The sequence below is a fragment of the Myotis daubentonii genome, chromosome 16 (assembly GCF_963259705.1).
Source record: "Myotis daubentonii chromosome 16, mMyoDau2.1, whole genome shotgun sequence".
In the NCBI taxonomy this organism is placed as follows: domain Eukaryota; kingdom Metazoa; phylum Chordata; class Mammalia; order Chiroptera; family Vespertilionidae; genus Myotis; species Myotis daubentonii.
In genome coordinates, this window is record NC_081855.1 from 37,574,836 (window position 1) to 37,700,942 (window position 126,107).

General features: G+C 44.8%; 3 protein-coding genes and 1 pseudogene across 5 annotated transcripts; 3 read left to right on the forward strand and 1 right to left on the reverse strand.

The window, feature by feature from the left end:
- The first annotated feature begins 2,394 nt into the window (after positions 1–2,394).
- On the forward strand, positions 2,395–56,217 carry ITGB3 (integrin subunit beta 3). The gene is made up of 15 exons (XM_059669882.1): positions 2,395–2,614; positions 16,667–16,752; positions 24,608–24,803; positions 25,647–25,899; positions 27,239–27,401; positions 28,263–28,424; positions 30,765–30,860; positions 31,268–31,357; positions 32,059–32,193; positions 37,849–38,278; positions 43,207–43,429; positions 44,357–44,457; positions 46,703–46,822; positions 52,008–52,174; positions 53,796–56,217. The coding sequence occupies exons 1-15, from the start codon at positions 2,548–2,550 to the stop codon at positions 53,859–53,861; spliced, it is 2,355 nt and encodes a 784-aa protein (XP_059525865.1). The 5' UTR covers positions 2,395–2,547; the 3' UTR covers positions 53,862–56,217.
- On the reverse strand, positions 35,324–37,000 carry LOC132218549 (leucine-rich repeat flightless-interacting protein 2-like; annotated as a pseudogene).
- Positions 56,218–68,214: 11,997 nt separating the features above from the next.
- Positions 68,215–90,513, forward strand: EFCAB3 (EF-hand calcium binding domain 3). 2 transcript variants are annotated; one of them, XM_059668270.1, is made up of 9 exons: positions 68,219–68,307; positions 73,266–73,342; positions 75,169–75,312; positions 76,604–76,675; positions 77,753–77,873; positions 81,976–82,169; positions 82,523–82,707; positions 84,506–84,628; positions 89,624–90,513. In XM_059668270.1, the coding sequence occupies exons 1-9, from the start codon at positions 68,234–68,236 to the stop codon at positions 89,948–89,950; spliced, it is 1,317 nt and encodes a 438-aa protein (XP_059524253.1). In that variant the 5' UTR covers positions 68,219–68,233; the 3' UTR covers positions 89,951–90,513. The 2 variants fall into 2 exon arrangements, with proteins under 2 accessions (XP_059524254.1, XP_059524253.1); XM_059668271.1 differs by lacking the exon at positions 73,266–73,342 and having other exon boundaries at positions 68,215–68,307.
- A 3,653-nt stretch (positions 90,514–94,166) lies between these two features.
- On the forward strand, positions 94,167–105,667 carry METTL2A (methyltransferase 2A, tRNA N3-cytidine). Of its 2 annotated transcripts, XM_059669883.1 has the most exons (9): positions 94,167–94,300; positions 94,480–94,571; positions 96,176–96,534; positions 98,292–98,341; positions 98,665–98,725; positions 99,773–99,912; positions 101,893–101,999; positions 103,644–103,709; positions 104,377–105,667. In XM_059669883.1, the coding sequence occupies exons 1-9, from the start codon at positions 94,206–94,208 to the stop codon at positions 104,532–104,534; spliced, it is 1,128 nt and encodes a 375-aa protein (XP_059525866.1). In that variant the 5' UTR covers positions 94,167–94,205; the 3' UTR covers positions 104,535–105,667. The 2 variants fall into 2 exon arrangements, with proteins under 2 accessions (XP_059525866.1, XP_059525867.1); XM_059669884.1 differs by lacking the exon at positions 94,480–94,571 and having other exon boundaries at positions 94,185–94,300.
- Positions 105,668–126,107: the final 20,440 nt, after the last annotated feature.

Sequence of the window (126,107 nt, forward strand, 5' to 3'; positions counted from 1 at the left end):
GTGGGGCTGGAGGAGGGGCGGACAGCAGATGAGATCACATGAAGGAGAAGACATGTGAGAGATTTTGAAAGATAAGTGAAATTTTCCAGGTGGCAAAAAGGAAGTTAGATTAGTCAGATAGAAAGGCAGAGAATGTTTGAGAATATTTAGGAAAGGTATCTTCTTGGGCTAGGGTGGGCGATGAGGCAGAAAATTGAGTCAGGGCCAGTTTTTTAAAAAATAATTCTTGCCCTAACCGGTTTGGCTCAGTGGATAGAGCGTCGGCCTGCGGAATGAAGGGTCCCGGGTTCGATTCCGGTCAAAGGCATGTACCTTGGCTGCGGGCACATCCCCAGTAGGAGGTGTGCAAGAGGCAGCTGATCGATGTTTCTCTCTCATCGATGTTTCTAACTCTCTATCCCTTTCCCTTCCTCTCTGTAAAAAAATCAATAAAATATATTTAAAAAAATAATTCCTTATTGTTGGAAGTATTATGTATGTCCCTTTTTTGCCCCATTGACTCCCTCCAGCCCACTTCCCCCTCCTCCCCCAGGCCTTCACACTCTATTGTCTGGGTCCATGGGTTATGCAGGGCCAGTTTTAAAAAAAATAGATAGATATAGATATAGATATAGATATAGATATAGATATAGATATAGATATAGATATAGATATATATTTCAGAGAGAAAGCGAGAGGGAGAGAGAGATAGAAGCATCAATGATGAGATGGAATCATTGACCGGCTGCCTTCTGCACACCCCACCTGACCGGGAATGGAGCCGTGACCTCCTGGTTCATAGGTCAAAGTTCAACCGCTGAGCAAGCAACGCCAGGGGCAAGGCAGGGCCAGTTTTCAGGCATCTGTGTCTCAGGAGAGGGAGTAGGGAAGCCCACGGGCAGCCTGAAGGCCCTTAGGGGAGCCTGGGAGCTGGAGAGATTTCCAGGTCCTCTCTGAGGTCTTAAGCTTTGTTCAGGGCTCCCCATTCCACAGCCTGCACCAGCCCCAGCCACTCCTTGGTGGCCTCCTGCCTCAAGGTGCTATTAGCATTTTACCCTTGGATCTTCCTGAGGTTTCTAGTCCCGGGAAGACCCAGAGACCGAAAGGAAAGACCTGAGGGGGAGGCCTTTGAGGCAAATACGATAAAGCTCCAAAGCCTGTGAGTTTGTTTGGAGAGAGTACACAGTAGTCCCTCTTTATCCACGGTTTAGCTTCTCATAGTTTTAGTTACCCGCCATCAAGTGTATAGTCTGATATGAACATTAAATGGCAAATTCAAAAAAATAATGAATTTGTAAGTTTTAAATTGGGCTCGGTTTTGTGGAGACCCCCACCCCTCTCTCCTGCCAGGAATGTTAGTCATCCCTTTGTCCAGGGTGTATTGTGCTATCCCCCCACTCTTGGTTATCAGATAGATGGTGACAGTATCACAGTGCTTATGTTCAAGTAACTCTTATTTTACTTAATAGTGCCAACGCGCAAGAGTGGTGATGTTGGCAATTTGGATGTGTCAAAGAGAAACCGTAAACCCTTCCTTTAATTGAAAAGGTGGATGTACCAGTATATATAGGAAAAAATTTGTTACTATCTGTAGTTATAGGCATCCACTTGGAGTCTTGGAACGTATATCTGGTACGTGTGTATGAGTGTGTGGAACTACTGGACTGTGCCCTGAAATGTTTATCAGATACCTCTATGTGTGAGCAAGTCTTTGTAGATACTTTATGGACATCATTGCTTATACAAGTTTGAGATGTGGTTTTGTCCTCAGGAGACTTATAGTCTATCTGAAAGCCAAACCAACGCAAGAAAAATAAAAGTGAATAATAAAGGTCTATACCAGTGCCTGACGGAGTAGGCAGTCAACAGATATTTGTCAATTAAATGAATGAAAGTGTGAATGAGCCCTAACTGGTTTGGCTCAGTGGATAGAGCGTTGGCCTGTGGACTGAGGAGTCCCAGGTTTGATTTCGGTAAAGGGCATGTACCTTGGTTGCGGGCACATCTCCAGTAGGGGGTGCGCAGGAGGCAGGTGGTTGATGTTTCTTTCTCATCAATGTTTCTAACTCTCTATCCCTCTCCCTTCCTCTCTGTAAAAATCAATAACATGTATTTTAAAAAGAAAGAAAGTGTGAATGAATGAGACTCAAGGTACAGAGGGAGAGTGCAATGCAGGTGAAAGAGAACGACTTGTGGATTGTCTGAGGAGGTGGGACTAGGTCCGGAGAGGGGCCACATGCTCCTGGCTTTCCTGAGCCTACAAGGGCACGGGTGTGGGCGCTGGGCCCAGGATGCCTGCAAAGGACGTGCCGTGCCCAAGGTCCCAACCGCGCTCGCCGGCGGATCCAGGTGCTGCGAGAGAGGGCGCGGTTTTCCGCCGCCCCCCCTCGGGCTCAGAGACCAGAAAAGGGCCCTCGGGGAGGAAGCCCAAGTCCCCGGCCCGCCCCGTGGCGTCCCACCCACGGCGTCCCCTCCCCTCCGGCTGCGGGAAAAGCGGCGGCGGGCTCTGCTGCTCGCTGTGGGGCGGGCGGGCGCAGCCGAGGCGGAGCGTGGCGGCGGGCGGACGAGATGCGAGCGCAGCCGCTCTGGGCCGCGGTGCTGGTGCTGGGGGCGCTGGCGGGCGTCGGTGTCGGAGGTGAGTGAGGCTCCCGGTGGCCGGAACGCCGCTCCCAGGTGATCCGCATCGGGCATCCCGCCGCAGCCAAGTTTGCGGAGTTGGAGCGGGGAAAGCCGGCCGGCGGGTCCCGCGCGGCTGCTCACGGAGCGAGCGGGGCCAGGCTGGGACCATCGGAGCCTGGAGCCGGGGGACCTTCCCGGTCTCGGGGTGTCAGGGGGATGGGCTACCTAGGGGATGGTCCTCCGGGACCCAGTCTTTAGCCGGGTTGGGCGCCTGCTCTGGGCGTGCGCGATGCGCTGAGCCCCGCATTCAGCCGGGGCTGCGCTCATCGCAGGTGGCCTGGCCCGCGGGACTGGGACTGGCCGGGCAGCGGGGGGAGCTGCGGCTTCCCGGGGCTGATCCCGCGCGTTGGCCGAGGCCGGAGGTTATAGCTTCTCGGATGAGAGGGTGAGCGCGCGGGTTTGCCAGTTACTCGACATTCCTCTTTTTCCTTGTGTTGCACTTCTCCCAGGTTTTACTTTTAATTTAATTTATTATTACTTTTTTAAACTTGGTGGCTCCTTGCGGGAGCGATTCGGAGGGACGAGGGCTCTGCCTCCTACAGTGTCCCGGGGCGGCAGCGATGCCGCTGCTTCCGGGACAGACCTCGCATCCTAAGTGTCTCCAGTGTTTGCAAGCGCCGCGCCAAGGGTCCCTGAAGCTGGCCTGGATCCCTGGCTTTGTCTCTCCTGCGGCTGCACACACCACCAGCGGCCGAGGCAGTTGGCATGGGGCGTCCTTGGTGCTGGGGAGGGGCAGAGCGCAGCGCAGCCTGGGGGCGCTGCCCGTGGTTCTTCCAGAGCCTCGGAGACCTTCCCGGAGAAAACTCTGCTCACAGTCCTCTGGGTTCCCGTGCAGAGGAGTTACAAGTGTTCATTTATGTACAGTGGGGCCTTGACTTACGAGTTTAATTCGTTCCGAGACGGAGCTCGTTAAGGAGCTTGTTAACTCAAATTACTCTATCAACTCAACGCAAAAAATCGGCCGAGATAGCTGGTATCTCAAAAAACTCGTTAGTCGGGACAATCGTAAGTCAAGGCCCCACTGTACTTTCAATGAAGGGAGTGGTACTTCTTGTAACAATTTAGATCCTGCAGAAAGTACTGTGTGTGTTCTTTTAATACTCACATGAAGATATTTTTTTTTCCATTGATTTTAGAGAGAGTGGGAGGGAGAGGGAAAGACAGAGAAAAAATATCGATGTGAAAGGAACACATCGATTTAACCTCCTGCATGCGCCCTGACCAGGGCCTGGACCATTGACCGGAATCAACCCGGGACCCTTTGGTCTGCAGGCCCACTCTCTATGCGCTGAGCCAAACCGTCTTTTTTTTTTTTTTTTAAAGTAAGATTTATTGATAAGTTCATTTCAAAAGATAGCTATTCAAAAATACTTTGTTGAAAAAAATATTTTGATGACTACCTTCAAGAAGTGTGTGTATAGCCCTAGCCGGTTTGGCTCAATGAATGGAGCGTCAACCTGCAGACAGAAGGGTCCCAGGTTCAATTCCAGTCAAGGGCACATGCCCTGGTTGCCGGTTTGGTCCCCCAGTAGGGGGCCTGCAGGAGGCAGCCAATCAATGATTCTCATCATTGATGTTTCTATCTCTCTCTGCCTCTTCCTTCCTCACTGATTATATATATTTTAAAAAAAGAAGTGTGTGTATAAGAGATTATACAGGATAAGGCAACAATATCTTTTAAAAAAATTACATATGATTGACACACACAAAGCTGTACCTATATAACATATAAGACTAGATACGTTTGGAGAAAAGTATACACCCATGACACGGTCACCACATTCTGTGAATGACAATCTTCATGGAAGAGTTACACATAAGATGTAGGGGGCTAAGCTGTTATTGCTGAAGCTTCCCATGTGATGGAAGCACAAACAGGTCAACTGATGTCTTCAGTCTGCAATGAGCAGCCTGATGACCATGGCACCGAACTGTGAGTCTCCAGGATTCTGCCCTGGGAGCCGTTAGAGCCGTGGCTCAGATGCGGCCTGCTGTTGATGGTGGCAGTGGGGACATACAGAAGGGCAACTCAGCTGTCTTTTATGGAGAACCTGCTTCTGTGAGCTTAAACCATTTTTTTCATTTTGCTTTCTTTTCCCCCCCCACATCCACAGCTTTCTGAATTTCTGGATGATCCTGAGTCTAATCATTATATATTTTTACAGTTTAGAAGTAGGGTAACGTAAGATAGAGCCTGGTGTGGTTCATGGCTCAATATTAGTGAAGATGAAGAGTGTATATGTTCTTTTGGTGTTTTTCTCTCCACCCCTCAACCTTAGCATATCTTTTGTGGATCTGGTTGACACATTGTAATGGTTCACATTGAATTCCACTGCATCGACATACCTAGATTTGCATTCAATGTCTTGTAGGAGACCTGTTTGCAGATTTGTTGTAATTTGGGTGAGTTCAGCAGCGGTGACTGCTTTTGCTGATCTAGTCCCAGGCTCACTCCGAGGCAGGGTAGAATAGTGTTTAAAAGCATGGGCTCTAGAGCCAGATCTTCAAGTAATCAGCCCCCAGTAAAAGCAGATGTTTTTTATGTTAAACCCCTATGCTCTTAAACACTACCTGTGGCTGGGTTGCAGGTATCATCAGATCCTGGGGAAGCAGGTGGTAGGGTGAGAATAGGAGAGTTATGTTGGGACACACAGTGTTGAAGGGACACGGAAAGAGCTGGGTGTGGGTGGCAAAGAGACGCTCCCAGAATAGTAGGGTCTGGTGTGGAGAGAAGAGAGGTTGTTTGAGGATAGAATTGAATTTTGGAATTTATGTTCAAAGGTGATCTTTTCAGCATCACCCAAGAAGTATTGGGTTTTGTGGCTTCCCCACACGTAGGTCGTTATTCTAATTTGGGACCTAATGGATAGGTGTTGTTTGCTACCAGCATCTAAACGTATTCGTTCTGAGCTGAGGTGCTGATTTCTCCTTCTGAGCTTGTATCTTGGAAACTCTACAACTGAGCCCTCTGCAGCAGTTCTGAGGGCCCGAAGAGACATGGGAGGAAAGCTTGTTGGCTGGGGAAAGGGACAGCTATGCTTAAAGCCAGTCAGATGAGGGTTTAATTCTTGATTTCAACTCTTACTGGCTGTGAGACCTTGGGCAAGTTGCTTAATCTCTTGAGTCCTCAGTTTCCTCATCTGTAAAGTGGAGAAAACAGTATTTCTATGATTGTGCCAATTAAATGAGAAAAGGCACACAATAAGTATTCAATAAATGGCAGCTACTTTTGTGTTTATTCTTGCTATGCGTGCTATCTACTATGTACTGGAGGCAAGAGTTGTCATGAGTGTGTGCAATCCAAGCTCCCAGAATGAGTCCCACACCTGTGTAACAAGGGATCCCTTTCGATTTCAACCCATTCGCTGCTGGTGGCTGGGCATATCTCAGCCATTCTGTCCCAACAAGAACCCGTAGAAGAGGCTAAGGAAGAGAGAGGCTTATGCATTTGCTTTGTCCGTGAGAAAACCTTAAATTCTGTCTCCGGGTAGAGAGGAAAGGAAAAGTTGTCCATGAGATTTCAGGTTCCATGAGGAGAAGGACATGTCTCTTTGGTCAACATTTTTTGTCCAATGCCTGGCACGTGGGCAGCAACATAAACACTTATGGAATGTTAGGAAAAGGCATCTAGAGGTGACGTGCCTCACTCTCAGAAACTCAATATTTGAGTATCTGCATTCATTCACAGAAGACCTTCAAGCGCTCCATCTGGGCATTAGTCGAATACAGCCGAGACCATGAATTCTTTGCGCATTTGGACCTTTGCACTATTGCACCATTTAGACCTCTGATCTGAAGGTGCTGGAAAGTCAGGGGACCCTCTAAGAAGCGTCTGTCCCCCCCCACCCCCACCTTCTTGGAGGAGACACACAGGAGGGCGCCACTCTCTTTTATCCTTCTCGAAATGGTGAGTGTGAGTGACAGAGGTCTCCTGGGGACAACCTGAGAGAGGGCCAGGAGGCAACAGTGAGGAGGGGGAGTCTGGATATGACTCTGGAATTTCCTAATAGCAATTCCTCCTCCGCAACTCCCCACCCGACTCGGGATCTCTGGTTATCATCCTCCCCAGCCCTAAGAATCCTCCTGCCCTTGTTGGCAGGAATAGTGAGGAAGCATGCCCACAGGAACCACAACTCATGAATCAGCAGACAGATAATTAACTGCGGGAATGACTGAGCAGCTTTAGGGAGAAACCACTGGACCTGACCCAGCCCCCTCTGCTGCCCACAGAGCTGGCCTGCTGCTCTATCCCATCACCCCCTTCTCCCTTCTGAATCCTGACCCTTCCTGAGCGGGAAGCTCACTGTGCCTGGTGGAGCTCAGGTCACAAATGGAAATGCAGGTGGGAGCAGGGGATCACACTGTCTATTCTCCCCGTGTAAACCGCCGGTATTTATTTACATGTGAAACTCTCCATGCACACAGCATCTCCAGGAACACTCATTTTTTAAAAGTTACGTTTATTGAGGTATGATTTACATACACTAAAATTTATTCTTTTTAGGGCATATAGTTCTATGAATTTTGACAAATGCACATTTAGGTAACCATCAGCGTAATCGAGATATAGAATATTTCCATCACTGTCCGCCAGCGATTTTCAACCCTTTTCATCTCATGGCACACATAAACTAATTATTAAAATTCTGCACCACACCAAAAAAATGTTATATTTTTTGCCAACCTGAGGGGGGAAAAAAAAAAGATACAATATTGACTCATTCACACTGGACAGCTATTGTTATGCTGGTTGTTGTCATTTTTTCATTTGACAATCTAAGGGAAAAGAAGTCAGTGCTCCTGACTAAGTAGTCAGGTATGGCATGTTTTAGAAATTCTTGCGGCTCACCAGTGCACCTGCCACAACACACTGGTTGAAAATCACTGCCCTAAACAGTTCCCTTGAGCTCCTTTGTCATCAGTTCTCTTTCCCCATCTTTAGTTCCTGGCAACTACTGATCTGTTTCCTGTCCTTATAGTCCTGCTATTTGCAGCATGTCATATAAATGAAATCATACAGTATGTAGCCTTCCAAGTCTGGCTTCCTTCACTTAGTATGATACATTTGAGATTCCTTGGTTGGTGTTGCACGTATCAGAATGCTAAGAGGTTATCTGAGGCTACTTCATTTTCCTCAGGTGTTGAGATGGTTACCCTGAAAGCAGGAGAGGATATCCATCAAACCTGGATCCAATTTCCAATTTCTTAATTTTCTAATTGAATGTGTCTGGGCTATGTAGGTTAAGCCATTAGCTTCTCCAAGTGCTGAGTAGTAATATCTTCAGGATATTGGAGAGAGTTCTGTAGCAACCAGCACTTTTATTATTCTTGGTCCTAAAAGCATTGGATAGTTTATGGCCAAATATGGTATGTCACATCCTAAGATCCAGAAACTATTAATTAAGTCTGGGGATATTCTACCTTAAAAAAATTTTTTAGTAGCATCGTTGAAAAAAAAATTCCACTGTAAATCTTCCTTTCTGCTTTCTGTCCTGTTCCCACAAAAAGACTACTTTCCCTCACTCTCCGCGTTTCTTAGTTCAGTTAGTAAAGATATTTGAACATTCAAGGAGAGAGTGAGAGAAATGTCCTCATTATAAGAAAGTCAAACATTGGAGAGTAAAAATGGATGGTTCCCCTCTAATTCTATTCCATAATGTCCACCATTGATAAGATGGGGTGTTCAATTCAGATCTTTCCCTCTTGCACATATAATTCTCATGTGTATGTGTATTCCTTTACCTAAACGTGTGTTACATTTTTTAAAAACTTACAAAAGCCACTTCCTTTCATAGAGAAAAAAAAAAAACACTTCAATGTGAAAGGAACTGTGGGTCTGGAATTGAGAAACGTGTATTTGATTTGTGGCTCTGCAGGCTTTTTCATCATTTTGTTGTGTGACTTTGAACAAGTCATCTTACCTCTGGGCCTCAGTCTCTTTGTGTCTCAGGGGCTGAAAAGTTGGCAAAGGAGATGAAGGGGGAGACTTTGGTTTGCTCCTGCCCCTCCCCACCATTAGCTGGAGAGGTTTTCCCTTTAATTGATTAATAATGTGGAATTCCATGTAAGAATTTTTGGAGGGAAAAAAGGAAGGTCTGCAGCTAAAAACATGCTTGAAAAACTTCATCCTAGACGAGAGCTCCAGATGTTTAGCAAAAGGCACATTTAGTAGCCACTTTAAAAGTCCATGGGGTCAACCCTAAATCTCTTTGCTAGTGGAAGTCTGGAGTATACATAGTTATTTATCATTATTGTTATGTCTCAAGTAGGATCATCCATAATAGGATCATTGTCACTTAATAATATACACTAGGCATCTTTTTATGTCAGTTTATGGCTTGCCGTTATTTATCCCAAGAGCTATAATTCTAGCCAGAAGGCATACCGTTATATGGATATACCTGAATTTTCTTAACCAATTCCCTGTTGGCAGACACTGGGGTCATTCCCAATTATCTGCCACTACAAGTAAAACTGCAGGCGATATCCTTGTGCATTATTATGCCTCTTTGTTCCTGTTTCTATAGGCTGATTTTTTAAAAACTAAAGCTGTTGGGTCAAAGGACATGAGTATTTTAAATTTTAATAGGTTTTGCCAAATTGTCCTCCCAATTTGCCTTCCTATCAAGACAGATTGGCAGCGAGGACTGGTGACAGCACCGTTGTCTGCTGTCCATAGCCACAAGACATGAACTGGAGGAGGAAAAGTAGCAGAACTGGACAGCTGATTGCCAAGGTCACCAACAGGGCACTGCTGGGCTGGGCCTCAAACAGAGCTTGGTACAGGCTTGCCTCTTCTCTGCCCTGAGTGAATCAGATGGGAGGTAGGGCCTGTACTGATAACATTTTCCAGAATCTGAGATACAACATTTGAGTCAAATATCAGTTAGACCACTGAGCATATGGAGAAAAGATAACCCTCACGCAGATTTGTGCAACCACTATGGAAAACAGTGTGGAGGTTCCTAAAAAAATTAAAAATGGAACTACCTGATGACCCAGTGATTCCACTTCTGGGTATATATCCAAATAAACCCAAGCCACAAATTTGAAAGAATATATGCACCCCTACGTTCATTGCAGCATTATTACAATAGCCAAGCTATGGAAGCAAGCCAAGTGTCTACCAATAGACCAGTGAATAAGGAAGATGTGGTACATATATACACTGGAATATTACTTGACCATAAAAAGAACGAAATCTTACCATTTGCAACAGCCTGGATGGGCCTAGAGGGTATCATGCTAAGTGAAATAAGTGAGTCAGAGAAAGACAAATACCACGATTTCACTTATATGTGGAATCCAAAGAACAATATAAATGAATAAACAAAACAGAAACAGACTCATAGATACAGAGAACAGACTGATGGTTGCCAGAGAGGAGGAGGGTTGAGGGACTGGGTGAAAAAGGTGCAAAATAGTTAAGGGGATGAAACATACAGCATAGGGAATATAGTGAATAATTGTAATAACTTTATATGGTGTCAGGTGAGTACTGGAAATACCAGGGGGTACACTTTGTAAAGTATATGATTGTCTAACCACTACGCTATCCACCTGAAACTAATACACAATAATATTGAATGTAAACTGTAATTGGAAAAAAAGAAAGAAAAACTATAATAGTTAAGCCAGTAGGAAGAAATGGACACATGTGCATTGTTTGAGGGGTCTTGGGCCCTGGGAGGCTAGACCTCCTAGACTCCTAGTCAGCCTGTTGATGCTTTCTGATTGGAAAATAAACTTACAGAGCTGGCAGCACCTTGAAGATCAACAAATTGAACACCCTTTATTTTACTGAGAGGCAAAAAGGGAGGCCCTGAGGGTGAAGTGACAATTAGTTTAGTGTCATTGGTGTGGTCTATCCCTGGGGACTCCTGTCTCCTGGCTAGTGCTTTCTCCCCTATATCCTATTACAGACAAAGGACTTGTCTTTTGTCTGACCCTGAGATGGAGGGGAGTGGGATGGGCAGGAAGTGATTATCATAAAGGTAAGGAGGAGAGAAACCAGCACTTACTGAGCATCAATCATGGATGGCTCCTTCACAGATGTCATCTCATTTAAACCTAACAACTCGTGGCATAAGTATTCTGCCCATATTTGGGAGCATGGGGGAAAGGAAGCAGTTGCTTAGGGTCTCCAGTGCATTGCTGATATGGTGGGTTAGGCTTGTTAAAGCCCAGGGAACAATGATAAGCTCTTGAATAGGGATGTGACCAAGAATCAAAGAGTCCCTGGACCTAGAGAGAGCATGAAGGCGTGTGCCTGAGGGTACACAGCTTTCCATGGTAAAAGCGGCTTTAGATCTGTCCTGCTTGCCAGTCTGCATGCTTTCCGCACTGTTCCCACTGTCACATGATAATAGCGTTCATTGTTTTACTACCCCTGCCCTTACGGTGTTTCCCAGAGACTGGGTGTTAATTTAGATCACAACCGTCCAGAAGACAGGGTTCTATCTGGGGATGGGCTTCATGGAGTGTTCACACAGTTAAGGATGATAACCAGGCGTGATCTGGCTTCACTGACAAGGGCAGGGTCTGCTGGCTAAAGGGTCAGTGAAAGTGTATAACCAGTGGATCAAAACATTTGAACTTTGTCCACGGGGCTATACTTGCCCAGAGCAAAATCCTTCCCATCTTTCCTTCATGCCCCACAAGCCATTCATCAGCAAATCCCCAGAATATGCCTGGGGTCTGACCACACTATCGACACCACGACCATTCCAATCCAAACCCTGCCATCTGTTGCCTGGATTATTGTAATAGCTTCCGAATTGGTCTCTTTCTGGTCTTGCTCCCTCTCAGCAGCCAGGATGATTATTTTCTGCTCACCTCTGCTCAGATTCCTCCAGTGGCTTCCCACCACATGCAGCGTGAAAGCTGCACTCCCTACCACACCTATAGTTTCCTGACTGCTTCTCCAACCACCTCTCTGTCTCTTTCCTCCTCCCTCTCTCTTTCTACTATTTCTTTTTTTTTAAATGTATTTTTATTGATTTCAGAGAGGAAGGGAGAGGGAGAGAGATATAGAAACATCAATGATGAGAGAGAATCATTGATTGGCTGCCTCTTGCACACCCCATACTGGGGATGGAGCCTGCAACCTGGGCATGTGCCCTGACCAGGAATGGAACCCTGACCTCCTGGTTCATAGGTTGTTGCTCAACCACTGAGCCACGCTGGCTGGGCCCTACTATTTCTTTAAGAAGCTGAAGTCCATCTATCTCTTGTCATAGTTTTTTTCTGTAATGCTCTTCCCCTAGATTGTCCCATGACTTCCTTCTGTGTATCATCTTGAGATGTTAACTCAGAGAGGCCTTTCCCGATCACATTTTCTAAAGGAGGCTCCGTCCTCTCAATGTCACTATTCCTCTATCCTGCCTTATTTTCTAAAGCATTTACCACTGTTTGAAATTGTACTTGTTGTTGTGTATGTCTTTTGTTTTCATCTTTCTCACTAAAATTTACAAGAGTTGGAGGTGTGTTTAGTTCATCAATGTATCTTCAATGCCTAGGAGAGTGCTGGGCACAGTTAGATGCTCAATAAAAATTTGTTGAGTACATAAATGAATGAATGAGTGCTAACACCATGACATATATGAGAAGAAAAGTGTAAAACTAACCTCTTTTCCATTGTCCATAGGTGGGTTAACCATAGCAAAGTTCTCATTCCAGGCTGGCTTTCTCAATTATGCAGAGTATTTCAGGGCAATGTTCCTCAAAAGCATGTCATATTAGCTATGGGAATGCAAATCCATTTGGTATTAGGTTCTCAGAGCTGCCAAAACTGGGTGGCTTAAGACAACAGAAACATATTCTCTCTGGAATCTAGAAATCTGAAATCAAGGTGTCAGCAGGACCCTGACTGGAGACTCCGGAGTGAATCCTTCCTTGCATCTTCCTGTCTCTGGTGGCGGCTGGCAGTCTTTGCGTCCTTTGCCTTCCAGTTGCAACACTACAATCTCTGCCTCTGTCATCACCTGGCATTCTCTTTTTCGGTCTCTCTCTTTTATAAGGACATCAGTCTTATTATATTAGGGCCTTTCCTAATGATTTCACGTTGATCACATCTCCAAGGACCTTATTTCTAAAAAAAGTCACACTCATAGGTACTTCCACATATCTTTTCGGGGGACACAGTTCAACCCATAACATTGTTAATATCGGTGGAGGCAAATTATACAAATGCCTTCTAATGTTGAAGACCATATTTAATTGGCTCTGATATATTTTAAAAAGACATTTTAAAATCTCTAAAATCAGAATGCATCCTACATGGTAGTTTGGATTTCCTACTGCTTTGAGTGTGGCTTCCTGGAGCTTTCTGCTCAGAGCACAGAGGTCTGTGTTACCTGGAACTCCACCTGCCTGCCTCCTTCCCCTTCCTTGTGTTACTGAGCTGCTGCTACATTTAATGAAAGAACAAAAATAAAATAACCTTTTTTAGCAACTTGCTCTAGAGAAGCCACTTGTGCACTCATAGTGCAGTTAGCATGAGATGTTTTGTTTTTGGATGACTCACCCAGCCAGGTGACTGCGCTGGAAGATCAGGCACTGCCTGAGTCACCCTGTGTCCCCATGGACCTAATTAGCGATGAGCCAAAAGTCAGTGGCAGGGCTGGGGACCCAGGCCAGAACTCTCTGGCAGACAGTAAGGGAGATAGCCCTCGTGTTTACAGTACGAATCATCCTCCCTTCCCACCAACACGTCTCCCTCTGATAGCCCTCTCCTGAAATCCCCTGGCCCCACGAGGGTGGCCTGTTTCTGCGTTCTGACATCCTGTCTCATTGGACAGCATGTCCTCAAAATAGCTCTCATTGACGCATTATGACTTCCATTGGTTCCAACTCCCTTCCTTGTTTTTCTTTTTTCTCCATTTTCCCCACCCTTTGTCTCTTCTGGTTCTGTGAATGGGGCTGAGGTGCCAAACCATAGCTTTCCACTACTTTCCAGGCAAACTTCTTGGCTGCCCTTGTCTATTGTTTCTAACTGGCCTGCTCTGCTTGGCCATCCCTCCTAGCTTGGATTTTTGAACACCCAACATTCCTCACTCCATTTAGAAGCCAGATCTGAGGACTGATCATTGTCTTCTAGCCTGAGGCTTTCTGGCTCCATGCCCTCACTACCCCGGTGTTCAGGGTGTCCTGTAGAACTGTCTTTAGGAGGGGAAAAAGAAAGTAAAACCTTCACCGGCCTGAAACAGCTCAGCTGCAGGATAAAACAACAACAACAAAAACAATAGTGCCCAGCTGGTGTGGCTCAGTGGTTGAGCATCGACCTATGAACCAGGAAGTCATGGTTCAATTCCCAGTCAGGGTGGTGTGTAGAGGCAGCCGATCGATAGGTCTCTCTCATCATTGGTGTTTCTATCTCTCTCTTCCTTCCTCTCTGAAATCAATAAAAAAATATTTTTAAAAACAATAGCAACTGTGGAAGCATTGTCGTTGAGTGCTTTCTCTGCGCCAGGTGTTGTGCTCAGAGTTTGACAGAGATTGGTTCACTGAACCTTTTAATCACCTTGTGAGGACCAGGGCCAGTCCCCCTTGTTTCCTTGCTCTGGCTACACTGTTGGAGAGGAAAGGGGTGGTAGGAGTTGTTTGTTTTCGGCAATGACAGAGTTCTGGTGAAGGACTTCTCCCAGTCACTTCTCCAGCAGGGCTGAGTCTGGGCCCCGGAGGCTGAACAGGAACATAGGCCTTATGAATGACTGGAAACAGAGACCCAAACTCCTTCCACATGTTCAGGAGGGAGGGGTGGCTTCAGGGCAGCAGCTCATTGACTCAGCATGGCCCAGGCACAGAGACTTACGATGAGTCTATCACTTTCAGCCACTGCATTCCAGGAACTTGCCCTTGATGGCAGGCCTTGGTGGGGGATATTGGGGCGGTTGTTATTGGTTCTCACGAAATCAACCTGTGATTCATTAAAAAGAGATGTAAGGGGAAGTGGGTAGCCATCACTCCCCAGGCACAATTTCCTAAAGAACAAATCCCAGCAGCACTTCATCCTCCGAGGACAGGGACTGCCCATTCACAAGGAAGGGTCTTGCTGTTATTTATTTCACATCTGAGGAGGCTTTCTATTGTGGCTGCAAGTCGAGGACTCATGGGGAAATGCTAAGTTGAGAATGAATGGGTAAATGTATACACTGGGAAAATTTTTTCAACAATAAGTTGACAGTGTACTCCATGGTCACGTCCTTCTCACTCTTCACGTGGCCTCCCTGGTGAAAATCGATGGCATTTATGTCCAGAATTACCCTTCTGGATGCCAATCCCATTGCAAACTTCACAAGGGGAAGCAGATTCCTAAAATAGTTCAGGCTATGCTCCTCTCAGAACTCTTCCAATAAGAGGGGCTGTGTTCACGTCTGGCTGGAGAAAGAGAAATTGTGATTCAAAATTGGTTAAGGTTCTGCAAGGCAATAAACCCTAACCTTTGGGGATTCCCTTTCCTACCAGACAGAAATCATGTGTGTTGCTGCTGGGTAAGAATCATATATCTCGTTCTCATGGAGAATCATTTCATTGTTATTGATTTTCTGTAAGTGCACCTCTACTCTTGAAGAGTTGCATTCTAATTGATCAAAGTCAAATAAAGGTACACACCACTAGAAAGTCATAATCCCTAAGCATGTGGGTCTACTAGTCAACACCCTGAATTATATTGGAAGGGCACCGAGTATTCCCTTCATCTATTTCCAAATTTTTGATAATTTTTCCTAACACTTCTCTCTCTCTCTCTCTCTCTCTCTCTCTCTCTCTCTCTCTCTCTCTCTCTTCTCAGCACATTTTCTTGGTATGTTTTTGTCCAGAAGTTGGACTAAGACATTCAGCTCAATGAGAAGTTTTGGAGACAATGGGAAAACATCCCAGCTGTCAAAATGGTTTCTCTCCAATAGATTTGCTAGTCTCACCAGCTTGGGGCAAAGAGGCCACTTTAGCAAACTGGATAAAGGAACTGTCAGGATAACTGGGTCATGGGGAAGAATGGGTTTTTCTCATTTGCTCCTTATATTGGAGAAAGGCATTCCTGGGGCACTGAAGGGTTCACCCGGCCGAGCTAGGGAAAGCAAGGAGGATGGCGGCTTTCTGTCCAAGTAAAAGCCTAAGGTTTTCTTCCAGGCTGGGTTTCTCAGGGCTATTTGGGCCCTCTGCTTGTCCCTGTTCCTCCCCCCACCTGCTTTTCCTCTGTCCTTTGACAGTATGAAAATTGTTGACAGTTGAGTACTTCTCCCTTACCTCCGTGAATTCTTGTACACATCCTGTGAGATAGATATGATCATTTCATAGAGGTTATTGAGTTGCCCAAAGTCATGACACAGGTAGTTAGAAGAGCATTCCGAATTCAAGTATAGGCTTTCCAACTCCAAAATTCCATGTTCTTCCAGCTTATATCGTTAGCCTTTTCTAACATTTCTGCAATTCTCCCTGGAGCAGTCTATGCTTGGATCCAAAGATATATGTATTGGGAAGTTTGATAAGATTCCAGAAATTTTTTTTTTCTGGTAGGCCAATGGGAGCCTTTCATGGCCATCCCAGCCCTCCAATATTTAGGTTGCATGTTAATGTTAGTGCATCAGGGCTTTGGAGCCCCTGTGTAATGACTATGAATATGTCATCAGAATAATTGAAGAAAGGACACATTGCCGTTGCTCTGAGCCTCAGATTTTTATTTGCACAGTATAGGTGTCAAACCAGTTGCTAATTCAAGCCTTTCCATCACTTATGAGCTGACACTTGGGTCCATGGCTCAGCCTTGCTCCATCACCTGCCATCACTGTGGTCTCATCAATGGCGGTCAGTGATGAGTTTCTCCCGACCTTCCTCGTCCTTCTTCTTATCAAACAGCATGTGTTTGGTAAATGTCTGTGGTCCGGTTAGGGTGAGATGGTGTGCATCTGAGAGCTGTAAACCTGGGCATTTGGGAAAGTTGGGAAGATGGGGCAGGCCCATTACTTTATCAAGTCAGATCAGGGCTAATGCCTTCGTCTCTCTGTTGCAGGACCAAACATCTGTACCACACGAGGCGTGAGCTCCTGCCAGCAATGTCTGGCTGTGAGTCCCATGTGTGCCTGGTGCTCAGATCAGGTAAGGAGCAGACACTTAACCTTACTTATTTCCCCAGACTTAGCTGCTTTTTGCAGGAACAGACCCATGGGAGATCTAATGCAGATGCTAGGTCAGGCCTTCCCATTGATGGATGCTGAAGGGAGCTGTTATGGGGTGCTGCCGGGAAGGCAATCCAGGGTTCACCACATGGCCCGGGGCCCTGGACAATTTGGTTGGTCCTCCTGGACTTGCTGTAGCCATTGCCACCCTTCACCACACTTGGCTTACTTCTTGTTGGGGTGGAATACTCCACAGAAGGAGAGCCTCAGACCTCAAAGGGAGAGGCAGGAGAGGGTTATAGGTTCACTGGGGATGCTGGTTTACAGACATCTCAGAATTTCAAAAGGCAAATGAAAAAGGACCTTACCTTGTGTGGGGGGAATGTTTGTCAGAAGGTATTTTCTCTTTACTTTTCCTCTCTGATGATGGAGCGCCAGGACTTTACCTTTTACTTTTCTCTCTCTCTTCCTTTTCTCCTTCTTTTCCTCTCCTAGGTGTCAATGAGGGAAGGACCAATTTGATGAGGATGGGTGGGTGACAGGAAAGGGTTAGCTGTGTCTAGGCAGAGGGTTTGTTGTGTCTGGGGCCCTAGGGAATGAGTGTGTCTGGGGAAATGGCTGTGTTTGTGGCTGGGACAGGAATTTGGAGCTGGCAAGACCTATTTGGGTGGTGGTGGTGGGGGGGGGGGAGTGTGGCTGGAGAGTTTCCAGTGATTACAGAGTTGGAGGCTGAGTCATTGGCCTGGCCCCCAGCAGGTGGTTACCTGAACTCCCCGCATGGCTGTATGTATCTCAGTCATCTGAGGCGCCCTCTGTCACGATAGCATGTTCTTGCCCTCGGCAGTTTTGGGACTGCTCTAACCCAGGCTCTCATTCTCTCTGTCTGCTTCTCTTCCCAATCTACTGAGTTTCCTAAAAAGGCAACTTCCTGACAGCCTGGTGGTGGCGGCGGGGTGGGTGTGTGGGAGTGGGAGGCTGTGTTTATGCCTCTACAAGGGGACTGATTGCCAAAGGCAGAGGCCAGCTCAACACACTGCTTTGGCCTGTGTGCAGTTCAGCACGGGAACTGCTTCCAGAGGCAGCTGCCCAACATCTGGGCCACATTGACTTCATTTAGCAAATGAAACATTCCCTGGGGCTGCGAGTGGGGGTGCTGAGGGGGATGGGTGAGCTGTTCCTCTCCACCCCAAAGGTTCTCCACCCCTCTGGGCTGAGCTGGCTGCTCCAGTGTGATGTGGTCTCCTCCCTTCTCATTTGCCATATCCTCCTTCCCTTAGTCACCATCCTGATAGTATTAAGTTTCTTTTACAAGGAAGTTGGAATTCTGTAGCTGAATCCTGGAAGATGGGAGAGCTAGATGAGGAGGGTGCCTTATTGGATGGGTGGCCTGAAGCTGGCTGGGGCAGTGGGGTAGCCACAGGAGCAGCTCAGTATCTTCCTCCCTCCTTTTTCTCCCAAAGCAAGAGAAAAATGGAGACAACTATGGCCCAGAGGAGTCTGGGGGGAAAAGAAAACATATTCTTTTTTAAAAAATAAAATATATTTTTATTGATTTCAGAGAGGGAGAGGAAGAGAGATAGAAACATTAATGATGAGAGAGAATCATTGATTGGCTGCCTCCTGTACACCCCACACTGGGGATCGAGCCCGCAACCCGGGCATGTGCCCTGACAGGAAGTCGAACCCTGACCTCCTGGTTCATAGGTTGACACACAACCACTGAGCCATGCTGGCTGGGCAAGAAAACATATTCTTAGAGTGTCTGTCACCTTTCTTGATCTGCATAGGGACAAGCTGTGTAACTGAGATATGCTGAGGCTTGACCCAATGAAGCCCCTAGAATTCATAACCAGATTTCAGAGATGCAAATGAAGATTATTGATGGATGACCCTGGTGAATTTTGTCTCCTGAGAAAGACCAGGGGAGGGCAGGGTTTGAAGGTACAGGGTAAGATAAAAGCATAAGGTAGGACCAGCCAAGGAATGGGGGGTGTAATCAGAGAGGAAATGGGTACACTAGGACCAAAAGCAATTAATGAGGGGAGGAAGAAAGTCCACTAAGATATTCTCTGGGAGAATGCAATATAAACAGGAAAGTGGGGGAGGTCAAAGGTTTAGCGAATGACTAAAACTATCTCTGAGCAAGAGGGAGAAGGGGAGGGGAGGAGGAGGAGAGGAGGATTTGGGAGGAGCCCCTTGTGAGACAAAACACATCAGCCAGGGAGGACTGGGAGGTGGGAATCCCAGGCTGTAACCTGAACATGGCTGTTCTTTTTTCCCTGACGTTTCCCCTGCACAGGCTGTTTAACTGTTGAAAGTGCCTTGGCTGTTGACTTAAAAAAACCAAAAGTGAGCCGTGGGGGCCATTTTGTATGTGATTTGTTGATTAGTTGACCCTGGAGAGCCCGCTGCTTCTGCCTCCCCTACCTTGGCTGTTGTAGGCAGGATTGGCAGAGTCTGGAAAAACAACTGGTTGGGCTCAGCATTCCCTTGGTCCTCGAGGACAGCAGCTCTGGGTGTGTAGAGCAAGCACTGGCCCCACAATAGGAAAACATAGCTAATGTGGATGAGTGCAGCGTTTTGGGCCCATCGCATAGGGTGTGTCCTTGGGGGGTTGGAAACTGACACGGGTTGGGGTGGTGTACTGTCTTTGGGCTGTGAATCCAGCAAAGAGGTGGGCCTCACACAGAGATTCAACTTGTGGTCTTGCCCTCATTGGCTCCCTGTTGGAATCTAAACCCTTCCAATCTTGTCTGGTGGTGAGAATGACCTGGGGTGTTGGCTAAGTATAAAGGTTTCCAGGATGGATCCTGTATCGATTACATCAGAATGGATTGTTATGATAGCAAATTTGGCAAATACTGCTAATTGAAAGGGCTGATCGTTGTGGCCATGGTGGGTCAGGTGGAGCTAAAGTTGCCAGATAAAATACAGGACACCCAGTTAAATTTTAATTAAAGAAGAAATAATTTTTAGTATAAGAATGTCCCAAGTATTTGCTAAATTTGGCAACCCCGAGGTGGAGGGAAATACGAGGAATTTTTATATAGTCCTGACTGCACATAAGGAGGTGGACCAGCTCACACTCAGTTTGACATCCAAGGATGAAGAAGAAGAATGGGTGTGGGTCTAGCAAGTAGAAGAATCCAATAGGAATTACTATGTTCTTCTCTGCATCCCTGGGGAAGGGCTTAGGCCACTATTCAGTTCCTTTTTATTTACTAACATGATTTCATTCTTCTCCGCTGCTTTTCTTTTCTTTCTGGTTTTTGTTTTTTTATGTTTTGTTTTGTTTTTTAATCTGGAGGATAAATGTTTATCTTGAGAGTTTTGCTCTAACTTTTTATTGCAAAAAAAAAAAAAGTATAACATTAAAAGTGTTTCTCTCTCTGTGAAACAATAGGTGTGAATACTAATAACCATGAACTAAAATGCTTTCTTTTTCCCCTCCTCCTTTCTGTCCCCTCCAAGCTTCTTTCTTTGTACATTCAAGTGATTTCTTATTCTCACTGGATGTCAATCTAGAGAACAATGTTAATTTATTTGGGTTGGGTGTTTAGTAGCTCTCTGGGGGGAAAGATAAGTACCAGCACATATTATTCTTTGTCCTCCAAGAACAGAGTACACCAAAATGGTAGTAGTAATAATGCTAATAGTGGAAAAGAGTCACCTTCTATTTGCATTTATTTGTTTGTATATATCATACCTAAAGGATTTCAATATGTTTGACTTATTTTGAGATTTTTGTATTTGGAAAGCATTTCACATTCACAGCCTTATTTTAATACCCTGACCAACCCCGTGAGATAGGCAGGGCAATGACAGTTATTCATGCTGTACCTCCCCAATTTCCAAGATGGGGTTCATGGAGAATGGGAGTAACAGCATGTGTCACTCTCCCAGGAGAGGGAGGGTTCAGCTCACACAGCACGTGGGCCAGAACCTCCCACCTCTTTGCTTCAATTTTCCTCTGGGTCTTGGTTATTTTTGCCCTTTTTGTGTAACAGCCGGTTTCAGTGGGAACTGGAACTTTAATATCCCACCCTTCCTCCTCCTCTCTGAGTAACCTGGAGACATTCTTTCTATCCACTCAGCCTGGACTATTGAGAAAAGGAATGTTGGCCAAGTGTATTGAGGTCACTGCCTTGGTATTCTTCTGGGGCAAGAGGCTCTCAGGGAGAGCGTGGCTGAGGAGCAGGCCTGCTCTGTTCCTGACCTCTGGTGTCAGTGACCACAAAGGGGGGGGTGGGTGGAGACAGTTTTTGTTTCTTAGTGTTTATATTTCTAAGGAAATTCATAACAAACCATAAGGACAGTCAGCAAGGCTTAGCACTTCAAACCTTCCAATATGCACTGTCCCATTAGAAAATGGGGGTCTGGAAACCAAACTCCAAACTCCTAACATTTCCTCTCTTTGCTGCTGCAGCTTGAAGATGCAGGATGGCATTGCTGCTCTCATTCAGTGTCCTGGTCTCACCCCTCCCTTTCTCCTTCAGCATCTGTCTCAGTCCTGGAAAGACTCAGCTCCTTAGTGCTTCTTGTTCTATGCAGTCATTGCCTTTTTTGGAAGGGTTTCTCCCTGGGGCTTAGTGGACAGCTGGAGTTGGAGATAAGGTAGGGAGTTTTCTGAGCAAGAAAGAGACTGCTTCCTGAGGGAGAAGCGTAGGGAGAGATGGGCAGGGGCAGCAAGAGGGGTTTGGGCACAAAAATGCGAACTGCTCATGAGTCCTGTCCTCTGTCATTCTGTCCTCGGCCAGAGCTGAGTGCAGAGAGGGGATTTTCATTCCTCTCAGAGGCTTGGAGGATCTGTGCTGTCCCTGTTGGAACCTTCTGAGTCAGGAAGGTTGAGTCTTAGGCACTGTTTCCCATTGCCGATGTCATTTCTCGACCACATACCTGGGAGAAAGAAGGAAGATGCTGGCTTCTGAAAGCTCTTTCTACTTTTTGCCTGGGCCAGGGTGGTCCTCATGCTGTTTGTCCTCGTCCATTCAGGCTGCTGTAACAAAAATACCATGGGCTGGGTGGCTTAGCAACAAACATTAATTTTTACAGTTCTGGAGGCTGAGAAGTCCAAGGTCAAGGTACCGTCTGCGTCATAGATGGCTGTCTTCTTGCTGTGTCTTCACATGGCAGAGAGGCCAGCGAGCTCTCGGGCTTGTTTTGAAGGGCACCAACCTCAGTCAAGAGGGCTCCACTTCGTGACCCAGGCCCCACCTCCTAATTCCTTCACCTTGAGGGTTAGGGTTTAACGTATGAATTCTGGGTGGACACAAACCATCAGGGTGTAGCCCTGTGGTGTTGTTCATCTCTCCACCCACTTTGGGAAGCCATGCAGCCCATCAGAGGAGGGCTGGGCAGGAGAGGGAGGGAGACTTCTAGCATCATGAGGGGTTTTAGGCTGTGGAGTCCTGACTTTTAAAACCTGAATAGCCCCTAGTGGCCCAATCCCTCTCCTGAGCTACCAGTCACCTGAGGGGGCTAAAGAGGCAGAATGTGATCTATCCTTCCCCCACCTCCCGCATCCTCGTCTTGCATTCTGTTCCCCACCTGGAGCATTCTCTGATGTGGCTCTTCCTGCTTCTCTGCCTGGGCTCTCACTTTATGCAGAATGTAATACCATTTATCACTTTGTGAGGATACTTGCAGTCAGACAATCTAATTAGCATCTCACTTCTGCCACTTCCTAGCTCTGTAACTTTGGGCAAGTCACTTAATTTCTTTTTTTTTTAAAAATATATTTTATTGATTTTTTACAGAGAGGAAGGGAGAGAGATAGAGAGTTAGAAACATCAATGAGAGAGAAACATCGATCAGCTGCCTCCTGCACACCTCCTACTGGGGATGTGCCCGCAACCCAGGTACATGCCCTTGACCGGAATCAAACCTGGGACCTTTCAGTCCGCAGGCCGACGCTCTATCCACTGAGCCAAACCAGTTTCGGCAATTTCTTAGATTTCTTACCTGTAAGATCGGGTTCCTCATTTGTGAAGTCTCCCAGCCTCAGGTTCCTCACTTGTAAAATGAAAATAGTTCCAGCGTTACAGAGCTGTAACCAGGAGGACCGCAGTTACCCATGCAAAGTGCTTAGCACAGTGCCTGCCATGCAGTAGGTGCTCCATAAATGTTCACACTAGTTGTTGTGGGAGATCAGTATGACTTATTCAGTATGACTTCTGGAAGTGGTTGTGAGAGGGGTGGGTGGAGATTGAGGTTTGGTTTGAGGGCTTGAAGGCCTAGATATTGTGAAATAGGTCCAGGGTGGGGTTTTCCAGATTTCCTGCCAGTCCCTCCAGCCTGCCAAGGAGCCCCGATGGACTTGTGCCCACACAGTGTTGGCTAAATTTACTGAATGTCAGAGCAGGAAGGGACTGAAAGCACCAAGTCATCTAAGCCCCTTTCGAATAGGTGAGGAAACTGAGGCCAGCAGGAGTGAAATGAGTTACTTGAGGTCACGGGCCTAGTTAGTGGCAGACCTAGGATTGAACCTATTTCCTGATTTCCAGTGTTCTTTCCAGTGCAGATGTCCCCCATTCAATACTCAGGTGTAAACACGCACAGAGCTCCCGCGGGTGGGATACACACCAGGGCTTTTGGAAGGGTGATCAGTTGGCTCTCTGTCCAGGGTGAGGGAGGAAGTGATAGGATGGACTCTGGCCGGTGATCTGGCACCATGGTGAAGCTTATTCAACATTAATTTACCCAGGAACTGTTTACAGAGCATCTCGTAGTAACAGCTCACCTTCATTAATCGCTTATCCGGTGGCAGGCACCATGCTACGAGTTTGACCTGCGTTGTCTTCTTTTGTCCTGCTTACCATCCCTGGGAGGCTGGGGCTGTTCCTGTCTCCATGGTATCGCTGAGGAAACAAGGTGTGGAGAGTTTAGGTGACTCATGCTAGTAACTAGCTAATAAGAGGCAATGCTGAGATGTAGTCTCAGTCAATCTGCTCCGATGTGCTTAGCTCCCACTCTCTGCTGCCGCCCAGTACCTCTTCCCCCAGCACCTCTGTGGTAAGTCCTGGTTTGGGTGCTGGGAGTAGAAAAGGAACAGCCCCTTCCCTCATAAATCTCAGATCCTAGTCAGCGTCTTAATGCAGTCAGCTTCCAAACTGCTTTGACCTTGACCTTCAGAAAGAAATTGTGTGTCACTATTTATTTTACATATTATCCAGTGATGGTGAACCTTTTGAGCTCGGCGTGTCAGCATTTTGAAAAACCGTAACTTAACTCTGGTGCCGTGCCACATATAGAAATCTTTTTGATCTTTGCAACCATAGTAAAACAAAGATTTATATGTTTGATATTTATTTTATATATTTAAATGCCATTTAACAAAGAAAAATCAACCAAAAAAATGAGTTCGCGTGTCACCTCTGACACACGTGTCATAGGTTCGCCATCACTGTATTATACCCTCCTCCCCAACGTATAAATGTTTCACAACACAATATTTACTTTTGCTATTTATGTACTTTCATACTTTCTATTCTATTCTATTGCATTTTATTTGATAAATAGATGGTTGAGACCCACTTCATTGATTTTTAGGACCCACCGTGGGTTGCATTTCAGATTTTGAAAAGCAGTAGCTTAACAGCCATCATACTGAATTGGCTCTCTTCCTGGCTACCAATCCACGAGACAGTCCTCACCCAACCTTTCTGTGGCCTCAGTTCTCTCCTTCTGTATAATGGATCACACGAGTTCATTTATGCTGGTTCAGCCCCAAAATGCTGGATAAACTCTCAGCCATTGGGAGGCAGCAGGGCCTGCAGGAGGCAGAGAACCACCATGGCTCCAATTACAGGGCTGCTCTTTGGGCTCCTGTTTTACAGACCCTGACTCCGGGCTCACCCCGCTGTAACCTGAAGGAGAATCTGCTGAAGGATAACTGTGCCCTGGAGTCCATCGAGTTCCCCCTCAGTGAGGTCCGAATCTTGGAGGCCAGGCCTCTCAGCGACAAGGGCTCTGGAGACAGTTCCCAAATCACTCAAGTCAGTCCCCAGAGGATTGCGCTCCGGCTCCGGCCAGGTAGGGACGGGCTCACTGTGGGGAGACACCGGGCAGAAGCACACAGGGCACAAGGTGGAGGTCTGGTCAGGAAGCCTTGGGGAAGACACTCGCAATGGTAATGGGGCAGGAAGGGAAGGATGTGGGGAAAGGTGTGGGCAGGAGAATGGACGATGTTGGGACTTGGCGTCAGAAGATCGGAGTTTGAATCTTGACTCTCCCATATATTAGTTACTTGAACTTGGGCAAGTTACTCAACCCTTCTAACATAGTAGGGACTCAAAAAAAGTTTGTCCCTACTTTCCCCCAATGCCTGTTTTGCCAAGCTTGTGCTTTGTGTTGAGACTCAAATGAGATATAAGATGAGAAAGCAATTTATAAGCCCCCTTTCCGTGTGAGATTTGGGGCAGGGACATGGGGGCAAAGAGAAGCAGGAGACCTTCAGAGGGAGGAAGAATTAAGCTAAGAAACAGGCTTTTTGAAGCAGTGATTGTGACTTTTCAGATTAAATCAAGACGGTAAGAAAGCACCTTCTATGTGTAAGTCATGTGGGTGCTATGGGTTCAGCCTTTTCTAGAGTTTGAAGTATAGTAACTGCCACAACTTCAATGAATCAGGGTAGTAGACTCTTGGGATCCAGAGGATTAGGCAGATGGGCACTTAGAGAAGGTAGAGAATATTAAAATGGAAAAGGTTAAAAATGGGAGGGTCAAGAGATTGGAAGGGGAAGGGGGAGAGGAGAAGGGACCAGGGTTTTCAAGTTTGGTTTGGTCAAGAAGTTTCTTAATCCTGTGTCCATCCAAATCCATTTGTTAAGTCTTTGAGAGAGAAGAGGAGAAAAAGTAATATCCTTCTGTCTTCCAGATGATTCGAAGAGTTTCTCCATCCAGGTCCGGCAGGTGGAAGACTACCCTGTGGACATCTACTACTTGATGGACCTGTCTTACTCCATGAAAGATGATCTGTCGAGCATCCAGAACCTGGGTACCAAGCTGGCCTCCCAGATGCGCAAGCTCACCAGTAACCTGCGGATTGGCTTTGGGGCCTTTGTGGACAAGCCTGCATCACCATACATGTACATCTCTCCACCAGAGGCCCTCAAAAACCCATGCTATGAGTAAGTCCTTCTGGAGAAGTCAAGGCAGGGCATGGGGGCAAAGAATATAGGGGTAAGAGACCTCAGAGGGAGGAATCCTTCCTTAGAAGGCTTTTAGAAGCATTGATTGTGACTTTTCTAATTAAATCAAAGAGAATTTAAGGAAATACTTTCTATGTATAAGGCAAGTGGGTGCTATGGGATTCAGGGTGGGACATAGTTCCAGCATTTTCTAGGGTCTGAAGTGTATTAACCTCCACAACTTCTATGACTCAAGGTAGTAGATTCTAGGGTAGCTTTGTTGGCTACCTTCTGGCCAAATCATACCTTCTCTCTACCTTAGTCTTCCTGTCCAGCAAGTGAACCACCCTATTGATCTGAGTGTTGTGGCAAAAGGTCTCAAAAGCTGTTTGAAGACCTAGAAAAAAAAAATCTATCAGCTTCTTGGTCTTGGTCACAACTAAACTGGAGACAAGAGCATGCTGGGGGGAGCGGGAATAAGATCAAAAGTAGAGAGAAACTTATGGATAAGTAAATAGAGGAATTATGATTTCAGAAGGATTGATTTCATTGTTATTTTCATCATTGTTCTACTCATCAAGAGTATGAGTCTTCAAGGTTAAAATGCTTATTATGTAATTGGTGGAGACTATGAAAATCCATAACAATTTTTAATGATGGTTTCTGGGCCTCACAAGTACAGATTTATTTTTGAGTTTTCAAAGTTAAATGGTATGCCTTTTTAAGCTTCTGAGTTGTAAGGTTCCCCGGTTAAGATATCAGCCATCAATTAAACAAACAAGCCATTGGGCTGGGGACAGAAATGCTCCTGTCTGGCACAGATCCATCCATTTATCGATGGTTCAGGGACATTGTTATTGGTGAAACTTTTGCTTTATTGTCGTGTTAATGTTACTTTGGAGAAATATTAAATATAAGGTGATAGCAACAACAAGAGCCTCTGAGCTAAGTGCTTTGTGTTAACTCATTGAAGCCTTACAATGACTCTTATGAAATATGTGCTCTCATTTCCCATTTTTATAGGTTAAGTATAGAGAAACTTGCCTAGGGTTCCATGACTTATAAGTAGAGGAGCTGAGATTTGAACCAAGGCAATGTAGTTTTGCAGCTCACTCTTTTGCCCTCTAGGCTAGCTGGAGGTAAGGTCAGTGTGGTCATTTGAGGGGTTTGGAGTCTAAACTGGGTAATCGTCTAGGACCTAGACTCTAGGTAATTGCCAGTTCTCTACAAATATGGATAATCCTGTTATCCATATTTGTTTCCCCTTTTCCCCCCTCCCACTCCCCATGTAGTCTTTTCCATCAGGCTGTCTGCTTAAGTTATCTTCTTCCCTTCACAGTATGAAGACCACCTGTTTGCCCATGTTTGGCTACAAACATGTGCTGTCACTAACTGACCAGGTGAACCGCTTTAACGAGGAGGTGAAGAAGCAGAGTGTGTCACGGAACCGAGATGGCCCAGAGGGTGGCTTTGATGCCATCATGCAGGCTACAGTCTGCGATGTGAGTTTGGAGGGCATGGAGTGCCAATGTGGTTAGTGCAGATCAAATGGGGAATGAAGTGGTTCTACTGTGCGGATTTCTATGTGAAATAAGAGACAGGAATTAAGCAGAGCTTCATAGGAAAAAAAAAAAAAGTATAGGCAAAAAATTGCTCCTGATAAGCAACCTCTGCTTATATCTGCTCCCTGGTGAGAGCTGACAATTTTTTGAACCACTTGGTAGCAGATGTTCTCTGGGAGAGCATTTTCTCATCTTCTCTGAAAGTGTATCAGGATCAAGCTGGGTTAACTTAACCTCAGGTAAGCAGGAAGATGTTAAACAAGGATTTCTTCTAGCCCAGCTCAGCTCTGCAGATGCAGGTGGGTTTCTAAGCGGGCCATGTGATTATCATTGGAATTGAATCCTGTCTCTTAGCTGCTTGAATTAATCAGCCACGAAACTGTTTTCCTAAGAAACAGAAACCCCTGAGTTGGGAAATTTCAACTTGTGTTCCAAGGACTGCGACTGAGGCCCTTCAGCAAGAGAACTTGTCCAGACCTTCAGGCAGGGAGGTCCTTTGGATCCTTGTTTTTTGCCAATGAGACATCTAAAGTTGCTTTCTCGCCCTAGATGGTTTGGCTCAGTGAATAGAGCGTCAGCCTGCAGACCAAAGGGTCCTGGGTTTAATTTAGTCAAGGGTACATGCCCGGTTTGCAAGCTCGATCCCCAGTGGGGGGCGTGCAGGAGGAAGCAGGTCAATGATTCTCTCTCATCATTGATGTTTCTATCTCTCTCCCCCCCTCTCCTTTCCTCTCTGAAAATCAATAAAAAAATATTTTTAAAGTTGCTTTCCCTCTTTTACCTTTTTTTTTTTTTAAACAGGAGAAGATTGGCTGGAGGAATGATGCATCCCACTTGCTGGTGTTTACCACTGATGCCAAGACCCATATAGCACTGGATGGAAGGCTAGCAGGCATTGTCCAGCCCAATGACGGGCAGTGCCACGTTGGCAGTGACAACCATTACTCTGCTTCCACTACCATGGTGAGGTTCTTGATTTTTGTTGTTGTTGTTTTAAATATATTTTTATTGATTTCAGAGAGGAAGGGAGGCAGAGTGAGAGATAGAAACATCAATGATGAGAGAGAATCATTGATTGGCTGCCTCCTGCACGCCCCATACTGGGGATTGAGCCTGCAACCTGGACATGTGCCCTGACTGGTAATCGAACTGTGACCTCCTGGTTCATAGGCCGATGCTCAACCACTGAGCCACGCTGGCCAGGTCATGTTGAGGATCTTGACACCACCTATGCTCTCCATTTACCATGGCCAGCTGCCCTAACCCAGGCAGAATCTTTGTATAAATATGAAAATGGAAACCCTTCTTCTGGCCAGGGTTCAGGGCTCATTTCAGCCTGCCCCCACCCCCAACTGGACATTCTTATTCAGGGTACAACCTGTACAATCTGTATCCAGGGCCTGGCTGTGATCAGTATTACCATTATCTCCACTGCCTCCAGCACAAGCAATAGCATCATAGCATCCAGAATGGACCCGGAGGACTTTTGCAGGTCCAGCTGGAAAGCAGGCCTTCTCGTCTACTGCATGGATTAGCCCTTCTTGGAATACCATCCTCACTTTTGGTTATCAGAAGTATGCAGAGACAAACTGCAGCGGGAAGGCCGGGGAGAGTAGGGGGGCAGAAGGGAGGGGGGTAAGAGATCAACTGAAGGACTTATATGCATGCATATAAGCATAACCAATGGACATAAGACACTGGGGGGTAGGGGAGGCCAGGGGATTGTCAAGGGTGGGGGAAAAAAGGAGACATATGTAATACCCTTTGTAATACTTTAAGCAAAAAAAAAAAAAAAAAAAAAAGTTGAGAAAAAATAGACAAACATCATCAAAAGCATGGCGAGCTAGTCCTGTGAGGAAAAGTCTCAGAATCATTTAGCTTGAAAGAATGAAGGGTAAAGGATGATTTAGCTGAGATATGAGAAGCCTTCTTATAAGTTGTTTTCTATGATCATAGAAGGTTAAATAAGAGGAAAGGGATTTAAATGGAAACAAGAGAAATTGATGTATGCCACAAAGAGAATTTACAGATCCTCAGAGTGCTGATACTCTGGGTATCTTGCGGGGAGGTATGAACTCTTTATTTTATCTCTTAAAGACAATATAGCAACTACCGTGTCTACGTGGCTTAAAGGTATACCTGTGTTAAGGCAGGAGCCTAAGCTGGATGGTCTCATGAGTTCCCTGGAAGGGTCTAGGATCCCAGAGACATGTTCACAATTCACCAGCATCCCCATTGTGACTTGAATTCCTCAGTGTTAGTCATATCTAAGTAGAGCACTACCCAGCAATGGGTGAGTCAGTAACCACTGACACTTATTCTAGGTAAGACTCCTTACCAGGGGCTAAGGTAGATAAAGAGACTATATAGAGGTGCTACCCTTACGGAGTTTTTGGTTGAGATGAGGAATGAGTTACCAATAACACCAGATGCATGCTTAGTGTTAAATGATCAGCACAGTCAATAAGGTCTTTATATATTCAAAGGAGGAAAGCTCCTCATGAGCTGGGATGGTCAAGGAAGGCCTCCTGGGGAAGGCAGGACCTGAACTGCGTCCCTAGGCAGGAGCAGGATTACCAAAAAGAAGGCCACTCCAGGTGGGAGAAAGAGAATGGGCCAGGTCAGTGGTAAGTAGAAGAGGGAGAGAGGGGAGTGGTGATTGGAAAGGAAGGGTGGAAGGACCACATGGTGGAGTATTGCAAGCACCAAGCCAAGGCATTTGTCAGTAGTTGCAAAACAAAAAGAAGCTTCAAAACAAGGTCTAACAATAACAATACCTGGCCCATGGAAGCAGTTCCTTGGTATGAATGCACGGAGTTCAAGTAGGAAGAAAGAGGTGCTTAGTTTTGACACCACCACCTGTAACTCTTCATTTAACCCTGGAATTCACAGCTGGGTTTTTGCTGCTACTTGCCCCATTGCCTCACATTGATCACGGGGTGGAAAGGTTTATGTAAGTACCACCAATGTCTGGGCCATGGCTCAAGTCAGCCAAGTTCTAAGGCTTACAGTCCAGAGATGGAAGTGAATAGACTTCTTAAGTAACTTCCACATCCTCCTTTATATATTGTATTGATTTCAGAGAGGAAGGGAGAGGGAGAGCGAGATAGAAACATCAATGATGAGAGAGAATCATTGATCAGCTGCCTCCCGCATGCCCCCCACTGGGGATTGAACCCACAACCCGGGCATGTGCCCTTGACTGGAATCGAACCTGAGGATCCCACCCCCACCCCAGTCCACAGGACAATGCTCTATCCACTGAGCCAAACCAGCTAGGGCTCACATCCTCTCTTTTTATAGGATTATCCCTCTTTGGGGCTGATGACTGAGAAGCTGTCCCAGAAAAACATCAATCTGATCTTTGCGGTGACTGAAGCAGTAGTCAAACTCTACCAGGTAACTATGCCATCAGGGCTTCCTAGAATGGGAGTGGGAGTGGGGCTGTGATGGGAGGACTTATCTTAGGGAACCAGCATTGACCATGGTTCCCAACCAGGAAAGATGCTCCTACAACCTGCTCCCAGGAGCTAATGATTCCTTTCCAGCTTTGACCTAGCAGTATGGGTGTGTCAATGTTTGCTGTGGGGAAGGGAGCAAGTCAGTGGGGTAAGGGGTGTGAGAGGTGTTCTCTAATTTTGCTCAGTGCTGAAAAACTGCTAGATTTATTCCTGGCAGTGACAAGACAGATATCCTCTCTTTCTCCTCAATCTTCATTTCAAGACCCTTCATCTGATTAGGGGAGGGCCTTTGGGGACCACCACCTTTATTCAGTCAGTCTTGGATATTTTCGTCTTTCTTTCTAGAACTACAGTGAGCTCATCCCAGGGACTACAGTGGGGGTTCTGTCTGCAGATTCCAGCAATGTCCTCCAGCTCATTGTTGATTCCTATGGGGTAAGTGTCTTACACTGGGAAAGGGCCGGCTAAGAGTGCACCTCACTTGGCATTTACCCAGGAGGACTCAGATTTGTGAGTCATGGCTGCTAGTTTACCTTGCACCCTTCCTCTTGTTCATCTAGGGGCCAGGTGATGGCCAGCACTGAGAGGAATGCAGCCTTCTGAGAAAGAAATGGCTCAGAATGGAAAGCCAGGGAGCTTGGGAACAATGGGGGAAGAGCTTAGAGGAGGTAGAAGGGAAAGAGAGGATGGGGGTGAGGATGAGAAAGGAGCAGAGTCCTGAAATTAGAGGAGGAGACTGAGTGAGGGAGAGCTGGGCTCCAACAAAAGAGAAAAAGAGGGAGCTGAGCCACAGGGAAGGTGAGGCTGATAAAAAATTAGGTAGAAATTGCTACTACCCAAGGTGACCAGCATTAGCACTTCCCTTTCGCGCATCCAGGAGGCCTACAGGAGGATGTGGCTGGTTTAGATGTTATCCAGACTCACCTAGACACAAGTGAGGAGAGAGAGAGGGAGCAGAGCCTGGGCTGGAAATATAGCAGGTAACAGGCTCTTTGGGGGACTCTGGCAACTTCCAAGTGAACCTCAGCAGCTGGCACTGCAGGGTCAGTCCAGGGCCACCTGGGAGATTCTGCTTGGGGTGGAGTTGGAACCTACCCATTTCCTCTCAGTCCATTTCCTTACCTTCTTTTGCTCAGAAAATCCGCTCTAAAGTTGAGCTGGAGGTACGTGACCTTCCCGAGGAGTTGTCTCTATCCTTCAATGCCACTTGTCTCAACAACGAGGTCATCCCAGGCCTGAAGTCTTGTGTTGGACTCAAGATTGGAGACACGGTAAGGAGGTCTGGGCAGGGGCTGACCCTGGCCTGTGCCCTGGAATGTCTGTGGGTACCCCACCCCTTCCTTCTTCCCTGCACCTTCTTCCTGCAGGTCATTATCACCTGCAATGGAGCTAAGGCTTCTGTTGCCTAAACTTTATCTGTTAAGTGAACTTCATTGTCAGGATTTTTTTAAACTTTAATTGAGGTTACCTCTGTTTATTTATACACAGTTGATTGCCAATGAAAATATTTCTTACCTTCAGCCCCTAACCAGTCTCCAACCCTGCCCCACCCCCCAAGGTAAAGCCTTTCTTTCCTCCACAGTGTAAAATGGTAGTCTTCTATCGGTATTTATTGAGCACGGACTTTGTGCCAGACATTGTTCTAGTTGCTGAAGATTCAATAGCAAATGGCACAGGTGAAAATACCCACCCTGATGGAATTTCAGAATGCATATGTTCATTTTGCCCCTCCGGTCCCTCTGGCTTTCCTTACTTAGCTGTTGGTTCTCCTCTGTTTCTGTCTAAGGGGAGACGGTTGGTGAAGGCAGGTGGAGGAAAGAGGGGGATATTTATATAATTTGTTTGAAGATTCTAACCTATTTCATTCTCTCATAAATTATAAAATACAAAGGTGGCTATATGATGCCGGGGTCCTGCCCCAGCGGGTCCAGGGGTTCCCCAAAGGTGTGGACGGAGTCGGCGAAGAAGGAATGACACGGAGACAGTGTTCAGTTGATCAGCAGCCTAGCCAGGATCTCTAGCTAGGATATCCAGCCAAGTTCTGGTCTGGATCTCCAGAGAGGTTCTGCCTCGGATCTCCAGCGAGGTTCTGTAGCCACGTTCCCTCGCTAGGTTCTCCAGCCAGGTTCTGTCCAGGCTCTCCAGTCAGGTTCAGTGTCCAGGTTCCAGTCAGGTTCTCCTGCCAATCTCTGTAGTCAGGTTCAGTCCAGGATCCCTTGCCATGTTCTCCCGCTAGGCTCTGTCTCTAGGCTCCGAGGCCAGTCCCTCTCCAGGATCCTCCGGCATGCTCTCGCCAGCGAAGTTCTTCTGTCTCTAGAGAACGTTCTGTGTAGGTTCTGTGCCTAGGCTCTGTCTCTCTTGGTCCTGTCTTCCAAGCCCTGTGTCCTTAGTTCTGTGTTCTGAGTTCTGAGTTCTGAGTTCTGAGTGTTTCTGTCTTGTTACAACTGTATTTATACCAGTTGATTTAATCCTATCAATCTCTATTACAAAGGTTAGGGCGTTTCTTATCTCCATTCCAGGGAGAAAAGATTATGTAGTTTAAGCATGATTGTTCGTAGTTAAAGGGATTAATTACCCGCTTGGCACTTAGTTGAGGGGTTTTATTCCCTCCCTAACTTCAAGGGAAAATCCCTACCTGGGGATTCAACCTTTCTCGGAGAGGTGACTTTGGTTAAAACACAGCGCCAAGAAGGTGAGCAAACATATTAAGAACCGTATGCCATATATGCCAGGTCCCTTGAAACAGCAAGGATAGACCGGCTCCCGGCAAATTCCCCCTTTTTTATTTTTTAAAAGCAAGCATTAAAAAGAAAAACCTCAAATGCTCTCTTGTATCCATTTTAAGAGTAGGATTGGCACTTTCCGCTATTACCTGAGTCCTGATCTATCATCCCAGGGAGACCTTGCCAATCCTGCACTTTCCCAGGGTAGAAAGGCTGCAGTGGGGTTAAGGATAAGGCTCCTTGGGCCTACCTTTTCCCATGCCATTACATTTACCTTTCCTTCCTCAGAAAAGCATGGACATACTTCTTGTATAAAACATTCTGTCTGACTGGGAGTAACCTTAATTCCTCTGCTAGCAAGCATATATGTTAAAAGATCAATACAGAGTCTTTTTTCTTTAGACTCAGTATGGCACATCTTCTTAATCTAAAGATCAATACAGAGTCTTTTTTCTTTAGACTCGGTATGGCACATCTTCTTAATCTAAAGATCAATATAGAGTCTTCTTTCTTTGGACTCAGTATGGCACATCTTCTCAATCTAAGTTCTGTACTATCCACCTTCTTACCCTACTTATCCTCTATAGGGGGGTATGTAGCACCCTGGTGGAGTCCTATCCGTCCTGAGTGTGGGGGTTCTCAATGGGGGGAGGGGCTTACCTAGGGGAATCCTGTTCCAGGGCTTCCCAAAGGTGTGGACGGAGTCGGCGAAGACTATCCACCCTTTTCCTATGGTGGAGTCCTATCCGTCCCGAGTGCAGGGCGCTTACCTAGGGGTCCCTGTTCGGGCGCCATATGCCGGGGTCCAACCCCAGCGGGTCCAGGGGTCCCCAAGGGTGTGGACGGAGTCGGTGAAGAAGGAATGACATGGAGACAGTGTTCAGTTGATCAGCAGCCTAGCCAGGATCTCTAGCTAGGATATCCAGCCAAGTTCTGGTCTGGATCTCCAGAGAGGTTCTGCCTCGGATCTCCAGCGAGGTTCTGTAGCCACGTTCCCTCGCTAGGTTCTCCAGCCAGGTTCTGTCCAGGCTCTCCAGTCAGGTTCAGTGTCCAGGTTCCAGTCAGGTTCTCCTGCCAATCTCTGTAGTCAGGTTCAGTCCAGGATCCCTTGCCATGTTCTCCCGCTAGGCTCTGTCTCTAGGCTCCGAGGCCAGTCCCTCTCCAGGATCCTCCGGCATGCTCTCGCCAGCGAAGTTCTTCTGTCTCTAGAGAACGTTCTGTGTAGGTTCTGTGCCTAGGCTCTGTCTCTCTTGGTCCTGTCTTCCAAGCCCTGTGTCCTTAGTTCTGTGTTCTGAGTTCTGAGTTCTGAGTTCTGAGTGTTTCTGTCTTGTTACAACTGTATTTATACCAGTTGATTTAATCCTATCAATCTCTATTACAAAGGTTAGGGCGTTTCTTATCTCCATTCCAGGGAGAAAAGATTATGTAGTTTAAGCATGATTGTTCGTAGTTAAAGGGATTAATTACCCGCCTGGCACTTAGTTGAGGGGTTTTATTCCCTCCCTAACTTCAAGGGAAAATCCCTACCTGGGGATTCAACCTTTCTCGGAGAGGTGACTTTGGTTAAAACACAGCGCCAAGAAGGTGAGCAAACATATTAAGAACCGTATGCCATATATGCCAGGTCCCTTGAAACAGCAAGGATGGACCGGCTCCCGGCAATATGAATGACAAACTCAAACAGCACTGAGAGGGGTTTGTCAATGGGCAGAAGTCAGTCCCTCTGGGTGGGGCCCAGAGCTCCCAGGTAGATGGTGGCCTCCCTATTGCTGGGCCAGAAGTGCTGTCCTGTTGGCCTTCATCTTCTCCAGCCGCTTGGCCAGGTGGCTGTTGGTCATGTCCACTTCCTCCATCTTGTCCAGTGCTGTTCGTCACTCTTGTTGTAACTTCCTTTTTTCTGCTTTCAGTTCATCTTTCTCAGCATTCTCAGCAGCAGTTCTAGATCTCAGCACCTGTCCCTCAAGCCGCCTAATACTTTGCTCCAAGGTGGTTATAACCTGTTCTGCTTTTTTTTTTTTTTTACCATTTTATTTTTTTTATTGATTAAGGTATTACATATGTGTTCTTATCTCCTCATTGCCTCCCAATCCCACCACTCATGCCCTCACCCCCCCCCCCATTGTCTGTGTCCATTGGCTAGGCTTATATGCATGCATATAAGTCCTTTGGTTGATCTCTCCCCCTTATCCCCACCCTCCCCTCCCTTCCCTCTGAGGTTTGATGGTCTGAAAGATGCTTCTATGTCTCTGGATCTGTTCTTGTTCTATTCACTAATTTGTCTATTAGCATCTCTGCATTTCCATGAACTGCAAGTCTGAGCCATCGCCCCTGGAGCGCTTCTGCTGCTCCTCCTCTAACTGCAGTTTCAGTTTTTTAACCTGTGATAGCAGCTCTTCCTCTCTCCAGCAAGTTTTCATAGCCTTACATCTAGAGGACCCTCCCTCTCCTGCGGACTCCAAGACCGGAGCGGCTTCCCGAGACACCACAGTGATGGCTCCAAGCACTGGTTCATGATTGACATCACCACTGGGAGTGCCGTCGGGGAGTATAACTAAGCCATGTTTCTCAAAAAGCTCATCTCTTTGTCGGAGGCCTTCTTTAAGTTGATCCATTTTGTGCTGCAGCACACTACACATATGTTTCTGCCTTTCTAACTCCTTTGAGTTTTCATTTTCTCTATAAAATTTTGCCATCTGTTCCTCTTGTTCTTCAATAACAGCCTTGAGGGTATCTACCTGGTAGATCAAATTGTTCTTCTCATTGTCTGACTGTGCATTAGAAACCATGGCTTTCTTATATTTTTCTTCCACTTCAGACAAAGACTCCCGCAATTCACTTAATGAGGTGTCTGGGTCTATTGAGCTGCTGGTCTCCCTGCTTCCTCGTCTGGATTTTCCACTTAGAGGGGTTGTTGCTGAGGCAGGATTTCGAGACGAAGGTCTTGTGTAATGTTCAGCATACTGTTTGTCAGATTTCTCATCCAACTCGATCTGCTGCCGTTCCAGTTCTCTCACACGCGTATCTCTTGCTTCTGCCCCAGGCAGCCTGTTTCGCTGCCAGCCTTGCCTCTGCCTCTCTGGCAGTTACTCAGACCTTCATCTCTGCAGAAAATCGGTCTCTCCCAGGTGCCTCTCCCAGGTGTCCTTTTCCTTCCAGAGCCAGGAGTGCCCATCTTGTCTTGATCGTCTTTTAACTTTGAAAAATGATTCTGTCTGTTTTCAGCCCTGTCCCTGGATGCGGCCGGGAGTCCGCCGGGGCGAAGAAGAGCAGGGAGCAAAGGGCGAGGGGCGCGGAGGGTGACCTCGGTCCTAGGTCCCCCGCCAGGCGGGCCGGGCTGGACACAGCCGCTCCAGGTGCCGGCATCCGGTCAGCCAGTCACGCCGGTGTCCCCTGGGCGCCACGGCTCAGGCCCCGGGAGGAGCCGGGGCACTATATATCCATATTTATATTATCTATATCTATCTCCACCCATCCATCTGTCTATTTTAGGCACATTGCACATACCTCATGTAAGAAATATTGGCCTGAAATGTGTTTGATTGCACAGTGATGAAATGTTATGTGGAAATTGAACAGTAGATCCTGAGCCTGTGGATGGCCACTGTGAGGCATTGTATGGTACAAAAGACTGCTTTGTCTGTCTTGCTGAGGTGATGTAATCAGCCCAGGTAGCTTCATTGGCCAGAGCAGAGAGTTCACAAGATCATAGGTTCTGTTCTGCTTGAGCTGGTTTATTTCACATGTGGAATATAAAAACACACCCAGCCCTAGCTGATTTGGCTCAGTGGATAGAGCATTGGCCTGCAGACTGAAGGGTCCCAGGTTCGATTCCGCCCAAGGGCACATACCCGGGTTGGGGGCTCAATCCCCACTGAGGGGGCATGCAAGAGGCAGCCGATTGGTGATTCTCTCTCATCATTGATGTTTCAATCTCTCTCCCTCTTCCTTCCTCTCTGAAATCAATAAAGAAATATTTTTTAAAAAACCAACCTTCTATATCATACCTGTAACACCTGTCTGCACCCAGCCAGATATGTCACAACTGCACAGCTATTCAGGGCTTTTGTTTTTGCTTTGCAGACTTTGGTGTGGGAAGGCATCTCGTTTGGGTATTCCCTAGCAGAGCAGAGAACAGCTTATTTCCAGGGCTGGAGTGTTAATAGGGTCTACCTGTATCTGAATACAATCTTATTTTCCATCCAGGTGAGCTTCAGCATCGAGGCCAAGGTGCGAGGCTGCCCCCAGGAGAAGGAAAAGTCCTTTACCATCAAGCCTGTGGGCTTCAAGGACAGCCTCACCATCCAGGTCACCTTCGACTGTGACTGTGCCTGCCAGGCCCATGCCGAGCCTAACAGCCGCCGCTGCAACAATGGCAATGGGACCTTTGAGTGTGGGGTGTGCCGCTGCGGGCCTGGCTGGCTGGGGTCCCAGTGTGAGTGCTCAGAGGAGGACTACCGCCCCTCCCAGCAGGACGAGTGCAGCCCCCAGGAGGGCCAGCCTGTCTGCAGCCAGCGGGGCGAGTGTCTCTGTGGCCAGTGCGTCTGCCACAGCAGTGACTTTGGCAAGATCACGGGCAAGTACTGCGAGTGTGATGACTTCTCCTGTGTCCGCTACAAGGGAGAGATGTGCTCAGGTGAGTAGAACTGCATGTCCCTCCCATCCTGATACCCACACACACTCACACATCTGAGCCTGAGGTGGGCACAGGAAGGCCTATGGGGCAGAGCTGAGTAGGTGGTATTTTACTCCAGTGGGAGAAAACAGAAATGAGGTTCTCTTTCATTCCTCTCAGCTCGTGGGGTACAGGGAAATTTGCTCGTCGGAAGGAGTGGGGAAACTTGAAGGTGAAGATAGTTTTTTTCTTTTCTTTCATCTACCCTCCACCTAAAATATTGGAAGTCATTGATTCCTCATCGTTTTGAGGATACAGACCAATCCTTTTTCAAGGGGAAAAAAAAATCACTAACTGATGGTAATTAAATTTCTAGTATTTATAGGTTTGGAAAATACATGATGTCAGAATATATAGTAAACTAGGTAATAATTGTCTTACATGGATTTATCTTTTCATCACAAAAAGACTTGGAAAATAGTAATGGATACCCAAGGCATTGGAGCACATTTAATGAGCCAAGTACACTTGGCACAATGACTGGAAAACAGAAAGCTCTTATTAAGTGTTGGCATTATTTTGTTGTCACTATGGGTATTACTATTACTTTTTGGATTCTAGATCTATGCTGATCAAATGGTAGCCACTGGCCACATGTGGTTATTTAAATCTAAATTAATCAATTCAGTTAATTAAAATTAGAAACTCAGTTCCTCTGTTGCTCAGGAGCCACACGTGGCCAGTGGCCACCACGGTGGACAGCACAGATGTATATGGAATAGCACTGCCGCGGAGAGTCCTGGCCTGTCAACTGGGGATTATGATATCGAGTCCTTCTACCTGCAGGATACTGCGTTGTTGTTCTTCTCATTACAACAATTCAGTAAAATCTTGGCCCATTGAGCATCTCAAACTAGCTTCTCCTTGTCCCAAAGACCACTCCTGGGGTACTTCCCCAGCCAGAAAAAGTTGAGCTGATGTTGATGTAGTCTTTATCTGCACTGACAATACCCTAGTACAGTGATGGCGAACCTTTTGAGCTCGGCATGTCAGCATTTTGAAAAACCCTAACTTAACTCTGGTGCCGTGTCACATATAGAAATTTTTTGATATTTGCAACCATAGTAAAACAAAGACATATTTTTGATATTTATTTTATATATTTAAATGCCATTTAACAAAGAAAAATCAACCAAAAAAATGAGTTCGCGTGTCACCTCTGACACACGTGTCATAGGTTCGCCATCACTGCTCTAGGAGGCAAATAGGCCGTCTGGGTTGTTCCCGGGCACTGGGGAACGGGTCAGGGAAAACGCAGTCGCTCTTTCCAGGCAGCTTGCCCTTCTCAGATGATCTCTCTCTCTGCTCCTCTCCTTGATGAGCCAGCCCTTCCTTTTTTTTTTTTTAATGGGCTGTAACCACTGTGGCTTAATCCCTCTTGTGACAGATTGAAGATGTTTGCAAATTGGTTGGGACTGGTTTATGGGTGTCTTGTGTGGCCAATCAAACAGAGATTATAATTGGCTTCTATGGTGACCAAATCCATGACCCAAGTTGGCTTCATTTGCATTGGGGTTCTAACCAGCTGAGCTCATCTACCAGATGTTCACTTTAACATCAGCCTTTAAAAAGACTTGAGGACAAAGGTAAATCTATGTCATTCTAAAGCATGTCCAATAATATAAAAATGGCTCCTATTTATTATCAACATTGTTTCCTTTACTCATGCCAACAAAGTATGAGAGAGGTTGGAAAAAAGGATATCAGAGCAATTAATTGAAAGATCACACACACACACACACACACACACACACTAGCAGTTTGAATTAGGAGATGATGCAGGAGTAAGTTCATTTTAATATTTAATGATATTTACATCATATTCAAGGTACCAAAGGGAATGGGTAAATTTGACCTGGGAGATCCCTTGTGGGGGGAGATTGGGGCTGAAGGGGAGAGGGTTGTCGGAGGAGAGGCCTACAGATAGCCCACTGTGGGCCACGGGGACAGAGGGAGGTGCACCAGGCTTCCATGGCCTGATTGTTCCTGGCCTAGTGTGGGAGGGATCCCAGCAGAGTGTTTCCTTTGGCTGCCAGCCCCACTGAAGCCACGAAACATAGCTGCTGGGGTCCGCAGCCCCGGATCCTGCCTCCCACCAGGGCAAGAACAGCCTGTCCTCTATGTGCTGCAGCCTCATTCATGAGGGAACCACAGCAGCCACTGCAGCCTCTCGGAGGCTTCCCTCCCCCACTTCCTGCCAGCGTTCTGGGTGCCCACTGGTCTCAGGGCTGGACCCTGTGGTGCGTCATCACATTCCCCAGTGACAGATACTCAGGGACACACAATCATTGAGCACCTGCCCTGTGCCAGGCACCCAGTCCATATGGGTGAGCAGGGGTCGTGCATGGTTCCTACCCTCTCCGAGCTTATAGCCTAGCTGGCTATTGTCCCTCCCCAGAGCTGTTGGCCCGTAGTCTATTGTTTGCTGCAAACAGGGGCTCATGAGGCAGGAGGGCTATGACTTGGCCATTTCTCTAGCTCCTGGCCTCCCCCCTCCGCTCCTTCCCAATGGAGGCACACATGGCCTTCGTGGTTGCACCTTGTCAAACACAGGGAGTGCATCTTTGTCCTGGTGAGACCCTTCCACCTGCCACATCCATGTACAGAGATTGATCGCCTCCCCGCCCTCGGGAGCCAGGTTCTGTGCTGTGTGCTGTAGTGATGTGCAATAGAGCGGCATGATAAGTCAGTTTGCCCTTCATTCACTTACCTGAGCCTAAGTCACAACACAAGGCACAACCTGCCAGATCCGAGAAGAGAGGTCCTCAGGCAGTTCCCCACACAGAGACTCACTGTGGACACGTGAGGCCTGGGTGGCTTCATGGAGGAGGTGGGATATCAAAGGAAGGGCTGGCTCATCAAGGAGAGGAGCAGAGAGATCTATCATCTCAGAAGGGCTCTGCGTGGAAAGAGCGACTGCGTTTTCCCTGACCTGAAATAAGGGCCCCTCCTTGTTGCCTCCTGCCCTACTTTCCTCCTCTTTCTCACACTTTCTCTTCACTTATCCCCCCTTCCTCTGACTTTCCTATGAACCCAGACTCAGCCACCCCATTGCTGGAGGGGCGCCAGTCCTGTGACATTACTACACTGTGGCTTCCTTTTCGGGGTTGACCCTGCTGGGGCTGGGGGTCAGCCTGCTGGCTCTGGCCTGCCACTTCCCCTCCAACCTCACTCCCTGGCCGGCCTGGCGGACCCTTTCCTCAAAGATCACTTTGTTTAGCTTCACAAAGGAAACACTATGGGACAAGGGTTTCTGAGGAGGCTGAAGTCTCTGAGGGCTGCCAGGCCTCTGTGGTGTTGGCCTTTTGCTGGCCGGGAGCCCTGGCCAAAAGGTGGGTGTAGTGGTTACTGTGGGCCCCACTCTGCTGGCTGGCACACCCTTTCCCCAGACGCTGTTGGGGCTGCTCATAATAGTGCACAGCTGCCCTTTCTCTGGAGAATTATCTTCCGCTGACAGGAGCTGTCTTGCCCTCAGACCTTGGCCAATGACTGATGGATAAGCGGTTACACAAGGCCAGGTCCTTTGCCTCAAAGGTGGGCTAGGTCTGTGGTGCCATTCACCTCCGGAGCCCACTATGGGATCAGGCCAAAGGGAAACCGCACTCCTGCCAGCCTTTGACGTCTGCCCTGCATCCCTCCCTCCCTTCTACTAAGTCACTTGAACAAGAATCTCCCCATAAACTGTACTTCTAGGGAACCCAACCTCTTTCTTCTTTCTCCACTTTCTGCCAGCCCAGTGTCTCTGCTCTGCATATATCCTGGGTAGTTGTGGCAGATGAGGTTGTGTTTCCCATCCTTCCTGGGAAATAGACATTTCTTTCCAGGGCAGTGAGGGTGTGTGTCTGAGTCTTGAATGCCAGTGTGGTTACGAGCGGATGGTGCTGGGGTCACTGGCAGAGGGACCTGTAGTGGCCGAGAAACATTAGTAAGACCCACTGGGGAGGAAGAGGGACCAGCTTGTTGCTGTTTGAGCCTGGCCATGGACACCCCCTCCTCCAGCAGCATGCAGCCCGTCTGCTCTCACAAACCAATTCAGGTTACTTCCCCCTTGCTCCCTGCCTTTCCTCTGATTAACAATCAGATTTTTATTATTCATCCACTTCTTCCTGATTCAGAGCCCTGGGGCATGAGTCACCTTTATGCAGGTTTAGGAGCCATGTTTTAAAGCCTTGTTAAATAAATATTAGGGGAATATAGCATTGAGAGATATTGTCAGCATTTAAACAGTATAAGTTCCACTCTAGTCTCTCTCCCATCCCTACACACATGTTGAATGAGTGGATAAATAAACATTAATTGCATGCCTATCAGATGTTATGCTAATCATTATTGATGAAAACATTAATATTTGGTGCCAGTTGGGTACTGGAATTATCAGGGGGAACACTTTGTAAAGTGCGTCTGAAAATAATATTGAATGTAAGCTGTAATTGAAAAAAATTAAAAATTAATGTGATATGTGCTCTCCCATCAAGGAACTCACAATCTAGAAAGAGAAACAGATAGACAAGCAAAAGGGTGAGCATGAAGGTTAAAATAGAGGTACATACATATAAGTGCTGGCAGAACACATGACTGACTATTGATTTGGCCTGTGAAGGTCAGAAAAAGTCCCAGAGAGGAAGGAACATCTGAGTTGAGCCATAAGGGTGAGTGGGAGTTTGGCAGTGGTCACAGGAAGAAGAGGAGTCTAGACAGAAGGAACAGCATGAATAGAAGCATGGGGATATGAAGATAGTGTAGAAGATGGTGAGCAGTTCCGTGTGGGGACTAGTGTGTGGTAATGTGAGGCGGGTGCTGAGAGATAAAGCTGGGAAGCAAACTGAGCCACTGATGTGGGGTTGGGGCCCTCACCGACTGCTCTGCCCCCGTGGGCTGTGTGTCTTCAGGCCATGGCCAGTGCAGCTGTGGGGACTGCCTGTGTGACTCCGACTGGACCGGCTACTACTGTAACTGTACCACACGCACCGACACCTGCATGTCCAGTAACGGGCTGCTGTGCAGCGGCCGGGGCAAGTGCGAGTGCGGCAGCTGCGTCTGCATCCAGCCGGGCTCCTACGGGACCACCTGTGAGAAGTGTCCCACCTGCCCTGATGCCTGCACCTTTAAGAAGTGAGTGAGCGGGGAAGTGAGTTGGACAGAGTTGGATGTGAGATTGGGAAGGTGGGTGTGTGTGGAGAGGGTCCCCCAGACTAGAATCCCCAACTCTCCAGGTTTGGTCTCTTCCTCACCAAAGCTGTATGGGGAGGAGTCTGTTCCAGCCACATGGCTAGCTTTCCTCATTCACTGAAAACTTTGGGGAAAGGTGAAGGTGGAGTCAACCATGAAGGAGTCAGTGCAGTACCAGCTGGACTCCAGTTGGAGAAACCCCTCTTCTAGGGTAGCATCCTGAATCCCTGAGTTGGAAAGCTAAACCGGATTACTTCTGGGGAACGTTCAAGTGCTGATGTTCTGATTCTGTGGGAGATGTGGGGCTGGAGCTACACTAAGGCAACAGATGTCCACCAGTACAATCGTCTCTCATTTGGGGATCAGAGGAAGCTTCTGGCAGCCCAAGTTCATGGCACTACCATTTCTCCTTCCACTTAAGAGTGGTAAGAGAAACAGCATCTGTATAGGGCCGCGTGCTTAGAAGGGCCCCCACCGGCTTTAATACACTGCTGTCACTGACTTGAAATTCTTAGTAATTTTTGAGCAAGGGGCCTGACATTTTCATTTTGCACTGGGTCCCCAAACTACGTTACTGGTTCTGACTTTAAGGCTCCCAGAAGTGCCGTAGCGTTCACCTTCCTGTCATGGCCTCGGATGGAGAAACTTAATGACGTTGCCTGGAGGCCTCTGCCTGCCAGGCCTTGAACTCCAGATTTGACTCTCTGGGCCCCAGGAGGGTCTTACAGATGGTTCTGTTTGTGTGTTTGTTCTCTGAGTTGGAGCAGCTTCCTGGGTGTATGGAGTCAGAGCCAGACTAAAACACTCTCAGGGTTGCTCCCAGCTTGCTTTAATCCCTGTGCCCTCTTTCCTCCTCCCCTCTTTCCTTAGGGAGTGTGTCGAGTGTAAGAAGTTCGACCGCGGAACCCTATACATGGAAAACACCTGCAACCGTTACTGTCGTGATGAGGTTGAGTCTGTGAAGGAGCTTAGTAAGTTCAGCCTGTCGGTATTTCTGATTTAATCTCAGAAACTATCCAACTCTCATCTGTAACATGGGGGAGTAATTTTGACCTTAAAGGCATGCAGACCTGATGCACAGTAGGCACTGAATGAAAACTGACTAGAGAGTCCTTCTCACTTCTACTAATTTGTTCAGCTGATCCTCCCCTTTCTGATTCCTGGAACCCACAAACTCGGCAAGATCCTGCAAATAACTTTCAAAGCGTGTATAAATCAGGCAACTGAACTATATCTCCTCAAGGAAAGAAAGAGAAAGCACCCCCATTTTACAGATGAAGAAACTGAAGCGCAGAGTGGGAGAGTAGTTACCCATGACAGTCTTGGCTTAGTAGGCTAGTAAGCATTTACTAAGAATGCCCAGGCATTCAGCGTTGTTGGAGGAGAACCTTCACCCTTACAGATATGTAGCCAAAATCATATCTGAAGCCTTTGTGGCTCTCTAGAGCCCCTTGTGGAATAGACAAATAAAGTGGGGAGCAACTCTTGTTTGCAGCTATTCTGGTTTGTACTTCATTTTGACCTGAAGAAAATGATCTTTGCTGCTGTCAGCACCTCTGATATTGTTTTTGGGCCAGGTAGCATTGGGTGGGGCCAGGGAGATGGTGATCTCTCTGGAGATAATAATCTCCCACGAAGGCAGGAAACATGTTTTCAGTGAGAGCTACAGAAAGACACAGCCAATCAGTCAGCTTCTAGGCGGGGGTGTTATGGAAAAGGGTCAGATGTCTGGATCCTTTGACAAACATCCGAAGTGGGGCTGGAGTTAGAGTGATTTGGGGATTGAGTTTGAAGAAATAATTTTTTTTTCTGGAGGACACTGTGCTTGCTATGATCAGTTTACGGAGGAGGGGCTGCTCAGATGTGAGATATTTTTGTTATCTAGACTAGATGGGTATTACAGGTTAGTTGTTAAGTATTTCTATACCCTACCTGCCATGATAATCATAAAAATAAATATTTATTTGTATGAAATTTTATAACTTATAAAAGTTATAAAAATATCTCTTCATGCACATAATCATCGTCTTCTCCCAACAACCTAGTAAAGTAGAACTATAGGACTACTGTTATCTTCATTTTGAGGATGCGGAAATTGAATCTCAGGAAAGTTAAGTAACTTGCCCAAGCAAATTAGTGGTGAGTTAAGATTAGAAATAAACCCTGAAATTCTTACTCTTTATATAGTACTAGAATGCCACTGGTTCACTAAATTAAAGACTTAATGAGTTAAAGTTTGTGCTTTGAGACTCATGCTAGTCACTTACTTGCTGAGTGACCTTGACACATTTACTTAATCTCATTGTGTGTCAGTTTTACCCATCAATTTCATCAGTGTAGGGCAGCAGTTCTCAACCTGTGGGTCGCGACCCCTTTGGCGGTCGAACGACCCTTTCACAGGGGTCGCCTAAGACCATCCTGTATATCAGATATTTACATTACGATTCATAACAGTAGCAACATTACAGTTATGAAGTAGCAACGCAAATAATTTTATGGTTGGATCACAACATGAGGAACTGTATTTAAAGGGCCAGAAGGTTGAGAACCACTGGTGTAGGGCATGGTGCAGCTGGAAGAGGGTAACCCATAGTTTCACTGTCAGAATCACAGGCTTTAGAATGAGAAGGAATGAAACCTACAAAACATGATGGGAATCAGAAGAGAGGATGGCTCTGGAGAGAAACACTGGGTCAGAAGCAGAAATGGAGGAACTCTGAGGGCTAAATGAACAAACTATTGAGAATCTTTGAGCAAGGAGAGAAATGAAAGAGAGGGAATGGAACACCCGCTCTTGACTTTATGCCATTTAATTTTCAACCATCTCTGTGAGGTGAGAGTATCATTTTCCTTTTATTTATGAAGGAAGAGGAATTCATGAGGTCAAGTAACTTACCCAAGGTCACACAACTGGTAAGTGGTAGAGCCAAGCTTTGAATCAGATTGTGTAATACTATTATATCATGTTCCTTCCTGAGGAAGGAATAAGAACCAAAAAGGGGCGGTGAGGGACAAAGTACATCAGTCAGGATCATTTGGAGGCAATTGCCAGGCACAACAGCCATCTCAAAACTAGGCACCTTGCCTAATGACAAGCGTAGGGTTTTCTGTTGCATAATTTCACAGAAATTCCATGAGTAGGGTTCGGAGATGACCCCATCTTCCAGGAATTGACCAATTTTTTTTTTCATTCTTTCATCTTCCCCTCTCTTCCAGAGGACACTGGCAAGGATGCAGTGAATTGCACCTACAAGAATGAAGATGACTGTGTCATCAGATTCCAGTACTATGAAGACTCCAGTGGAAAGTCCATCCTGTATGTGGTAGAAGAGCCAGGTGAGTGAACCCCGAGGGCCCCTGGCCCTGCCCCCAGGGAGAGGGAGAACCATGTTAGGCAGTTATTTCATCTATCATGCTTCTTCAATGGAACAGCCAGGTTAAGCCTGACCATACTAGGACAAGTGATAAGGTAGGGCCTGTCATCTGGGTATGGACGATATATAAATACAAATATTAGCAAGAAAGTGATTTCCTAATTGATGAAATAGAAAAATAAGGTGGATAAAGAGAGGAAGAATGTAAATATGGATCCCACGAAGGAACAAAATATATCATAGCATTTTTTTGAGGTGATAATGTTAAGAAGTAAGGAATTTAAATTCTAGGACTTCTCTGCACAAGGCATCTGCTCTACTATAAGTTAAATGGTTGCCAAGAGCAACCGGCTTGCTGCTTCAGAGGAAGGCCTGACGGTTTGAGTGACCTTACCAGGTTCACTAAGAGACATGGTAAAGGGTTTGAGTTACCAACCCAAGGCTTCCCTAAGCACTGAAAATATAGTGCTTGCTCTCAAGGCCCTCTGGAGGCAGGTGGAACTCATGTCATCATATACAGACCAATCACAGGTTTGTCACCATCCAACACAGTACATTTGCTTGCTTTTCCTTACCACCTTCCTCTTCTTCCTTTCCCTTAAGCAATTGATTAAGATATAAATCACTAGAAAATAGTTTTGAGTACTTATTATATGTCAGCCAGTGACTTGGCTAGGTGCTGGGAATATAACAGTAGATAAGGCAGATGCAAACGTGGCACTCACAGACCATGGGGGAGACGGGCCTGTAAATCAGGAGTGAGGGATAAAGGCCATGGTATGGTGGGGGGTGGACAAGAACTTAATGGAGTGCCCTAGCCGGTTTGACTCAATGGATAGACCGTCAGTCAGCCCATGGACTGAAAGGTCCTGAGTTCAATTCTGGTCAAGGGCACGTACCTCTGTTGCAGGCTTGATCCCTGGCCCTGGTCGGAGCAGTGTGTGCGAGGCAGCCAATCAATGTGTCTCTCTCACATCAATGTTTCTCTGTTTTTCCCCCTCCCTTCCACTCTCTCTAAGAATCAATAGAAATATATCCTTGGGTGAGGTTTAACAACAACAACAAAAAATAACTTAAGGGAGTGAAGGAACAATCTCCGCAGACAGAGGCTAAGTTGGTCGGTTTACATTCTTTACAGCTGTAGGGAGTTTTTCAAATCATTCTTTTGACCGAGGCGGGCAGACTTCTTCTGTAAAGGGCCAGATGTTAAATATTTTTGGATTTGTGAGCCATGTGGTCTCTGCTGTGACTACTCTGCCACTGTAGCAGGAAAGCAGCCATAGGCAATATGTAAATGAAGGAGTCTGGCTGTATTTACAAAACCAGGTGGTAAGCAGCACTTTGTTTGCGGGCCAGTTTGCTGACACCTGCTTTACAGCAGTGGTTATGAAACTTTTGTGTTTTCTTGTTAAAAAAAAAAAAAATCCAGAGTCCTGAGCCCTGACCTATTTCCACAAAATTTTGCCTCTGTGTTCTTCACTAATGCTCTTGGTAATTGTGGTGTACCCCAATATTTTGAAGTGATAATGCTTTAGACACATCACTTGCCCCAATGAGCTTTCTCAGGCCTCCTCCAGCCTCATTCCGCTGACCAGGTTTAGTGCTCCTGTTTGATTCCCATAGCAGCCCTGCTTCCCTTAAAAGGCCTTCATCAGCCAAAGCCGGTTTGGCTCAGCGGATAGAGCGTCGGCCTGCGGACTGAAGGGTCCCGGGTTCGATTCCGGTCAAGGGCATGTACCTGGGTTGCAGGTACTTCCCCAGTGGGGGATGTGCAGGAGGCAGCTGATCGATGTTTCTCTCTCATCGATGTTTCTAACTCTCCATCTCTCTTCTTTCCTCTCTGTAAAAAATCAATAAAATATATTTTTTAAAAAAGGCCTTCATCATACTGTTGAATTGCTTCTTCAGTCACCAGTGTCTCTTAGTAGATTATAAACTCCATAAACACAGGAACTACCTGTCTTATCAATTGTTATATCCCCATACTTGGCTCAGTCATCTACAGAGAAGATAATAAATGGCTTGTGAATGAATCAATAGGACTGGTTATTCCTAGGAGACAGGCAGGCTTATATACATCTTGATATCTGTTAGGACAGTTTTGGCTGCTTATAGAAGGAAGGGGGTGAAAGTGGGCAAAGGGCTGCTACAGCGATGTCACCCAGCTTGTTGCTGTTGCCATGAGTACGGGAGAGCATGATGCCCCCATCTGTGATGTTTTTCATCCACTTTTTCCAGAGCTCTCACCCTTCATAAGGGAAAAGGAAGAGAAAGAAAGGGCATCACCTCAGTTTTATTTAGTGACTCAGGGGAAAGCTGACATGGGGAAGGGGAGAAAGAAGTCTGGGTGTGTATCTATGGAGAGTAGATGTGGATTATTTGGACGTGACGTTCTCACACTTTCACACCCACCTGTGTTGAACCATTTCACAGGTTTTCCACACCCACCTTATGGGTACCTTTGCCCCTTCTCATTTCAGAAGGGTGGTATGTTCTTGCTTTTATACACAGCTATTTTCATGAATTTATTTACCTAGCTCTGGGTATATAATCTTGCAGATTACTTCATCTCTTTGCTACATCCTTGCTGTTGCTTCTGCTGTGTCACTTACCAAATCTTTTGGCTGGGTATTCTGAGACTGGAACCTTCTACCTGGAGTGGTAGAGAACAAAGATGATGATAACCTGAGATGGTTCAAATAACCACTGAGGAAGATAAAATTCTGCCTCTCTCTCCTCTTACCCAACCCAAACCATTTTCAGGGGCTCTGGCTTTGAGTAGAATGTAGCATTCTACTGAAGTATAGAAGGAGATTATTTTAGTTCTCTTCCCTAACTCATGCCCTTGCAGAGGCTCTCTTTGAAAGACAGGAGCCACTGCAGGGTAGTAGAGCGATTGCCAAAGGGTTTGGCATTGACTAAGTGGTGTTAGGCCTTAGCTAGGCCCTCATTGCTCCTGGATAGAATTGCCTGATAAAATACAGTATGTCCATGCAATATTTGGTACATACTTATGCTAAAAAGTTATGAATTCAAATTTAATTGGACTTCCTGTACTTTTGTCAAATCTGCTAACCTTACCCAGTCTTTCCTGACCCCACCATGGGTCCTCATCACTGTGGCTGGAAGGACGCTCCAGAGACCCCCTGTGGGAAGCCTGCCATCCACCCCATTCAAGACAGATGGTTAACAGATATCCCCAACCCCACAAAGACCTCCTGGCATTCTACTTGTCCTGACCATACTGACATGCAGAATTGAAGAGATTTCATTTTGGGACTGGGGGGCTTGGCCCTCCCTCAATCTTCCAGAGAATTTGTAATTGTTTTTTCCCAGAAGAACTGAGCCTTTCACCCCTGGGAACTCAGACACTGGAACCTCACAGCTTCTCTCCAGGCGCTCCTTTAATTATAGACAGGTTGTAATTTGGTGGCTTGGGAAAATGCCAGCTTGGCTTTGTGGTGGTGGTTGTTTTTGGACAGTGTGTGGTGAACATAGGGTGCATGTTTAGAGAGGAAGGTGGGAGACAGTGTGGAAAGTGGGCGTGACCTCCTCCTCAGACCCATCAATAGGCATATATACAAACACTTAATTACATAACACCTGAGAAGTTGCTAGAGTGAGGTCACCCATCAGACACTTGTGGTTATGGGAAGCAGAGCTCTGCTGAGCATACTTATCCTGGCCCTCAGAGGGGTGACGCACCTCTGTCTGTGTTGGTTGTTGACTGGGGTTGAAGAGGAAGTCAGCTCTCAATAGGGTTTGGATTTTAGATGACTACATATTTTGGGAAGGAACCCAAAATATTGTCTTGGTTGGCAGGCCGCCTGGTCTCTAAATATGCTGAAAAAGGTCATCAGGTTCCCAGCCCTCGGGGACGTAAATATTTGGACTAGGGTAGCAAACTCAAATACTTACAGGAGCTAAGTAAATAAATTAGTGATCACAGCCAGGTATAACAAGAACACCACCGATAATGGTAGCTGATAATTATTGCACACTAATGCTATGCCAGGCATTGTTCTGAGTTCTTTTAATTCCTTAAGTATTCCTCATAGCAAGTTTTCAAAGTCAGTGCTGCTACTTTCTCCATTTTAAAGATGGTAAAACAGGAAACACACCCAGAAAGGTTAATTTATCAAAGGTCACATAGCAAAGTAAGTGGTTAACCAGGATTCAAACCCATGCAGTCTGGTTCCAGAGCCCACACACAGTAGCACAGATTCAATGGCAAGCCACACTTTGCTACTGTTTAGCGGAGAAAAGAGCAAGTGGTGAGGACTGTGGCCAACATGTTCCATCTAAAAGAGGCAGATGTGCCTGGCCAATGTGGCTCAGTTGTTGAGTGTCAACCCATGAACCAGGAGGTCATGGTTCAATTCCCAGTCAGGGCATATGACCGGGTTGCAGGCTCTATCCCCAGTAGGGGGCATGCAGGAGGCAGCCGATTGATTATTCTCTCTCTTCATTGATATTTCTCTTCCTCTCTCCCTCTCCCTGTCTTTCTATCAAATCAATAACAACATATTTAAATCAAATAAATAAATAAAAGGGGCAGCCGCTCCTCAGCCCTCACCAGTTAGTTGCTGCCCTTTAAAAATATAGGTTCAGTGTTTCTAGAATCTAGATCATTGGATTTTTTAAAAGAAGAATCTGAAAATTTAGGGGGAGACTCCTGATTATCCATGTTGCCACTAAAATAAAATGTTTAATAAATACTGTGTGAGCCCACATCAAATAGACTAGACTCTGCCTATGGGTGACAGGCTCACTGCCTGATTTACACCACTCGGCACAGATGATTGCTGTCCTAAAGGTTGCCCCCCTCTCCTTTTAAATAGTCATTAAGCCTGGCAAGCGTGGCTCAGTGGTTGAGCATTGACCTATAAATCCAGGAGGTCCCGGTTGTATTCCTGGTCAGGGCACATGCCCAGGTTGTGGCTTGATCCCCAGTGTGAGGCGTGCAGGAGGCAGCCAATCAATGATTCTCATTATTGATGCTTCTATCTCTCTCTCCCTCTCCCTTCCTCTCTGAAGTCAATTTAAAAAGATCAATAAGATCTTTAAAAAAAAGATATTATTTGTAGCCAGTTCAAGTGATTTCTGCTCCAGTCACAACCACCCTGCTCTGTGCTGTCTCCGGACAGAGTGTCCCAAGGGCCCGGACATCCTGGTGGTGCTGCTCTCCGTGATGGGGGCCATCCTGCTCATTGGTCTCGCTACGCTGCTCATCTGGAAGCTCCTCATCACCATCCATGATCGGAAGGAGTTTGCGAAATTTGAGGAAGAACGAGCCAGAGCAAAATGGGACACGGTAAGAGACTCGGCTGGATTTTCGTAAGCTGTTGGCTTGGAGCCTGACGTGGTCGCAGCAGATGCTCATGGTGGCCAGGTTCAGCCAGTAGTTTTCCATTTAGCCTCTGATCTGGAAACTGGGCGACGGTCTAACTGTTCTGCCGTCCTTACGCTTCCTGGAAACCACCTGATTCTCTCTCTACCACCACAGGCCAGCCACATCAGTGAGTACTGGCTGAGCACAGATAGGGCCCGACTCTGCTGTGAACACGATGAAGAGATGAAAAGGAAACAATCTCCAGTGGAGGGAGACAGACAAACTTGAGAATCCTACATGGAGAACATAGAATATATACATGGAGAACATAGAATATATACATGGAGAACATAGAGTGTGTGTGTGTGTGTGTGTGTATAATACATAACACATTATATACTAATGAGGTTTAAAGCATTAAACACAAACAGGAAAAAAATATTAAAATAGATAACATTTACTGAGGAGTTACTATGTACCAAGAACTGGTACATGAATTGACTTATTTCACCCTATAACAACCCTATGTGACAGGCAACCTTTTTATACTCATTTGTAGATAAGGAAATTGAGTACAGAGAAGTGGGGGGGGGGGGAATTAGGTTATCCCTTTTTGGGTCAATCGCTTAGGAATAGTAGCAGGATGTCATCCCATCTTACCAGTATTCTTTTCTGTTTTCTCAAATGATGATGATAGCTTCTAAATCAGACTCCACTTTTGTGCTCCCCGAAGTTTATCTTAATTGAATCCAAACAAGCATTTTTTGAGAACCTTCCATATACTTAATTTAATTCAATTCTCCTTTGGCTCATCTTCATTTCAGCTTTTTTTCTGGTCCTTCCAAATGGCCATTTGAGTTCCTGACTGTCCGAGTTTAGGCTATAAGTTTGTTCCCATTGGATGAGGACCTCAGGCCTTTGTACCCCAGGGTCCTAAGAAACTGAGATGTTTCTGTTCAGAAAATATAGAAATCCTGAGCCTCTGAGGCACGTGAGCATGTGTTGTGCTTCTTGAAGCTCCCACAAGGGCCACCAGACCTTATGGCACTTGTCACTTTTTACTAGAAAGTAATTTGGGAAATCTAGGGAGAGTCTTTTTCCTGATAACATGACAGTTTGTGGGTAGTACTTGAAGGGATGAGAACATATTCAGAATTATTTGTGTAAAAGCTTTCCTCTATGTTCCAAACACCATTTTCTACATCGCTCTTCCCTGCCTACTTCCCTAGCATGGTCACAATAAAGGGAAAAGGGCAAAAGAGAGAGAGTTGGAGAGAGGGAGGAACTGATGGTTCAAAGCTATCCTGAAATGTTTGGGATCACCAAAAAGGGATGGAATGAATTTAACCCCTTAGAAATAGTGGCAGGATGGCATTCCATCTTCTCTCTCTCTCTCTCTCTCTCTCTCTCTCTCTCTCTCTCTCTCTAATATCCATTCCCATCTTAAGAGTGAATGTGTGAGTACAATGAGCATTAACCTGTTCACCGATGGTGTATCCCAGAGAAGGGTCTCTTGGGCAAATTTCTCAGATGAAAGTATAAGCCTTGAGGGCAGGGTAGAACTGAAGATTCACTGTAAGACCCTTTTCTATTCTCTCCACAGGCCAACAACCCACTGTATAAAGAGGCCACATCCACCTTCACCAACATCACCTACCGGGGCACTTAATGACAAGCAGTCATCCTCAGATCACTAGCAGAGTGTCCCAGGATTGTGGGCATCTCTGCCGTCATGTTTACAGGGGACAGTATCTGTGGGGCGGGATTGGGGACTTGGAGTGAGGTGGGGTGGGAGAATGTGAATGCGTGGAAGTGTGGGTCTCTGTGCATGTGAGTGCGTGTGAGTGGGTTGCGTATGGGGGAATGTGTAATTTAAAACTTGTGGCGTGTCCCAGATCAGCAGAGCTCCTCAGCCTTTATCCTCAGAACGCCTCCTTCAGGGATTCCTCCTGCTTAACCTGAGGGTGACCTGCGTAGCTGAGCAGATGTTCTTCATTACCTCAGAGAGAAGCCAGCTTTCCTTCTCGGGCCATTCTCCCTGGAGAACAGAGCAGGGCTGAGGCCTCTCATTCCAGAGAACGGGACTTTGATTCTGCCCTGAGTTTATGGTTCTTGGGCCTGACTCTCAGCAGCTATGGCAGGAACTGCTGGGCTTTGTAACCTTGTGTCACCTGTTCCCGTCTCCTTTCCCCTCCCTCGGGCTGAAGGAGAATTCAGGGGAGAGCCGAATCATCAGAGCTGCCTGTGCCTTTGGCTATCCCCTCAACCCAGTGTGGTTCTCTCAGTAGGGGAGTCCTTGCTACCGAAACCTTTGATCTATCGGGAGAGAGGATGGCAGGGCCATCCAGGGGTCATGCATGGCCTGGGGAATGTGCCAGGGTCCCGCAGCTCAAATGACCCTTCAGATTTGTCCCGTTGGCAGCTCCATCCTAGAGGTTCATTTAGAAGTGTTTCACCCTTAGACCAGCACTGCCTCTTACCTCCTACTTCCGCATGCTCACTGCTGTAGGTGTTCGCTGCATACTGGGACTTTCATGGCCAAAAGCTTTTCCTCCCAGAAAGGGTGCTATGGTTAGAGCCAGAGGTCTGGCCCACCCTCAGGCCTTCTGCCCCTTGTCCAAGGCACTTCCACACACCCTACCCAGTGCTTTTATGTGCTAAATCCATCCACGGGGCTGATGGCCTTTATCTACCTCTGGGTGTCTTGAGAAGGAGTCATTCCCACGGGTCTCTGAGTCTGTGCTGGGCATAAGTGCCAGGGTGAAATGATGGGCCAGTTGTATCAGCATGTGTGGCCTATTCTCCCTCGGGCTGGGCAACCTCATTTTAACTCAGTCGTTAATCTGAGAGGTCACAAGTGCAATTTTCTTTTCTTTTTCTCATTGGGGCACCTGGAACCACAATGAAGCATAAACTAAAGGACCATGTATATAAACAAATTGTATTATATTTGTAATTTTATTTGATGACAAGGAAGGAGAGTATAAAAAAGCCACAGAGACTTGGGCTGGATATAGGCAGCCCCATGTGGCATCACTCAGAGCAAGTCATTGCCCAGTTGTGGGATCTGAAAAGGCTTTCTTATCCTGGAAGCCTGTGGGGATGGATGCATGGACATGCTGGTCCTTTCCTGAGGAGGAGGGAAATGGCCAATAGCAATAGCAGTTGCTCCATTGGTGTTTACATTAACAACTACCCTCTCAGTCTCCAAGAAAAAGGGGAGGATCTATAAACAGTGATCTGATGATCAGAAAATCTAAGATCTGGCCTCAGTGTTGCAGTTAAGGAACCTTTAAACGTAATTAAGACAAGTCACTTTGTTCTCCCTAAGGCTCAGTTTTCTAGCTCGAAAAATGATGGGTTTGGACCAGTCAGTCTAGAAGGTCTCTTTTAGTGTCAGAATTCTAAGATGTTGGGACTTACTTTGAGATCAAACTCACCATGAAGATTCTGTGGGATGTTGATATTGTTTATTGTTTTTTGTTGAGAGAGAGACCTGGCTTTGGCAAGAGCAGATGTCATTCCACATCACAGATGTTATTCAATGAAAAAGCCTCACTCTATCCTGTCTTAGAGCCTCTTCTCCAACTTTTGTTAGCAGTTACATCTCCTGACACTGTAGTCTTTAAGCTCCACTTAGTTCCTATTTCTTAGTTCACTTTGCACACATTTGCATCCACATATAATGGAGAAGAGGCACCCATAAGAAGTAGCTGAAATGTGTGGTTTGTATCCAGGTGTTAACCTTGAGAATAAGCCTTGGAATTAGGAATGGGGAAAATGACTGAGCCCTGTCTGACCCACGCACGGATTATCCTTTACTGTAGGGGATGGTAACATAGTGGAGGGATAAATGAGGGATGGTTAAGGAATCCAAGAAGTTTAGAACCTAACTGTAACCTTCAGCTAGGGAGACAAGAGTCCATTAGAATAGCAGTACATTTTCTTTAGATAAGATGGCTTATATAAAGAAACTATATCAAAGGAGAAAGAATATGTATCCAATAGACTAAAACATCAATGGGAATCTTGTGTGAGCTTCTGGAATGAGGCTCATAGGCCTTGAAGACCAGCACTGTTTGTCTATCTGTGGAGGAACCTGTAATGTGTTCGGGAGAGAGCATATGGCAGTGAGTTTGGGCATCACGTGGGGTGAACATCTGAATAGTATTTTGGCATCAGATAACATAGCGCAAAAAGGCCATTCGTGCTCTGCTCTTTTGGAGATATTTCATGTTCAGTCTCAGGGTCTGTGGACAGTAACGGGAAACTTTGACCATTCCTGACAAGTTGTCACATAAGGAGTCAGTTCTTTGTCATTCAGATATTCCTAGCCCACCCATGATTTCAAGATACTTCTCTCCATTAAGTATCACTGGTCGAAATGACTTAAGTGCTTTCCTGACTTCCTAACCACCTCCTCTGTTTGAGTTGTGCAACAATGAATTAAATGTGTTTTCCAAAAAGAAGTGGCCTAAGGCTGCCCAGTGCTTCCGGTGTTGTTATTTCTGTTTCCTTTGGGTGAAAAAAATGATTATTTTAGAACAAGGGTGTTTCCAAATGCAATAGAATGATGACTACCGAAACTAAAGTTAGCTTCAGAACCTAGAGCTTTTCTTTACACTTTAATAACATTTTCAAAATGAATAGGCTACGACTGTTCTAAGAGTTACTTTTTTTTTTTCTAATTGGGGATTTTTAGGAACTTGCATAGCCTCAACAGAACAGTCTGTCAATTTAGTCTAGGTTCTGTTTACAGGAAGCATAACTTGGTAAAATAAGTCTTAATGGTAAATTATTTACAGGACCACTTAACTGCCCTTTTATTTAAGGCAGTGGGTCTCAAAATGTGGTCCCAGGACCATCAGCATCAGTATTACCCAGGAACTTGTTAGGAATGAAAATTCACAGGCCTCACCCCAGAACCACTGACTCAGAAAATCTGGGAGTGGACCCAGCATTTTGTGTTTTAATAAGCCCTCTTGGTGATTCTGTCAAACGCTCAAGTTTGAGAATCACCGATTTAAGGATTCACATACCTATTGTTCTGGCCTAAAAAGAAATTTCCAGTAAGTCAGTTCAATTACTTAAAAGATTAAGAACATACCTTGGCTGGCAGATTAAGAAAACCAAATACTTACTCACAAAATGAAAATCCATTTTCCACGTTAAGTGATCAGAGGCTCTTGGGTTCACTCACAGCCACAAATTCCCATAAAAAACTAAAAAAAGTAATAGATCAGAATCACAGGGAGGGGAAAGCAGCTAACAAAATACTTGGCAGGCATCTAAGAAAACTTTTTATGGGTACCAAGCTGAAGCAAGAAAATACTCTCACATGTATTCACGGGAGATGGGGTTGAAATCTTCGTGATCATGGTATCTCCCCTGCCAGGTAAGTATATGGGGTTGAAATCTTAATCGTTAACGTTGTCATCCAATAGGATGCCAGAATAAGACTTTAGAATATGTACGTTCACTTTTTGCAATTTAAAATGTATTGAGCGCCAGCAGAGTGGGATTGAAGTATTTTACAGAACACTCATAACATAATTGTTGCCTCTGAGTCTTACATTCCTTACTAATGTAAATTTTTTAAACACAATAGAGTGCATGGCATAAAAAGATTATGTGAACGTAGACTGAGTCCTTTTATGATGAAATTTTGTAAGACCCACTGTTTTATTTACATTGTGGTAACTAATGACTAAATGTCTGGATGAAAATGGAGGACCTTATGTGGAAACTAAATGAAAAGCTACATGTGAAATCATATTTGTAATCCCTTAACTCTTGGCTTCTGTAGTCTGACTCTAGTGTAAGAGTCATCTAATAACCACTGGGACCAATTACAAGAAGGCTGTCTCAGAATTTTAGTGCACTCATTTTTCATACTGATGTGAGGAAGAAATAGCAAATAAGCCATTTAGGCCCTGAACAGTGTTGCTAAGTGGTTAGAAGATTGGCCTACACACCAAAGGGTCAGGGGTTTGATTCTGGCCAAAGGCATGTACCTGGGTTTCAGATTTGATCCTTGGCCCTGGTTGGGGCGCATGCAGGAGGCAACCAATCAATGTGTCTCTCTCACATCAATGTTTCTTTCTCTCTCTCTCTGTCTCTCCATTCTTCCCATCCAATCTCTCTAAAAATCAATGGGAAAAATATCGTTGGGTGAGGATTAACAAACAAAAAAAGCCGTTTAGTACTTGTTGTCCTGGTTGCTGGCTCAATTCCCAGTAGGGGGCATATAGGAGGCAGCCAATCAATGATTCTCTCTCATCATTGATGTTTCTCTCTCTCCCTCCCCTTTCCTCTCTAAAAATAAATAAATAAATAAATAAATAAATAAATAAATAAATAAATAAATAACAATAATAATAAATGCGTGTGATCAAGGTTAACCATATTGGTAAATAAAAAAATTTAAATCCACTTAATGAGAATGGTTTCTATGTGTAAGGAAAATTATAGGTCAGGAAACATGATTGTGTTCCATGAAGTTGCTGTCGTAATGATGTCTCTCCAACCTCTTGCATAGAGGAAACATTTTCATCAGTTGTGTATTTTCTGACAATACACCAAAGAATGCACACAGAATGTAAGTATCTAGAAAGCAACATTTAGGATATTTAAGAGCCTTTAAAAGGCAAAACCTCCACTGATGTCCCTGAAAAGAACTTTGTAAAGGAAAAGTTTCACTATTCATTGTGTTTTACCTAATATATTAGTTGGCTTTTCCCATGACTCATACACAATTGGCTTATTCTTTGAAGAGGCCAGGGAATGGGTGTGTAAATATCATTTGGTGGTTAATGGAAATACTTTTTAAAAAAAGGAAAAATGTTGATGGATGTATGCTGGACTTTGCTTTTCCTGACCCTTATAATCAATCACCCATTGTGCCCCCATATATGGTTTCCCCTTCTCACATAACATTAAAACTCCTAATTTTTAGTTGGGCACGTGGTTGCTCAGAATAAATACTATGTTTTCACCCTGGCCTGTTTGGTTCAGTGGTTGAGCATTGACCTATGAACCAAGAGGTCATGGTTCAATTCCTGGTCAGGGCACATGCCTGAGGTTGTGGGCTCAATCCCCAGTTGGGGATGTGCAGGAGGCAGCCGATCAATGATTCTCTCTCATCATTGATGTTTCTCTTTCTCTCTCCCTTCCTCTCAAAATCACTAAACATATATTTCTTTAAAAGTACTAACGAATGCCTACATGGGAGTGCTTAAGGTACAAAGTAGCATCACTGAAGGAATTAATTATTGTAACATTTATTGAGCGCGTATGCAATTTTTAATTATCACAATCCTGGAAGAATGAGAAAACTGAGACTGAGAAAGCATAAGTAACTTGCCTCACTGCATTCATTAAATAAATAGTTAAGAATTGAACTTGGATGGATCTGTCTATAAAGCCCACGCTATTCACCACAATGTAAATAATGGAGAGCTCAGGTTGGATCAATTCATGTGAACAAATTATTTGTATGCTTTTAAAGAAAAGATACTTTAAATTGTGGGCTTTTGGAAGGAAATATTTTCAAAACACTCTTTGCTTGACAGAGCATTTACAACTCTAGCAAATCTTGCAAATGATTAACTTCACCGAATTGGCTTTACACAACCTTTTAACAACATCATAACTAGGAAAAGCCAGAAAGAAAAAAAAAACACGCTTTGTCTTTTCTTTTACTAGTATCATTTCATTTGCAGGATGCAGGAAAAAAGAAGTTGATTAAAACAAAAACAGACAAACAGAAAACCCCTTAGTGTGCCCCCCAAAAGTAAGGATTAGTCTTCTGAAGCCTGGAACAAATGTGAGCCAAGCAATGGGACAAACGGCTTCAAGCTGCTGCTCACTTTTGAGCAGAAGAGCCCAGAGGATGGAATGGTTTAGAAAAAGAGGAAGGTGGGAAGTATTCAAAGATGGACAAGAAGAGCCCTAGCCTGTTTGGGTCAGTGGATAGGGCAGGGGCCTGCAGACTGAAGGGTCCCAGATTCAATTCCGGTCAAGGGCACATGGCCGGGTTGCGCCTTGATTCCCCAGTAGGGGGCGTGCAGGAGGCAGCCAATCAATGATTCTCATCATTGATGTTTCTATCTCTCTCTCCCTCTCCCTTCCTCTCTGAAATCATGTTCATTCTCTGGCCCCATTTCAGTATTACTTCTTGTCCATTTAAGTAATATTGAAATGGAGCCAGACAAGGGCGAAACAGAGGGCCAGAGAATGAACAGCGCTGTGTGAAGAATAGGAGCATGAAGGATGGAGGGCAAAATGGAGGCGCAGGCGCGGGAAGAAAAGCACGCAGAGGGAAGCCCGCCACTATAGTAGTTGAGGTCACAGGCCCTTAAAAGGTGGCGCAGACCAGCGCGACCCCCACGCACCGGGCAGTCCAGTCTGCCCAGAGCTGAGCCCTCGCTCCCGCCCTGGAGCCCCTGGTGGAGGCGCTAAATGGGCGGGGCCTCGAGCTGGGTCAGGTGACCTGGGGGCGGGGCATCACAGAGCGGAAGTGCGTGAAGGCAGCGGAGCGAGGTACTGTGGGATTGGAGGTGAGGACCAGCAGGCCGACGCCTGGGAACTGGGTTCCGGGCGCTGGTGGCAGGGAGTGAGGGTGGTGGCAGGGAGGGAGGGAACCCGGGGAACCCAAGGGGCCGAAAGTGGGGTTCTCAGGGGACAGAGGTGGGGAGGCCAGGCTCGCTGCGGCGAAGGGAAGGAAGAGCTTCCGAGGCCGAGGGAGAATGTAGAACGTTTACGAAGGAGAGTGAGGGCTCCATAAAGGCCCCGAGACAGACTCAGTCCAGGGGCCCAGCGAGGGGCCAGTGGCAGTAGTTCGAGGGGTCACCGTGCTGGGGACGCGTCCCGCTCCCTGGGCGACACTGAGACTGGGAGGAGAGAGCCCTGGGCAGCAGTTTGTCTAGGAGGCCAGGCCGGAAGCTTCCGGGGCGGGGCCTGTGCGATCCTCCAGGGCACAGGTTCTTGGTGCAGAGGATGTGCTCTCAGTCTTTGTTAAGCAGAGACCACCGTCACCCATAACCTTTGCATTCCCACCAATGGGCACAGATTAAGAAGCCTGTTCATCCAAGTAGTAAATGTGGTGAAGGTGGTAAGACCACTGTGAAAAACATTAGGTAGTATGTCTTAAGGTTTTCATAACCCATGGCTTAGAAGGTCCACTCTTACCTATAAATCCCGGAAAATCTCTTGCACTAATGTGCAAGGAGACATGTTCAAGAATGCGCAAGGCAGCACTGATCTCAGTAGCAAAAATGAACAAACAAAACAGCCCTGGCCCGTTTGGCCGAGGACTGAAGGGTGGCGGGTTAGCTTCTGGCCAGGGGCAGTTACCTTGGTTGCAGGCTCCATCCTGGCTCTGGTCCAGGTCGGGGCATGCAGGAGGCCACCAATCGATGTGTCCCTCTCACATCGATGTGTTTCTCTCTGTCTCTTCCTCTCCCTTCCACTCTCCCAAAAAATCAATGGAAACATATCCTCAGGTGAGGATTAACAACAACAAAAAAATCCTCCAAACAATAAATTGTGGTACATACAATTGGCCTATAATGGAATACTAGCGGTGAAAATGAATGATTGTGTGAAAAAAAAAAGAAAATGAATGATTGCAATATACTATAGGGATGAGTCTTAGAAATATAACATTGAATGAAAAAGCAAGTTTCAGATTGCTATAGCATAACAATTTTATAGAGCTTGAAAACAAAATTAAGGAATAATTTGTTTATCCTGTTTATGTGTAAAAAGCAAGAGGTTGGTAAATTTTTGTTGTTGTTAATCCTCACCAGAGGGTATTTTTTCATTGATTTTTAGGGAGAGTGGAATAAAGAAGGAAAGACCAAGAGAGAAACATCAATGTGAGAGAAACACATTGATTGGTTGCTTCCTGCACTAGCCCTCACCAGGGCCCAGGCCAGCGAGGAGCTTGCAACCAAGGTATGTGCCCTTGACCAGAATTGAACCTAGGACCCTTTGGTCCACAGGTGGAGGCTCTATCTGCTGAGCCAAACTGGCTAGGGCAAGAGGTTGGTAAATTTTTAAAAATCTGTGCTCTTTATGGAGCAAGCAGGAGAATGAAATGGGAAAAGCACAGAAGCAGATGAAATCGCCTATAATAATAAAAGCGTAATATGCTAATTAGACTGGCCCTCCTTCCAGATGACCTTCCGGACAAAGCCAGGGCTGCCAGGAAAGCCCAGTTCCTGGGTGCCTGCCGGCGGCCGGAGAGAAGCCGGTGCCAGCAGCCAGGGGAAGGAAGACCAACTCTTGCACGAATTTCATGCATTGGGCTTCTAATGGTATTATAACAATGTTTTTAAATGGTGGGTTCACAGTGGTTTGGTGGTTATCATGTTTCGTAACTAATATAGTTTGCAAGTATTCTTTCTGTGTTTCAAATAGACATTATAAAAAATAAGGAAATTTCTTGCTTTCGAAAATCCCTTATCTTCACTAACTCTAACATTCCCATAGAATTTTTCAAGGTCTCTCTTTTTATTTTTTTACAGTCTCCAAAAAATTGGCCTATGTAAACTCCTCAAAGTTTCTTGGGACAAATTTGGCCAAAATATTTAATGGTTTTAATAGTGATATGGTGCCCTAACCAGTTTGGCTCAGTGGATAGAGCATCGGCCTGCGGACTCAAGGGTCCCAGATTCTATTCTGGTCAAGGGCATGTACCTTGGTTGCCGGCACATACCCAGTAGGCAGTGTGCAGGAGGCAGATAATCGATGTTTCTCATCGATGTTTCTAACTCTCTATCCCTCTCCCTTCCTCTCTGTAAAAAAATCAATAACATATATTTTTTAAAAATAGTGACATAGTGCTCCTTGAAGTAAACTCCTCAATTTCTTGGAAATAGAGAATGGTCTGTGCCTTATTTCATGCAGCACATTAGTTTTTGTGGGGTTTTGTTGTTGTTCGATGGGGTAGGCAAAGGACTAGGGTTATCAAAAGTTCATCGCCCAGCCGGAGTGGCTCAGTGGTTGATCATTGATCTATGAACCAGAAGGTCACAGTTCGATTCTGGTCAGGGCACATGCCCTGGTTGTGGGCTCAATCACCAATGGGGGGAGGGGGGTGGTGTAGGAAGCAATCAATCAATGATTCTCTCTCATTGATATTTCTCTCTCTGCATCTCCGTTCCTTTTTGAAATCAATAAAAAATATATACATTTTTAAAAGTTCATCATACGTACATAAAACCTTTATATGTGGCCTTAGAAAATTTTTAGAATTGTTTTTACCCATTCTAACATTGGGATATTATGAGGAATTCTATATACTCAAGACATTTTCTAGGTATAACATGACTTTTAAAATATTTAATGCCATCTAGTCACTAAACCTGAGTATGAATATGCAGAATTTCTGGTTTCAGCTGTTTGTATTTTCCCCCATCTTCCAATTTATTCAATAACATTTAGTGAGCCATAACCATACCAGGTTTTATGTCCGACTGTAAGTGTGCTAAGATGACAAAGGCAGTCTCTGCCACTAAGTAGCTCACCATAAAGAAATGTAAGGGTCATAGGTGTATATATTGACTCTGTAAATCCTCATATTTTTATAGTGATTTGATCCAAACTATACCAATAATTTTCCATCATTCTGCCTCATTAACTAGAGTTTTTCTTTATGTATAAGTACATTTAGAAGGTAATTTATTGTTATTGTAGCAAGTTTCAAATCTTACTTTTTCTAATAATTAGAGAGAAGCAAATAAAAACTACAGTGAGGTAGTTTTTATTCTCACACCAGTCAGAATGGCAACTATCAATAAATCAACAAACAACAAATGCTGGCGAGGATGTGGAGAGAAGGGAACCCTAGTGCACTGGTGTAGCCACTGTGGAAAACGGTATGGAGTTCCCTTAAAAAATTAAAAAGTGGAACTGCTTTTTGAACCAGCAATCAAAAGGGTATATATCCTAAGAATCCCAAAACACCAATCAGAAAGCATATATGCACCCCTATGTTCATAGCAGCATTATTTACAATAGCCAAGATCTGGAAACATGGTAAAAGACTTAACTGTAAGATGTGAAACCATAAAAGCCCTAGAAGAAAACATAGGCACCAGAAGTCGTACATCTTACAAATTACCAATACATCTCCTAAGACAGTGGAGATTACGGAGAAAATAAACAAATGGGACTACATTAAAATACAAAGCTTCTGCACTGCAAAAGAAACCCTCAACAAAATAACAAGAGAGCCCACTACATTGGAGAACATGTTTGCCAATGATACATCTGATAAGAGGTTAATCTCCAAAATATATAGGGAACTCATACAAATTAAGGAAGACAAACAATCCAATTAAAAAATGTGAGCAAAGGACCTAAATAGACACCTCCAAAGTGGACCTACAGAAAGCCAAGAGACATATGAAAAAATGCTCAAAGTCACTAATCATGCGAGAGATGCAAATCAAAATGACAATGAGATATCACCTCACACCTGCCAGAATGGCTATCAACAAATCAATAAACGACAAGTGTTGGTGAGGTTGTGGAGAAAAAGGAACCCTAGTACACTGCTGCTGGTGGGAATGTAGACTGGTGCAGTCACTGTGGAAAACAGTGTGGTGTTTCCTCAAAAAATTAAAAATGGAACTCCCATTTGACCCAGTGACCCTACTTCTAGGAATATATCCTAAGAAACCCGAAACATTCATCAGAAAGAATATATGCACTCCTGTGTTCATAGCAGCACAATTTACAATAGCTAAGATTTGGAAACAGCCTCAGTGCCCATCAGCAGATGAGTGGATAAAAAACTGTGCTACATCTACACAATGGAATACCTGGCAAATGTAATTACAACTGGTGAGATTCTCTTCTCATTAATGCTTATACATCTTTAACTGCAAGGATGAACTAGACATTACCTAAGATATTGGATTTTCAGAGTTCACAAATTATAAACAACATTGAGAAATAACCTTTTCCCATAGAACTCCTTTTTCTTGTTTAATGAAAAGTACTACAGCCCTGGCTGATGTTGCTAAGTGGTTAGAGCATCAGCCTGAGCACTGGAGGGTATGGGTTCAATTCCTAGTCGAGGGTACATATGTACCTGGGTTGCAGGTTCCATCCCTGTCCCTGGTCAGGGCACATGAGGGAGGCAATCAATCATTGTGTCTCTCACATCGATGTTTCTTTCTTCTCTCTCTCTCTCTCTCTCTTCCTCCCCCACCCTCCTTCCCACTCTCTCTAAAAATCAATGGAAAAAATATCCTACTCCTCAAGTGAAAAAAAATGTGAAAAAAATAACATAAAAAAATACTACATAAGGAGAAGCCTAATACCAGATAGTCTGCCCCATCTAATTCACTTCCTAGGCAATTCTTTGATGTGGTTGAATTAATTCCCATAGAAAACAGACATATTCATGCAACATCTCTACTCAGATCACTTCAGGATTCCTCAATTCTAATAAAGTCCACATTCCCTTAGTTCAACAATCAAGATGTGCACGTGTCTACAAAAACCAAGTTAAACGAGTAGCATGCTTGGTATAAGACTAGAAAAAATGACGCAAAAAACAAGTTAAATGAGTGACATGCTTGGTATAAGAGACTAGAAAAAAATGACAGGGATTGTGGCAATCAGGAAATCTTAAGTTCCATTTTTTTCCTGCCAATTATTACTAAGCAGGAATGTGGGCCCGATATTTTCTAATCTTTGGATTTTTTCATGAGAGGTCATAGAGTTAATTTAGGCATGTGTTCACTTATGAAATTCAAAAGCTTTTTAAAAGATGTATAAGCCAAATTAAACTTGTGTGGGGATGAAATTTGTCATCTCTGTACTAATAACCAACCCCAAACCAATATACTTAATCTTTCTTGCTCCCACTATCCTCATATAATCCCATCCTCTAATGTGGCTGAACTGTTCCTTGTCTCCTGATCTATGCTTACTCTACATGCTTTTGCTCTTCTTTCATGCTAGACTATTCCTCCCTCAGAGCTATATGCTACATATAAAATTTTACTTCTCCCTACACATAAGACCTAAAACTATAAAAGTCTTCAAAGAAAATATAGGAGAAAAGCTTTATGACATTGGATTTGGCAATGATTTCTTAGATATGACACCAACAGTACAGGCAATAAAAGTAAAAATAGGTAACTTGGACTACATAAAAATTTAAGACTGTGCATCAAATAACACAGACAATAGAATAAAAAGGCAACCTATAGAATGGAAGAAAATATTTGCAAATCACAAATCTTTGATTACAGGTTAATATCCAGAATATGTAAAGAACTATAACTCTACAACAATAATAAAAACCTATTAAAAAGTGGGCAAAAGACATGAATAGACATTTTCCACAGGAGATATACAAATAGCCAACAATCATGTGAAAAGATACCCAACATCACTAATCATTAGGGAAATGCAAATCCAACCACCCTGAGGTATCAGGGTGGCTACTATAAAAAACAAAACACACACCTAATTCCTGTGCTGGGGATTTACAATACCGCGAGACATATTAGATATTGAATATTAAAGTTTCTGATTAAAACAATCATAATCCTTTCTTTAATTGCTCTTTTTAAAGTTCTCTTTCCAATTATACTATAGACTACAAACCAATAAGAGTTTGATTTTTTGGTCCCTCTTCCTAGGTTTAAACAATCAATGAAATTGTTCTTAATCACCATTCAAACAAGGTGTTGGGTAAAACTTTTACTTGAACAATTTTCAATTCACTAATGTTTAATGTGAAAGTATATTAATACAGTATTTTTTTTTAATTTGCCTTCCCTGAAATCCCAATGTTGTCAACATTCTGATTCTGTAATTTATACCCACACATACCTCAAGGGTGCTGAATGAGCCACATTGAAAACACAGTGGCTCTAAAGCTAGAAGGAGCTTGTGAGTCATTCTGACCCTGAGCCTGTGCCTAAGAAGTGAATGAGGTCACAGTTGTATGATGGAACAAACCCTTTATGGGATTCTTGATCTGATTGAAGCCCAGAAGTGGTAAGTAGCATGGTCTAAAAATAGATAAATATATGAATTTTGTGGGAATCTACAGAGTCCTTTTTTTAAAAAAAATGTATAATTTCTATGAGATGTTGAAAGTAGTTTTTTAAAGGAATGATAATTTTGAGCCATGAGGATGACTTCACAGCACCTTTCAAGTGCCTAAATTGTGATCCTCTCCGGAGTGCCAGCTCTGTGGTAGGTTTCCAGATTTTAAACACATGTCATTGAGTTGTTTAGGAACAACTGCTTTCTAGGTTCTGAGATGAAGACCTGGAAAATTGATCGAACTCTAACCAGAGACTTTTTCTTCACAGTTTAATAGTATATAATCGTCTAATATTCCTAAGTCAGTAACCCAGTTTTCTTCTCAATGAACCACCTAATACACTCTACATTTTGAAAAGATCATTGCAGAGATAAAACCAACAATAAAAGTGGGAAGCCCTACCATCCCAGCTTCTGGTTCATAGGCCCCAACTCTCTAACTATGCAGAGTGGAAAAGAAGGACTAGGGAGGCCAGAGTGGTTGAGTCCATTCAGGACGGTGTAGGGTAACAAAACAGCACTGTATCCCACTCCTAATCTACTTTTAAGATCTATGGGTTCATAATAAATCACATGGGTTTCAGAGGGATCTCACAGAAGGAAAGCCTAGAAAAATCTACTTACTACTACACAGGTATCCAAGATATAAACAGGTAAGTATTTTGGAAGTGCTATAACATTTTATTCTCTGTCAGTTATAACATGAAATGTCCCATTGATTTCAAAAATAAATTTTGTCCTGAAATAATTTTTTCTACATATTCCAAGGGAACCTTCCACATGGCTTTCCAACTTTGCACAAACCTCTAACTTTAATTTATACATCTTACCATGCCTTGAGGCCCTGGACTTCAAATTTCAGGTCTTGAGCTGAGAACGTTGCAAAAGAAACTTGTACTATAGAGAAATTAATCTGTGAGCCTTAATTGTACCTTCTGAATTCCAGACAGAGTTACTGGCCAAATGGCAGTTTCTGACATTAAGCCAAAATTTAAGCTGGATCCTCTAACAAAAATACCCAGCGCCCATGGCAAGAGGTAAGTAATGAACATATTAAGGTGATAAATATATTAAGGTAAGGAGTTATTAAGGTGATGAATATATTAAATATCCATAAAGGCTGTGATGAAACAAGTTAGAATGCTCTTCAAAATATCTATTCTGTGAGCCCTGGCCAGTTTAGTTGAGTGGATAGAGGATTGGCCTGCAGACTGAAGTGTCCCGGGTTCAATTTTGGTCAAGGCACATACCTCGGTTCCAGGCTTGATACCTTGTGGGAGGCAACCAGTTGATGTTTCTCTCTGTCTCTCTCTTCCCTCTCACTCTCTCTAGAAATCAATGGAAAAACATCCTCAGGTGAGGATAACAACAACAAATCTATTCTGGGATAAACTGAGTTATGAAACAAATGTGAATTGAAGATAAAGATTTTTATGAAAAGTATACATATTCTTTTTGATTAGAGAGACAATGAGTTCTCCTTCCTGTTCTCCCAAATGAGAGGCTATTTTTGTGTGAGGGGACAGAATACCCAAGAGGGCTTAAGAAGTTGTCAGTTATACAGTAAGACGTTTTGAGTGCCATTTTAAAAGATAATACATTTAGAGGATCATAAAGAAGACCTAAGCCTCTAAGCAAGTCAGAGTGTAAAGAAAACGTCTGTAGCTCAAATATGGCCAGTAAAATGAAATCTAGTTTAAGATGGCAGTGTGGGAGGTCAGGAGGCAGCAGGCCTGTGGGAAGAGCAGTGCTATGGGCTGTCTCAAGCAGGTGGCTGCTTAGGACAACATCAAAAAGAAAAAGAAAATGAAATCTGGCAAATTAGGGTTGACCTAAGCTTGTACTAAAATTAGGAAGGGAGGTTTGCCTGTGACACTTAACAATAGCTTTGTCTTAGTCTGATGATAACAAATTCCAATAAACAGTAGCCACTAATAACTGAAAGTGAAAGCCTGATCTGTTCATTATCAAATCATAAGAAAAGCCTCTCTCCTCTCGCACAATTATCGATTTTCTTTGCCACTTTGAGAGTATTTCTCCTATTATCCTTTTCCCCCCATTTATTTTCAGAGAGTGGAAGGGAGGGGGAAAGACAGAGAGAGAAACATCGACATGAGAAACACATCAATTGGTTGCTTCCCACACCCACCCCAACCAGGGCTGGGTATTGAGCCTGCAACCAAGGTATATGCCCTGGACTGGAATCAAACCCAGGACCCTTCAGCCCTCAGGCTAATGCTCTAGCCATTGAGCCAAACAGGCTAGGACCTAGTATCCTTGACCCTGCCATTGCTAGAGGAAGATACTACTTTTCCAGAGGGATGCGGATAAGACAACCTTGTAGTAGCCCAATCCCTTCATCTCATCCTGCATTGAAGTAGTGACTTCCTTGTCACTGAAAGTAATCAAGCAAAGTCTAGATAATACCACATGTAGATTGAATTCCTACATGAGATGTGAGGCTAGACGGGGTTTGCTCCAAATCTAAGATTTCCCAAATCTTTAAAACATTATAAAATGATAACACTATTTCCCATGTTTGATCCAAGATAAGGCTTGAAATTCTGCCAAGACTATCCTTTTTTTAATTTAGCTAAAAACAAACAAACAACACTTTATACTGCCTGGCCCTTTATTTTCCTCTTGCTTCTTTCTTTTAAAAAATATATTTTTATTCATTTTAGAGAGAGAGGAAAGGAGAGGGAGAGATAGAAACATTGATGAGAGAGAAACATCAATTAACTGCCTCCTGCAAGTCCCCTAGTGGGGATTGAGCCTGCAACCTGGGTATGTGCCCTGACCAGGAATTGAAGGGTGACTTCTTGGTGCATGGGTTGATGCTCAACCACTAAGTCACACCAGCCATGCTCTTTCTTGCTTTTTGAGAACTTTGTATTTCTGCAACAACTGCATCTTTTATATAATGCCAAAAAATTATTTATCTTTAGATATACAATAAATATAAAATAACCTATCCAAATAAAGGCAAACTTGAGTTTTCAGAAGTTCAGGTAGGAAATAAAAAGAAAATACTAGAAGAAGAAATCAATGTTAGTAAAAGCTGAAAAAATAAGGTTAATTAGATAAAATTACATGTCAAAAAAATTGAGAATGGTACATTATGAGACCCTATTGCCTCCTCCTCCTTTAAGTCTCTATTTGAAAATAAGTTGAATCTACTAGATACATGGAGGGTAATAAATTCATAAACCATAACTTTTAAAATTCAACTACCATGTTTGGTATTTCTCCTAGTGTCATTTTTTTAAAACTGCTTCTTATAAAAAAAAAACTAAGACATCCCATATTTTAAAAACTTTTAGTTCTACTCATATCAAAACTAAATGTATTTTATTTATTTTTTTTCATATAGTTTTTTTTAAAATATATTTTTTATTGATTTTTTACAGAGAGGAAGGGAGACAGAGTGTCAGAAACATCGATGAGAGAGAAACATCAATCAGCTGCCTCCTGCACACTCCCTACTGGTTATGTGCCCGCAACCAAGGTACATGCTCTTGGCCGGAATCAAACCTGGGACCCTTGAGTCTGCAGGCCGACGCTCTATCCATTGAGCCAAACCGGTTAGGGCACTAAATATATTTTAAATAAAATTAATTTATAAAATTATAATCTAATCTAATAAAAGACAAACATGCAAATTGACCATACCTTTGCTACGCCTTAAGCCACACCCACCAGCCAATCAGAGCAACTATATGCAAATTATGCAAATTAACCCAACCAAGATGGCGGCCGGCAGACATGGAGCTGGAGTGAGCAGGAGGTTTGGTTGCTCCAGTGATGGAGGAAGCCAAGCTTCCTGGCCGGCTCTGAGCTCCACTGAAAGCAACAAAGTTTCAATTATAGAAGATAAATAAACCCCAGATACCTGCTTTCAGCCGCGGAGCTGGAACAAGCAGGAAGCCAAGCTTCCCGCCTGCCGCGGGGCTTTGAGCTCCACTGAAGGCAACAGAGTTTCAATTATAGAAGGTAAATCAATCCCAGAATAAAAAAGAAGAAAAGGAGAGGCTGGGAGCTTCCGTTGCTGGGGGGGTGGGGGGGGTGGGGAGGGTGGCCAGCCTGAAAATGGCCCTCAGCCCCTCACCCAGACTGGCCAGGCACCCCAGTGGGGACCCCCCCTACCTTAAAGGGGGTGTGGCCAGCATGAAAACAGCCACCAGCCCCACACCCAGGCTGGCCAAACCTCCATGGGGTGAGGGTCCTCACTGCGGGGGGAGCTTGACCAGCCTGAAAACAGCCATCAGCCCTTCACCCAGGCTGGCCAGGCACCCCAGCGGGACCCCCACCCTGATCCAGGCAAACCAGCCAGCCCCCACCCGTGCACCAGGCCTCTATCCTATATAATAAAAGGGTAATATGCAAATTGACTCTAACAGCACAGGACTGGGAATGACTGGTCACTATGACACACACTGACCACCAGGGGGCAGACGCTCAATGCAGGAGCTGCCCCCTGGTAGTCAGTGCACTCCCACAGGGGGAGCTCTGCTCAGCCACAAGCCAGGCTGACGGCTGCCAGTACAGCGGTGGTGGTGGGAGCCTCTCCCGCCTCCTCAGCAGCACTAAGGATGTCAGACTGCAACTTAGGCCTGCTCCCTGCTGGCAAGTGGACATCCCCCAAGGGCTCCTGGGCTGCCACAGGGATGTCTGATTGTCAGCTTAGGCCCAATCCCCCGGGGAGCTGGCCTAAGCCAGCAGGTGGTCATCCCCCAAGGGGTCCCAGACTGCAAGAGGGCACAGGCCAGGCTGAGGGCTCCCCCCCTGATTGCACAAATTTTTGTACACTGGGCCTCTAGTAATTATTATAAGTTTACTTTGGAAATTACCATATTATAAGCAAACCCATTTTTTCATAATATATTTTATGTCCCTACACTAATAAGTACTGCAAATTTACACAAAATATCTATCTATAATAATAAAAGCGTAAGATGCTAATTAGACCGGACAGCTGAACGAGCTTCCGGACGAAGCCACTGTGGCCAAGGCAGAGACAGTTAGGGGTGATCAGGCAGGCAGGCAATCAGGCAGGCAGGTGAGCAGTTAGGGGAGATCAGGCAGGCAGGCAGAGAGGTTAAGGGTGATCAGGCAGGCAGGTGAGTGGTTAGGGGCAATCAGGCAGGCAGGCAGAGTGGTTAGGGGTGATCAAGCAGGCAGGCAGAGGAGTGGTTAGGAGCCAGCAGTCCTGGATTGCGAGAGGGATGTCCGACTGCCGGTTTAGGCCCAATCCCGCAGGGACATCCAGCAGTTGGACATCCCCTGAGGGGTCCCGGATTGCAAGAGGGTGCAGGATGGGCTGAGGGACCCCGCCCCCCCCCCCCCCCCGTGCACAAATTTCATGCACCGGGCCTCAAATATATATATATATATATATTTGGTCAGTGTGTGTCATAGTGACCAGTCATTCCCAGTCCTGTGCTGTGAGAGAGAGAGAGAGAGAGAGAGAGAGAGAGAGAGAGAGAGAGAGAGACTGATCTACCTCTAGTTTTCATATGCTGGTAAAAAATATAATTTGGCAATTAAAGTCATTAAATAATCATGGATACAAACTTTTGCTATAAGGATATTCACCATAAGATTACTTAAACTAGTTAAAAATTTGAAACAGCTTAAATAGTATAAGGCTTGGATTCTTGAGCTTTGGAGTCAGATAAACCTTGTTGGAGTCCCAGGTCTTCCACTTATTCTCTTTGAGCCTCAGTTTCCTCTTTTGTAAAATGAAAAAAATCAGATATTTTTAAGGGGGTAAGGGTGATGGGCAAGTAAAGAACAGAGGGAATTGGACCTCAGTGCCAACATTTTCTCACTGTCCACCCTGTAGCTTCTGGCAAGTGACTAACAGGTCCCTTAGATGGTATGACTGTAGATATATTGTGATGCTTACAATCATTCCAGTCAGCAAAAACTGATGAATGGAACTAATATTTGCTCGTTTCAAATAAGTATTCAATCTTTTCAAATCTTTTCTCAGGGATAAAGTTTTACCAGGATCTCTCCCATGCCAATTAGGGCACAAAGAAAGGAAGTTGAGTGCTTCACAAATTCAAGGTAAAGAGAATCATTCCCCCAAATGAAAACATAAACAAAAGCCCCTTAATATATCTGATAAGTTTTTTCTCTGAGAGATTAGGGACTTCAAGGGTTATCTACTGTACCCTGTTATTTGAGAGAGAGAAATTTTAATTCAATATCTAATTTGTGGGAAGGAAGGGGGATTATTTTCAAGTAAACATCTTCCACTCCAGCCAGGTGGCTCAGATGGTTGCAGCATCAACCTATGAACCAGGAGATGACAGTTCGATTCCCAGTCAGGGCACATGCCTGGGTTGTGGGCTAGATCCCCAATAGGGGGTATGCAGGAGGCAGCTGATCAATGATTCTCATCATTGATGTTTCTATCTCTTTCCCTCCCTTCTTCTCTGAAGTCAATTAAGATTTTTTCAAATTAAAACCAATATGATGTAAAATTTAAAATAAATTTTAAAACATAACCATGCCTACATGCACATTACCGCTCTGACCTCTCCTGCTCCTCCTCTCCTCTTACTTTCTCTGCTCCAGCCACACTCACGTCCTTGCTGCTCCTGGAACATGCCAGGCTCACCCACCTTAGGGCCTTTGCTCTGGCTCTTTCTTCTCTCAGATATCCACTCCCTCTCACCTATTTAATACAAGCAACCTACCCCTCAATCCCTGGTACTCCCAGTCCCCTGACCTTACATTACTTTTCCATTTTCCTATAGCACTTACTACCTTCTAACATATTATCTAATTTACATATTTATGATAGAGCAGAGATCTTTTTCTGTTTGGTGCACAAATGTTTCCTCAGCACCTATAGCAGCTTCTGGTACATAGAAGGTATGCAATAAATAATTGTTGATGAAGCTGCATTAATGCCTGAATGCCTACTAACATGCTCAAAATACTACGAAAAATAGAAACAAGTCAGAGATGGTTCCAGCCCTAGAGAAGCCTTCCTTTCATTAAGGGAGAAAGATGTAAACTTTAGACACAATTAGAAGGCAGGTATCATTATCTCTATAGAATTAATCACGCTTGTACATGAAGATGCTAACACTTGAATGTAATATGAAATGTTTTATTTTGGTGCCATTTGGGATATACTTTGTTCTGGGTTTATTTCTTCATTTGCTTATTTTAGAAACTACATTACAATTTTGGCTCCAGTTAATTAATGCATTGAGTATTTCTTTGAAAAAAATTTTGTGTCTATACAACACATACAGACCTCAGATTTCTCTAGGTTTGGAGTCAGGTGGGCTGCCTGGCTCCTCTTCTCCAGGCCTTAACACTCAAATGAAGGTGTTGGTCAGCCTGGCCTGTTATCTGGAGGCTCTGGAGGAGAATCTGCTTCTGAGCTTATTCAGTTTTTTGGCAGAATTTAGTTCGTACAGTTGTAGGACTGAAGTCCCCATTTCCTTGCTGGCTGTCAATCAAGAGCCTTTCTCAGTCCCTTCTGCATTCCATATCACATTGCACTCCCACATCTTCAAACCAGCAATAGTGGGTCAAGCCCTTACTCTGATCATCCAAGATCCTCTATTTTAATTACATCTGCAAAATCCCTTTTGTCATGTAATGTAATGTGTTCACAGATTCCAATAATTAGGGTGTGGACATCTTTCAAAGGTCATTTTGCCTACATGTTTGGTTTTCCACCAACTAGTTGATTCCAGTTCAAAACTCATGCAAGGACACTATCCTTCTTAAGGAATGTCTATTAAGTACTCATATTTCTCTCAATATATTTTCAGAACATGATTTCCAATCAACTGTATTGTCTGTCCTAGTTCCATTAGAATATGTATGTATTCTTGAATAACTGTCCTAACTTAATTCCACTTCCCCAGCCTTCCAAGATGCCTACAACTTCTTTACCAAGGATAAAACCTGCTGTATTGATTTTCATGGAATGATGTGCACTTTAGCTAAGGTGGGAATGCATCTAACCAAGCATGATGTCTATAATGAATTAAAATATGCTGATATTGATGGTGAGTACTTAAACTTATTTTTCTCATAAAAGCTTTCCTTAAATATATATTTTTCTCAGTGACCTTATGAACATGAGAAATGAACCTCACTTATTTGCCAAAAGTACCTATATATGGGTTTCTCTTTAAGGATATCAGTGAGGTATGTGTACAAGTTATGAAATCAATGTAATGCTTCTTTGAAAAATCCTGTGTGGAAAATAAAAGTGGTTGCCATATTTCAATATTGAATTCAGATTACCTGTCATCATGTACATTTTGGAGAGTGCCTTAAAATAACAGATGCAAAGGCATTGACAATTTCACAATGCCATGTTGTCAAGGAAATCCAAGCCCTTTGTTTCTGTATGAATCATAATTACGACAAATCTTCCTTCCATCATTACAACCCACCTATATTGAATTTCAAATGCCACAGAATGTTCGTTGATATTTTTTTAAACTATATTTTATTGATTTTCTACAGAGAGGAAGGGAAAGGGATAGAGAGGCATAAACATCCATGAGAGAAACATCGATCAGCTGCCTCCTGCACACCCCCTACCGGGGATGTGCCCGCAACCAAGGTACATGCCCTTGGCCGGAATCGAACCTGGGACCATTCAGTCCGCAGGCCGACGCTCTATCCACTGAGCCAAACAGGTTAGGGCTGTTTGTTGATATTTTTATAGCATGTAGATAATGTTTTCTTTGCACATACTGACCTTCTGATTAGTAGCCCAAACTGATATGTTGTGTGGGAAATATATTCAGAATATTATTTTCTCATACCTCTCGCCACCCAGCTGCCAGTGCCCTGTTCAATTTGCATCAGTTCCCCATGTGAGTCGATATCACCAGTTAGTTAAAGCTTCACTTGTTTCCACTAACTGCCCAATCTTTCTATTCTTTCATTGAAACACACACACACAACTCTAATAGCACTTAATTTTAGAGGAAACCATGTACAACTTGGGGATGTTATAATAATAGAAATGTTAGAGGTATAGAGTGGAAAGCAGGGGTGGGTTCCTTGCAAAATGGCAAGTCTCTAGGAAAGGAGTGAATGGATAGGACTGTAGTGGTTAGGAGCCCCTGGTTTGATGTTTACACCCCACCATTGCTTCGATGCGCTGTGGGTGACTAGTGTCTAAGACCACTTCAAGAAGACCTGAGCACATCTCCAACCCTAAAATGCTCTGATTTTAACTATTAGATGGCCCATGATGTTTTAATTTTTATATTTAAAATATAATTTGATAATTAAAATACATCTTATATCCTTGTTTTGAGGCTTAGATTTCTGTTGCAGGAGATGGGAAAGTGAATTTCTCAGACTTTATAAAGGTGCTAACAGATAAGGACCGCTTCCTTAGAGCTGTGGGTAAGTAGAGATACTACGGAATATATAGCAGGTGGAGTAGTTGCAATTCACTGCATAGTAAATATCATTCATTTCAGCCTCCAGTCAGGAGACAAATCAAGAATGTGTACTCGGGAATGTGACTTACTTTTGTACTGCTTCTCCCATACTGTATTTGCTGAGCAAATTGATACAGTTTTAGATTTAACTTAACTGTAGCAAGCCCTTCTCCAGGAGATAGTATTTTTTGATCTCTAATGAGAGCACTCAGGCAGTTGTATAGAAAAATACATCTTTTATAGTATTTTAATTCTTTACTGAGTACATGTGCTACTTTGAGAAGCACTCCTTTTATAAAAGAAAAAAATTTAGAAAAAAGAAAAATGCTCTGTCTCATGCAAATTTGGGTGTACATACTTTACTGTTCCCCCAAAATATCCTCCTCACCCTGGGGAAGCCTCTGCCCTCAGCGCAAGGGCTGTGGAGAGTCTGCTAGAGGTTAGAGAGCATGTTCTCACATAAGGTTATAAATAATATGAAAGTAAATATTTTTATTAGTCCTCTAATGGTTTGTTTATGAGTTTAACAGGTACCTTGGAATATCTAATCCTATTCATATCATGTTTTCTAGGATAAATACATTCCAAATTCCAGATACTGTATATTGTTTTGAAAATATACCCATTCATAGGCTATGCACTGTCCTTAGCGCAAACAGAACTTATTGCTTCAAGTACCTCTATAGTAACAAGGATTTGCCTGCAAGCCAGAGCTCTATTTACCAACCACTCCTTTACCTAGAACAGGACAATTGTCCTTAACATATAATTCATGTTTGTGTTAAATGTATTACTATATTTACTTAGAGACCATTGAACTCAGAGTCTTTTTTCAATTCCATGATTATTTTGTCTGTTCAATAATAAAAATGACCTTTCTATAATAGAACAGATGTTGAAAGTTTTTCTAAAATTCTCAAGTCTTTGATTTGGTATTAATTTTGTAAATACAATAAAAAAGACTGTCGTTTTAGTACTTCTTTGATAGATGATTTTTTTTTTCCAGAAAACATTTTGAATCTTTTTTTCCCCTTCATAGTTCCAGAAAAAGACAAGTGTTTAGATTTTGCTGGCAACCCAGGGATCCTGTTGTTTGAAATTCTATCAAAGCTTGTAGAGATTTCAGCCTTACCCAGAAAGGCTATATTAGAATTAGTAAGGTAAGTGACAAAGGGGCAAAAAGGACCTTTACAGAAGCACCTATGAGGATATTAACAAGGCAGTCTCCTTTCACTAACATTCTACTTCACAGGGTCTGCTCCAAAACAAAGGAGATGTGTGGGCAGATGGTCGTGTGCCACAACATGAGACTTCATTACTTTATCCCCACAGTACTGCCCAGCTCTGAAATTGCAAGGCTGACCTCAGACCATCTCCAGTCCCCACTAAGGACCTAAGACAGCTAAGAAAGTTCAGCCTTTCCTACCTTAAGCTAGGGAATCCCAGGAAAATAAGACTTCTCCAAGGATGATTTGGGGTGGGCTTGGAAGTCTAGTTTAAATACAAACACTCCCATTCATGCTAGAACTACTAGGGGCTTTCAAGAGGTCCTTTGAGTGTGAGAGAAGGCACAGCAAGTTCAGACTTCCCAAAGCAGCCTTTGGAGTGGAGCAGAGCCAGATACAAAATGAATGGAAGATGAGGAAGCATTCTCACACCCAAATGAGTCTTCTTCCTGGGAGCAGGGAGGAGAGGAGAGAGAAAGAGAGAAACATTGATTTGTTGTTCCACCTATTTATGCACTCATTGGTTGCTTCTTGTATGTGCCCTGATGAGATCCAACCCACAACCTTGGCATATCAGGATGACGCTCTAACCAACTGAGCTACCCAGCCAAGAACTACCTGGTTGGTCTTGGGAAAGAGGAAGGAAGCCAGAGCCCAGGAACTACACATATAAAATAGTCAAATGGGTCCTAGCCAGTTTGGCTCAGTGGATAGAGCATCAGCTTGCAGACTGAAGGGTCCCAGGTTCAATTCTGGTCAAGGGCACATGCCTGGGTTGTGGGCTCAGTCCCCAGTGTGGGGTGTGCAGGAGATAGCCAATCAGTGATTCTCTCTTATCATTGATCTTTCTATTTTTCTCTCTCCTTCTCCCTTCCTCTCTGAAATCAATAAAAAATATATTTAAAAATATATATCTACACTAATAAAAGACAAAGATGCTAATTAACTGTACCTTTGCTATGCCTGAGCCACGCCCACCAGCCAATCAGAGCGATTATATGCAAATTAACCCAACCAGGATGGCGGCCAGCAGCCACAGAGCTGGAGCAAGCCGGAGGCTTGGTTGCCCCGGCAATGGAGGAAGCCAAGCTTCCCGCCAACTGTGGCCTCTGCAAAAGGCAACAAAGTTTCAATTATAGAAGACAAATAAATCCCAGATACCTGCTTCCAGCCAGCCTCCACTGGGAGCTTGGGTGGCTGGGGGCTGTGGCCAGCCTGCAAACAGCCATTAGCCCCTCACCCAGGATGGCCACACCCTCATGGGGTGAGGTTCCCTGCTGGGGGCTTTGCCAGCCTGCAAACAGTCCTCAGCCCCTCACCCAGGCTGGTCAGGCACCCCAGCAGGGACCCCACCCTGAAGGGGCTATGGCCAGCCTGCAAACAGCCCTCAGCCCCTCACCCAGGCTGGCCAGGCACCCCAACGGTGCCCCCACTCTGATCCGGGACACCCTTCATGCAAACAAGCCGGCCCCCACCCATGCACCAAGCCTCTATTCTATATAATAAAAGGGTAATATGCAAACTGACCCTAACACCAGAGCGACTGGGAATCACTGGTCACTATGACACACACTGATCACCAGGGGGCAGACGCTCAATGCAGGAGCTGCCCCCTGATGGTCAGTGTGCTCCCACAGGGGGAGCTCTGCTCAGCCACAAGCAAGGCTGCCAGCTGCCAGTACAGCAGTGGTGGTGGGATCCTCTCCCGCCTCCTCAGCAGTGCTAAGGATGTCCAATTGCAGCTTAGGTCCGGTGAGTGGGCCTAAGCCAGCAGGTGGTCATCCCCCATGGGGTCCCAGACTGCAAGAGGGTACAGGCCAGGCTGAGGGACCCTCCTGAGTGCACAAATTTTTGTGCACCAGGCCTCTAGTGTGTGTGTGTGTGTGTGTGTGTATATATATACATATATATATATATATATATATATATATATATATATATATATATATATCTACACTAATAAAAGAGAAAAATGGTAATTGGCATACGACAATACCCTTTTCATTGGCTAATCAGGGCTATATGCAAATTAACTGCCAACTATGATTGGCAGTTAACTGCCAACTAAGATTGGCAGTTAACTGCCAACTAAGATTGGCAGTTAACTGCCAACAAGATGGCGGTTAATTTGCATATGTAGGCACAATGCAGGGAGGCGAAAGGGAAAGCAGGAAGAAGCCCCCTGCCACTGATAGTGATCGGAAACCCAGGGGGGAGCTAAGAGCTGGGGGGCAGGGCAAAGGCGGCCCTGGGGCCGCCTTTGCCCTGCCCCCCAGCCATGATCGGAGAATCAGGCGCCTTTGCCGCCCTGGCCAGTGATAGCAGGAAGTAGGGGTGGAGCCAGCGATGGGAGCTGGACACGGTCGAAGCTGGCAGTCCTGGGAGCTAGGGGTCCCTTGCCTGGGCCTAAAGCGGAGCCCACGATCGTGGGGCCACTGCAGCTGCGGGTCCCCGCTGCCCAAGCTGGACGCCTCAGCCAGAAGCGTTAGGCCTGGGCAGGGGCAGAGCCTGCAACCGCGGGGAGCTGGGGGTCCCCTGCCCAGGCTTGACACCTCTGCCGGAGGCCTCAGGCCTGGTCAAGGGGCCGATCCAGTGATTGGTGATCGGAGGGTGATGAGGGTCAACTCCTCTGGCCGAGGCATCAGGCCTGGGCGGGGGGCAGAGCCGGGGATTGGGGGGATATGATGGTCCCCTTTTCCAGGCCTGAAGCCTGGGTCAGAGGCGTCAGGCCTGGGCGGGGGCCAGAGCCAGTGATCGGGGGGAGATGGGGGTCCCCTGTCCAAGCCTGACACCTCTGGCGGAGGCGTCAGGCCTGGGCAAGGGGCCGATCAGGTGATCAGAGGGTGATGGGGGTCTATGCCTCTGGCCGAGGCATCAGGCCTGGGCAAGGGGCAGAGCCAGCAATCGGAGCGGTCTGGGGGTCCCCTGCCCAGGCCTGACGCCTGGGCCAGAGGCATCAGGCCTGGGCTGGGGGCAGAACCAGTGATGGGGGGGAATGAGGGTCCCCTTCCCAGGCCTGACACCTCTGTCAGAGGCGTCAGGCCTGGGCAAGGGGCCGATCCTGCGATTGGAGGGTGATGGGGGTCAACGCCTGAGGGCTCCCAGTATGTGAGAGGGGGCAGGCTGGGCTGAGGGACACTCCCCCCCCCACACACCCAGTGCACGAATTTCATGCACCGGGCCCCTAATATATATATATATATATATATATATATATATATATATATATATATATATATATATATCCAGTGACTGGAACATTGTAATGACCGAAATGACCTGTCATTATGACACCCATTGCGCCCAGTGAACTGGCCTGACCTGGAGGTGGGTCCAGCCAGCCAACCTCCTGTGATCCCTCCCACCAGGCACCCCCCCCTCGATCGGCCCCCACCACCCCGATCGGCCCACAGCCCCTCCCCCCAGCTGGCCCCACCCAATAGGGGCAGGAGCCTGCCGGCCAACCTCCTGTGGACCCCCCCCCCCCCGCTGGCCCCTCCCTCAGTGGGCCTCCACCACACTGATCGGCCTACAGCCCCTGTCCCCAGCCAGCTCCGCCCCCGATTGCCCCCCACACCAATCAGGGGTGGGGCCTGCTAGCCAATCGCCTGCGACCCCTCCCCCCAGCTAGCCTGGCCATGATCGACCTGATCAGGGCCAGCCGGCCGGCCAACCTCCCACCATCTCTTCCTCCCAACAGGCCCAGCCCCAATCTGCCCCAATTGGAGCCGGGCTGGCCGGACCCCACCCATGCACAAATTCATGCACTGGACCTCTAGTAAAGAAATAAAGTAGTCAGATGGCCTGTGGCAGTTATCAGTGGATATTCTATAAATGTCACAGAAACAGGCATTCAGTAAGTAATAGTGAATGACTATGCAAATTAAATTTAAAATAAATTTATTCAGCATATATAACTTGAAATTTGACTCTCCCCCTCCCCCACCCCCCATTTGTCTAACAAGCACTTTTTCAATAGAACTGTAGCATTTTTTAAATTTATTTCTGGATTTCTTTCTTCCTTTATTTATTTTAGCTATTTTCAAAGAAAATTCCAAGAAACCACTGCAGGAATATTGTGGAATCCCTCCCCTACAGATTATAGAAAAAGGAGATTTAAGGCAGACATATGCACACCTCTGACCTCAAGCACAAATACCTTTGCTAATGCTACTCGGATTGCAATAATGAAAGAAAAGGATTTATTCAAATATCTTGAAGAGCTCAGGAGTAAGAGCCATTTATTTTTTTCCCTCTATTGTAAAGGATTTATTTATATATTAATGGTCAGAAATAAATACAAGAGGCCAAGTGCTGTAAGAGCAGGACCACAGCCTATCTACCCAGATATCATTTGAAAGCAAAAATGTATATATTACCTGAGTGCTCAGATACCTGGATGAAGCTGAGAGTCTTCATGAAGTGGAGGGGTGGAGGTCACAGGAGAGTAAAGAAAATGGGTCATGGCACAGAGAAGTGTAGACAAAGCAAAATAGATGCCACATGTATGTCTTTCATGTGAATTTCTTATTATTTGTGATAACATTTTTTTTTGTGTGTGATAACATTTTTTATCTTTTTAGGATGCAATCCTCCTTCAGATAACCCATATTCAAAAATACCCGTCTTTCCGTTGTTTCCTAATGTGGATGGGCTGGTAGTGGGAAAGCCATTCAAAGACATGCATAAATTAGAAATGCTTAGGAGAAAGGAGCCTCTGAGTTTCTTTGATAACTACTTTTTCCATAAAAGAGATTGGAAAACACAGGTGAGATTTAGATTTTGTCACATCAGTTAATTTAAATACTTGCGTTGTCTTTTATTGACTTCAGAGAGGACGGGAGAGGGGGAGAGAGATAGAAACATCAATGATAAGAGAGAATTATTGATTGGCAGCCTCCTGCATACCCCACACTGGGGATCCAGCTCACCTGGGCATGTGCCCTGACCAAAATCAAACCATGACCCCCTGGTTCATAGGTCGATGCATAACCACTGAGCCATGCCAGCCGGGCTAAATACTTGCGTTTTTAAGTTCTAACTTAACAGAGCTAGTAACATGCTTTTTAATGACAGATATTTTTAGTCATTTTATTTCAAACCAGATTCCATAGACATAGTCCTAAATTTAAGCTCAGGTATAAATATTTAATTTCAACAAATAGTTAAACTTACTGAAAAATACAATCCTAGGTTTCGGGGTTGGGGGGTGGGGAATACAAGAAGAAGAATAAAAAGGCCCTCAGGTCCTACCTCCAACTGTTCTTCCATCAACTCGGGGACCAGAAGCTGCATTTTGGTCTTCCTCAACTGGCTCTAGAGGGTGGTTGGGCCAGACACAACCCAAAGGAACAATGTTGTGGTGGAGGGGCTGTCCTGCCCTTGGACTGGAACCTCATTTATACTCCCGGCTGAACCTTCTGGGTCTACTTCAAGATCTGTTGCCTCTAATCTATTTTCCCTCCTCTCAAGGTACACTTTATCATCATGAGTTTTAAGGTCTCAGGCAAGTATGCCCTAGTTTCTGGATATTCTTTCAAGCTCTGTCCTTACCCTGGTTTGTCACAGGCCTTCCAGCCTGAGAAACAAGATCAAGCTTTGACTAGAGACTAGCCCACCCGGTGGAGCATCTCTGGGTTTCAGAGATCCATGTGTGGCTCACATCATTATAACGTGCCTAAAAGGTCCCTGTAGGCATAGATTTAAGAGTCCCAGAAGCAGGGGGAGGGAGAAAAAAATAGGGAATTGCTCATCAAATAGGGATGAAGTCAAAATTATGCAATATGAATAAATTCTAGAGATCTGCTCTACAACACTGTGTATGTAGTCAATGCTGTATCGTACGCTGAAAATAGTGTTGAGGATAGAGCTCTTGTTAGAGTTCTTATCACAGTAAAATAAAAATAAAAATTTTTAAATGAGTCTCATGATGATCATAAATGACCTAAAGTCAAGACTTTGTCTTCAGCTCTCCAAATGAAGTCACACCCACAGGCAAATATCATTGACAGTATGGTTTATCAGTATTTGTTAAAGTTCCAACATGCAGCCAACATTGAAAACCATTGCTCAATGAAAAGGGAAACTGGATAAATGAGGGGCAGAGACAGAGCTGTCTATATAACTTGTAAGGCCTAGTGTACAATAAAAATGTAGGACCCTTGTCCAAAATTATTAAGAACATAAAGACAGCAACCGTGGAACATTAAGCTGAATTCAGAGCCCTTCTAAGTTTGAGGTCCTATGTAATTGCATAGGTCACACACCCATGAAGTTGGCCCTGGAAATAGGATAATTGAAGGGATATGGTCCAGAGAACAAATAAAGACACGGGGAGATTTTGGCCTTGGAAATTAGGAAAAACTCACATATAAGAGGGAAGGAGGAAAAACCAGGTTCAAGGATGGAGAAATCCTAAGGTGGAAAGAAGAGTAAAAAGGATTCATATTAAATAGACTTGAAGAGACAATCTGAGGGAGTATGAAGGTCTAGTTTTCTAGTGGTTACTTTGTTGTATAATTCAAACTAAAATACATCACTAACCTTCTTTTAAAATGCGCATCAAGGCAGCAAATATAAAGCTTATCGACTCTCCCTCCGGCTACCCAACTGAGATCCTCACCATTGACCAAATGTTGAAGAAAAAGCAGAAATGGACAGTGGCTGAGGCAGCTGCTCTTAAACCGCATGTGAGTACTCAGAGCTGAATGCCTTCCCAGAAAGCATTGACAAAAATATTTTCCACTTCAATACTACAACCATAAAACCAAGAGGGTATTTTCTCCTCTGTCTTTAAAATAAGACATAGATCATTTCTAATTTTTACCTGTTGTAATGACTTTTTTTTGACTTTTTTTTAAATATATTTTTTATTGATTAAGATATTACATATGTGTCCTTATCCCCATGTTACCCCCTACCCCCCCCCCCCCGTTTTTCGTGTCCATTGGTTAGGCCTATATGCTTGCATATAAGTCCTTTGGTTGATCTTTCCCCCTTACCCCCGCCCTCCCCTACCTTCCCTCCAAGGCCCGACAGGCCAATCAATGCCTCTCCGTCTCTGGATCAGTCCTTGTTCATCAGTTTATGCTGTTCATTATATTCCACAAATGAGTGAGATCATGTGGTATTTATCCACTCTCCAGTTCCATCCATGCTGTGGCAAATGGTAAGAGTTCCTTTTTCTTCTTCCTCTTCTTAAAGAATACCTTTCAGCATTTCATATAATGCTGGTTTGGCAGTAATGAACTCCTTTAGCTTTTTCTTATCTGTGAAGCTCTTTATCTGACCTTCTATTCTGAGTGATAGCTTTGCTGGATAAAGTAATCTTGGTTGTAGGTTCTTGCTATTCATCACTTTGAATATTTCTTGCCACTCTCTTCTGGCCTGCATGGTTTCTATTGAGAAATCAGCTGACAGTCGTATGGGTACTCCCTTGTAGGTAACTGACTTTCTTTCTCTTGCTGCTTTTAAGATTCTCTCTTTGTCTTTTGCTCTTGGCATTTTAATTATGATGTGTCTTGGTGTGGTCCTCTTTGGGTTCCTTTTGTTTGGGGTTCTCTGCACTTCCTGGACTTGTAAGTCTATTTCTTTCACCAGGTAGGGGAAGTTTTCTGTCATTATTTCTTCAAATAGGTTTTCAATATCTTGCCCTCTCTCTTCTTCTGGTATCCCTATAATTCTGACGTTGGTACGCTTGAAGTTGTCCCAGAGGCTCCTTACACTATCTTCATATTTTTGGAATCTTTTTTCTTTTTCGGTTGGGTATTTTTTGTTTCTTTGTATTTCAAATCTTTGACTTGATTCTTGGGATCCTCTTGTCTGCTGTTTGATCTCTGTATATTACTCTTTATTTCAGTCAGTGTATGCTTAATTTCTAGTTGGTCCTTTTTCATATCCTCGAGGGTCTCACTAAATTTCTTGAGGGTCTCACTAAATTTATCGGCGGTTTCCATAAAATTCTTGAAAAACCTTATAAACGTGGTTTTGAACTCTATATCCAGTCGTTTGCTTTCCTCCATTTCTGTCATTTGTGACCTGTTTCTTTGTCTCAGCATTTTTTATGCTTCCCTGTGTTGGTAGAGTGGTTTTGTGTGCTAGGTGTCCTGTAGGGCCCAGTGGCTCAGCCTCCCCCGTTACCTGAGGTGGACACTCTTGGTGCACCCCCTTGTGGGCTTTGTGCACAGTCTTGTTGTAGTTAAGCCTTGATTGTTGTAGGATCACTGGGAGGAATTGACCTCCAGGCCAATTGGCAGTGAGAATCGGCTGTGTCTGCAGTGGGAGAACTTCTGTGCTGAAGACACCCTTCTGGGGCAAGACTAGCTTCAGTGGGGCTTTCATGCTCACTGAGTCTGCCCCCTGGGTGTGTCCCTTATGGATCTGAGGAGTTGTAATCCAGATGGTCCCCCTCTGACCACTGGGTACACTGGCTCTTGGAGGTTACCCAGCAGGAGCTATGAAGAGAACTGCAGATTCCCCTTCCTTTTTTGGAGTTTGGAGGTGCCCTGATGAGGCCCAGCTGTGAAGCAATGCAAGCTGCTGTGGGGCCTTGGGCCTTCTCTTGGAAGTTCTGGGTCTGTGGCCCAGCTGCAGTTTGTTAGGTAATTTTCAGGTTGCAAAGGGCCAGGGCATTCATATGCAAAAGCCTCTGCCGAAGCCTGGGTGGGGCGGGGTCTCAGGGAATCAAAGGGTGGAGCAAGGAACTATGGCGGATTCTCAGCCCTGCCCTAAGGGGCCGCCCGGGTCTCAGTGTCCTGATAATTTAATTGCTGCAAACACCTCTGAGGGAAAGCTGCCCTCGAGTTCCGAGTTCTGCCCGCTGCCAGACAGTCCAGTTTCTCCCCGTATGAGTCCTGGGTCCCCAGAGACTTCCCGGAACCAGAGCTCAGAGCAGTTGGGAGCTTGTGACTCCCTCCCGATTCAAAAAGACAGCCGCGTCCTCAGGTACCAGCCCCTTTCCGCGCACTCTCGAGCCTCCGTACCTTTGCACTTTACTTCCGCAGCTCCTGACCCTCAATGTGCTTTTCTCTTTCCTTCTAGTTGTAGAATTTCCACTCCGCCAGCCTTCCTGTAAGTTCTGGATGCTCTCCGTTTTGTCTTTTTATTGTGTTTTGAAGTTGTTGAAGGAGGCAGCAATTTTGGTGTTTCCCTATGCTGCCATCTTAGTTTCTCCTTTTTTTACTTTTAAAATTGATTTCATGGAGAGGAAAGGAGAGGGATATAGAGAAACATCGATGAAAATCATTGATTGACTGCCTCCTGCACACCCCTACTGGGGATTGAGCCAGCAGCCCAGGCATGTGTCCTGACCAGGAATCAAACCGTAACCTCCTGGTTCATGAGTCAACCCTCAACTACTGAGCCACACCAGCTGGGCATAATGACATTTCTTGCTCTATAATCAAATGGATTCCAATGTTAACTGTTATAATTTGTCCTGCTAATCACCTATGGAGCCATACCCAGCATCATTTCTGGGACATTAATTTGTTTCATGCTGGAAATCGCTACTAGTTAAGATACTAAACCAACAATCACAGCGAGTGGTACACTCAAGGAATCATGATGAGTTAAAGCATCTTTATTACAACAGCTAAAAGAATAATGACAATAGTTTAAGTGAGCTTCCTAGGTGCCAGGCATTGTGTTCTTCAAGTGCTCTAATTCACATGCACTAATTCATTTACTTATCACAATGACCCTTTGAGGTAGGCACTGCTATCATTCCTTATCATTTTACAGATATGCACAGAGAGGTTAAGTGACTTGCCCAAAGGCACACAGCTAGGCAATAATAGAGCCAGAATTATAAGCACTGGCAGCTTGGCTCCAAAATCCACACTTGTAACCACAAGTCTATGCTACCTGTCTATTTTTGTGACCTGACTTCTTAGTTACTTTTGTAGTCCACAGAGACAGACTGAGGTGTATTTATTTTATTCCGCCTCCCTTCTATATTTGACACTAATGAAAAAACTCTCCTTGACACTTTCTACTTCCTTGGCCTTTACAATACTGGATCTTCAATTCTCCTTGTAGCTCTGTGTCCTTTTCTCTCCTCTTTCCTGAATGTTCATCCCTAAGTCTTAATATTTCCTTGTTTTCTAGTGTCATCCTGCTGCCCTTCTCATTATACACTCTCATCCACTCATTTGTTCAGTAAATATTTATCCATTGTTAACAAAGTTCTGGGATTAGGAAATACCAGAGAGAAAAAACACAGTTCCTGTCCTCACAGAGCTTAGAGTAAGGGTGGAAGACAGGGAGAAGGAAATGAGCGGTAGTAATTGTGATAAATGTAACTTCAATGAAGGCCACTGAGAACCCAAGGCCTCCAGGCTGGCACACCAGATGCCCCAAGGGCTGAGATGCTTGGGAAGATCAATAACTTGGCATACCTGTAACCCAGTAACAGCAGAATATTGGGGATCTCTGCATTAATCAAAGGAAAAGCTGGGATGAGTATTGTTTGGACTATTGATCTACCCTACGTATTTCAACTGCCACCTATACACTGATAACTTATAAATTTGTCACTAGTCTGGACTTCTTTCTAGTACTTCTGTCTTACCTCTCTGACTGCTAGACATTTCTACTCCACTGTCTCATAGCATATCCAACTTGACATGTCCAAAACCAAATTCATTATCTGCGTCAAATTGGCTATTCCTTGGGTGAATATCTCAGATGTTGATATCTACCATCTTCCCAGTCACTGAAACTAGAAAGCCAGGAGTCATCCTTAAGTTACACATTTTCCTCATTCCTCACACCTACCAATCACCAAATCTTGCTATTCTCATTCCCCTGAAGATTTTTCAAATCTGTCCTCTTCACTCCATCCTATCACTGCTGCCTTAACCGAAGCCTTCATCAGGTCCAGCCTAGACAACAATCTCCAACCTTGTAGCCCTACCTCTTAGCTGCTCCCCTCTGCCCATTCTCCACACAGGAGATCCAACTATATCACTGTCCTGCTTAAGAATGAATGCTTCCCTCTCACGGATGACAGGGTTTTCAAGTATATTTCATGCTCCACACAATCAAGGAATTTATCTCACATCCATCAGAAAGAGTGGCTCACTACAGCGTGATTCTCACTGAGGAAAGGGTTCTCCCCAGCCTAAGGGAGACCAAGTCTAAGGGCCAATCACTGGTACAGCAGGCCTTGCCTGCCTTGCCTTCACCACTCCCTCCCACTTTAAACTTGATGCTTTAGCAATAGCAAAGTGCACTGCCCCCCTTCCCCACCAACACCAGGATATTCATTATTGCCTTTTGTCTTTGCTTATACTAATCCCTCTCCCTGGAACACCTTCCCATCACCACTCCCAATTTTACAAAATCCTTAAGGACCTACAGAGCTCAGCATCTTCTCCCTCCCTAACCTAGGGTGGACTGAGAGCTATTCTTGGCACTCCTCTTATAGTCAGAGCCTATTGCCATCCAACATTTCCTCCTTGTTTTAGTTATTGTATTATTAATATTCTTATAAAATTTCTTATCATCTCATTATTCCAAGGTAATTTATTTTCATTGTCCATCAACTCCTAACTCCTCAAGAGGCACCTCCAATATATAAACTCGGTGACTTTCAACATAACTCTCAGGATATTTAGAATTGTGGTCCACAAATCAAAGATATTTTAAAATAACAACTGTCAACTTCTGCTTTCTCATTACAGGTGAAGAGAGCTATAGAAATCTATAACTTAGGAACTGCTCTTGAGCACCGGAAAGAAATGCTAAATTTCTGGCATAAGATCCGAGGGGATTTGGTTGGAGTAGACACTAAAAATGAGTCCTTTTATGAAACCTTTTCTACTTATACATGGTCCTGGAATGTTTGCCAAGAATTACTTTCCCCAAAGGACTTAAGGTTGTTTGATGCCTGCATGAATAGAAATTCCTTCCACAATTCTTCAGTCTCTTCCTCTTCGGATACCAGTGAATGTGACATAGAAACAGGAAGAAAAAGAAAACGGAAAGGTTTCAAAGGGTCTCGACAATGAAATTTCTACATTTTCTAAGCAGCTCATTTCACTCTACTTTTTCATAGATATCAAAATTATGGTTCTTTGATTTTGTCTAGTACATTCTTAGCAGCTGGAAATGTTGACATCTTTTAAATTCTAACCAGTAAAAAAGTTTAAGTCATAATATGGTTTCCCTTTTCTAATAGTTTCTAGTAAATAAATGTCATTCAGTTATTTCCCTAGCAACCAGCTGCCCTCTGCTGCCCCCATCTGGCTCTGGCTCAACACTGCTTGGGCAGGAGGAAAACTGAAAGCAGGCACTTACCTGGACACAGAGCTACTTACCCTTGTGAGCTCCTAAGGGCCCTCTCAGCAATAAACATCTGAGTTTATGTGACTATAAATGACATTAGGGTTTTGTTTTTTTATTTGCCAGGGTGGCCTGAGGCAGTGGATGACAATGGCCTTTCCGTTTCAGGGAATAATATCCCCATTCCCCAGGGAGTCTTGACTAAATGTGGGTGTTCCTAAGGCTCATTTAGCCACATACCTTCAGGCCCTCTTAAAAACAGCCCTTCTCACCCATTACATTTCTTGTTGTTGCCCTTTAATACACTGAATAAAGCAGCACATAATAACTATATTATAAGTTGGGGGTTGTGATTATTTTGTGGAAAACGTATATAAAACTTACTATTTTAATCATGTTTAAGTGTATATCACCCATTACACTTTTTCCATTATAGGAAAAGGAAAAAAATAAATAATAGAAAAAGGAAAGGACATGTTCCATATTGATGGTGCCAATGGCTTATAATGTAAAATTATAACATTCCAGGAAAAAGTAATAAAGAGAATGAAGGTAGCAAACTGTTTAATAAAATAGCCTTGAAGTAATTTTGTGTTACCTTGAATATTCAAAACCATCTAAATATACTTGCCATTATTCATAATATTATATTGGGAAAAATAACTAACTTTATAGATAAATGGCCATGTTTTCTAACAAAAAAAGATTTATAGTTTGATAAGAGTTGTTTATTCTTGTATGGCTGCGAGTGTAACAGACAATCTAAGAGATTTAATTTGGATGCCAAAATATTAGAATTCTTGGGATACTTCCTTGGACCAAGGGGATAATAAAATAATATTTTAAGTAGATCTGTCCTGGAAAATAAAAAATGTCCAGTAATATATTTATATTAAATTGCCACATACTGTTGGTGACAGTATAAACTAGCATCTATCTGATGGAATACAGTATAGCAATGGGTACTCAGCCATTCATTCGCCAATTATTTATTGAGTTGCATACTATGTATGCTGGACCCTGGATCCAGGATCTGGATATATAACAGTAAACAAACAGATAAAATGCCCTGACCTCACAGAGCTTAGTAATGGAGCTAATTATAACCATTGACTCAGTACTTCCAGTTCTAGAAATTATTACTAAAGAAATAACCATGAATGTACAAAATGATTTTGTTATAAGGATGTTTATCATGTTGAATTTTTAGGTAAGAAACTTAAAGAAGTCTAACTGTCCAATAAATCATGATACAACTATATAAAACAGTACCAGGATAATTAAAATGATGTTGTAAAAGAGTATTTCAAACAAAAGAATGATATCCACACGCTATTATTAAGTTTAAAAGCAGGTTACAATTGCTAAGAAGCATGAGAGAACTTTATGGGTTAGTTATAAAACTTAATTATGATGGTGGTTGCACAAATACAGATTTTTACAAAAACTCATTGAACCATACACGTGAAGTGGATGAATTTAATTGTATGTAAATTATACCTCTATGAAGCTGTAAAAAAAAAAATGTGGGGCACGGAGCAATTTGTTCTGAAAGTAACTTAAAAGTTATTTCTACAAATAAATTAGAAAAAGAAAGGAAGGCTATAAACCAAAATGTTTAATGGGTTAAATGAAGGATGAGATGGGATTTTTTCTTTTGTCTTACCTATGCCCTCTAAATGTTCTATAATAAATACATATTTATGTTGCAATAAGTAAAAACAAAACAGAAAATCTATTTTAAAATTAAAGTTTAAAACCAGCCTTTTTAATTATCTAGGGCTGCTGCAAGTGCTGTCCAGGTTCTATGAAACCTTAAAAGCACATTATGACAGCAAGGTGCTTTCCCCAAGCCCTTCTGTTCCAGAGCACATACTTACACCAACCAAAATTTCCACTGATTGAAACTGAAAGAAGAGCATGAAACAGTTAACTACCTCTGCCCCGGGTTGACACCCAAGGCAATAATCCAAACTGGAGCTCTTAACCTTTACATCCTTTGAACCCATGCCACCCACTGAGCTAGTAGAGTTCTCACTACTCACCAGCAGAGGGACCCTTAGCTCCTCTGTAACATAGGGTGGTATGAAGTCTGGTAATGATAGAGGACTCAGCCATGTCTTCCAAATTTTTTTCGGAAGAAAATATTTAAGTGCTTCAAAAGATGAAGAAAAATTAGTTGTAGAGGTCAAAGATAATTGTATGAAAGTTAAGTATTAGAATACTTTAAAATATTTCATGGGGTGTGGGTGTGGGTGGAAGAGTACAAGGAGGATAAAAGGTGATGGGGGGAAAATAAAATAAAATAATTAAAATTTAAAAAAACACACACATATCATCAATAGGGCCCAACTTGTTTGACATTTTAAATGACTCCAATTATTGAAACTAACATAAGTAACTGAAAAGTCAGCTCTCTGCAAGAAATTACGAAGTGAGGCAATTGAGCCCTAATAGCTTTTGGTGTAGGGAGAGAAAAAAAAGTCTGTAGATGAGAGAACAAGATGCCAAGAATAAGCATAAACCAACCATCATATCTGCAAACAGCTAGCCTTGAGAAAAGATAGAAATCCTTGTATTTATTTGGAAAGGAGGTTTTGTTCAAATTGTTTCAAAAGACTATGACAATGCAAGAGTCTTTTGTCTTCAAATAAAGTACAAGTTCTTTACTATCTTATCTTTTTTATTCACTCGTGTATTTTTCTTGATGATTAGAGAGAGTCTGGGGATTGTTCCCATTTCTTTGGTGGGCGAGGTATAGAAGAATCTCATTGCTTCCCTTAGGTTTTTTTTTTTCTTTTTAAATATATTTTTATTGATTTCAGAGAGGAAGGAAGAGGAAGAGAAACATCAATGATGAGACTCATTCATTGGCTGCCTCCTGCACGCCCCCTACTGGGGATCAAGGCAACCCAGGCATGTACCCTTGACGAGAATTGAACCAGGGACCCTGAAGTCCGCAGGCCAATGCTCTATCCACTGAGCCAAACCGGCTAGGGCTCCCCTTAGTTTTGACTATGGGAAGAATCTGCAGTGGAGACAATGATCACTGGTTACCCGTGTGCTAAGTCTAGTACTGCTCTCCTCAAGTCACTAATCCTTCTCTTCTCCCAAATGATAGTCATCCCTCTTCTGGAAATCTTCTCAACTAGCTTTATCTTCTATTGACAGCCTACTTTCTTCTAGGCCCTTGTGAGAATCGGTGTGTAGTAATTATCCAAATAGAAATGTAAGGCTGAGATGTACTCATGTCACAAAACTATATCTGTGCATGATCTGGACCAGGGGTGGGCAAACTTTTTGACTCGAGGGCCACAATGGGTTCTTAAACTGTACCGGAGGGCCGGAACAAAAGCATGGATGGAGTGTTTGTGTGAACTAATATAAATTCAAAGTAAACATCATTACATAAAAGGGTACGGTCTTTTTTTTTTATTATTATTCATTTCAAACGGGCCGGATCTGGCCCACGGGCCGTAGTTTCCCCACGGCTGATTCTGGACTGTGCAAAATAAGCTTGGATATGGATAATTCAAACAGGTTATAAAAAAAAAAACTTTAAAGTTCTCCTCGGTTATTTATTTCCTATACTTCCCCCATCCCCGCCCCCAAATTGTATATGGATATTTCATAGCTTTTCGCACTATGAAAAGCTGATTCTAGAGGCTGGAAAATTGCCCTATTTCCTCCCTCTGCGAGCTACCTTCCTCAATTCCTTTGGCCGATCGGCTCTACCGTGGAATTGCCTTCCAACTTGCGCGCAACGGGGACCTTTTGGACCCCAGCATCGGAAGGGGGCTCCAGTGGAACGTCTCCCGCCCTCTCGCCACCAAGCGAGTCCACCAGAGGCCACCCAGACCCCGGCCACCCGGCTCGCCCCGCCCCCTCTTTTCCCGCCCGGACCCCGCGCCTCCGGAAGGGGGCGTGGCCCGCAGGAAGTTCTCGCGTGACGGAGCGGCAGGTATTTCCGGCTCCGGTATCATGGCAGACTCCAGCCCGGAGTCCGGCACGAAGAGGCCGCAGTTCGGGAGCCGGTTGCTGAGCGATCCGGCGCGGGTCTTCCACCACAATGCCTGGTAACCGCCCCGCCCCGCGTGCGGCCGGCGGCCCGCCCTCCGCCCCTCGCCCTGGGCGCCCCGCCGAGCCCCTGGCCGCAGCCGCGGGTCCCGCTGCCTTCCAGGCGCTCTGCTCCCCGGGGAGGGGCCTGTCCGCAGCTGGGACGCGAGGCCCCTGAGCGGCTGTTTGATTCTCCCAGGGACAATGTGGAGTGGTCGGCAGAGCAGGCCGCGGCGGCGCAGAGGAAAGTCCAGGAGAACAGCACCCAGCGGGTTTGCCCGGAGAAGCAAGGTGCGCCCCGGGGTCTCAGTGGATCCCACCGCCCAGCGACCTGCTGGACGCGCCCTCCGGGAGGCCAGACACCCGAGGTTGCCGAGAGCCTTTTGTTCAGCTGGGCTCGGGGGTAGAACAGGAGATGTGCAAGGATGGAAATGGGGTACCCCGGTCAAGTCATGTTAGGGCGTAGAGGGTGTTTTGTTTTTTGGGGGGGAAGAGGGTTGATACTATTTTCTAGTGCTTACGTTTTTAATTATGTTGACTAGACCCGTATTAATATGGCTGGCCTCTGGCAATCGCCACGATTGTTTTAGAGGATGTATTTTCCGCATGATTACACTTTGCCTGAGGAAATGTTACCACTGAAGCTATCAAGCGGTTGGGTTCTAAATGTTGGAAGAGGGGACTAATGACTGGTGAATTGTGTGTCTTTTCTTTGTGTACTGGCTGTGAGGCTTTGGGGCCCCTGCCAGGGAAAGAGGGGTGAGACGGAATGGAGAGAAGTCTGGCCAAAGAAAAAGAGACTGCTTCCGGAGAGGGGGATGATTTCACTGCAAAATATTCCTAGACGCTAAAACTCTATGTTGGGCCTGTGTCCTAAGAGATGATTGAAGGTAGGGCTAGCAGTTGGAGAGTAGCTCCCACTGAAAGAGTTCTGTGCAACAATTAGAAGATCCCAGTTACAAAATATTTACCTTGCATAGTTCGACAGAGCAAGTTAAAGGTGCAAGAGAATTTGAAAATCATGTGATCCAATAACCTCTTTTTACAATTAAAGAAACTTGGACCCCAGGACATGAAGTGCCTTACCCAGAGGTAAGCAGTTGGTAGTAGCAATGGTGGAACTAAAACCCGACTTCTTAGATTTTATTCTTCTACTACACTAGTCAAGGTCCTGTATTGGCAACGAGCAGAAAACTGAAATCTAGAGCACCCTTGATCACCTTCAACAAAGCTTGATCACCTCCAAGCTTTCTTTTAAACAGTCCACTCTTCTTTAGTATGTATATCCTGTCTTCTGTCGTCAAAACTCTTACTCGGCTGAAGACATTTTTTCCGTGTCAACATTCTCTGTTCTCCTCTTACCTTCTTTCCATTTTTAGTATCCACACTCTTCTTTACCACAGTCAAAGGAACATATTTAAAGAAGAGCTGCCTGTATCAAAACCATTGAGTTCACATGGGGAACAAACGGAAGAACCTGGGATATTTAGCTTGTAAAAGAAGATCTAGAGGGGAAATGACTGCCCTCAAGCACGAAAGAGTTGTTTTGTATGGTCCTGAGAAATGGTGGGACCTTTTGGCCAGAAGTTATTAGACAGATTTTTTTTTGAACATTAGAATTTTCTGATAGCTAAGAGCCGTCCAAAGATGTGGGAGAAGAATTGATAGGTAGTAAGTGCCTAGGCAGAAGTTGGACTCCATAGAAGGGCAAGGTATGGAGGGAATTCACGTATGATAGGTCTAGCACTAAATGATCTCCATCTCTGAGACTATGGCTCTCATTGAGGATACTTTCAGTATAAAATGACATTTGATGAAGCAAGGTGACAATTGACAGTAGATACAAATAAAATGTTGAGAAATGGTTCTTAAAATCTTTTCTTAAACATTTACAGTTGATTATGAGACTAATGCCCACAAATATTGGAATGACTTCTACAAAATCCATGAAAATGGATTTTTCAAGGACAGGCATTGGCTTTTCACTGAATTCCCAGAGCTGGCACCTATTCAGAACCAAAATCACTTGATGGATTTGCTCTCAGAGAATAAGAGGAGCGAAGTGCCTGAATGTGGGAGCAATGCGGATGGACCTGGTTTAATAACAGAAGAACAGCACAAGTGCTCTTCAAACAGCCTTAGGCATAAAACACAGACTCTTCCTGTGGAAGAGAAGGTAACTCAGAAACTCAGTCACTTGGAAATCTCTGCTGATGAGTTTCCTGGATCCTCAGCCACCTACCGAATACTCGAGGTAACCGTTCTTTATTGTCTTGGTAGTAGGTTAGAAAAGTTGTAATGTTGTGCACATGGTCAGCATAGAGAGGCTGACCACAAAGTGACATCTGTCTGCAGAAGACTTGACCCTTATGTTGGCCAGGAATCACCTCCATTAAAAAAAAATTTTTTCCCCCCATTGATTTCAGGGAAAGGAAGGTAGAGGGAGAGAGAGATAGAAACACCGATGAGAGAGAAACATCCATGGGCTGCCTCCTACGTGCCCCCTACTGGGGATCAAGCCCACAACCAGGGCATGTGTCCTGACTGGGAATTGAACCAACAACCTCCTGGTACATGGGCTGATGCTCAACCACTGAGCCACACTGGTCAGGCTCACCTCCATTTTTTAACTGAAATGCCGTAAATGTAGACCAAGATATTTGGTGGTTGTGGCAAACACAGATAGATCACCCGAGGTACTACCTGGGACATCATATTGCATCTGAAAGTTGTAGGTTGTATTGCACCTGCCATCTGGAAGAGTCCCAGGTCCCAAGGCAACTTCTATTAATGGTGTTGCAGAGGCCAGGGTAGACCTGGAAAAGTGTCTAGATCGGTGCTGTAATGTAAATTCACAAATGATGACTACCTACTCCACTGGAAGCTGGTTAGCCTTGAGATTGAGTCCTGTGGCATGTCCTTGTACCTCTTACCCTCCCCAAGCAGAATGGGGCTTCTGGCTCTCTCTCTCTCTCCCTCCCTCCTTCCCTCATAGTTTTTTGAAGATGTGTTGAAATGGTTTATGTAAAATAGTTAAGAATAGTGTCTGGCACATAGTAAGCCCTTAGTAAATGGTCACTGTTTTTATTATTGCCACACCCAGTACTGTATTTAAGGACATTGTAATCATGGTTCCCTTTTCATTAAATTTTCCCAGTCTATTAGAAATGTTTTTCTGTGATATAGTAGAGCTCAATATGAAAATAATTCATCTACAGGACCATTCACTAGGATTCAAAAAGTAAAAGCAGCTCTGACCGGTTTGGCTCAGAGTGTCGGCCTGCGGACTCAAGGGTCCCAGGTTCAGTTCCGGTCAATGGCATGTACCTGGGTTGCGGGCGCATCCCCAGTGGGGAGTGTGCAGGAGGCAGCTGATCGATGTTTCTCTCTCATCGATGTTTCTAGCTCTCTCTCTCCTTTCCTCTCTGTAAATATCAATAAAATATATTTAAAAAGAAACAAAAAAAAAGTAAAAGCAACCCTGTTAACAATAAATGAATTTTTTTTTAAAAGTAAAAGCAACCCGTACCTTTTTTTCTAGACACTTCGGCTAATAAAAGCCCATGCTGCCCTGACCGGTTTGGCTCAGTGGATAGAGCGTCGGCCTGCGGACTGAAGGGTCCCGGGTTTGATTCCGGTCAAGGGCATGTACCTTGGTTGCGGGCACATCCCCAGTAGAGGGTGTGCAGGAGGCAGCTGATCATTTCTCTCTCATCGATGTTTCTAACTCTCTATCCCTCCCCCTTCCTCTCTGTAAAAAATTAATAAAATATATATATATATATGTATATATATATATATATATATATATTTTTTTTTTTTTTTTAAAAAAGCCCATGCTACTTCTGTATGTGTTCCTGAGGTCAAGGTAAGGGAATGTCATAGGTACTGTTTAGCTCTGGTCACTACATCATCCCTAACACAAGTGGGCAAGATTATCTATTGTTGATTATTTATCTAGCTTCTGTAATTTGGAAAGTTCTGTGATTAATAATTCATTTCTGTCTGCAGGTTGGTTGTGGTGTGGGAAACACAGTCTTTCCAATTTTACAAACCAACAAGTAAGTATGTTGTAAAGTTTATGACAGCAAATAGGAGGAAAGTGAGGGGTTGTTTATCAAAAGTTTTACACCAAATATAACTGGTTATTGGGAGCCATAGGTTACAGGAGATTTGCATTTCTACATTATCCAGTTATAGATTGTTTTGACTTAATCTGATTTATATGTTAACCTTTGTCATCAAGGAAATCAGTGAGATTTAAACCTTTTACATTGTTAATATGTGGTACTTTTATAGTTTAACCCTGTTACTCAGGAAAGAGGATAGACATAATCCAGTTTGTAATGTAATTCTTCTGCTGTTTTTTTTCTGCCCATTTCAGTGACCCAAGACTCTTTGTTTACTGTTGTGATTTTTCTTCCACAGCTATACAACTGGTCAAGGTAAGTGCAGTGGCTCCTTTCAGTAATTTCCACTGATTAAAGGGGAAGGGTCTTCTAAAAATCATGGTTTATAGCTATTTCCTTACTGTACTGTGGTCTAAAAGTCAAAGATTTACTGAAATAGCCTGGAGGAGAGGAAAGGGTCAAACAAATACAGTCTGCCACTTGCCAGCTGTGTAACTTTGGGCAGCTCTTATGACCTCTCCTAACTTATTTTTTAAGGATTGAAATGAGATGATTGTTCAGCCAAAGTTCTTTGTGTTACAAGTCGCAGAAACATGTAGACAAACTCAACCAGTACAGTGGAATGTCATAGAACCCAAGAGCATCAAGTGTAGCCAGGACTGAAACTCAGCCCTGAAGCGGTGTCCGATATCAAGGCAAGTTGGCTGGCCAGTGAGACGTTGCCGCCCCTTCCATCACTACACCTCCCTCGAGTTCATAGTGTCCTATCTCTCATTGCCCAGTGCTCACTTACCTTTTTCAAATTAGTTTTCTCTTTGCAGACTAGCTTTCTGTAGTAGGTTTTCCCTGGTTTTGCACATGGCCCCGACATGCTTGCCCCTCCCAGTTCCTTACGAGTCCACCCTGTTCAGGTATTCTCAGAACCTCACCAGAATGACTGTACCCAAGACTCTGGTCTTGGTTAACCCAGCCTAGCTGGTAATCTCTTTTGCTAGCCGGTTTGGCTCAGTGGATAGAGCATTGGCCTGTGGACTGAAGGGTCCCAGGCTCGATTCTGATCAAGGGCACATACCTCGGTTGTAGGCTTGATCCCCAACCGGGAGGCAACCGATCGATATGTCTCTTTCACATTGCTGTTTCTCTCTGTGTGTCTCCCCCCTTCCCTCCCACTCAAAAAATCAATGGAAAAATATCTTCGAGTGAGGATTAACAACAACAAAAAAAGGAATGTGTGCCTTAATGATTAGAGCTCTATTCCTCAGAGGGAAGTAACTGCAGTTACACTTAAAGCAAGATTAGTTTACCTTGAGGCTCTGTGAACATTTTCTAACCCATGTGTTGTCTCTCTCCAATTATCTGCAGACAAATTCAGCATATGATGCAGCAAGGTGTTTTGCCTTTGTTCATGATTTGTGTGATGAAGATCAGAGTTACCCGATTCCCAGGGATAGTCTTGATATTATCATCCTCATATTTGTTCTTTCAGCGATTGTTCCAGACAAGTAAGTAGTGTAAAAAAAGCAAAGCTTTAGTTATGGACCTTGATATCACAGTTGGGCCCTAAATAAAAAAAAATGTTCTGACAGACAGAAAGAAGCCTCTCCATCTGAAGTGATAGAAGCATCTCAACTGTTTTCCTGAATTTGTCTTGAAGTCCAAGTTTTGTTTCAGCCTCTAAAACTGCTTATTGACTTCATTGGTGGATTCTTCTTTTCATTTTTATGGTATAATATCCCCAAAGAATGGTGGGGGGGGACATCTTTAATGGGTATTTGGAGAAATTTCATATTGATAATCTCATAGCATGCTGTTTCAACATCTCATTATTGGCCTTTTCAAATGAACCAAGGCTTTTTTTCCCCCCTCTCTCTTTTTTTTATTGATTTTAAAGAGAGGGGAAAGGAGAGAGAAAGAAACGTTGCTTTATTCCACTTAGTAATACACTCATTGGTTGCTTCTTGGATGTGCCCTGACCGGGGATTGAACCCACAACCTTGGCATATTGGGATGTTGTGTTAACTAACTGAGCTACCCAGTCAGGGCATAAACCAAGCTTATTAACAGCACAGAATGTACAGTGAAGCCTAACTCAGCTATTCTCGGATACTTGAGTTCTGTGGAAAACAAGTATAGTAGAATTTCATAAAATCAACTTAGGTAAAAGACAATTGCTGTACCCTAAAAGATACCGTTAAAGCCTCGACATAGACATCTTGTCTTCCTAGTAAAATACCGTCTCAAGGAAGCAGTGTTGTTTGGAGACCCGGGGGAGTGATTAATTTTCTCCAGCCCGTGTTTCCTCTAGAATAGCATTGAGTCATCTGACCTGACAGGGATATTGTGAGTGTGCAGTAAAAGTAGATACAGAACAGCTTAAAGTGCCTGGCATGGCTCAAAACATTAGTAACTGCAGAAGTTTAAATGCTACACCTTTAAAAAACTTACATGGACTGAAATGCAGCATTAAAGTTAAAAATAAGTTATTCAGTAGTTAAATAAACTTTCAGATGGTTTTTTGTAAGTTTGTGGTGTTTATACTTCTGAAGTTAGAAAAGCAGAATCCTGTACCACGCCTCCATATGAAAAGTGCAGTAGGAAATATGAAGCACTTTGCTCAGTTATCATTTGCATACTGACTGTCACCATGTAAATTGTAAGTTCTTGAGGTTCAGTCTTTACTTAACAAATGGAAAGCTCTGCATTCAAGCAGCTTGAGCCTAGAGGGGAAAGGACGATGAGTTCACTAGAGTCCCATAGCAGGTGGCGGGAGCACAGGGCAGGGATGGCTTCCTCAGGAGGCAATCCCAGGAGGAGAAGGAAGTGAGCCAGGCAGTGTGTCACTTTTCCTCTGGTGGAGCCCTAAGACAGAAGGAGGTTATCCTCAGTTATTAGCAGGCCCCAGAAGGCACATCAGAAGTTTGGATGTGTGCTCCCGTTCTAACTAAAGCAAGGGTTAGGAAGTCCACGGTCTTTTTATTTTTTTTATTTATTTTTTTTAAAATATATTTTATTGATTTTTTACAGACAGGAAGGGAGAGGGATAGAGAGAGAAACATCGATGAGAGAGAAACATCGATCAGCTGCCTCCTGCACACTCCCTAATGGGGACGTGCCTGCAACCAAGGTACATGCCCTTGACCGGAATCGAACCTGGGACCCCCTCAGTCCCCAAGCCGACGCTCAATCCACTGAGCCAAACTGGTTAGGGCAGCCACGGTCTTTTTAGAATATGCCCAACCTGGTTGAGTGTCCACTTATGAACTACGAGGTCACGGTTCCATTCCCTGTCAGGGCACATGCCCGGGTTGTGGGCTCCATCCCCAGTAGGGGGCGTGCAGGAAGCAGCCTATTGATGATTCTCTTTCATCAATGATGTTTCTATCCCTCCTTTACTCTCTGAAATTTATAAAAAATATTTTTAGAAAAAAGAAAGGGAACCTTATCCTTAAAGAGGCCTGATCTTCATTCCCTGTACCCCACAGGATGCAGAAGGCTATCACTAGGCTGAGCCGGCTTTTGAAGCCTGGAGGGATGATGCTTCTGCGAGACTATGGCCGCCATGACATGGCTCAACTTCGGTTTAAAAAAGGTATTTTGCTACTATAATCAAAACAATAGTTTTGCCATCAGAATAGACATACAAGTCAGTGGTACAGAATAGACACTAGAATTATAGCCTCATATGTAAAACCACTTCGTACATGACAAGGATGGTCTGTTTTTGAAGGCTTGTATAATCTAGGTATTAGGGAGGTCTTTTTAACCAAGGCAGCTACTTTTAAAAGAGTTATTTTTAGAAAAAGACATTTGATTACATAAACAATTTTAAATGTGATGGCAAATGATGTCATTAAAAAGTTAAAAGACAAGTCTTTTTGGTGCATAAAACAGATAAAGACTTAATATCTGTGCTCTTCAAGGGACTCTTGGCAAATCGATAAGGAAAAGATCAGTGACCCACCCAAAAAGCAGGGAAGGAATATTTTAGAGTTGGTTCACAGAAGAACATATTCAAATGGCCAAAAACAAAACTTCAAGGGAATAAAAGAAACAATGAGATACCAGTTCTTAAACCTATTACTGGCCGGTTCAAAGAGATGTTTCTCCACTACTGGTAAAACAAATTGTTATGGCCTTTTATTTATTTATTTTATTGATTTCAGAAAGGAAGGGAAAGAGAGAGAGATGGAAATGTCAATGATAAGAGAGAGTCATTGATCGGCTGCCTCCTGCACACCTCCTACTGGGGTTCGAGCCTGAAACCCTGGCATGTGCCCTGCCGGACCGGCAATCCAGGCAATGACCTCCTGGTTCATCGGTCGATGATCAACCACTGAGCCACACTGGCCACTCTGTTATGGCCTTTTAAAAAGCTACCCTATATTATCTATTCAATCCAACAGTCCTTTTGGGAATTTTTCAAGAACCAGCCATAATATATACATGAGCAATATCTTGGAAACAAAGTGAGTGCCTCTATAGGGGCATGCTGCCTGTCTTGGGAAGAGGTGTTCCATTTTATTTCCAAGTGAGAAGAGCAGTGCACAGATGAGTATTTCAGATTTGAGCCCACATGTAACAGTAGCTGGGGAGAGAGACGTAGGTAAGTAAAGCAAGTAAGATTATGTTGACATTCAAAAGGTGAAGGATTACACACCAGGGTGTTAAATTGATATACAGTCGAGAGTTAGCAGCAGAAGGGAGAGCATGTCTAACATAAAAAGAGTATGTGTTATATATATGAATATGTGTGTAGACACATGGAGAGACATGCAAAATGACACTCACCAAAATGGTATTGGTGGCTTAGACTTAATGGTATCCTTAAATTTAGCGATATTGTTTGATATTTATTTATTTTATTTTTCTTCCCTCCTCACTCCCCCCTCCCCCTTTTTTTTTTTTAACAAAGAGTGGATGGTATTTATTTAATCGGGGAAAAGGCGAAAACACAACCTGTTTTAGCAGGAAACAGAACTGTAGAACCAGGGAGCTGAGAGTCACATGTATAAGTTACTTAGCCTGCAGTTTGATTATTCCCTTTGGCTGTTCTTCTCCAAAGCACCATTCCTTTGTAGAAGAAAAATTGCAGATCCCTGCAAAGTACCAAGTATAAGCAAGGAAGAATTCTGTTCTCTGCCCAGGAAGATGATCTGTGGTGTGCATTTGATTGACAATGAAATTTAAGGAAGTGCTTTAACGTTTCTCTGATTTTTGCCACATTGCTCTGCAGGTCAGTGTCTATCTGAAAATTTCTATGTGAGAGGTGATGGCACCAGAGTTTACTTCTTCACACAAGGTATGGAAACAACACTCATCTTTATGTCAGTACTTCCAAAGTATATTAAGTGTTCCTCGGTGGACTTCCAGAAGTAGGGTCATCTGGCCTTCCTACCTTTTACAACCTTTTCCTATCCTTTCCCGTCCCTCACAGCCAACCTGAACTGCTCACTGTTCTCCAGATAGGCTCAGCTCGTACGTCTTCAGTCCTCCGCCTTGTTCTTCTGCTATCTGCCCTTCCTCTCTGTCACATTGTTCAAAACGGGGAAATTAGCCCATTTTGCAAGACTCCAGGGCAGCTGTTTCACCCTCTAATCTGGGTTGTGCCTGAGATGCACCTTAGTTAGGGGAACTCACCATTCACTGGGTTCCAGATATCACTCTGAGCTGCTCGCCCCTGCTGCTCGCCCAGCTGCAGTTTCCTTCTCCACCAGTGCCTTAAGAACACTCCATTGCTGGGACCTTTGTCAGATCACATATTTTTCTGAGCCCCTGGTTAAAGTGATAGAATCTCTCTTCTTAAAAACAAACAAAAAAAGGACTTTCACAGACATATAGGTAAATCTTTACATGTAATTTTAAGGTATTCATAGAGCCCTTCTTGAAAACTCCTCCCTATCAGCTGACTCTTAGAGAAGCTCTCCCTTCAGGTTCCATAATACATAAACATCTATTTTCCAAACTAGATGAACTGGACACACTTTTCACGACTGCTGGACTGGAAAAGGTTCAGAACCTGGTGGATCGCCGATTGCAAGTGAACCGAGGGAAACAGCTGACAATGTACCGAGTTTGGATTCAGTGCAAATATCGCAAACCTCTTCTGGCCAACACTGGCTCCTGACGGGATGGGGGCTCCTTGGCTTTTTAACAGAATATTCACAACTGGTGTCTTGTTGATGTTGGACAGTGCAAGGAATCAAACAAACTTGAGCCTTCGACCTAGGAAATAGTTACTTTTATCAAGATTCAAACAATCACGCTTTCTATTTGTGAAGCCCTTTAATGTATACTTTCCTCCAGCTTGTTTTTACTTTGAGATCTCAAAAAATCTTTCTTGCCATTTTATAGTATCTTAATAACCGAAGTATTCATGGAAATTGGGAATTTTAAAGGCATCAAGAAATTATTTCCATATGCAAGTATCATGTATGATAAAGTACCATTTGACTGTATGTTTCATTAAGTTATTTGAAATGCAAATACCTGGTCCCAAGGTGTTTTAAGCACTTTTCCCTTCTCTAAGTAACCTGTGTCCAAAAATTAAAAGGATCTTCATTTTTAGCAAAATTGCGTTATTTTTTATTGTGTCCTTAAATGTTTGACACAAAAGGAATTGAGAGAACTTTTAGCCACTTCACTTCTGAATGTGATTGTCATCAGTGTTACCTTTTTTTATGTTCTGCTTATTTTCAGTTATTATTTTTACATGTTTTTCTCTTGTGGTCTATAAGTTATATGATGTTATATTTTTTTAAAATATGTTTTTATTGATTTCAAAGAGAGGGAGGGAGAGGGAGGGAGAGAGATAGAAATATCAATGATGAGAGAGAATCATCAGCTGCTTCCTGCATGCTTCCTACTGTGAATTGAGCCCACAACCTGGGCATGTGACCCCACCAGGAGTCGAACCGTGATCTCCTGGTTCATAGGTTGATGCTCAACCACTAAGCAACACCAGGTTGCAATACCAATACCTTTGGTATTCCTTTTTTTTTTTTTCTTTTATCCTCACCCTAGGATATTTTTCCATTAATATTTAGAGAGAGTGGAAGGAAGGGAGGGAGGGTGAGGCACACACACATGGATTGGTTGCCTCCTGAATGCATCCTGGATCAAACCTGCAACCCAGATAAAGTGCCCAAACCCGCAACCCCTCTGTGCTCCAGCCAACACTCTAACCACTGAGAACACTGGCCAGGGCATTATATATTCTTAATTTTACCAAATAAAAAATGTCAATTCCTCATTCCTACATTTTGGAGTTTCAAATTAAACTTAGATATTTTCATACTTGTTTTATTTTATATGTGAAAAGACAAGCAATTTTTAAAATAATTCCAAACTTACAGAAAAGTATAGTACCAAGAATGTTACAAGAGTCACTCTTTTCCTGAATCACTATTAAGAGGATGTAATTCCTGTTGTAAGACATTCTCCTATATCACCAAGTAAGTCTATTAGAAGTAGAAGTTGACATGGAAACACTGTTACCCACAGATAACCAAGTTTTCCCAATGGTCCCAATATGGCCTTTATCACTTCATTTTTTAAAAACCCACTTTGTTGCACTTGGTAGTCATGTCTCAGCCTCCTTCAAGCTTGTTTTCATAACCTTGACATTTGAAGATTACAGGCTATTTTGCAGACTGCCCCACAAATTGGATTTGTTGATACTTCATGATTTGGTTCAAGTTCTACCTTTTTGGCAGGAATATCAGGTAATGCCGTGCTGCTCCCATTCCTTCCTATTAGGATACATGCTTTTTAATTACTCCATTGGTGATACTAACCTTGATTATTTAATTGAGGTGGTGTCTGTGGGGATTCTCCACGAAAAATTACCAGTAAATACTTTGTAGGGGAGTGTTTTGAGACTACAAATACCCATTCCTCACCAAACTTTATCCCCTGGTTTCAGCATCTTGCTGTTTCTTGCCTGATTACTGCTCTATGATGGTGGTCACATAGTGTTTTCTGACCCCGTTACTCCTATCTATTGGTTGGTGTCTATAAGGAAGACTTTATTTTCTCATCCTTTTATTTAATATGGACTCATGGGTTTCTTTTTTATTCAATGATTGTATACTATCGTACTATCATATTTTTTTAAATATATGTTTTATTGATTTCAGAGAGGAAGGGAGAGGAAGAGAGATAAAGCATCACTAATGAGAGAGAATCATTGAATGGCTGCCTCTTGCATGCCCCCACTGGGGATCCAGCCAGCAAACCCAGGCATGTGCCCTGACCAAGAATCGAACCGTGACCTCCTGGTTCATAGGTTGATACTCAACCACTGAGCCACGCCGGCCGGGCCACTATAATATTTTAATGTTCATATTGTCCTAGATTCGGCCAGCAGGAGCTCCTTCAAGTGCTTCTGTAACCTTTTGATGTGTCCCAGTCATTCTTTGAGCACTTCAAGCACAAGTTGTTCTAGGCTCATCTTGGACTTTTTCTGCCCCAGTCTGAATCAGCCATTTCCCCCAAGGAGTTATGTTTCTCTAGTGGAGAAAGGTATTTAGAAACCAAGCTAAGTGTGCTCATTGCTATTGTGGTGTTCCTGTTCCCAGGCCACCTAAGTGGGTGGAGCTGAGGGATATATGCATGTACCTATACATATACTCACATCTATGTTTCTGTACTTCAATATATTGAAAACCATCAGTTCAGATCAATACCTTCGATTTCAATCCAACACCAGACTTTATTCTAGTTTTGATTCTCCCTCTCTGTACTTGCAATTCCCTTTTCCAATAATTCCAAACTCCCATGATCCACATTGTATTGGACCAATCATTCTTTTGCCACTGCCCACACATAAATGCCCACACCTCTCTAGGGCTCTGATTCCCAACTCCAAGCCACTGTTGCCACCACTTACACAGACACCCTCCTCACCCTGCCCTGGGTCCTGTGCTCCCAGAGGCCACCACCTCTCTGCCCCTGTGCTAACATCTACCTTGGTTGGCTTCACCTGATGAATGTAAAAAAATGTGGAAGGGAGCTCCCATCTTTTCGTTGCAAGGAATGTATTTAAAAGGAAAAGACTAAATCACTGGGATGGTATTTCATTTATCTTTTGTAATGAAGAACAGATGCACTAACTCATGGTCCACTGAAGACCCTCTAAAGCAGCGGTTCTCAACCTGTGGGTCGCGACCCCTTTGGGTTTGAACGACCCTTTCACAGGGGTCGCCTAAGACCTTTGGAAAACACATAATTACATATTGTTTTTGTGATTCATCACTATGTTTTATGTTCAATTTTTAACAATGACAATACATCCTGCATGTCAGATATTTACATTATGATTCATACAGTAGCAAAATTACAGTTATGAAGTAGCAACGAAAATAATTTTATGGTTGGGGGTCACCACAACATGAGGAACTGTATTAAAGGGTCTCGGCATTAGGAAGGTTGAGAACCACTGCTCTAAAGCATTTCAAAGCTACAGGAACAGTTTTGGGGTTTTTAAGATTTTTAAATTGATTTTTAGAGAGAGAAACCTATGCAAGAGCAGAGCTCGGCCGGCGTGGCTCAGTGGTTGAGCGTCAACCTACGAACCGGAGATCACAATTCAGTTCCGGTCAGGGCACATGCCTGGGTTGCGGACTTGATCCCAGTGTGGGGAATGTAGGAGGCAGCCAGTTGATGATTCTCTCTCATCACTGATGTTTCTATCTCTCTCTCAGTCCCTCTTCGAAATCAATAAAAATATATATTTTTTAAATGTGAGAGCAAAACATTATCTGCTGCCTCTTGCACACCTTCTACTGGGAATTAAGACCGCAACCTGGGCATGTACCCTAAACTGGAATTGAACTGGCAACCTTTTGGTGCACACGATGACACCTGACCCACTGAGCCACACTGGCCAGAGCAATAGAAACAGTTTTTCTTTGTTTATTTAATTGTTTTAATATATTTTTATTGATTTCAAAGAGGAATGGAGAGGAAGAAAGAGATAGAAACATCAATGATGAGACAAAATCATCGATTGGCTGCCTCCTGCATGCCCCCTACTGGGGATCGAGCCCGCAACCTGGTCATGTGCCCTGACAGGGAATCAACCATGATCTCCTGGTTCATAGGTCAACACTCAACCACTGAGCAGCCTGGCCGGGCAATAAGAATAGTTTTTATTCCATCTTCCTGGCATCTGACTTAGCCTTCGGCTTAGGTAAAACAGATGAGCCTTTTTCTGACCATGGTCCCTTTTCTTCTCTGCCGTATGCTAAGCTCCCTGACTTTATGTCAGGCCAACTTGAACTCCCTAAGGGACTTTGCATAATTTTTCAGCCATGGAATTGCTAATGATGAACAGTGGACAATTAAACATGGTCAGAGTAGATTAAAGTATGACCTTAGTGCCACTCAAACAGACTGGACTACCAGGCTGACTCCGAACGGCTTCTTTGGATATTTTTAATGCAAAATAAAATTGCACTGTTGGCTGGGAAGGTAGCTCCACGTGTGAAACTGCTCAGGAAGCTGTGTGGTTTAGATTCAAGTCTAATAGAGAAGTGTTTCTGAAACTGACTGATCTTCCTAAGTAGTGTTAATTTGGCTGAGGAGATCAAGTTCAATGTTGTTTGAAAAATGAGAGAGAATTTAATTTTAAACAGGTGCATTGTAGCCATTGGAGTGGATCCATGTTCCTGAAGGTGGTGTTCAGGGTCAGGGTGTAACATGATCACCCAGAGAGCATGGGTCTTTACACCACGAAAGTGATTCGTCTCCGATTTTTTGTACTTTAATTTGACCCGGGCCTCTGCTAATGCCGTCAAACTTATGCTTTGTAATGGGTCTGCTACCTGCCTTCATGTAAGTTCATACTCTCTTGGGCTCTGATTGGAAAATTAGGGCCTTGGAACCTTAGTAGGAAAGGCAAGTCTAATGGACTAAGACGTCCTATTTTCCTCTATTTGATTCCTCTCTTTGCTTAAAGATGTTACTTTAGTAATAGTGGGGAATTCTATCTGTAGCTTACAAGATGAGCTCAGGACAAACAGCTTCTTTCACTCTTCACAAAGGCCCGTTCTTCAGTTTGTGGCTGCAGCTGCTATTTTCAGAGCCTGGCTGCATCAATGCATAACAGATTTCTGTATGTGTCTTAATTTTGTGTGCAGGTTATGATTTGAGAGGTGGAAGAAGTCCTGGCGGTGAATTTTGCTAGTAAAAACACAGAAATGGTAGATCACAGCCACCTCACTTTATTTCAATGAATTTCTAGGTTCGAGATTGGACATTGTCTCTAGACCAGTGGTTCTCAGCCTTCCTAAAGCCGCGACCCTTTAATACAGTTCCTTATGTTGTGGTCACCCCCAATTTCATCGTTACAAATTGAACATGATTAAAGCATAGTGATTAATCACAAAAACTATGTAATTATATATGTGTTTTCCGATGGTCTTAGGCGACCCCTGTGAAAGGGTCGTTCGACCTCCAAAGGGGTCGTGACCCACAGGCTGAGAACCGCTGCTCTAGACTATAGTTAGTGGACTGCACTGTGTGACCAAGTTATACGACAGGTAGGCACAATCAGATCCTATGCTCCAGTGGGGGACCCTAAGATACAATAGCCAGAAGTCTTGACCAAAAGCTCAAGGTTGGCATTTTCTTCCTGAGATGAGCCCCAAATTGCATTGATTCATTCCCCATCTTTCTTTCTCTGGGTTTGGATTTTTTCATAAAATCTTAAAATATCCTTAGAGTCATATTTTAAACATTAATCAGCAATAACATGTTAGAAAAACACCTCCAAGGGGATGAGCAGGACTGGAGGAAGCCCTGACGTACCCTGTACCCTGCCCTCAGTAAGCGCCCCCCCACACACACACACCCTCCTCATCCTTGCTTCCCATTACTCTGTATATTGTGTGATTAAGGCTGACACTCAGTGGAGCTCGCTAAATGATGAGCTCCTTGGGGGAACTCTGTATTCTGAACACTTAGCACAGCACTTGGCCCTTGGTTGGGGCTCATGAATGAGGACTGCCCTGCTCAGTACCCTCCCACCTCTTGAGACAACCACTGACACATGGTTTGCATTTAATTTCAGAAGACCACAGAGTACAGGGTTCTGGTTGCAAGAATCAGCAACTCAATCTGACTTAAATGAGAAAACACAAAGTAGGAGACAGGGTCTTGTGGACCCCCAGGGCAGAAATGTAGACAGGCCTCAGGACAACCCTGGGAAGTGTGTACTCACCCTGCTACCCAAGGCTCTCTAAGGACCTTCTCTCTGCTCCTCAGGCCAATTGCAGAAGTGACCATAACTTAGCTCTGAAGGCCCAGAGTTCTTCCCTGCTGATACCCTTGACCAGTGTCTCCACTATCCCTCAGTCATATTACATCATGTGGCTTTATCTTCCTCATGACATGTAGCACTGTTCTGATTGTCTGCCTCCTGCCTCTAGACTATAAGATCTTTGGGGTCAGGGACTTGGTTTACTTTGTGCACAATTGTATACTCCGTACTTACAATGGTGTCTGGCACATAGTAGGTGCTCAATAAATATTTGCTGGGTGGGTGAGTGCATAGAATGTCACCTAGAAGCTTGGTCTGTAGACAGCATCAGGCGTCAAAGTGAGGAAAAGTCAAATTCTGTCATCGAATCCAGTGAAAAATAGTAGGGCCGGAGCTGATAGCCCAGGGTCTTTGGACAGAAGGTGACCTCAAAATGTTTCCCAGAAACCAGGCATACCTGGGAAATAATAGGGTGAGGTCCAGCAAGAGAGCAAGGCTACACAGCTCCCTGCAGCAGGAGGCCCGATCAGGATGGTTGAAAGACGCAGAAATAATACTAGGAAAGCCCACTGGCCTGGACCCCATCATAAAGAGAGACTGCAAAGGAATGAACGAGCTGATCTTTGAATCTTTAAATGCCACCAATACTCAGAAAATTCCCAAATACATTGCAAGCTAAGGTCTCACTTAACTCTTGAACTAGTTTATCTAAATACTTCCTGGATAATTCTCTCCCCTGAAAGCCCTTGAGTACCTCAAACTCAGTCTGTCCAAAGCAGCTCCTAAGAGCACAGACTGGAGTTGAAATCCTGGAGTTGCCATTTCATTTGTTCTCTGTGTCATCTTGGCCCAGTTAATAAATTCCTCTGGTTTTCAGTTTCCTTAACTATGAATCGGATATAAACAGTAATAATAATCCTTCAGCCCTAGTGGGCCCCATCACACAACCCTAATTCCTTGCAGAAAATCACATCAAATGCCAACCTCTCTGGGCAACTCTACATTTACAAGACTCATTTGTGTAAGACACACTTTGTCATATGTTGTGTATTTAGCAAATGGATCAATGGTATGTCCCTTGGCAATTTTTGCCTGGAGAGAATAAAGACATGTTATTGAGTGAGTCTTGATAAGGTTGTAACAGAAAACACTAATCTCCATTTCTTCTCGGGGGACTCGAGCAGTGAGGAGGGAGGTTTCCAGTGCCTTCAGTCAGGGTCAGCTTCTCCATTGGGGTGCAGTGCCTGGGGCCCACACTGTCTTTAGGGACCCTGGAAAATGTTTTCATGTTAAGTTATTTTAAATCCAGAACAAAAATGAATATGATAGTAATGAATATGTGATAATGAAGGCAGCCTAGATTGTTTGTTTTTATATCAACAAGATTATAAAATATATAAAAAGAGGAGAGAAAAAGATTCTAAATATAAAAGTATTTTAATGGAGGAAAGAGCCCATGAAAGCATAAGTGCCCAGGCCCCATGAAAGTCACAATGTGGCCAGGCCCTCAATGGGCATTGGCCTTCCAGACAGAAGGGCAGAGCTGATGGAGGTAGATGTGGGCGAATGCTTCACTCCAGCTCTCCTCTGCCCAAGTCACGCTGTCTCAGGGACACATATGTGTGGGAAGAATGGTGTGTGAAGTCTTTAGCATTTCTATATGCATGAGGGGCAATCTGTGGGAGAAATATCAGTAGGTAAGGAGTTTGGCACGGTGACATTTGGGGCACTGAGGAATGAAATCCAGCCTTTTAACATTGTTCTAATGGAAATACTTTCTATGTATATGTTTCTTGCTATGACTGCATTTTCCTGGAGCACAGAAGGACGGGACTTCTTGGGGAGGCTGTCACAGAGCAGGTAACCCCGCGGCAGGGTCTTGGAGGACGAAGGGTTTTTCCAGGTGGATGAAATGGGGTGAGGTGTCTGGCGAAAGGGATGGAATTTCACACAAAAAGCCATTTACCAGAAGAGCAGCCAGTGGGCAGGATCGTGGCTGTTTCAGAAGGATGGTGCATGGGGCAGCTCTCTGAGTGTCTCGTGAGAAGCGGAGAAACTGAAAAAGAACAAGAGAATCATGGCAGGGACATTTAAGTCACCCCTGACAGCAATGCAGATGGAGAGAGAGTCACAGGGGATGAGGGGGCGGGGTGTGTGTGTGTGTGTGTGTGGCGGCGGCCAGCGCGGGGAGGTCACTGAGCGGAAAGTTCCACCAGTTGCAAAAGGCCGATGAACCAATGCTGTGCAAGCGGGACAGGAAGGGGCCACAGGGACCCACACCGTGGATGGGCCTGGGGATGGGTATGAGGTGTGCGAGGGAGTCTGCGAGAGAAGAAACCTAGAATAACCTTGACGTTTCTGGCTTTCACCTTGGGGAAATGTCGGTGCTGGAACAGGGCTTCAATCAAGAGGAGGAAGAGCTCCGGGGGTGTGGAGGGCGCAGGATGAGCCCCGCGCAAGCTTCCATTGGGGCCCAGTAGGTTACTTGCTGCCGAGACCAGCCCACTGAGGAGAGGGCGGAGGTGTGGAGACTGTGCGGGGTCCATCACCCACCCTCCCCCACGAACCGCTCCCCTTTCTGGCCCTCCAATTCCGGAGGGAACTGGAATGGCTCCTGGCAGCCATATTTCTGCCCAGCGACCTGCTCTACGGCCGCAAATGATCGGACAGGGGTGTGCATGTGACCCCGGGCTAAGCCAATCAGAGCCCTTCCCGGGACATCGGAGCGGGCAGCCATGACGACCGAGGAGCCTGCAGCCACGGAGACCCCAGGTAAGAGCATGGCAGGCCGAGGGGAGACCAGTACAACAGCAGCCCGAGCGAGCGGGGCGAGCCCTGGCATGCAAGGCGCTGAGCGAGGCGGGCGGGTGTCGGCCACGGGCGGAACGGTGGACAGGGCCTCGGGAGCCGCCTGTGCTGGCTGTGCCCAGGACCCGGGAGCGGTGGGTGACCCTCCCAGGGATCAGCGCAGCTGGAAATGCGCTGTGGGGAGGGCGTGGGCAGGAGTGTGCAGGGGCCGGCGTCTCCAGGCAGCGGAGGGTGGACCATGGCAGCGGCAGTGGCAGGGGTGACGCGGGAGGGAACGGAGTCCAGACAGGACAGAGGGAAGGCTGGAACAGGGACTGATGGCGGGTGATGCTGCACTGAGATGGGAAAGAGGGAAGACATGGAGACTGCCGTGTGGACATGGTAAGTCTGGGGCCCATGGCACGTGCCAGGGAGATGCTGAGAAGAAGGCAGTGGGTACATCAGTCAGGCGTTGGGGAGAGGTCAGGGCCGCAGGGGGCGGATGCGGGAGTGGGGTGGCAGCAGCAGATCTCCGGTGTTAGAGCAGGGCCTGGGGGGGCTGCACAGAAGCTGAGGCCCCAGCACCCAGAGGACTAGTGGAGGGAGGGGACATAGGTGCCCTGGCTCCTCAGGGGCTCAGTCCCTGCGGAGACCAGAGAGGGGCCCTTTAGATTTGGCAATGAGGTTACCCTGGCCTTGACGAATGGGTGGAGTGGTGGATCTGGAATTTAAACTGGGGTGGCCTCATCTTTGTAATCCGATTCAAAATGCTGTGAAGGATATTTTGGGGGTAAATTGGGAGATCTGAAAATGGAGTTTATATTAAACTAGAGGCCCGATGCACAAAATTCATGCAAGAGTAGGCCTTCCTTCCCCCAGCTGCTGGCACCAGCTTTCCCTCTGGCACCCGGGACCCAGGCTGCCCTCTGGCCACTGGCAGGCACCTGGGACCTGGGCCCCGGCTTCGTCTGGAAGGACGTCTGGAAGGACGTCTGGAAGGTTGTCGGTCTAATGAGCATATTACGATTTTATTATTATAGATACTATGTATCAGTGTCAATTTCTTGTGTGTGTGAAATGGTCTGTGTGTTATGTAAGAGGGAATTCTGATTCTTAGGAGACACATGTTGTAGTATTTACTTTAGTATGTAAGGGTGAAGGACCAGGATGATTGATACTTTCTAGTGGTTCAGCAATAACAACAAGCTAAACATACATATATCTATATACTTATCTATCTATTATTTACATATAAATTATATTTATATACAGGTATATTATCGATCAGAGAAAGAGCGCAAATATGCTAACTGGAGAATCTGGGTAGAGGTTATTTTAATACAATCAACTTTGCTGCATGCTTAAATTTGTCCTTAAAAATATGGGAAAATAAATTAGAGTGAATGGCACGTGATGAAGAAGTGGAAATAACATAGTTTTAAAAAATATATTTTTATTGATTCAGAGAGGGAGAGATAGAAACATCAGTGATGCTGCCTCCTGCATGCCCCCTACTGGGGATTGAGCCACAACCCGGGCAAGTGCCCTTGACCAGAATTGAACCCAGGACCCTTCAGTCCACAGGCCCACACTCTATCCACCAAACCAAACCGGCTCGGGTAAAACAGTGTCGTTTTCAAGGCAAGACATTGTATAGTAAGTAGCTGGAGGGGAATGTGAGGTCAAGGGGGGGGGGGTTTATACAAAATTTTTAGAAATGAGAGCATGTGTGTATGTTGACAGGAATGTTCCCACGGAAAGGCAGAGATTGGTGATGTAAGAAGGGGTGAGAGGTGTGGGGCACAGTTCTTGGGCAGGCAGGTGATGGCCCTGAGCGCAGGGAGGGCAGCTGTTGGCCGTGGGGGGACGACGCGCTGAGGTGCTGTGCTGGGCCAGGGCGTCACTGGTGGTGGAAGTCCTATCTGACGACCTCTGTTCTCTTCAGAAAGTGGGATCTGAGGCTCTCGGCTGACAAGGGCCAGGAGGGCAAGTAGATTGGAGCACAAGGCCAAGAAAAAACTAGTGGATTTGTTGTTTTATGTTTAACACGGAATGAAGATTATTCGTTGGCTTAGGGAAGAAGCCAACAGAGAGATTTAAATCCTTACATGTCTGGGCCTCAGTTTTTCCATTTGTAACATGAGGGGGTTGAACTGGGAGCCCTCTAAGGGCCCTCTAAACCCCTGTACCTTCAGGGTCCCTTTATGACACCTTGTGGGGAGCTTTGACTGAATAGCATGCATTTGGGTTGTTTAAGAATTAAAGACAGCTAGTAAAAAGCCCAAGAGGTTTCTAATTGAGGATAAAAACCAATATATAGAGAGACACTTGAAAGGCAGGCTGCTTAAGGCTTCAGGGCCCCCCAGGGGAACGAGGGGGTGGCCCAGAGGTCACTGGGGCTCTGAGATGCCTTGACGAGGCGCCTTTTGGGTGAACACAGTGTGAGGTCCCCTTGAGAGTAAATTCTGCTCCCTCCGGGCTCTTGCTGAAGTTGGCGTTGCACAGCGTGAAATGAAGCAGCACATTAATGTGATTAACACTGAATAAACCTCCATGTGTGAGCAAATATAGCATGAAGTGGGTTCAGGAATTTAAAAATATCTATTATTAAAGACAGCCCGCGGGGCTGCAGCGGCATCTGATGACAAGCCATAGGCTGCTACCGGAATCTAGGATTCCCGTAGTCCTTCCCTCCGGCAAGGTGCATTTTCAGGCTTCTGTGCTAATGCTCTCTCCAGATCCTCTCAGGGGACTCTCACCGCTACCCCATTTTATAGATGAAGAAACTAAGAGCATTGTCCATAGCAGTTTTCTAATATGGTTGAAGGCAGAGACCGTGAGTGTCACCAGCTCCCCAGCGACTGGCAGGGTGCCAGGGGGAGGGAAGGAGCCTCTCAGCCTGAGAGCTGGCCCCATGAGCCAAGGGCATTGTGATGGGATGTGCTTGCTGGGAGCTTGGCTCTGTGCTGAATGCTTTTCACAGATGGCCTCACTTCGACAACCCTTGGCGGGTGGTATTATTAACTTCAAGAGAGAACTGAGGGCACAGAGGTTAAGTAACTTGCCAAAGGTCACCCAGCAGTATCAGATTCAAGTTCAGATATGTCTGAGCAGAAGCTTGTGCTCTTGACTTCCTGGCTGGACACTGTCTTGCAGGCGAGCACAGGGTGGCCTTTGGGAATTTTCGCATCCACTCTACTGGAAAGAGGTTAGCACAGTGCTGAGCATAGGCAATCAGGCACTCGACAAGTGTCAGTGAGTACTGACTGACAGTTGGAATGGATGAATGAGTGGGAATGAGAATTCCTGTCTTGTGGGGTCTTTCTCTTCAAATTGAAGATTTCCCCATAGCTTACGAACGCTCAATCTAATTAAGGCAAAAAGGCATCAGAGAATTGCTGGGTCTTTTCTTTAATAGCTGTCAAGTGCAATCCATAGGCTGTTTACGTGCCAGGGTCAGAGATCAGTCTTCAGCCGCTCTCCTTTCATTCATCTGGCAACGCTCAGAACATACAGTTTATTGATGCAGAACTGATTGGCAGGCAGGGGTAACAAGGTTTCCGGGACGGGGACTATCAGGAGGAGTGCTAAGCCACTCTGGGATCATTCCTGCTTCTTTGCTGTGCTAACTTCCGTGTCCTGGCTTCTCTGCACTACAGTCTAAATAAGCAGCAAATGTCTGTGCCTTCAGCAGTGTTCACGGAGCCCATCATGACGGGGAGGGGAAGGAGTCCCTCCTCCTGGCGTCTGTTATTTTGGAATGGAGAGAGTGAGGTTAGGTAGGTAGGGGTGGTCTTGAAACTTCAAAGACGAAAGGAATTCTCCATCAGACAGGCCTGGGAATCGGAACGAGAAGGTTACTGGTACACCTGCCTTGTACAGCCAGCCCATGACCAAGTGGCCCCTGTCGCTGGGGAGCTCCTGCCAACCAGCAAAGAGAGGAGGGGAGCATGTGGGTCCATACCTGGCCCTCCTTGCAGAGCACCCTTGGGGATAAAAACCAGGAGGTAGGCAGTAAATTCCAAAAGAGGGAGGTTGACCCACCCATGCCACTGAAGATGGGGAAAGGACTCACCTGTTCCTCTTTTATCAGAACCCAACTTGATTCTGTCTGATTTGAGACAAAGCCCTGAAGGCGGGTCATTTTAAATGCCTGCTGAGTCTCTAACTCACAAATAGTGGTTTTCCCCAGCACAAAGTAAAATAGTCCATTTAGAAGCAAAAAGTAACAAATTAAACCAAAACCCCAATCCATCCTCATTTTATTTCCTTAGGAAACAGTCCAGGTTCAAGGTCTAGTCTGAGCAGGGACTGTTTCCTCTCCGAGTCTGTTTCTGGACAGGCAGGGGGCAAAGTCCCCTTTCCTCTTCTCTGTAGCAGGGCTGGGCCCAGGTAGCAGAGCTCCAGAGAGAACAGTCCCCCAAGGGGGCAGGACGCTACCTGAGTTGAGCCAGTGATTAGCAATTGCTATTGTCAGGCACTAGGATAGGAAGGTGATTAAGGATCCCGGAGACCCACACACGAACCACTAACCACAATAGAACATAATAAACGCTGTATTCACAGTAGGGTTGAAGTGTTTTAGGTGCACAGAGAAAGAAGAGGGGTGGAAAAGGCTTCAGTGGTTCTCAAAGTGGTTCCCTCTTCTGGGAGTTGTCAGAAACTCTGGGGGTGGGGCGCAGCAATCTGTGTTTGAAGAAGCCCTCCCCACCCTCCTCCCCCAACACCCGGCCCCACCCGGTGATTCTGCTTTCTGGTAAAGTTGAGAATCATGCAAGGGTCAGCAAAGTCCCTGGCAACCAACAGTCTTTTTTTTTATTCTCACCCCAGGATTTTTTTTATTATTGATTTTAGATTTTAGAGAAAGAAGAAGGGAGACAGAGAGAAACATTGATGTGAGAGAAATATTGATCAGTCGTTGCCTACCATAGGTACCCTGACCCTGGATTGAACCTGCTACCTAGGTATGTGCCCTGACCCGGAATGGAACCCCCAGCCTTTTTGGTGTATGGGACAATGCTCCAACCAACTGAGCCATCTGACCAGGCCCAGCAGCCTGTCTTTGCAAGTAAAGTTTAATTAGAGCATAGCCATAGTCATGCATTTACATGCCACCTGTGGCCACTTTCCTGCCACGATAGCAGAACTGATTACTTGTAACATAGACAGTCTGGCTCACAAAAACTAATGTATTTCCTGTCTGGCCCTTTATAGAAAAAATTTGCTGTCCCCCAAAATGTAGCAGCTGGGAAGAGGCTGGTGCCCCACCCTCTTGGGTCCCACCTCTGTGGCCGGTGCTGCTAGGGCCTCTGGCAGCTAAACTTCAGTCAGCTAGGTGCTGGGCTCAGATCTAGTTTGGGGACTTCCTGAAAACTTAAAGACAGAAAATTATATGCATGATCAATACGTATCAGTCAACACAATTGGGAAAGTGAGTTTTTTAAATGAGAAAGAAGCCATCATTCCCGGAAACCTTGTTACTGACTGCCTGTTTGGCTAAGCACTGTGCTTGATGCTTTAGGTGGCCTAACTCTACTAAGATGGGTGCTGTATCCCCATTTTACAGATGAGGAAGTTGAGGCTGGGAAGATGAAATAACAGTCCAAGTTCCCAGAGTTCAGCAGAGTGGAGCTTGGGCTGGATCCTAGATCAGCCTTGCCCCTGAGTCAGGCTCTTTGCCCTTCACCGACCACGTCTGTTTGCCCAGTTATAAGATGGAAACTCTCCTGATGGACAATGGGGCACCTCACAGGAATCTGTTAACACGCGCACTTTCATACTGCTTCCAGGGAGGAGACGGGTCAGCAGGGGCTGGAGAACTCAGCTCAGGCCTGCATCCTGGGGAGTCCAATCTTGTGGGGAGTGCAGTGAGGAGAGGGCAGGAGATGGAGGGCTCACAAGGGCACAGGACCAGCTCTCACAGCATGAGCCGAACTCTGCATTGGCATGTAGAAGACACTCCAAGGTGCTTGTTTAAAGTAATAAAAATATTACTTCATGAGTGTTAATTTGTCTGATGAGAAAAAGCAGTCGTGTGAGGAGCCCCTTTTTACTGTCGGGGTGGCTGCAGGTCCTTCTGTCCAGCTCCTGGGTTGTCATTGTGGGGTATGAGTCAGGGGCTCTCCAGGGAAGAAATACTTGGTGGTTCCGTGAGTCTTGTGTTCATGTGAGGAGAGAAGAACCTATCAGGATATTTCCTGCTCTGATACAGGAGTGGAACAGAATGAGCTGGGCAGTAAGATGCCAACTTCGTAATCAGATTTGGGAACCTGTTACTATGTGATATCCTGGCAACGTCGACACTGGAGACTGGAAGTCAGAGCAAAAGTAAAGTCTTGCCCTGGCTGCCACTTAAGAAACCTGGGGCTAAACACCACTGTCTAGGTGGCTACAACAGTGACCAAGAAAGCCCCCAGCCCAGCTACCTATTTTGGCTTCCAAATATTTTGTTATGATAAAAACACCAAAAAATAATGAACATACAAAACAAGAGTGTGGTATGTCAGGCCAAAGTTAAAACCTCTGAAGCAAGCAAGCATTTTGAGAAGACTAATAATAAACTGCTTTCTCTCATCAGACTAATTAATACCCAGGATGTGATAGTTTTATTATTTTAAATAAGCATCTTGGAGTGTCTTATACCTGCCAGACACTGCTTATCTTTCTTAACCTAGGTTATCGCATCCCATCCTCACAGCAGCTCTGAGGGGCAGGTCATCTGACCAGCCACCACCACCTCCCCTTTTTTTAAAAAATATATTTTATTGATTTTTTACAGAGAGGAAGGGAAAGGGATAGAGAGTTAGAAACATCAATGAGAGAGAAACATCGATCAGCTGCCTCCTGCACACTCCCTACTGGGGATGTGCCCGCAACCAAGGTACATGCCCTTGACCGGAATCGAACCTGGGACCCTTCAGTCCGCAGGCTGATGCTCTATCCACTGAGCCAAACCGGCGCTGGCCACCACCCCTTTTTAAAAAATATTTTTTATTGATTTCAGAGAGAGAGAGAGAAACATCAATGATGAGAGAGAATCATTGATCGGCTGCCTCCTGCACCACCCCTACTGGGGATCAAGCCCACAAGCCAGGCATGTGCCCCTGACTGGAATGGAACTCAGGGACCCTTCAGTCCGCAGGCCCACACTCTATCCACAGAGCCAAACCAGGTAGGGTTGAGCAGCCCCTTTTTAATGTCAGGAGACCATGGGCTTAGGCAGGTGAATGACACTTGGCTGCACCTCACCAAGAGTGTGTGGCAGAGCTGTTTCCAACCCAGGACTTAGGACTCTGTGTCTTCTCTTCCTTTCACAGCATCACATTTACTCTGCAACTAAGTCTGGACTTAGGAAAGAGCACTGGGACACCAGGGAAACATAATACTTAGTCTGTGGATGGCTTCACGTTGAGAGAGTGAAGTATTTTTAGGGCAGTGGTTCTTGGGCCAGATGGAACCCCACTCCTATTGATAACAGACACTGGGCTGCTATGCAGGTAGGTAATCCAGGCTGCAGAGCAAGGCTGTAACGTCACCCTCTCTTTCCCTCTTGCAACTATTGTTTTATTATTGAAAGAATAATTACCTTGAAAGAATAATTTCATCTTGCATTTACACACCACCACCCCCCCAAAAAAAAAAATTCAAAATACTTTCTTGTCTTAACTGGCTAAGTGCATAGAACAACCTTGGGAGGAGGACAGATGTTGGTTCTAAGTTTGATGATGAGGAAATTGAAGTAACTTTCCTAAAATCCTTTGCTAATGTATGTTAAAGCAGTCTAAACCTGAGGCCTCACCAAGATACCTATAAAATCTAAGAACAAAACTTGGAAGACTCCACAGTGATGATCAGCAACCCACAAAGACGCACTGTTGGCTAAAAACAGGTGCCTAAGAAAGTGTAAGCCTATACATTGTTTGAGGTTGCAGAAGAGGTGTGATCTGCCAATCCAGCATCTGAGAGGTCGGGGGAGGGGGAGCTGTAAAAAAAAAAAAAAAGCAGGGCTTTGGTGTAATTCCATGAGACAGAGCCCTATTTCGAGGAATTGGGAATAGTAGCTAAATATAGCTTGATTCAGTGGAGCCATTAAGATTATCCTGCTCTTTCTCCTTGCTCCCCGAGGCCTTCCTGAGTAGCTTTCCCAGGAGGAGAGCCTGCTAGTCGGTCAGATGTTGTGTGGCAGACATACTCTGCTTTCAAAATGAAGGAATTGGGGCCCTGAGATGTGCACCATTCTCATTTTGATTAATTCATCCTGAGTCGGATTAACTCTGGTGCAAGGGGACCTGAAGAACTGAGAACTAGGTTTTGGGTGATGGTGAATTTGGTAAGTCTTACCTGAGTAATGAACCGACTGACTGCCCATGCTAAACCCACAAAGGAAGCGGAAACTATTTGGTAAGGAAATTGTGGGAAACAATAAATACGGGGTAATGAAACAATAAACCTGAAGGAGATGAATGAAAGTTAAGAGTTAGCTTAACCAGCCCTCGCTGGTGTGGCTCAGTTCGTTAAGCATTGTCCCATGTACAGAGAGGTCGCCGGTTCCATTCCTGGTCAGGGCACATGCCCGGGTTACAGCTTGATCCCCAGTAGGGGCCGTGCAGGAGGCAGCCAATTGATGTTTCTCTATCATCCATGTTTCTCTCTTCCTTGCCCTTCCTTTCTCTCTAAAATCAATATTTTAAAAAGTGGGAGCTTAAAAAAAAAGTGGGAGCTTATTGGGAGGACTATTTACTGGGTCTACTTGGGCCTACTCATTTGGAAGGAAATGCCTAGAAAAGAGTCTGAAACAAGCTATATGGGTAATAATGTAGCATTGTATTAGGGTCACAGCCTATCAGGCAAACTAAGACCTACCTGGAAATTATGAGATGGAATGGGCTCGGAGAAGGAGGGGCAGAATTGAGTACTATGTGCACATGATACAGCTCAAAACCCAGCAGAGCAGGGGGCCAGTAGCTGGGGCTCTGGAACCAGACCGTCTTTGAGAGAATTCCCTTTCAGCTGCCCATGAGCTGTGGCTGGAGATTGCATCCCTCCTCTCCACTTCCTCCTCATCTGTAAGATGGGCCTCCCTCAAGGTTGAAAGGATTAAATGTGATAATGAACATGCTTTTATTCCAGTGCCTGCCACATAAATGCTCAGTAAGTGCTTTTGTTATAATCCCTATCCTTTGGGATTAGGCATTAAACACAGGCTGAAGACACTGAAACTCCCTACAGCATAAAGTACCTGGTGCTTTACGTCAAGACCTGGTGAAATCGTGGTCGCCCCGTGTGTTGCACTCAGCAGCAGGCAGCTTTCTCCCTCTGTCACACAGGCCCAGAAAGCCCAGGAGGCCCCTAAACTTGCAAACCACCCAAGTTCTGGACCCATGGTACTTTCACTCACTGTTCGGCTTGGAAGGCTCTTCCCCCAGACAGTGATAGGGTTTGCACCTTCATTTCATTAAAAAAAATTTTTTTTAAATTTATTTCAGAGAAGAAGGGAGAGGGAGAGAGAGAGAAACATCAATGATGAGAGAGAATCATTGATTGGTTGCCTCCTGTACACCCTCCACTGGGGATTGAGTCCACAACCTGGGCATGTGCCCTGACCGGAATCGAACTATTCATAGATCAATGCTCAACCACTGAGCCACACCAGCCAGGCTGTACCTTCTTTTCATTTAGATACCTGCTTAGGTGTTACATTATCAGAGAGCAGCTGTTCTTGACCTAATTCCCCATATAAAGTAGGATCCACACTGCCACTGGGATCTAGGACTCTACCCATGTAACCTGCTTTCTATGTTTTCATGGCAGTCATTACCTACGACGTGTAATTATGCGTTTATTGTCTGTTTCTCCCATTAGCATGCACGAGAGAGCAAGGATTTCATTTTGGGCTCTACTCCTTTTTAAAATGTCCTCCTCAAGTCCTTCTACTCAAAAGCCTCGTGTGGCATCTGTTGAAAGAGCCTGAAGGTTCTTCTCACTCTATCATGGGAAGGCAGCTACTTGCCAGCTCCACCTCATCATCACATATACATAAGAGATAGGACGTACTCCATGCAATGTAATAACATGTGGCCATGCCCAGCGAGGCACATGCTGTAGGGTGTTCCAGGTAGAGGGACAGTGAGTACAAAGGCCCTGGGTGGGAGCCGGTGGTGAAGCTGGAGTGGAGGAACTCACAGTGGAAGTGGAAGAGAGAATAATTCCAAGGTTTTTGGGCTCAATAATAAAACAATGGAATGGGCATTTGCTAAAATGTGTCAGCTTTGGGAAGGGAGCAGGTTTTGGATGTGCTACATTTTCGATGCTTTCAGGTTGGCGGCATCTACCAAGAACCCGGCAGTATGCCAAGTGCTTTATATACAGTAACTCCACCGCACAGATAAGGAAAGTGAGGCACTAGAAGTTATGCATCTCCAGGTCTTAGATCATGTACCTCCAGGGCTGGGATTTGAACCCCAGCTGCCTCTCCAAGGGTTTGTCACCCTGAAAAGCATTGGTCACTGAAGGTAGAGCTGAGAGGGGACTTACCTGAAGATGAAAAAAATCAAGAATAACTCAGTCTTCTTTCCCAAATCCTGGAATACCAGGACAAAGAAGGCCCTTCTCTAGTTGGACTGATAAGTTCAGGGCAAATAACAGGAAGCACCACATCACAGGAGTGCTGTGGGGCTGCAACCCCTTTAGGCCCAGGGGGATTGCTAGCAAATCCATTTCCGCGACCATTCAGGCTGTCACGTGATGCCCGAACAACATGGAAAATCCTTTTGAGGCTGTTATCGTGGGTTACACTCCAACTGTTCATATTTTCTAAGATTTGTTTACTTAGAAATCATTCATTAAAAAACCCTGATGTAGCCCTAGCCAGCTTAGCTCAGTGGATGGAGCATCAGCCTGCGGACTGGGGGGTCCCAGGTTCGATTCCGGCAAAGGGCACATGCCTGGGTTGCAGGCTCGATCCCCAGTGCGGGGTGTGCAGGAGGCAGCCAATCAATGATTCTCATCATTGATGTTTCTATCTCTCTTTCTTTCTCCCTTCCTCTCTGAAATCAATAAAGAAATATATTTAAAAAAACAAACAAAAAAAACAACCCTGATGTAACAGACAAGCCTTTCAGAGCCTTGTTACTCGGTATGGTCTGCAAACCCGGCAGCAGCACCTGGGAGATTTTGGAAATGCAGAATCTCAAGCCCCATTCAACTTATTGAACCAGAACCTGCATTTTGGCAAGATGCCCAAGGGATACATATGCTCCTTACAATTTGGGAAGCCCTGGTCTAGAGCGGAGGTCAACACACTTTTTCTGTAAAGAGCCAGACAGTAAATATTTCAGGCTTTGCAGGCCTGTCAGAACTACTCAGTTCTGCCACTGGAGTGCAAAAGCAGCCACAGACAATATATAGAGGATTAGTGAGGTTGTGTCCTAATGAAACTTTATTTATGGACACCAACATTAAAATTTTATATAATTTTCATGTGTCATGAAATATTCTTCTTTTGATGGTCTTACAACCATTTAAAAATGTAAAACTCATTCTTAGCTCAGAGGCTATACAAAACACACCAATATTCTGACTTGCCTTTCTGGGCTGACCATCCCCAAGCTCCTGCCCCCAACCAGTGATCCCTTCTTTCTTCTCTGTGGGCACAAGGCTTGGGCCCCCTTTACCTCATGACCTGGTTATTTTGTCTGAAGGTTGATTACTGAAGTGTAATATGAAAAGTGAATGAAAGGACTGAGATTTTAATAATGTACTCTATCAGTATCCATATCCATAAAAACAGTATATTTGCTGTTGTTTCCTATCTTAAAGTTTTCTTCTCAGAAAGACCAATATGTAGATTCAATAGTTTAAGGGGAGGGGGCTTATGTTACATTTCAGTGGCTTTTATTCTCTTTTGCCCCTCTATTTCTCTATTTTACATTTTAGCTGCTGAAAGAAGGAACACACGATGCAGGAAAAGACAGTTATTAAGAAGAAGGGACAGCCCTGACTGGGTAGCTCAGTTGGTTGGAGCATTGTCCCAGTGCTCCAGGGTTTCAAGTTAAATCCCTGATCAGGGCACATACAAAAATTAACCAACAAATGCATGAGTACGTGGGACAACGAGTGGTATTTCTCTCTCTCTCTCTCTCTCTTTCCTCTCTCTCTAAAATAAAAGTATTTTTTAAAAAGTGACATTTGCCGAAACCGGTTTGGCTCAGTGGATAGAGCGTCGGCCTGCGGACTGAAAGGTCCCAGGTTCGATTCCGGTCAAGGGCATGTACCTGGGTTGCGGGCACATCCCCATTGGAGATGTGCAGGAGGCAGCTGATCGATGTTCTCTCTCATCGATGTTTCTAACTTTCTATCTATCTCCCTTCCTCTCTGTGAAAAATCAATAAAATATGTTTTTTAAAAAAAGGTGACATTTGGAGGAGTTGGAAGAGAAAATTAGAGAAGGGAGATGCTCTTCAGGAGAACAAAGAAGATTGTTTCAGTATCAGTGGGCTATGCAGAAGAATGCATGACTTGATAAATAAAGCAAACTATGTCAAGGAGACTTGCTCAAGAAGGGTTTCTGAAGCAAGCTGGGCAGTAGGAGGATATGAAAAACAGGCTGAGATCTGAATTTTTAAATCTGTAGTGTACTTTCATGGCAAACAG

Bases quoted from the DNA above. Each gene is read 5' to 3' on its own strand.
- EFCAB3 (XM_059668270.1), top strand. From the start codon at position 68,234: ATGGCAGTTTCTGACATTAAGCCAAAATTTAAGCTGGATCCTCTAACA. The intron at 73,343-75,168 runs GTAAAGAGAATC...CCACTTCCCCAG, and splicing joins GAGTGCTTCACAAATTCAAG to CCTTCCAAGATGCCTACAAC. The intron at 82,170-82,522 runs GTAAGAGCCATT...TTATCTTTTTAG, and splicing joins ATATCTTGAAGAGCTCAGGA to GATGCAATCCTCCTTCAGAT.
- METTL2A (XM_059669883.1), top strand. From the start codon at position 94,206: ATGGCAGACTCCAGCCCGGAGTCCGGCACGAAGAGGCCGCAGTTCGGG. The intron at 94,301-94,479 runs GTAACCGCCCCG...TGATTCTCCCAG, and splicing joins GTCTTCCACCACAATGCCTG to GGACAATGTGGAGTGGTCGG. The intron at 96,535-98,291 runs GTAACCGTTCTT...TTCTGTCTGCAG, and splicing joins CCACCTACCGAATACTCGAG to GTTGGTTGTGGTGTGGGAAA.
- ITGB3 (XM_059669882.1), top strand. From the start codon at position 2,548: ATGCGAGCGCAGCCGCTCTGGGCCGCGGTGCTGGTGCTGGGGGCGCTG. The intron at 16,753-24,607 runs GTAAGGAGCAGA...CCTGTTTTACAG, and splicing joins GTGCCTGGTGCTCAGATCAG to ACCCTGACTCCGGGCTCACC. The intron at 31,358-32,058 runs GTAAGTGTCTTA...TCTTTTGCTCAG, and splicing joins TCATTGTTGATTCCTATGGG to AAAATCCGCTCTAAAGTTGA.